Source organism: Apodemus sylvaticus, chromosome 21 (genome assembly GCF_947179515.1).
Source record: "Apodemus sylvaticus chromosome 21, mApoSyl1.1, whole genome shotgun sequence".
Lineage (NCBI taxonomy): Eukaryota > Metazoa > Chordata > Mammalia > Rodentia > Muridae > Apodemus > Apodemus sylvaticus.
Genome location: NC_067492.1, coordinates 6,961,243 through 7,087,886, shown reverse-complemented (window position 1 = coordinate 7,087,886; position 126,644 = coordinate 6,961,243). Strand labels below are relative to the sequence as shown.

Here is a 126,644-nt window from a genome sequence, read left to right as displayed (position 1 = left end):
ACAGCCAGGGCTACACAGAGAAACCCTGTCTCAAAAAAACCAAATCCGAAAAACAAAACAAAACAAACAAACAATCAAAAAAAGAGTATTCAGAGTCACGGAGGACAACCCCAGAGTCAGCTGCGTTTCTTCTATGGTCTAATCTAGCACATTAATTAATTACTGGGTGTCTAAGGACAGGCATACCCAAAACTCCAGGGTATGGGTGGTGGATGGACATGGTCCCTTGAGATGTGTCCCTGTTCCTTGCTGGGATGTGTTGTGTGCGCCCGCAGGGCTGAGCGGGCCTCTGACTAAGCACACATGGGTGGTAAGTGAGAAACGGAAGCTAAGAGCTTGCTCTCACAGAGACACCTGCCTCCTGTTGGTCTGTTGCTAAATCGGGGCTGGCATGTACCCTAGTGCAGGACCTGGCCTGGCCCCGGCCCCACCCCACCCACTGTCTAACACAGACTCCAGCTCCAGTTCTGAAAGATGCCCTTTGGGATCTCCCTCTACCCTAGTAGCGCCTGTACAGAGCCATATTGGGGCAGTCTTGCACTAGGTCGGAGTTTGACTTTGGTCAAGGACAATCCCTGGCTTCAGGCAGGAATCTGCCTTTAGGACATGATAGGGAAGTAGGTTAAAGCAGGAATTTTTATCCTAGGGTGGAGAAGCTCAGTGAAGGTTAAGTTCATTGTTCCTCCAGGTCTAGGAATTCCTGAATTAAGCAGGTGACCCACCCAACTGCCACCGGAACTCAGCCCGGAGTCTGGGGGGTGGAGGAGAAGGGTTTGCCCAAACTGTTAAAAGGTCTGGCGCCATTAAAATTTCCGGCCTCTAACAGTGAACATTGTCCTGGCCATTCTTCTTTTCGCCCCTTCCCTATTCATCCCTCAGCTTCTGTTCCAGAAACCCACTTCATAATAGCTGCAGGCAGCTATGGAACCCAACAGGCGCCCCCATTGGCACTGAGAGCAGAGCGCTGTCCTCACCATCACCAGGGCTCTACTTGCCCTCCCTAACGCCTGTTTCAGGACTGAGGCTCACCTCACTGCTGTCCAAGTGGGATGAGTCCCCAGCACCTGACTCTCTAGCCTGCCACACCTAGTCTAACCCACCACCGTCCATTTGCACTGTGCAGTCTCCAGATGGAGCCCCGTTCTCCCAGTTCCACAGGGCCTGGGAGCACCGTTCTTCCATCTGCACAGGGTCCTGAGAGTGCCAGTCTCCCAGCTGAAAGCTCTGTTCTCCCGGTTGCATGGGGTTCCACCACACACACACACACACCCCACTCCAAAATCATAACGATGTGATTTCCAACAATCACAACAGTTCAGATATGTTAAGTTTAAGCATATTCCAGAAATTAGCCAGCATCTAAAGCTTTCCAAGGAACCGAGACCATCGCTCCAGTGTTGAACAGTGGAGCATGGGCTGGGGACTCCATTAGCGACAGAGACACTGAGGGAGGTGAGAGGCAGGCTTAGGTCATGGGCTCAGCTCTCTACACACTAAGTTTCCCGAGGAACCTATAAACAATGACTGAAAACTGGGGTACTTCTCTGCAGATTAGAAACGAAAACTCTTGCCAGGCGGTGGTGGTGCACGCCTGTAATCCCAGCACTCTGGAAGGCAGAGGCAGGCGGATTTCTGAGTTCAAGGCCAGCCTGGTCTATAGAGTGAGTTCCAGGACAGCCAGGGCCACAGAGAGAAACCCTGTCTTGAAAAAACAAAACCAAACAAAACCAATAAAACCAACAAAAAAACCAACAGAAATGAAAACTCTTTAAGTATAGCAGAGCTGTGTCCTGCCCTCTGAGTCCTTCCCAGGGACAGGGACGAGGTAGGGCGAGGGAGGGATGGGGCGAGGGTGGGGCGAGTGGAGGCGGGTGGGCGGGCGCGGTCCTGCCTTTCGAGCTCCCAGAGGACCAAGTTTCCCTAGTCCTTGACCACATCACTCCCGTCTCTCCCTCCTTCACACAAAAGGCTCTCCATTTCCAACTCTCCCCTTTATAAAGATATCAGTACTGAATTACCTTCAATACTTAATGTCCTTAACCCCATGACTTTCGAAGAGACTAGATTCCTGGGGTTAGGTGATCAGTCCATTCACCCCCCTACCCGCCAACTCCTGGGACCCCCCAGCCCCCACCCCACCCCTCCCGCAGGTTCTCTCCCTGCCTCCTCCCCGCCTCCCCCAGATGTAGGACCCACTCCCTCTGCTCCACCTTCTCTCTTGCCTTCTTTACATCTGCTAAGCCCTTGAGGTCAATAAAGCAGTAGCCAGAGGAATGGGGTGAACGCAGGTCCTGCGGGACACTACCCAGGGCTTTCTGTGTGCCAGGACTACGTCCCCTGCAAATGGACATCAGGCATATTAGCCCAGTCCACAGTATGGCCAGGCCAAGAGCTAGCTGGACTATCACATTCTCCACTCCCGGCTCCAGATCCCAGACAAGGATACAGACAGTAAGTCCTCTCCTTGCACAAAGAGCCCTCATGCAACAGAGCCTCAGAATGGTGGTGAGCACCCAGGAGGAGCACTGTGCCCTGAGGGCCCACGGTCGGTCCCTGGAGGTACAGTGGACTGTGTGGTGGCTCAGGTGCTCCCACAACAACGAGGTCGGGCTGCACTGTCTAGTGGGCATCCGGAAGGTTCCACCAGAGCGCTCCCCAGCTGCTCTAGGTCTGGCTAAGCCAGACATATTGGGCTACCATTGCAGGGGGGGTGACAAACTGTGCCTTGTCATGGCCCCTGTCCTCAGCTGGTGAGAGGCCCAGCATGCAGAACCCTCCGTTGGGATTAACCTTGAGTTGTTTAGTCTCCTTTTCTGAGAGGAAAAAATAGAAAGAAGTTCCAAAAAGGGAGGATCTGGGCAGAAATCAGGAGAAGAAAGAGCAAGAAGGAGCTGGGGGGTGAGGACGGCATGGGAGGGAGGAGGGGCAGGGAGAGAGAGGAGGGGGTGCAGGCACAGACTGACGGCTGCTCCCTGGAGTGCTATTTTTAGCTCTGTCCCCAGAGGAAAGTGAGCCCCTGCCTACACAGGGCAAGCAGGTTACCTGCCTGCCGCTTCTCCCTCACTTGTACCTAATGGAGCCTGTGTCTGTCTGCCAGCCACGCGGTGCCATCTCAATGGGCGGAGGGAGGAAGGAGGGAGGCAGGCAGGCTGGGTGACTGGCTCTGTGAAGGAAATGGGGGACCCTTCTCCCCTGCAATTCACAGTGGAGTAGAGTAGGGTGTGGTACCCCAGGGAAAGGCCCGGCTGTAGGCTCCTCACTCTCCAACGATCTATAGAGCAGCAGAGCTGCACCCCAAACACCTGTCTGAACCCCCAAACCATCCCAGGGCCTCAGCCACCTCAGGTCTCAGGAAGCTGTTCCCAGCCACAGCTCTCAGGCACGCAGTCACCCAGCCCGCACACAGTTCATTCATTGGCTACCAGAGGTCTCATAGAGGTGCATCGGTCACCATGTTCAACTTTAGAACAAAGTCAGCACTCCAAAAAGAAACATCTCCCCACAGCTTTCTAAACCTCTGCTAATCAGCCCTCTGGCTCTGCGAATTTGGGGGTCCAGACAGTTCCTGCATACAGAGAGGTCTCTCGGGTCTGGCTTTTTTCACTGAGCCCCAGAGGCTCCAGTCACGCATGCTGTGTCCAGCCTTAGTACTTCCTGTTTGTGACTGAACAACATGCTGCTCTGGAGTCTTGGTTGGCCTCATCTTACCGATAAGAACCTAGTCTGTGTGGCCTCGTGTCATGTTGTCAGCTTTCTTGGCAATTAGTCTGTGTCTTGGTTAGGGTTTTACTGCTGTGAACAGACACCACGGCTAAGGCAACTCTTATAAGGACAATATTTAACTGGGCCTGGCTCACAGGTTCAGAGGTTCAGTCCATTATCATGAAGGCAGGAGCATGGCAGCGTCCAGGCAGGCATGGCGCTATAGGAGCTAAGAGTTCTATATCTTCATCCAAAGGCAGTGAGGAGAAGCCTGGCTTCCAGACAGCTAGGATGAGAGATGTAAAACCCATATTCACAGTAACACACCCACTCCAACAAGGCCACACCTCCTAATAGTGCCACTCGCTGGGCCAAGCATGTACAAACCACCACAACCAACTGGCCTTTCTGATTCCGAGGTGACTCTAGAGTCCTTGTGAGACTCTTCTTGTAGGGCTGTGTGAGGATTCCCAGTTTCCACGTGGTTACCAGTTCACATCCCTTCCCTTCCACGTCAGCTGTCCTCACAGATGAGCCTGTGCCTCCCTTGGAGGAAGAGCAGCGTTCACTACCTTGGCATGAATCGCCAGCCTTTGTGACAACGCCAGCTGAAGGTCAGGACACATGGAACTTACAGGGATGTGCTTGCCCCGTCTACTCTGTGAGCCCCATGATGGGGCAGTTCACCTCTAGGGCCCTAGCGCCCCACTGGCCAGATGGAACATAGACATCTCTGGTCCAGGAGAGCGGCATCTGGATACAGCTCTCTGCACGGAGCTGGCCAGCCAGCCATGGAACTGTTGAGCCTGATGCCCCACCCCAAACAGGAGCCTTGGCAGGGGAGGGGTTGTGCTGGGTCCAAAGAGCAACAGGTAGAGACATCTCAGGTTCGGGTGTCAGAAGGGCAAGCCCCCTTCCCAGGTGAGTTGGGCAAAGCTGGCACACATGTTCTGATGACAGTTTCTGGGGCTGGGGAACAGCAGAGAAGGACACAGGTCCCCAAGGCAGACAGATGGCCATGGTGAATCCTCACAGCTCACAGCAACTCTGACTGTACCTGTCATGGCAGGACTCAGCTGTGTGGCTCAGCTCCAAATCAGCAGTAGCTCTACCACCCTGGTGCCTATCTGCCTTCACAGAGGACCTTCTAGTCACACACACACACACACACACACACACACACACATGCACACACGCGTACACACTCACGCACATGTGCGCACGTGCACATACACGCATGCACGCACACGCATGCACACACACACACACAGAGGTCTGGAACTAATACTCTTCGAGGCCAGGTGCCTCCTGACTGGGCACCTAGCTCACACCTGCTCTTCTGGGAAGGATTCCTGACTTCCTCTTCCAATGGTCCCAGCTGAGTTTGCTGACTGACCCCAGGCTGGCCTTCCTGTCAGGAATGACATCCCTTCTGCAAGACTGGACAGCCAAGAGCACCACACTCACAAAATCACACTAGACCCTGTCTAGAGGATCAAAGAGGATTAAGGGCCAGCCTGAGACCTTCGAGTTGGAGGTTAGAACTGACAACTGGAAACCCATAGGGCTGGGGTCTCCAGATTTCACCACCCAGAGAACCGTCGGCAGCCACCTGAGGTCTCACAGGCCTCTCTCTGGCTTACTTTACTTTCTTATTTTTGTCAGACACATTGACATTAATTTTTTTCATTATTGGAATTATTGTTTAACAGTCTCAAGATTTCATTAAACACACACACATACACACACACACACATATACACACACAAATACACACATATGCACACGCACACAATACGCACATATGCACATACATACACACACACACACACATTTTAATACCCCAAAGACCTCTCAGGAGGGTCTGAGAACAAATGTTGGCCTCTGGGGGGCTGAGAGGGCTCTGTCAGGAAAGTGCTTGCCTAGCCTGTGAAGACCTGAGTTCCGAGCCCCAGGAACACACTCTGTAACCGCGGTGCAGGGCCTGAGATGAGGCCCAGGGGTTAGCGATCTAGCTGACTCGGTGATCTGCAGGCTCAGTGAAAGACTGCTGCGAAGAGTGAAGAGGAATGGATAGGATCCAAATTTACTGTACACAGGTACGAATTTCTCAAATTATTACCTATAAAAATAAGGCCGAGTGTGGCAGCACACACTCAGGGTGCAGGCGTTCACAGGGTTCTGTGACCTGGGGGCCAGCCTGGTCTGCCTTGCAAGTTCCAAATCAGCCAGGGCTAGCTACAAAATAAGACCCCCATCTTGATAGATAAGATAGATAGATAGATAGATAGATGGATGGATAGATGGATAGATGGATGGATGGATAGATGGATGGATGGATAGATGGATGGATAGATGGATGGATGGATGGGTGGATGGGTGGGTGGGTGGATGGATGGGTGGATGGATGGGTGGATGGATGGGTGGATGGGTGGATGGGTGGGTGGGTGGGTGGGTGGATGGATGGGTGGGTGGGTGGGTGGATGGGTGGGTGGGTGGGTGGGTGGATGGGTGGATGGATGGATGGGTGGATGGGTAGGTGGATGGGTGGGTAGATGGGTGGGTGGGTGGGTGGGCAAGATGCCTCAGTGGGTAAATGTGCTTGCTTCAAAAGTCTGACAGCCTAAGGTCAATCCCTGGAACCCACAGAAGAGGGAAGGATAAAACTGACTCCATCGAGTTCCCTTCTGGCTTCCATATTTGCACTATAGCCTGTGTGTGCCTATATGCAACACACACACACTAATAATGACTATAACAAGCAGAGGTCGACTGTGGAAGACAACTCTTATCAACCTCTGGTTTTCTCATGCATCAGCACACAGATGCACACCTGCAGTTGGATGTATTTACATGCATGCCTCATGCACATACACACAGACACACACACACACACACCCCTCCCGTCACCCTTTGCTGCATGGTAGCAGACCCAACCCAATCAGCGGGGTTTTACAGAAAGGCAAACGGGGTCCCAGTGGCTACGTGTGTGGACAGGAGTCTCTCTGGCTCTAACTCCCCCAATGGGGCTGCAAGCCAACATACAGCTGCTTTTACCAGAATCCCTGCATGGCCTCCACAGCAAAGAGGAGCCACTTCTGGGCCTCAAGACAAACACAGATACCAAAGCAGAACAGAGTGTTTCTTAGTCTAAAGATGGCGCCAGCTCAGCATTAACTTCACAAAGGAACTGTCATGCTGTCACTTTTAAACTTTAGTGTCAGAACTATTTTTGTTTGTTTGTTTGTTGAGATAGGGTTTCTCTGTCCTAGAACTCACTCTGCAGATTAGGCTGGCCTTGAACTCAGTGATCAGCCTGCTTCTGCCTCCCAAGTGCTGGGCTTAGAGTCATGTGCCACCATCACCCAGCGAGTATCTGAACTTTTTTACTGAAATTCTTTAAGTGTTTAGCCAAGGAGAAATAAGCAAGTCACTGCTGAGTGTGCAAGTCACTGCTGTGTGTGCAAGTCACTGCTGTGTGTGTCAGTGACTTAACTATGCACTCGGAAGCACTCAGTTAAAAACCCTGGCCAGGCACAGTGGGCCACACCTGTGGTCTAGAATGTAGGAGGTGAAGACAGGAGGATGAGGCGTCCCAGGTCAACACGGACTATGTGAGAGCCTGTCTCAAAACTCCAAACAATAGGGGCTGAGGAGATGGCTTGTTGGGGAAAGTACTTGCTGCCCAAGGAGGAGTTCAAGTCCTTGGCTTGACAGAAAAAAATCCAGCTGAGCTGGAGTATGCCTGGAATCCCAGTGGTGCTGGGGCAGAGACAGGAGAATCAAGCCTTAGGGTGTGCACGCACGCATGCACAAACACATACACACATATTCACACACATGAGAAACAAAGTTATAAGTAAAATAAATAGCAAGACTTCGAAACCTTCGCCCCCTGGGAATGTGGAAGGTGTCGAGGCCTTGCTCCTTTAGACACAAGGACAGTCCTCAGTGGGGGCCTGAGTTAAGAGCCAAGCCAGCCCGCCACACCTACCCTCTTGTACTGAGTGTACAAGCAGGGTCTGGGTATGCTGAAGCCTGCGGTGCTGATCCTGGATTCCTAGTCCCTACCCCATTGCTAGAAGATGGAAGACTCTCATGCCTACTGATCCCCTGTGTCTCTCCAAAGTGTCAGAAGGCCAGGAAAGTAAGAGCACAGCCTCCCGAGGCCTGACTGCCACCATCTTAGCTGTAGCTCCTTGGAGAGCACACCTGTCCCGCCCCAAGCTCGTCTGAACTACAGAGGCCTCCCTTGGTAACATCTTGCCCAGTGTCTACACCTTAGGCACAGATGTGGACAACTCCTTCCTCTCTGCCTCCCAGGGCCACCTAGCTGCCCACAATTGACATCCACATACAAAGCTGCCTTAGGGCAGCTCAGGCTAGACCAGGGCCAGGAGTTCTGACCCTACCTGAAAGGCGGCGGACAGGGTCTCGGGCCCCTTTCTGGGATACAGTAGGCAGAGGACAGTGGCCTTTAGCAGTGGCCAGTGACAAGCTGAGCTGGCCCTCTCAGAGCCAGTAGCCCTCAGAGGTGGTCCTGGGATTCATCTCTTGCTTACAGCTCAGAGTCATGTGACATTGAACTCTCCAGACAGCTTGACAGCAGGGCCGCCATCCTAAGCCTTAAGTTCTCAGAGGCTTAGAGAAGGCAGATGAGCCTGGGTCCCAGCCAGGCTGCCATTACAGAGAGGCCACCTAGGCAGTGGCCTTTGGAGCACAGCCTGCCTCCTGCTTCCAAACCTCTGAGCTGAGGGAGGTTTCCTCTGCAGAGGTTGTTGGGGGCTGGGGTGTGACTCAGTGTTAGGGTGCTTGTCTGGCAGCACAAGAAGGCCTAGGGTTCCTGCTCCAGGACCAAAAAAAAAGACAAACTGCAACATGTGCTAAGCCTCAAACCACCATCTTAAGGTCCTAGCCGCTTTATCTCAGTTTTGTCTCAGTGAGGCAAAGTGCCAGCTGAGCCCACCAAACACTGCCACAGGGGGCAACAGAACTGACCTCAACCTGAGTCCACCAGAGAGGGTTGGGTCTCTGAGCCGCAGTGTAAACCAAAGTCACTGGGATGTCCTACCAGGGCAACGAGAGGGGAATCACACAGCTCAGTTCTCAGCTGGCTCTTGCTGCATCTTTTCTTAGGTTCTTGTGATGGTTGGTGGTTGGCTGGTTGGTTGGTTAATTGATTGGTTTTTTGAAACAGGGTTTCCTGTGTAGCCCTGGCTGCCCTGGAACTCAGTATGTACACCAAGTTGGCCTCCATCTCAGAGATCTGCCTGCCTCTGCTTCCCAAATGCTGGCATTAAAGGCGTGTACCACCACCACCCAGCAATATACTGGTTCTTGAGATAAAATTCCCAGAATACCTCTCTCTGCTCTTTAGGACATGCACGTGAGTAATATTTAGTGATTCACACAGTTGTATAGCCTGCATCTCTAACGAGGTCCAGAACCTTCCCATCACAAGGTCGCTGAGCCCACGAGCAGACACGTCCCGCAGCCCTTCTTCCGACCCTTGGGTACCTGTAGGCTTCTCCGTTCTGGAGGCTTCTGCAATGGGTGCTTTTCCTGTTGGTGGACGTTTCGCTGGCAGCCCCTGGCATGGCTTCTCAGCACTGTGCTGGCTAGGATCTTCTAAGCTAGGCATTTTCTTGCCTGGTTCTTTTCTGTCTGCCTGACTCTCAGCTGTGCCTAGTGAACGTGTTTGCTCTTTTCTGTCTGCAGGGCTCTCAGCCGTGAGGAGCGACCGTGTTCATTCATTTACCTGGTAGCTGATGACTATGCCTCTCAGTTTTTCTTCTCTGACTTTCCACCGTGGATCTAGGCTCCTGTTACCCAGGCAGACCTCCACCTCTACCTTGAGTGTGGTGCGTCTACACGTGCTCACTGACAGCTCTGAGTCCTGTGTCTGCTAGAAGCCTGGCCCTGTCAGCTCCTGGACTTAGCTGAGCCTGTCCACCTCTCTGGCTTTGAATTATCCTCCCTAAAATGCAAACTAGAAAAGTCACACCTGCTGCAAGGATATGACCTCACCTGAAGGACAGAACATGACTGTTTTCCACAAAGGCCTGAATGTCAAAGGCTTGAGGCATGTTGAACAACCTAGGTCACTGGGAGGGTCTAACCCTGTTCTGTGGCAGAGATACAGGCAGACTTCCTCGACTTATCAGTATTCCGGCTGAATGTGCCACAAAGATACTGCATTCCTTCCAGTCCTTATGCAGTAACTGTAGCCACAACCTCATTTGCAAACTTTGTTGCTGTGACATAAGCCAGATGAGAATAGCCCCCAGTCAACAAGACAGGCATTCTTGCAAGGTGACAGGGATGGATACACAGGTGTGACTGCCAGGGGAGAAGAGCCTGGAGCCACGGAACTACCAACTAGACGAGGAGCCGAGCCGCAGGGAGTTAAAAGAGATACGAGGAAGCGAAGCCTCCGAGGCCTTCACAGGAGCCTGGCCTCCATTGGTGCTTAGAGTTCACACGCAGGGACTACAGACACACAGGAGGAACTGCCTACTGCTTCAGCCCCCGATTTGTCACAACAGCCACCGGCCACCCAGGGGCCTTGGCGTTGTCAGCCACACACTGTGGCGCTTCCTGTGTAGCCTTTATTTTGTGTGTCAGAGGCAGGGCTACCTGAGACTGCCCCGCAGCGGGTCAGTGCTCCTGCAGCCACAGGCCCTCCGTAAGCTGTGTAGGCTGTCATGGAGTCCCCAGCACACGGAGAGTGGGACGACATCTTGATGGATCCTTGAGTGGTGCCACGTTTGTGTCATGTGCTTGCGTGGGCTGGAGACCGAGGTCTTCCTTAATTACCACCCACCTGCTGGTTGTTTAGAGTAAGTTTTGGATTAACCAGTACCTTTTTTTTTTCTTTAAGATTTATTTATTTTTATTCTGTTGAATCCTGCCTCTCCCTTCCCAACATGGGGATTACAGATGCACGCCAGCATTTCGCATCTTCCCGACTGAGCCAGTCATCCCCGGAGCCCCTGGAGCCACAGTTTTTTAGCTTTGCAAGGGTCTTTCTTCTCCCTTGCTACCCCACACACAGCCATTGTAAAGCAAATTAAATGGGCGTTTGGGAGGCAAGGACACTCATTATTCAATAAAGCTGTACAAACACATCATCTCGGCTACAATAAGCGAGATTAAAGAGCTTATAACCTTTCAATTAAAAGATAATTTATGTGCATGCAGAATGGACCACTGTGAGAAGCCAGAAGCTGAGAGGCTGGCCGGCTTAGCTTAGGGGGAGGGTGGGCGGGCGGGCGGGCGGAGGCTGTGGGGGTCTGCAGGGTGGAGGCTGCAGGCTCAGCCTAGGGTAGACGCAGGAGGGGACCTGTGGGACCCAGTGGGAAGTGCTTTCTTTTGTTCTTTATCTGGGCTGCGAGTGATATTTAGGGAGGCCTTGAGAGAGACAGAAGCCCGTGTGTCTAGAGGTGTCAGCCTGCTGGTGCCTGGAGCAGCTGGTGTGAACTGCAGGTGAGGACTGAGGGCCCTTGTGTGCCAACCTGTCCCTGTGTAGCACCAAAGCCTTAGTGGCGTTGAGAGAGACCCTTGAGAGCTCAGTCTTCCTTGACACTTCTGGTTCTCCCTCCACACGTAGGGGACCCTCCCTCCCTCTTCTTCTCATCCCCTCATTATTGTTTTGAAGTGGGTCTCCTGGTCACTGCCTCACCCCAAGTGACTTTTTCAGTACTGAGTCCAAGCAACTCGGATTCAGTCTGGATTCTGGTCTTCTTCACTTAAACTAGAAATGCACGCTGGGCGGTGGTGGCACACGCCTTTAATCCCAGCACTTAGGAGGCAGAGGCAGGCAGATTTCTGAGTTCGAGGCCAGCCTGGTCTACAGAGTGAGTTCCAGGACAGCCGGGGCTACACAGAGAAACCCTGTCTTGAAAAAACCAAAAAGAGGAAAAAGAAAAAAGAAACGTACCACGCAGCAGCGAGTCCTGTGGCTGAACCTCGGGCTCCTCCCACCTTGCCCGTTGCACCCTTCAGGGCGAGCACGCCATCTTTCCCTTAACCATCTAGAGAGACCAGGAACCCTAATAACTTTCAGGAGTTACAAAATTTGTCAGTACTGTATAGATGCAGTTCCAACTTGACCAGCAAAGATGCCTCCATGCCCCAAGGTTATCGGGATCTGGCCACGATGAACCTGAACCATGGACCGTCATTCTTGCAAGCATCAAGCGATGGGGACCAGGTCAGAATTACTAAGCATGACAGGCAAGTCTCCTCTCTTCCTGGGGCCTGGGTTTCCCAGCAGGAAAAAAAAAAATTAGTTTTGATCTGTCAGGTTTGATGGGTTTGATGCAGCCGGGGGTCCTCGGTGGGCGGGGCCTGTGTGAGCCCAGCTTTCTATAGTCTACTAGGGGAAGCTGAACCTCAATTCCTCATGCATCCAGGTCACTCGCAAGCCACTTGTGACCCATCAAGTGTCTCCTCTTCCTGAGCTGCCACCATCACAGTGGCATCCGGCACAGCTTCCGTTCTGAGCATGTCATGTCTACAGATTTCGTTCCCTCTTAGCACCTAGTATGCTCCAAGGACTTCAGTGCCGGGGTGTCTATTGTGGATTTCTCTGTGGGCCCCACCACCTACCTGGGTCCCTCTCAACCCCTTGCTATGCGAGGATGCCCAGCACTTAAGTCACCTGGTTCTTCTCTGGCACAGGGTAGAGGTCGTGGCAAATGCCATGAGGATGCGGAAGACAATCTCATAGTTGTGTATAATGTCCCTGGTGGGACCAAGTCAGGTGCGACTGTCCCCACGCTGTACCTTATGCTCACCACGTCTCGTCCTGCCCTGTCTCCTCCCAAATCAAATCACCCCCTCTCCCAGAGCAGCAGCTGTTTCCGTCTTCCGCTCCAGCTGGTCTTAGGGGAGTCAAACCAGACAGCACTGCCTACTTTCCTCTTCGGTGGCTGGGGCAGGGCTGCTGAGCAGCCTCTGTGAGGAGTCTGCCTGCCCTTCACCCCGGGCCATCTTCCTTGGTCCCCTTTAGCTGCCATCTTCCTGGAAGTGTCCTGGCAATGTTTCCTGAGAGGCGCTGTGCTTCCTGTTTCCCCAGGCCCCAGAGACAGCAAACTGGAACACGGACGGCTGCATGGCCAGGCACCCTGAGCTGTGTATATTTCCTTTGCCTCTGTTCCTTGATATCAGCCCCGCCCTGTTCCATTCATGAGTTCCCCTTGCCAGACTCAGAGACGGCAGCCCAGCTTCCGATCATCCATCGGTCAGAAGTGTAGATCCCAAGTCCCTGAGAAATATCCTCGGTATAGTCATGCGTGGCTACAATCTCAGCACTCTCGAGCTGTAAATCGGAGGCTCTAGAATTCTAGGTCAGCCTGGTCAATATAGCAAGACCCTGCCTTCAAAAGAGATTCACAAAGCAGCCACAGAGGGCTGGAGAAATGGCTCTGCAGTTAAGAGCACTTGCTATTACTTCTACAGAGGACCCGAGTTCAGTTCCCAGCTCCTGGCTCCCAGCTCCCAGGCTGTGTGGCTCACAACCAACTGTGCCAGGAGCCAAAGCGACCTTACTTTATGTTTAGATTCCATTTTAAAGATAGACTTAGGTTTTGACTTCTCCTCAGCTACAGACCTTGGAGAAATCGGGTGGTTGATGGTCAGTGCGCCCTCCCAGAAGAAGAAAACATCTTACAGCTGCCAGAGATTCACCTTGGCAGAATGCCCGGGCTACGTGGAAAATCCCACTTGCCTTGCTTCTTCTCCTGCCTGTATAAGTTCCCTGAGAAAATACGGTAAAAGGGGGCCTTGAACAGAGCTGGTCTTGGCCTCGTTCTTCTCGTCCCCTGTCCTTTCCAGTCTCCGCCCTTCTGTCCTAGGGCCCTCAATAAAAACCCCTGCAGGCCGGGCACACCTGTAACTCCAGCTCCAGGAGATCCAACACCCTGTTATTGTCTCTGAGGGTGCTGCAGTCATGAGCACAGCCCTATAAATCCACAATAGACACCCCGGCACAGGATAAGTCTAACATTCCAGGTTGCCTAGAGTAAAATCACTACAAAAATAGAGGCCCCTTTCCCCTTTCCCAATACAAGAATTAAATTTTTTTATTTTTGACTCCCATTTGCCCTTGGCACTCAAAGAAAGCTGAGCAGATACACTGTCTTCTAGCACCTGCAGCTCCCAGCAGCCGCAGAGGAGTGAGAAAGGTTAATACTATTCCTTCAAATCCCACAAAACCCATACCGATGGCCTTCCAATCACCTAGGTGGCTCTAAGATGAACTGCAGGTGACAAATGGGGCTGCCAGGCTAATTAGTGTTTCTAGACCACACTTCTCACTGGCTGGATCTGCTTGTCTGTGGAGAGCCCTGGGTAAGCACTCTCCTCAGCGAGGATGGGGAGGCCATCATGTCACACAACAGACCAGCAGCATCTCACGGGGCTGATCCTGAGTGATTGGTGACCAAGAAGGCGTACCTGACCATGGAGGACCTGGAGCTTCCTGAGTCTTGTGGGTGAGAAACAAGATGTCTGTTGTTTTCTGTGCTCTGAGAAGGTTCCAGAACCCGGGCTTTGGAACAGGCATCCACGGTCACCTGGCCTCCAGGGAAAACACCCGTAAGGCAGGCTATTCACACTTGTTCCAAGACAGCTCATGTCGGATGTAAAAGACTTTGTTACACTCGAGCAAATGAAGAGACTAGACCTCGTGGTCTACAAAGAGAAGCTCTGATAGGCGACAGCTGGGCACAGAGCTGAAGCACGACTGTCTCCAAGGATGGCATGTTCTGACCTCAGGAGCTCCTGCTTAGCCGCAGCCTGAGCTGGGCCCTACAAGACCCAAGTTTACTTAAGAAAGTGAGCACACCAGACAGAAGCAGCAAGAGGTAAAACCCCTAGAGTCTGTCTGTCAGGATGTGATGTTTTAGGCCCACGTTTGACAAAGGCTTTTGCCCCGGTGTCCCAGCAACTGTCTTGTGCACCATGGACAGCTCTCGTAGAGCCCGGGATCTTTAGACAGCTGCTTCCTGGGTGGTTGCCCAGCTGAACAGGCGCCTCCTCTTCAGGCATCTACAAACTGACGACCAGTGTCCCTGCCCATACCTGGGGATGAGCAGAACTCGGTCACTTGCCCGTTCACAGTGACATTACTGATTATGCACTATCCAGACATGAGTGGGACAAGGTGTTGTGATCATAAAAAGAGAAAGCGGTGTAAGAATATGTTCTATGGACATAAGGGGGAAGGGGGTGCCTCAGCGGGCCCATGCCGAGGCATCCCTTCCCCCTGAGGGACCACACACATTACAGTATAGTATAGAATAGACTTTATTTAGGGCATGGGGAGGGGAGTTAAAATAGCAGTAGAGACAGAGAAAGGCAGAGAGGAGGAGAGAATAGAGAAATAGAGGCCGCCATGACCACACAGAGAGAGGGAGAAGGGGAGGAAAGCCCAAGAGACAAGAAAGGGGGGGGGGAGGGCAAGAAGCCCCTTTTCTAGTGAGCCAGACCTACCTGGCTGTTGCCAGGTAACTATGGGGTGGAGCATAGAATCCTAACACAAGGAGGAGTTAAAATTCAGGTTCCTGAGAATGTAGCATTTTGTACCTGGGGCGTCATGGGTAAGGATGCTGCTTCCTGGTGCATGTGATAAGGAACAAGAACTAGATTCAGTGAGACAGCCCATCAGCGCTGCCATTCTGACCCCGATGGACTTTGCAGGTAAGTCCTAGGCAGAGTCTCATGCACTGCACAGCAAATTCCAGAGTTCTTGGAGTCATCGAACTCCAGAATCCACCTTGGGGTCAGGAGGGGAAAGTTTGGTGTAATGAAAGGCGCCCTCCAGCTCCGCATTGGGTGACCCCTAGGTGACCCCTGGCCTGATGGGGCTCAATTCATTCAGTGAACTTTCTCTGGGCCTGGGGTACAGCTCAGATTAGCCTCTGCTACTGCTTGAGTTCTTTCTTGAGGTGGTTCAAGAACCGGGGACCCCACTCTTCCTGCAACCCTAGGAGAGAGAGAAGTATTCAGGGAGGGCCAGACACAGGGCTTGGGTACCCCTGGGAGGCAGAGGGTAAGGATGGTGTGTATAGGGCAGAGTCAGCAGGCACAAGGCATACCCATGGGTTCCATCCCTTGGCTGTCAGCATCATGGGCTAGTTTAACTGAAGCACGGGCCAGTGCTTCATGTGAGACAAGGCGATGGCTGCTATATACCCCCAACAGATGTGACACAGCCATGTTGGTGAGGATATTGTGCGTCAAGGAAAAGATGAGATAGGACAGGAAACCATTTGGTGTGTAAGGGCAGCATCAGGAGACCCATGAACAAGGATTGTGGGTTTGTCCAGGCCACCGCCACAGGGCGAGGTCACACATCTGAACTGTACCTGTGTGTGTGGCTCACACAGGCAGGCAGGACAGCGTGGGAGACCACAGCTGTGCCTATCTTGCTAGACCTTTGTGTTTGTCCTCCCAACATGACTTCCCCATGGACGATGGTGCAGGAGACAGGCCAGGGCTGAGGGTCAAGTCTGCCTGGCCACATCAGCAAGCCAGCCTGGTGTGTGGGCTTCTAGAAAATGTGCCTCTCAGCAAGGGGACACCTGCATGTCACATGGGTGTGGTAAGGAAGAACCTCTGTCTGTGGGTTTGAGTCACGGGGTAAAGGGGCATCTTTGAAGAAAGATCCCCTGGGTTGTTTCAGGAAAAACCTGCTCAAGGGTGACAGAACCAGCCAGCCCAGGATGGAGCAAGGGCTGGCTCAGGACAGCCAGCCTGCTGTGTGGGCCTCTCAGGCTGGAGAGAGCGACATGAGGAGGCCGGACATGGGGCTCTGCTGCCCTGGGCGCACCCCCGCCTTTGTGTGGGCTTTCCTCCTGAGGTTCTGAATGCCCTGTGCCACCAGCCCAGAGTCAGCAAGCAGAGCCCCAAAAAAGCCACATCTATGTTGGAGCACCCCAGGTCCCCAGAGCAAGGATGAGTCACTTGGACGGCATCCAGCCAGGAAGCCAGAAACTGCTTGAGTACACGGAGTCACCCAGACCAACCACACCTCCCCCACAAGCATCCCCCCAATCCTGCCTTCCTGAGGTCTCCAGTCACAGAGTGAACAGTCCTGCTTGAGATGTCTTTGCTACTAAGTCCCTCAGCCTTGGAGTCCCAGGACCGAGAGGGGGTCGCCGACCACATTTGCAGGGAAGGACGCAGAGGCCTGCCGTCCTCAGGCTCAGCCAGCAGTCCTGCAGACAGTGCTGGGGCTGTCTCCCAGCTAAGGCTTTTCCTTCCGGCCATCCCATCTTTGAGGCTGCAGTGTGCCTCCCAGTAAAGGCATAGTGTGCAGGGCAGGAACTGGTAGAGTGGGTCCAGAGAGCCGGGCTTGCTTGCACATTTGGGGTCAAGGAGGTAGAGGTAACGTCTGGATGGCAGTTGGAAAAACCGAGGATCTCCTTCGGGAACATCTGTGGGGGGTGAGGAAGGGCTTGCTTGGCGGAGTCTCTTGCAGGGCTGCCCACTGTTATGGAAGACTGGAAGGAGTGCTGGGGCTGGGGGATGAACATGATGGAGCAGCCCTGGGTGCCAGTGTGACTAGCAGACACCCGTCTTATGTAACGCCCCCACGGTCCAGTGAGCATGCTTGAGACGTGTGTGCGTGAGCTCACCAAGGGCTGATGTGATCAAAGCCTGGAGGAACATTCCTTGGGTAATACCCTTGAAGGGTGCTTTAAGTACTGAGCGAAAATTAATAAAGGGGGCTAGAGAGATGACCCAGCAGTTAAGAGCACTGACTGTTCTTCCAAAGGTCCTGAGTTCAAATCCCAGCAACCACATGGTGGCTCACAACCATCTGTAATGAGATCTGACACACTCTTCTGGTGTGTCTAAAGACAGCTACAGTGTACTTACATATAATAATAAATCTTTTTAAAAAAAGAAGAAGAAGATTAATAAAGGGGTTTGATCCCACAGGAGGTGAAGGCTGGGCCTCCAGACTCCTCTCTGTCCCCACTGGCCTCACTTCAGACCCACGCAGGGTCCAGCTGAGAACATCCCTTCATGGTAAAGGAACCTCTGGAGACCCACAAGCAAGGAGCTGCCTGCCGCCCCTCTCCTGATGGTCTGCCAGTGCTCAGAGCAGATGCCAGCCAGGCCAGCGAGTAAGCCAACCCAGGGAGTGGAGTTCTCAGAGCACACTGAAGTGGGGCTCGTGTTGGCCACGCAGGGAACCAGCTGCTGTCAGACCTGAGACCTCGCCGGAGCCCCGCTGCATCTTCTCAGCTCCTTGGGAAGTCTCCTGGGCAGGGCCCTGCACCAGCACAGTTTCAGGAAGGCCGCCCTGAACTTCTGCGACATGAGACTGTAGATGACAGGGTTGACAGCGCTGTTGGTGTAGACACAGGTGCGGCAGAACAGTAGGACCCAAGGGTCCAGGAAAGGCTGGGCCAGGAAGGAGTTGAGCGGGGCCAAAGTGCGGTAGGGGGTCCACAGCACTGCAAAAAGTAACACAACCACAGCCAGCATCCTGGTGGCCTGCAGAGATGAAGGGGGCGTGACTGTGAGACACCCACCAGGCGTGGGGAGGAGCTGACAACAGGGTTGCCATATATGTCAGATGCCAAAACCACAAGGCTGGGGAATCTCTCAGTACTGGGCCTCAGACAGCATCAGGACAGTCACCACCCTTTCCAATGTCTTTGTAACACAATTCTGTTATAAGTCTCTGGCCCCAGTTAGGGTCCCACATTGAGCACCCCCACCTCATTTTCAGCCACCCAACTGGACTTCTCTCCCTATCCTATCTGCTCCCATTTCAAAGCCCTTCTCTGCTCAGCCTGCCTGCCACCTCAACCTTGGCTGCTCCTCTTCCTGGAATGTTTCCATGCTCCCAGCTTGGGTTTCTCCCTTGCCAAGCTCAGAGCTCCATCCATCAGCAAAGAGCCCTGAACTGTCCCCTCACTGCTGGTCTCCAGCATCCCTCGCTCCCATGTTGCCTTCCTTCCTGGCTTTAGACAGGCTTGTGTTTACTTGGTTCTACTGTTGTCTACAAGGAGGGCATCTGACGGCCTTTCCATGTTCTCCTCCTTGTGATCTAGCACCCATCTGGCACTATAAAGCTTGGCAGGAATTGGATGGGTGGGTGGCTGGATGGATGGATGAGCAGATGGACGAATGGGTAAGTGGGTGGATGGATGGATGGACGGGTGGGTAGATGGTGGATGAATGGATGGATGGGTGGATGGATGGATGGATGGATGAACAGATGGATGAATGGGTGGGTGGGTAGATGGATGGATGGATGGATGGATAGATGAATGGGTGGGTGGATGGATAGATGATGAATGAACAGATAGATGAATGGGTGGGTAGATGGATGGATGGATAGATGGATGGATGGATGGATGGATAGATGATGAATGAACAGATAGATGAATGGGTGGGTAGATGGATGGATGGATAGATGGATGAACAGATGGATGAATGGGTGGGTGGGTAGATGGATGGATGATGGATGATGGATGGATGAGTGAGTGGATGGATGGATGGATAGATGGATGGATGAACAGATGGATGAATGGGTGGGTAAATGGATGGATGAGTGGGTGGGTTGATGGGTAGGTGGTGGGTCGATTGATGAATGGATGGGCAATTGGTGGATGGATGGGTAGGTAGGTAGGTGGGTGGACAGATGAACAGACAGACGGGAGGACAAATGGGGGACCAAGTGACTGTTTCGCCTATCTGCTCTCCCAGGCACACTCTATGTATTTTATCTTCTTTTGCATATCTGTGCCTCTCCCCATGACTCTTCCTGCATGCAACCCCATCTGCACCCAGGAGGATCCCTAACCTGATTCCTGGAGGACGTGGCGCTCTTGGACCTAGAGCAGTTGCTCGGTGCACCCTCGGTCTGCCCATGGGACTGCCTCTCCTTCTGCCAGGCCTCCTGGGACAACGGGCTCTGAAATAAGATCTTCCCAATGAATCCATAGAGCATGATGGTTCCCAGCAAGGGCGTGATGAAGAAGATGGTGAAGTCCAGCAGGTAGATGGGCAGGTAGAGGCCTCGGGACACCTTGTAGCCACATTCCAGGCGCCGGTTGTCGCGGACATTGAGGTCCACCAGGAAGAACCAGAGTAGGCAATAGAGGGACGTGACCCCCCAAATGCCTGCGATGACCCGTTTGGCCCGGGCCACAGTGCACATGGTCTGTGCTCTCATTGGGTGACAAATGACGATGTATCTGTAAGACACAAGCAAGGCATGATGGCTTCTAAGGTCTGCTCGCTGTATGTCTGGGACACCTGTCCCAAGTCGAGACTTGTCTAGGTAGTAGTGGCTGAGCTGTACTTTGGAAGGGCAGAAGAGGAGGGCTGTAGAGGTTTAGGGCAAGGACACTTCACAGACAGGCAGGGCAAAGCCAGCCTCTGAAGAGGAACAGAGCAGTCTGAAAATGCCCCGTCCTGTGATTCCCATGCCTTCTAAAGGCAGCGTTGTGGTCTAAAGACACCATATATGTTCAAAGCGTTCTGTGCTACCCACCACCAACGGCAGGGGTCAGACTGTAAGGCTCTCACAGGCAGGTGCAGTTATGGCTAACCCTTAGGCCCCTGGGGACGATCACGTGGTACTGATGAGATATCCTTGTGCTGACTTTTCCCCAGATAAGCACATATAGGGATTAGGGAAGCAGATGACTCACTGTTTGCATGTGGCAGGTCTGGGCTCTGTTCAGATTCTGGGCAGCCCTCACTAGCTAGCTACCGAGTTCAATGCCTCAACTCCTGTCAATGGGACAGCTGAATTTGACCCAAAATTCAGGGTTCACTTCAGCGTGTTCAAGCACTGAACTGTTTGTCTCTGGGGTGTTATGATCAGAGCTAAGCAAGGCATGGTGGTGCATTTGTAATTCCAGGACTCAGGAGACTGAAGCAGTAGGGTGACTATGAATTTGAGCCAGCCTCAGCTGCAAAGAGAGTTCAAGGACTGTTTGCCTTTCAAGTACATATTCAAAATGAAACCCCATTTAGTAAAACGAACAAGCAAGCAAATGAGAAAAATCAAGCTGAGGCTGTGTGTGGTGGCTCAGGCCTTTAATCCCAGCATTTGGGAGGCAGAGGCAGGTGGAGTTCTGTGACTTCTAGGCCAACCTGGTCTCCAAAGTGAGTCCAAGACAGCCAGGGCTATAAACCCCATCTTGCAAAACCAATAATAATAATAATAATAAGCCAAGCTGGAGGAGACGCAAGACAAACTTCATAGCTGAGCACAGTAGTGTAGGCCTGTTATTTCAGCTTCTTAAGACGCTGAGGCAGGAGGATCACAAACTTATAATCAGCCTTACCAGGTCCCCATCTCTATAACTTTTTTTAAAAAAAGATTAGAGATGTGGCTTGCCTAGTCCCTGAAAGACCCAGGTTCAAACCCCAGTAGTAGGTGGGTATAAGAAGGACCATCCAACTGCCTGTGTTCCGGATGGGAAAATCTAGACTCAGAAGAAGGCGAGGACTTTCCCTGATGCCCCACATAAATCTAGAAGCAGAGTAAATGTCCGCATCTGTGCTGGTCCTCCTAGCACCTCCCACCGCCTCGGCTCACCTTCTGTCCACAGGACCTTAATTTACCAGGAAGTCCTGCTTGAATCTGGGCTCCTGGGATTCTCATTAAGAAAGTCAAGGTGAAGGAAGAGAGGGCGTGGAGTAACCTGTGGGCACTTACCTCTCTGCAGTGAAGGCCAGGATGAAGTAGGAGGAGACATGGATGCCTAGGTGCTGGAAGTCGGGGATGCCCACGCAGCCAGCATGGCCATCGATCCAGTGCCCCACCAGGCTGCCAGAGACATTGGGCAGCCCCGCAGCCAGCAGCACAATGAGGTCAGCCAGAGCCAGGCTGACCAGGTAGCAGTTGGTGGGTGTGTGCATGTCACGTGACGTCAGCACCACCAGGACCACCATGACATTACCCACAATGCCCACGGTGCACACCAGGAGCACCAGGAACGCTGAGACCACCTTGTACTCCAGCGAGCCCAGTGTAGTGTCACCGTGAGAGAGTGAGACATTGCTGTGGCCGTCCATCTTGCTGGCTTTTTCTGTGATGCCCTACAGGCCTTGCCTTGACAAGTGACCTGTGCCTGTGCTTTATTGTTTATTTATTTTCCTTTTTATTTATTTATTTTTTACGTGCACGGGCATTTTACCTGAGTGTATGATTGTGTATCATGTGTGCACCTAGTGCTGGTGAAGGCCAGAAGATGGCATCAGATCCCCTGGATTGGAGTTCCGGACTCCAATCTGTAAGTAAGTTGTCATAGAGGTGCTGGGAATTGAACCCAGGTCCTCTGGAAGAACAGCTGGAGAAGCCATCAGGGCAGTCTATAGGGAGTGGGGGCATGCTGGGACAGGGCTCAGACAGGAAGACCGAGAGAGGAGTCAGTGTAGGGATCAGGAGGATGCACATTTGAGAGGCTATGGTTTAAAGTGCGGAGGACCTTCCACTGAGTGTAGAACGGCAAGCATCGCATCCAGGAGGGCCCTAGAGTCAGGGCTGGAGAGGGAAACACAGCAGCCAGCAGCACAGGGAGACGGATGGTTCTGGGGACACCAGCTGCCGCAGAATGCATGATGTGGTTCCAGCGCACAGCTGAGGGTGGGGGAGGGGTACCAGCTGCCAAGGCCGAAACCCGGAGCAGCAGCACCAGGCCCTGAGCCTCGAGGACTTGGGGCCTTCTGTTCACCTGCAGGAATACGAGTGTCTGAGGTTCAAGACACAGAGACTCAGATGAACTATGTGGAGAAGATGGGTGTGTGTTCTGAGAACCACGGAGTACCAGCTTCCTGGGGATGGCTACGAAGGATTTGATGAAGAGCCAGATAGGGCAGGCACAGACCTGGGAGCAAAATGAGGGTTCATCTCAGAGTGCACATACATATACCTGCTACAACTGCACACAGGGCAAACATACTGCACCGCATACAAACAGAACACAAGATAATACATACTTCATAGACACAAACACACATCACAATATACAAGACACCAGCATACACACGTGCTCTTATATGCAGCACATTCAGCAGACAGACAGACACACACACACACACATCAATGCTTGCACACTATCAGTATGATTGCCTGTAGACGCTGCAGAGCCCAGCAATGCATAAACCCTAAAATGACCTAGAGCAGGCAGCCAAATCACATCACACAGGGCCAAGTGCTTCTCCACGTCAGCTCAGCCTGAGGCACAGTCTCACACAGCACTACTGCAGCCCTAGGGACAGGGACCAGAGCATCAGAACAAGGAGAGCCTCATGGAGAGACTGCCTCCACAGATGTTGCCCATACACGGTGCGGCACAGAGCACATGTCTGTAGTCACCTGGCATACATGCACACATAATGTGTCTGTGCCTACACATGTGCACTGCACCTGTGCACATGAAACTGTGCACATTGTACTGGCTGGGTTTGTGTGTCAACTTGACACAGGCTGGAGTTATCACAGAGAAAGAAGCTTCAGTTGAGGAAATGCCCCCATGAGATCCAGCTGTGAGGCATTTTCTCAATTAGGGATCAAGTGGGGAGGGCCCCTTGTGGTGGCGCCATCCCTGGGCTGGTAGTCTTGGGTTCTATAAGAGAGCAGGCTGAGCAAGCCAGGGGAAGCAAGCCAGGGGAAACAAGCCAGTAAGTAACATCCCTCCATGGCTTCTGCATCAGTTCCTGCTTCCTGACCTGCTTGAGTTCCAGTCATGACTTCCTTTGGTGATGAACAGCAATGCAGAACTTTAAGCTGAATAAATCCTTTCCTCCCCAACTTGCTTCTTTGTCATGATGTTTGTGCAGGAATAGAAACCCTGACTAAGACAAATTGGTACCAATGTAGTGAGGTATTCCTGTGACAACCTGACCATGTTTTGGGGAGGACTGTGGAAGGACTTTGGAACTTTGGGCTAGATGATCCATTTGTTGTTAAGAGCTCTGTGGAATGTTCTGTAGGAGCTTGGAAGATAATGTTGAGAACAATGCAGAAGATGGAGGCCTGGCTTATGAAATTTCAGAGGGACGATTAAAGACTCTTACAGTGGTCATGATTGTGAAGATTCTGTGGTTTTGGTTAGCTGGGGCTGAAGAATCAGCTGTGATTAACAAGATACCAGAACCACTAAATCAAACCTTTGTGTTACTGGGACTATTGATGCTGGCTAGCTGGAGCTAAGAAATTAGTGGTGATTAAGAAGAGACCAGCATCACTGAGGTGAAATCTTCTGGGAAGTGTTTTCTGAGAACACAGAGGCTGTGTTCCAGAGTTGGCCACAGTTCTATTTTGTGCTGTGGCTGGACTTGGGACTGTGTAAGAGTCACCAAGATGGTACTGGTTTTGAAGGCATGAAGGGGTCATGAAGAGCAGCTGAGGCTCTTGGCACAGTGAGAGGCCATGGAAGGCCATTGGTGAAGGTGCAGCCTCAGTTGCAGTTGATGGCCCAGGACTTGAAGGGGTCATGCATAGGAGCAGAGGCTTGTCACCATGAAGAGAGCCTATGAGAGGCTATTGGTGAAGCCTAATTACAGTGGAAGATAGCAGTGTTTTGGAGATGCCAGTACCATGTGATGACCACCAAGAACAGCAGCAGCTGTGGAGTACAGGCAGCTGGAGCCTAGAAGACAAGCTGTGTGCTACAAAGGGCAGAGCTGGAGAAGTGACCCACGCCCTTGGAGGAGCCCAGAAGATCGTGAGTTGGATCCCAGACATTGAACATTGGAGTTTGAGGTTTGCTTTTGGTTGTGACTGTGCCCTGATATGTTTCCCTCTTGAAGGAAGAAAGTATTTTAGTGGAGCCCACAGTTAAGAGACTTTGATTTTTTTTAAAAGACTTTGAATTTTAAAGATATTGGACATTTTAAAGCGATTGAACTTTTAATGTGTAAAGACTGTGGGACTTTTAAAGTCATTTAGATCTTGGGGATGAATAAGAAAGTAAGGGTTGAGGCTTAATAGTGATGTGTTTGTGTGTCAAGTTGACAAGGGGTCAATTGTACTGGCTGGTTTTGTGTGTCAACTTGACACAGGCTAGAGTTATCACAGAGAAAGGAGTTTCAGTTGGGGAAGTGCCTCCATGAGATCCAGCTGTGGGGCATTTTCTCAATTAGTGATCAAGAGGGGAGGCCCCTTGTGGGTGGTACCATCCCTGGGCTGGTATTCTTGGGTTCTATAAGAGAGCAGGCTGAGCAAGCCAGGGGAAGCAAGCCAGTAAGGAACATCCCTCCATGGCCTCTGCATCAGTTCCTGCTTCCTGACCTGCTTGAGTTCCAGTCCTGACTTCCCTTTGGTGATAAATAGCAATGCAGAACTGTAAGCTGAATAAACCCTTTCCCCCCCAACTTGCTTCTTGGTCATGATGTTTGTGCAGGAATAGAAACCCTGACTAAGACAGATGCCTACACACACTTGAGCATTCATCCAAGTATACACATGCACACACAGACATACAAACCAAAAATCATACCCAACACACAATGATTGCCCACACGGGCATTATAAACCTTACACATGTGTGCAACACATGTTCTGTGTGCATCCATGACATTTAGCCCTGATGTGAATGTCCTGTGTACTGTACTCACAGTATTGAATACACACACACACACACACACACATACACACTGCAGGCTGACTTTCCACAGCCTAGTCATATGCACTGTCCACTTTCATATACCCACACAGACACATACATGACATGCCTGCCCCTACAAACATAGCCACACAGCTGGGACATTCCTGGCAAATGGCCCTTTCTGGCTGATGGAGCAGAGGACCCGCTATCTGAGGATCTAGCAGCTATTTTAACCCTAGCAGCTTTCTCTACAGTCAGCAAGAAGCTGAAAACCAGGGCTGAATCCAGAGACTTCACAGTGCTCTTCCAGATGTGGGAGCCAGAGCTGCAGAGATCCATCTATCTCCAGAGAGATCCTATCATTTGCTACTGCACCTATTTAGCCCTGATGTGAATGCCCTGTGTAGTACTGTGCCCACAGTATAGGTCACACACACACACACACATGCATGCACCCACACACCTTAGTGGGACCACTACATACAATGTCACAGCAAGAACTGCCCCCTCCTAATAGCCCCTAGACCCCAAGAGAAACTTCTAAGGTCAGAGAACTTACCTAGTGAAGACTCAATGCATTTTCCTCTTTCCAGGTTGGGTGGAGGGGGGTGAGGGGGTGAGGAATAAGAGAAAGGAAGGAGAGGAGAAAGGGAGGAAGCAGAGAATGAGAAAGAGGGGGAAGTAGGGAGGGAGGGAGGGGGAGAGAGAGAGAGAGAGAGAGAGAGAGAGAGAGAGAGAGAATGCCTGAGCCTTACTCATTCTGTGGAAGGCGGGCTTTACCGTCTGCCAACTGCAGCATTGCACATGTGCGCCTGTGCACCTCACAGAGGCGCACAGCCCCACAAACTTCTCCGGCTCCTCAGCCTCAGCTCCGCTCTCACCCTCCCTCTGCAGAGCCAGGAGTCCTAACCCTCTACTCCCTAGGGGAGAACAGATATGACACGCCCTGGAGGGATGCATCAAGGAAGCAGGTATCAGCAAACAGCTGCAGAGGCGGCCTGGAGGGAGACAGGGATGAGAGGCTGGCCCCTCTGTACTGGCCCAAGACTTAGCAGGAAAGCCAGACGAGAGAACGAATGGAGATGTTGGCCTGTTGCTTTCTATGTCTAGGGGACCAAAAAGGAAGAGCACCTGCATTCGACCAGTATTACAGAACCTCGCCTGAGACCCCAAAACCAGAACCTGTGGGGAAGGAACCTAAAAATGACTAAAGAAACTCCTCCGGTCCAGCCTGCAACATAAAGGGAACACTGACGTCCTAGTGTGCGGACAGAGGCCTTAAAAATGGTCAGTGTGGAAGACTACGTGATCAGAACACCAAGGGACAGAGCCGGTGGAACTAGGGAACATTTAGAATGAGCAATGCAGGGATCCTTCGCCACTTGTGAGGCTTGGGACGGGGTGGGGGTGGGGGAGCCACACAGGCTAGGGGATAGGGGTTCAGTCGGCATCAGCAGAGTGTTGCCCTGCCGAAGAGGAGAAGCTGGGCAAGGTGACTGCCCATCGCTCCTTGACATAAAGGCTTCACAGCACTGAGCAATGCAGCAGTGTGAGGGGTCAGTCTCTGACGCGATGGCACTGAGGAGCTTCTAGGGGTTTCGGGTTATCCATCCGTAGCTGAGGTCTCCCTGAAAATCAGGGACCTGAAAACAGAAGGGCGGGCCCTAAGAGAATTGGGCATGTGGGAAGTGGTGTCAGGTGCCCATCAAGACTTTAATTATGGGGGACCTAAGAAACGGATCCAGCGAGGACTGCGGGACTGGAATGGAGCACTGTGACCATGGGGAACTTCATCATAGGTGGGGACCCCATCTTCGTTAGGGTTTCACTGCTGTGAACAGACACCATGACCAAGGCAGCTCGAATAAGGACAGCATTTAATTGGGGCTGGCTTACAGGGTCAGAGGTTCAGTCCATTATCCTCAAGGTGGGAGCATGGCAGCCTCCAGGCAGGCATAGTGCAGGACGAGCCGAGAGTTCTACACCTTGTTCTGAAGACAGGCAGGAGAAGACTGACAACCTCAGGCAGCTAGGAGGAAGCTCTCAAAGCCCCACCCCCTCAGTGACACAGTTCCTCCAACAAGGCCACGCCTCCAATAGTGCCACTCCCTGGGCCAAGCATATCCAAACCACCACAGACCTATATGAACCAGGAGAGGCTTTGGTCCACCTAACTGACTTGGACCTCAGCATACAGCCTGGTTTTCAAGGTGCTAAAGCAGACAGGAGAAAGTGAGAGGAGAGAGCCAGGCAGAAGGGTCTCTCTGCATCTCCTGAACACGGGTAGGGCTGGATTTGTGCCACACAGGAATCCTGGGCAAACAAAATTCCTGGGCAACCAAACTCTGGGTTGGTTGGCTATCATGTGGAGAGCTTTAAGGCAGGCCAGCTGCAACTCACCAGAGGGGTAAGAGAAAGGGTGACCAGGAGGTGCAGTGATCTTACCTGTCCTCCACACTGATGAAGAATGTCCCTTGGATGAGAGTCTTCCCAGCCACTCCTCTGTAGGGATGGCCAAGGCTGAGCTCACACGTGAGGGCCACACAGAGTGACAGGAGGCGACATGTTCAATTGATGACATTGATCAGTCATCAATAAATTTGCAGATTACGTGGGCCCAGTGGGAAGTAGAGCAGGATACAGATTGATCTGGTTTCCCCCAAAAGCACCAGGTCACTGGATGATGGCAGATGGAGGAATAATCATTCCTCCACAAGAATATAAAGTGTGTGCACCTCTCCCCTGTAAAAGAACATTCTTGGGGTGGCCACTCTACTAGGATACACCCTACAGACTCCTGCCTGGAGTTCCGGCTGACAGTTGAAATGGTAAATGCAGGGCAGGGCGAGGTGGGAGCTGTAAAGTTACCCATTGCCCAAATGACCACTAAACAATAGAGGCTTCCTAATTATCAGGATAAAACCGAAAAAAAACAGCCAGGACCTGCCAAGGGTGAGGGTGCGCTGCCCAGTCCGGAGCCCTTTCAACAGGAGAGCTCACGATGACTCCGAACGTGGCAGTGACAAGGGTTAACCTAATGTAGTGCCTCCCATTCAGGCAGCTGCGCCTGGCACTGCTCTGCTAAACAAGCAGCTGGTGCGGGTACTGGGGTCTCCCCACAGCTGGTGCGGGTAGTGGGGTCTCCCCGCAGCAGAGGACCTTGTCAGTATATGTTTACTATCTCTATAGCTGCTGAACCAACCCAAGACCAGAGGTCCCCAAAATGATATAGTCTGTTGCCACTAATAATAAAACCCTACTGCTGAAGACACCTCAGGCTGTGAGCACAGGAGAGGGAGAAATCAAGCTAAGACCAAACTGGCCTCACCCGAGGAAGCCTGGTACATTACGGCATCCAGGCATCCATGGGGGCTCTGTGCTGGTTTGAATAGGTATGACCTCCACAGACTCATGGACTTCAATGCTTGGCCCAAAGAGAGCGGCACTATTAGGTGTGGCTTGTTGGAGTGGGTGTGGCCTTGTTCAAGGAAGTGTTCCACTCCACCACCAGAGTAGGCTTTTTGAGGGCTCAGATGCTCAGGCTATTGTTGGACATAACCCTGTGGCCATCAGTCACATGTAGGGCCAGATCCCTAGTGATCTGGCTGAACTCCACCCCACAGTTACCTGGCAACAGCCAGGTAACCCGGCCCACTATAAAAGGGGGTGCTTGGCCCCTCCTAGATTTCTTGCCCCTTTTTCTTGTCCATGCTTCCCTTGTCTCTTGCCCCCCCTTCCCCCTCTCTCCCCATTCTCTCCCCCTCTTTCCACGTGGTCATGGCCAGCTCTCACCCCTCTATCTCTTCTTTCTCTCTTTACTTTTCTATCTCTTTTCCCCCCTATCTTTCTATAATAAAACTTTAAAGTCATGGGCTGTCTCCCCTTATCTAAATCTATTGTGCTGGAGAAATAGAACAGGCCTCAGCATCTCCAGCTGCCAGAAAGGACCTTCCCTGCCCGCCTGGGCTTCCTCCACAGGTACTCAGGCCTCCGCCCCACAGGATCAAGTCCAGATTCTCCTCGCTAGTGGGGTAGCCTCCTGTACCCTCTACAGGTACACGGGCCCACTCGCTCTTCCCTACAAGTTATCTCTACCTCGACTGCAGTCCCCTACTGCTTAAGGATCAAGATGGAGAACTCTCAGCTCCTCTTCCAGCACCAGCACCGTATCCATGCTTCTTGACATGCTGAGTGACATGCCGATTGTCTTAGGGTTTCACTGCGGTGAACAGACACCGTGACCAAGGCAACTCTTATAAAGACAACATTTAATTGGGGCTGGCTTATGGGTCCAGAGGTTCAATCCATTATCATCAAGGTGGGAACATGGCAGTGTCCAGGGAGGCATGGTACAGGAGGAGCTGAGAGTTCTACATCTTCTTCTGAAGGCAAACAGGGGAAGACTGGCTTCCAGGCAGCTAGGACAAGGGTTGGTCTTAAAGCCCTTACCCTCGGTGACACACTACCTCCAATAAGACCACACCTACTCCAACAAGGTCACACCTCCAAATAGTGCCACTCCCTGGGCTGAGCATATAAAAACCACCACTCCCTGGCCCCCAAAGTCTGTTCAACTATGAGTCTAAGGGGGGGGGCAATACCTAAACATAGCCCAATACAAAATACATTTAATCCAACTTCAAAAGTCTCCATAGTCTATAGCAGTCTCAACAGTATTAAAAGTCCAAAGTCTCTTCTGAGTGTCATCCAATCATTTAACTGTAATCCCCAAAGCAAGACAGGAAACCAGATGAGCAAAATCCAAACTCTGCATCTCCATGTCTGATGGCAAAGCAGCCTTGAGATCTCCAACTCCTTTCAGGTTCACTGACTATAACACTTCTCTCTCCTGGGCTGTTTCTCACCCTGTTAGCAGCTCCCCTTGGCAGGTGTCCCACGGCTCTGGCATCCTGAACATCTTGGGGTCTCTAAGACAATGTCAATGTTACAGCTTCTTGTTTCAATGTCTGAGATCCACAGGTGATCTTCTGGGCTCCTCCAGAGGGCTGGCGTCACTTCTCCAGCTCTGCTCTCTGTAGCACTCTAAGCTCAGGTGGATCCACTCCACTGCTGCTGCTGTTCTTGGGGATCATCCCATGGTACTGGCGTCTCCAATACACTGCTGTCGTCCACTGCAACTAGGCTTCACCAATAGCCTCTCATAGGCTCTCTTCATGGTGCCAAGCCTCAGCTCCTTTGCATGATCCCTTCGGTCCTGGGTCATCAATTGTATCTGAGGCTGCACCTTCACCAAGGGCCTCTCACAGTCCCTAGCCTCAGCTGCTCTTCATGACCCCTTAATGCCTTCAAACCCAGTACCACCCAGGTGACTCTTACACATTACCAAGTACAGCCGCAGCATGAGGTACAGCCTTGGATATCTCTGGAACACAGCTTCTTTGTGCTCTCAGAAAACACTTCCCAGAAGATTTCACCTCAGTGATGCTGGTCTCTTCTTAATCACTGCTAATTTCTTAGGTCCAGCTAACCATCACCACTTGTCCCAGTCGTCTCCTTCTCTTCTTGACTCTAAAGCCAGAGACACATGGCCGAAGTTGCTGAGTTCTGCTGCTTGCTGGGGCTGGAACATGTGGCCCCATCTCCAAATAGTGTCACTCTTTGGGCTAAGCCTATACAAACCATCACACTGATAATGAACTTAACCTCAAACTGTAAGCCAGCCCCAATGAAATGTTTTCCTTTATAAGAATTGCCACAGTCATGGTCAATATGCCACAGTCTCTTCTCAACAATAGAAGCCCCCCTCACTAAGGCTTCTGTCACGGGAAATAGTTTTTAAAACCCACCAACTCTCCACAGCGGCACTGGACTGCACTTCTGAGATCTGCCGGCCTGACAATTTCTAACACTATGTCCTGGCAGGGTCCTGCTCCGTGTGACCCAAGCTCCCCAGCAGTCCTGCCAGCCTGGCCGTCTCTCCAGGGGAGGTTCCGGATTACCGGTCCAGTTCCCGCGAGGTCATCTTGCTTCCACCCAGCACCCACGCATTCCAGTCACGACTCTTATCTTAAATAGTTAACCAATTGTATTTTTGTATATGAAACTCACAAATACAAGATGCCAATTTACAATGATAAAAGTCTTATCCCAATGTCTAACCTTTAGATAATATAACTTCTGATTCCATCCTGATACTCCGACCTCCCGCGTGCCTCTCCTCTCGCCTGGACACCTACCCTATGCCCTCCCAACTCCTAGCTGTCTGCCCCCTCCTTCCTGTCCAATCATAGGCCCTCCACTGTCTCAATGTGAGTGGACAGGAAATATCCTGCAACAGGCTCCAAGCAGGAGTGGGTGCCTGTGGCAACACGAATGGCAAACGCGAATTGTTCTGTCGGGCAGATAGGATGCTCCAGTCGAGGTACCTGCTGGGCTTCTATCACTGTGGTACATGACCATGCTCCTAGCCATATAACTGACAGCCATCTTTGTGCCCCTTGCAAAACCATCTGAGCTAGGCTTGCTGACTGCTTATATATCCTCATAGGAGGAGGGGCTGGGGGCCAGGGACCCCTTACCAGCCACTCCATGCAGGGAGGAGCTAGAGTATGGCAGCACGAGGACTGAGCATGCGCGGATGAGCACGCTCCGTCTGCGTAGCTCTGGGAAAGCCGTCTGGGCTAGATGTGCGTAGCCTTTGAGGAGAGAAAGCACTGAAACACCAGTAAATAACCTGTCACCCGGGCTTTCTACGGAAGCCTAACAAATCTGCTGGTTCTGCAGAATGAGCTTTGGTGTAATTATAACTCAGTTTGTTGTCGAGAGCTGAGGAGGAGGCTGTGGCGTTATTTACATCTCCTTCGGAGAAGACATTTTAACAACCACGCCCAGTGAGCCTATCCTTGGGGCTCACACCCTTCCAAGAGTCCCCAGAGTGCAGGAGAAATGGCACTGAGCCTTAAAGCCTGGCAAGTTTTCTGTCTGTGCTGGAGGAGCTAAACACACACACACACACACACACACACATGCACGCGCGCACATCCTGGCCTTATCACATCCATCATCCTACAGTAAATTGAGAGGCAGGAATGTGGTCTGGGAATCCTGGCTACCCACAGCAGAAAACCCACAGCTGACTGCAGAGTCTTGAACAGACTTTCCACCCACAAGTCACGCCAACCTGTTAATATGGTCACCACCCAAATGTAAATTTCTAAGCAAGCCAGTGTGCCTTGTGTCTTTACGCCGACTTCTTTATTTCCCTGTGTGCATCTGCCTTATGTAGCCATCACTGATGAGTACACCCCCCAAGTCGCCTTCTGCATCTGACCTGGAGCTGATGGTGCCTCCAACGAGGGTTCAGCACAGCATACTTGCAAATGCACAGGAAGATGTTCACAGTCCTCAGACAGACAACAACCCCTGGCCCAGCTATAATAGCTGTGGGGCAGACACTAGCCCTCTGTCTTGGGCCCATGGAGGTTGGGCCCATGGGAGTGGGGCTTCCTAAACTTTCTGCTCATGATCTCTTTGAAAGCCCAAGAAAAATTTACATGACCTAGGTTCATAAGTATGTAAAATACACATATAAGCTTGTACGGATAATCTCAAGTTTATTTTTACAAAATTATTTAGAGTTGAGGGGAGGTTGCTAAGTTTAGTAGTGTTTGCCTAGTGCATACTTGAGGGCTTGAGTCCCGTCTCCAGCACCGCTTATACAAGGCCTGGTGGCACATACCTGCAGCCCCAGACCTTCAGGAAGGGGAAAGCAGGACAGGTGAAGGCAGAATTCAAGAGAAGCCTGCACTGTGTTACATGCAACCCTGCAGAAATACACTTCTGAATGTAGGGAGGAGCTGACCCCACATAGGCCCTTTGCCGCAGTCCCTGGCTCACCCAAACCAGTAGCTGAGGTCCTTCCATGCAGAAGCAAGAGAAAAAAGCCAGCAGAAGCCATGGGGTTTCGGGATCCTCTGTCCAACCTCCCTGGGGTGAGAACCTTGTGTGGGAGACGTTGAATAAGGAATAAGGTAGATGGGATCACAGCTGGGCAGAGGACAGCCTAAAGCTGACAGAACTGATAAACCCCTCCAGGCCAGAGAGCAGGCCCCCTGCTAATCCGGCCTGGCCCTCTCTCCTCGCCTCAGAAGCAGAGGTGCCTCCCTCACATTCTGAGTGAGTCTGTTTTGCAAGCTGAGTTCACAGCTGGCCAGCCAGAACAGGGTCAGCAGCAGAGCAGAGCTACGCTGCTCTGGCACGCCCTCTGGTGACCACGCGAAGAATCAGTGAGGCGGTTCATTCTAAAATGCTACCTTCAGACAAAATCATTTGTCAGCTACTCTTGACACTACAGACAGTAAAGGCTGGGCAAACGTGTATCTATGTCTCTGCATGCCTTGAGAACGTGGTGGGCCTGGGAGCCCCGGAGTGAGGGGAGCGGGACATGAGATCCACAGTTCCCAGCATTCCTCTGCGGTATGCAGGCAGACAACTCCAAACCCAGTGCTTCTAGAGCTGTTAGGGTCAGAGTCTGGGCCCTGCAGCCACATTGAACAAACCTCTTTTCCCTGCATTTCACTACCACTTATCTGATGACCTAGCCTGCTGAGGCGGCATGACTGAGCCTCGGCTGTCAGGGCTGCAAGGCTTCTGACTACGCCACACACGGCGACAGACTGGGCAGGTTGAGCAGGTGCAATTGTTTGGTGTACGCTTTGCAGACGTAAAATTGTACATTTTATATGACTTTTATCACTTGTACATTGTCTCATCATAGCCCCCAATTTAGAAAGCCGGCCCCGCACCCCCTTCTCTCTCTCTCTCTGCCCATCTTCCTCCTTCCCACTCCCAGGAGGTAGCTATTTTCCATTCTTTTGTCTTTTTTTGTTTGTTTGTTTGTTTGTTTTCTTTTTTTCCGAGACAGGGTTTCTCTGTGTAGCCCTGGCTGTCCTGGAACTCACTCTGTAGACCAGGCTGGTCTCGAACTCAGAAATCTGCCTGCCTCTGCCTCCTGAGTGCTAACTTACCACCCTCCCCAACCCCCCACCACCCCCAATTCTTGCCACTAGAGTATAAATAAACTGTAAACTGAAATTAACCCTTTTCTCCCCAAGTTGCTTTTGTGATGCTACATTTATCACAGCAAAAACAATGATCCTCTGTGTTTCTTCTGCCAGTTGACTTTTTCAATGTAATTTATGAGTTTCACCCCTGCTTCCAAATAGTATCTTTATATATTCCAGATTTATATAATTTTTAACAATTGCAACATGGTAAATAATGTGTAGTATTAGTTACAATATTGAAATATCTTCTGATAAATATTTGGGCTGTTTCCAGAACTTTTTCCTGTATTGTTTTTACTGTAGATTTTGGTGTCTCCTAGATCCCAAGGTCACCCACCAATCTCCTGTGCTCGGAACATCAGAATCACCTGGGCCTGTTGAACAGAGACTGCAGGGGTTTCTGGTGTAGAACACTCTGCCCAGGGCATGCCTTGATTGGCAGGGCTGAGTGGTGCACACAGGTGGTACCTAGCCCTAGTACGTCTGGAGTATGCCTGAAAAGAATTCCATCTATGGTAAGATCCAAGCATGCATAAATGTGAATCAGGGTTTCAGGTAGTTTGAGTTGGTGTCTTTAGTTAGGGTTTCTATTTTTATTGATGAAACACCATGACCAAAGCGAAATTAACCCTTTCCTCCCCAAGTTGCTTTTATGAGGCTATTTTCTCTCTCTCCTCTCTCTCTCCTCTCTCTCCTCTCTCTCCTCTCTCTCTCTCTCTCTCTCTCTCTCTCTCTCTCTCTCTCTCTCTCTCTTTCTCTCTCTCTCTCTCTCTCTGACACAGGGTTTCTCTGTATAGCCCTGGCTGTCCTGGAACTCCCTCTGTAGATCAGGCTGGCCTCGAACTCAGAAATCCACCTGTTCCTGCCTCCTGAGTGCTGGGATTAAACATGTGCGCCACCACTGCCCGGCCTGTGATGCTATTTTTGTCACAGCAAAAACAATGATCCAAAGCAAGTTGGGGAGGAAAGGGTTTATTTGGTTTACATTTCCACAGCACTGTTCATTGTCATCGAAGGAAGCTGGGGCAGGAACTCAAGCAGGGCAGAGGCCGTGGAGGGGTGCTGCTTACTGGCTTGCTCAGCCTGCTTTCTCATAGAACCCAGAACCACCAGCCCAGGGTAACACCATGCACTAATGACTGGGCTTTCCCCAATCAATCTCTAATTTACAAAATACCCTACTGCTGGATCGTATGGAAGTATTTTCTCAGCTGAGGTTCTCTCCTTTCAGATGACTCTAGCTTGTGTCAAGATGACAAAAACAAAAACCCTACAACTGTCTTGCATACCTGGGACCCCACCTTTATGACCTACCTCATGGAAAGGCTCTGCTTTGAAATCCATACCAACTTGGCACTAGGACTTGACATGTTACTTGGAGGATGGGAGGCATAATTCAGCTGTATTATGGAGTCAAAAGTGTTCGACCTGTCATGACTTGTCTTCCCAGGCTACGTGCTTGTAGCATATGTCAGAACTTCATCCCTTTTTGTGGCCGAATTAATGCTGCACTGTATGTCTAGAACTTTTTCCCCCCTTTCATCAATGTATGGGCATCTGGACTGTTTCACCTTGTCCGACGAAGACAGGGCAGCCCCTAACCTTGTAAGACCAAGATCGGTTCCAAAATTGGCAAGGGGTCAGTACCTAATGAACTCGGTACCTTTTACCAGGTTGGCAGCCGGGGGTTAGGGGTGTGGACTTCCGGCCTGGAGCAGCAGAGCCCCATCTGAAAATGATCCAATCAGTTTAAGTCCTTCCCAAGGAGATTACACTGGGTCAGTCATCACATTTATCGATGCCAGAAATGTTTAGCGTCCCAGAAACAGGTACGAGAAACTAAACCCTCCAACTCCAAAAAATCCTTTTTTTTTAAGAGTACAAGGGCCTCGCACCATACTTGGCAGGTGCTGGCTGTCTCCACCGCAGAGCTACACTCCAGTCCCCCAAAACACTTTTGTCAAGTACTGATATTTAATAAGGCAGATAATTCGCGCCCTGACGAACGAATGCTAACTTTCCAGACCCTGAAGTGTCCACACTCACACACCAAGAGCCTCAAAGAGCTTTCCCTACCCAAAGCGCATCCAGCCTTCTGCTCATCTGATCTCAACCCAGGCAACTACCACGACGGCTCACAAACTGCGCACGCGCTGCCAGGAAGCTCGCTAGAGGGCGGGCCGACCTCGGTAAACCTGCGCAGTAGCTGAGACTTGGAGGCGCGCGCCACGGAGGAGGGGCCAGTGGAGGCCGGAAGGAAATGCGGAAAGGGCGGGGCTAGCGAGGGAAGCCCGCCGGCTCGCAGGACGGCCGTCGCGGCCTGATGACGTCGCACAATGGCCGGCCCCCGCGGGTAGTGGAGCCCGTTTGTTCCGCCCGCGTCGTGCCTGAAGCCGGAGCCAGTGAGAAGCGGAAAGGCTGAGGGACGTCCTGTCCACGCCGCCCCCACCCCAGCGGAGCCGTGGCCGCCTCCCGTCCTCGCGCTGAGGTAAGCTGGGTCGGCGGACGGCGAGGAGGAGGCCGCCCCAGCGGCGGCGGGAGCGAGGCCCGGGAGCCCGGCGCCGCCTCCCGAGCGCTCGGGCGCGCCCCCGGCTGTGCGCAGCCGCGGGCTGAAGCGCGGCCCGGGACAGCGGGCAGGCGCGAGCCCGCTGCGGCCTGGGACGTCCGGGCGCCTTGGCGCGCCGCGGTCTGCCATGGTGAAGTTGGTTTTCCTGAAGCTGTCATTTTCCCTTCCGGGCCACTCGGCATGCCACATGTTCGCCGCCTACAAAGGGGAGCGAATCACGCAGGTTGGCTCCGGAGGAGGCCCGCTTGGACTATCGACGGGCTCTACGGGGAACTTTGAGCTCTCTGGAGCCTCCTGCAACTTGCTCTCGCAACTTCAAGTGAGCACAGGTTGGACGTGCCCACTGTGCTCTGAGAGTCCGGGATCTGTTAGGAAGTGTAACCTCCTCGACTCTTGCACTGGGAGCTTAGAGATGCCGATTCTTTAGTGTAAAGTAGCCAAACAATTGTAGTACTAGAAGGAAATTAGACTAAGACTTAGAGTCTCGCTCCTATAGGATATTTAGTTTTCCTGTATACTTTGGACAGCTGAGTTTACCGGGCTATAAAGCTGTTTTTGTTGAGCTTTTTCTTAACACTCATTAACACGAGTAATTCTTCAGACCCATTTGGGGACGATAATAAAAAAAGGCACATTACCTATCCCAAGGCAGAGGTTGAGATTCTTTATCCCCAGGCTAGTTGGCATTTCCCAGCCCCTGAGAGGAGGATGTGAATGATTTGAGTATGTTTGAAGCCCAGCGAGTTCTGGAACCAGTTCAATATGTCCCAAAGCCTGAAACTCCTCTCCAGTTGTAGGTGGGGAATGCTCAAACATTTTAAGAGAACTTTGGATTTACTTCCCGAACACCCAACAGGTAAGCTATTGCCCTGCTCATCTCCAAAGAGATAGCTTGTCATCTACAGACCATCTCAAAGAAACCATTTCCTTATCAAAGAGTCATTGCAAAGCTTAAGTCACTTTAGGGGTGGTGTTTGTCAACGTCCTGACACTCTTGCTCTATGCATGGATGAAGCTATGAATAAGAATTTTAATCAGGCATAACGGAACTTAGACATCAACATAGGATTTACTCCGCTAAAAGTCATTTCCCACAGCTGAGCTGAGCTGGTGGCACACACCTTAATCCCAGCACTTGGGGGAAGCAGAGGCAAGAGGCTCTCTGAGTTCAGGCTAGTTTGGTCTACATAGAGAGTTCCAGGACAGCCAAGGCTACAAAGTGAGACCTTGGCTCAAAGGAAAAGTAGTTTTCCAGAAGTTGTATTTGTGTGTTATTGAGCCTCTCTAACAAAACCTACTGGGAACACCTTTCTCAATAGTAAGCCATGTAAAGAAATTGGTTTCATTTAATAGTCACACCCCAGCCAGTTAGTGGTGACCAAGTCTTTAATCTCAGAACTCAGGAGGCAGAGGCAGGTGGATCTCTGTTAGTTCCAGGACAGTCAGGGCTACAGTGAGAAACCTACCTCTGCTTCCTTAGTCATACCCATGTTTGACCAAGAATTGTTTTAACCTGAATTGGTAAATTCACCAGGCCAGACTCTTAAGTAGCTTGTAGCAGTTCCTCAAAATGACCCAGCTGTGAGGAGAGCATGACATAACTCTTCTGTTGGAGTCAGTTTGGCCTCCCAGAGCTGCTGCTGACACAGGAGCTGAACAGTGCTCCAGAGCTCTGTTATGATGTTTTACAAATCCCTTTCTGGTATGCAACAGGTGGTTCCTGGATTAATGGGATTTTGTCATTTAGTCAAGCATTTTCCAGCCAGATGCATCAGGAGACAGAGATATTGAAAGACTGTCGTTCCATCCCCTGAACAGCTTCACTATTGTGAATAGGAGGACTAAAGGTTACCTCTTAAAGTTTGTAAGAGTTCTACACTACTGGGTTCGTGGTGGGTAAGAAGATTGTAGACATTGTAAGTGGACTGGAGGACCCTAGATTCGTTGTTTATATGTAATAGCACATGTATTTCCCTACAACCAGCATGGGGTAACATATAAAGTTAGTCTTTTGTTTGTTTTTTTGAGGCAGGTTCTCTCTGTGTAGCCCTGGCTGTCCTGGAACTCACTCTGTAGACCAGGCTGTCCTTGAACTCAGAAATCCACCTGCCTCTCCCTCCCAAATGCTGGGATTAAAATATTAGTCTTAAAGAGAATACTAACACTGAGAGAGACAGTGGACCTTTTTGGAGCGTGGCTGGAGATCAAGCCCTCTACTGATTCCCAGTGTGATTCTAGGTCTAAAGGTGCCATTTCATGTGCTTCTAATACACACATAGATTTGTGGTTGTCTCTGAAAGACGTTCACCTGATGTGACCTCCAACAGTGCAATCCCAGGAGGTCATGGGAAAGAAGCTAGTGCAGCTGCTTTTCTCAACTCTTCACAGTCTCTGTAAGGTAACTGCACTACAAAAGCCCTGGCCATCCTCCTGTGGATGCTAATGGTGGCATTGCAGTCTCAGAAGGGTCCCAGGAGAGAGAGTACAGGGCGTGATGTGTAGGCTGCTGAGCGCCAGCCCTTTCAGAGCCTCCATCCTCTCCCTCACACTTGAGGAGCAGGAAGAGCAGAGCAGTTTTCATGGCTCTGACAAACACCTGAGGGGATGAACTCATACAAAGGAAATATAGAAGCTGATGGAGTGGTGCACAGTTTTAATCCCAGCAATCCTAGAGAGGCAGGCAGAGCTCTGTGAGTCTGAGGTCAGCCTGATCTACATAAAGAGTTCCGGACAACCAGGAATACCTAGATCCTATCTCAAAAAGAAAGGCAGGTGCTCGTGCTCTCCCTCCCTTTGTCCCTCTCTTTCTCTCTCCTCCCTGCATGTACGCGCTTTCTCTTCTAGACTCCTCTGTTTCCCTCTGCATGTTGACTTCATTGACCCCTTCTTGTGTGGTTAGTGAACTCACTCAAGAGCTGTCCCCAATAAACCTTCTTTTATACTAAGAAAGGGGAGGGGAGAGAAAGAAAAGGTCTACTTTGGCTCCCAGTTAGGTAGATTCTAGACTCTCAATCATGTTCAGGTGGTACAGGAGTACATCGTGGCCAGAGTGTGATAGAGTAAAATCATTCCACCTCATCAGATGCCAGAAAGCAAAACCTGGACTCCCGAAGATCCCCCACTGAGACTAACCTGTTAAATTCTTACATAAGAGCCGGCTGCTCACACACCTTTAATCCCAGCACTTGGGGGGCAGAGGTAGGTGACTCTTGAGTTGAAAGCCAGCCTGAGCTACAGAATGAGTTCCAGGACAGCCTAGGCTGCATGGAGAAACCCTGTCTGGGGGAAGGGAGCAGGGAGATCCTACACTGCACATCTTAGTAGTGAATCCCTGGGGACTAAGACTTTTAGCATTCTCGGGCTTTTGGAAACAAGATCCCAACTTTTAACAATGTCTTCAAATGAACTGTTGAGTTTGTACAGTACTGCAGTTAGACAGAATAATGCACAGGGTAAGAAACAAGACTCCTGCCGGGCGGTGGTGGCACACACCTGTAATCCCAGAACTCTGGAAGGCAGAGGTAGGCAGATTTCTGAGTTTGAGGCCAACCTGGTCTATAGAGTGAGTTCCAGGACAGCCAGGGCCATACAGAGAAACCCTGTCTCCAAAAAACCAGAGAGAGAGAGAGGAGAGAGAGAGAGAGAGAGAGAAAAAGAGAGAGAGAGAAAAAGAGAAAGAAAGAAAGAGAAAAACAAGACTCCTTAGAGAGGAATTCTGGGGTTTGAACGAGAGAGAGAGAGAGAGAGAGAGAGAGAGAGAGAGAGAGAGAGAGAGAGAGAGAAAGAGAAAGAGAAAAAGAGAGAGAGAGAGAAAAAGAGAAAGAAAGAAAGAGAAAAACAAGACTCCTTAGAGAGGAATTCTGGGGTTTGAACAACCAGAAAGGAAGATTGAAATGTTTGAGCTTGTTCATAATTTGTCATTGGTTGCTCAGAACAGCCCGTGATTCCAGGAGTCATCTGTCCTTCCCCGCAAACACACCAGGACAGCCATTCGCCCCACTACTCTACGGCATGTGCCAATAATTAACTGCCTTTACAGATCAGAATTTGACCTACTCAGGGCAGCCAAAGTAACTGTGCATTCACCTGGAGGGTAGGGACGCTCAGTGGGCATGTACACAGTATACCAGCTCTTCAGTATTCCCAAGCTAGTCAGCCTGGAGGGTAGGGACGCTCAGTGGGCATGTACACAGTATACCAGCTCTTCAGTATTCCCAAGCTAGTCAGCCTGGCTCTGTCTTTGTGTAAAATGATGTACCTGTGGAGAGTGTCTAGTGCGTTTGTATTTTGAGGGAAGGGGAAGGAAACAGAACCTACAGGTTTGTAGAGACTCTAGTTTATGCTTGGTCTATACCAAAAAGGATTTATAGTAATAACTGAGGTGACTGAAAGTAGCACTAATTCCATCTATGTTCGGGCATACAGGTTCCAGAATATCCCTGAACGGCAACCCCGAGACATGCGGTAGCCGTATGGCCTCAGGTTTTTGACTTGGAAGGTTGAGGTGGGAATTGAGAATTGCATGAGGAAGCTGGGCGTGCGGGCACATCCCGTTAATCTCAGCACCTGGGAGGCAGAGACAGGTAGATGTCTGAGTTTCAGGACAGCCAAAGCTCCACAGTGAGACCTTGCTTAAGACAAAACAAAGAACCCATGAGACATGAGGAAATGCGATTGTTTTTCAGGAGTCTTGTAGCATTCTCAGCACCTGGCAGATGTGTTGTACCAGAAGTTATCCAATGAACAGTAAGCATGTTTCTCCTGAGGGTTCCAAGTGACGTACCTGCAGCTGCCAGGGGCTGTGTGAGGATGGCGTTTTGACTGGAGAGTTCTCTCTGCAGTCAAATTCACATATATAGAGCATGATTCCAGTACACCATCACATATCAGGTTGTAACAACATCATAAGGGAGCTGCTGTTGTCCTGTATTTCAGATGACAATGTTGAGGCCTGGCAGATGTACTTGGCCAGAGATTTTAAACTCAGGCAGCAGTAGAGCAAGGATTCGAGCTTTAACTCAAACTCCAAATAAAGGGTGGCCTTCCCTCTTTCACCAGCCTGCTGCTTGCTACAGTTCCCGTATCTAGTCAGGCACTGTCTCCGTTTCTTACCATAGGATTTCATCTCAAGATGAAATAGGAAATAGGAAATTTCAGAAATAGGAAAAAATAAACTAATTTTGACTGAAAACCAAAAGCAAACCAACTTGTACCAGAGCCCCAGAAAAGGGCTGCGAGCCAGTTAGAAGTTCTTGTGAACCGCACAAAGATGGCATGCAGCTTGGCACATGGTGCTGTTCCTGCACTATCAGTTGTATGACTTCCAAACTAGGACATTTGGTTTTGCATAACAGTTGGTTTGAAAGATACTTTTATGAGGTTGCCTTTGGGTATAAAATGCCAGAATAGGAATTTGTCAGGTTTTAAGTAAGGTATATGAGACTTGCTAACAGTTCAGCAATGTTGACTTCCTATGGTTATCAAAGTGCTACTCCTAGGTAGCTGGAGAGATGAAAAGTCTCTGCGCCTCTATGGAGACTTGAAAATATACAGTGTGATTAAAACTGTGCAATGCTAGGGATAAGATGTTACACACCGAGGAATTCATGTGTCACATCGGTATGTTGGCATTAGCTTGACTTAATTACTGAAGCTAGTACCACACATTCACTGGAACTTTGCACATACATTCTCTCAGACAACAGAAGAGCACTGGTCCCCATTCTGGCCACTGCCCTATGTGGCATTCACCCTTCCCACTGTGAGTGAGTGCCCCAGGCACCAAGGATGCTTACAGCATCTGCAGAGCTCAGAGTCTGTGCATGAACTTCTCCCTTGTCCTCACTGGCTGACTGCTCTCACTCTCTAACCCAGATGAGCTGAGGTTCACTGTTCACTTCAGGATGGCCTCCAGCTCCATCGGTCCTCAGGTCGCCACACACAGATCCCAGGGTTACAAACTGGCCTGTGTTTGCAGCCCTGGGTAGGACTGACTTCAATATTCCTTCCTCTCCAGTGATGCTAGATGACCAGAAAGTCTTGTCTACTGTGTATTTTTGAGTGACTTCGGCTAGATTGTTTTGGAGTTTTGGTTTTTGGATTTTTGTTTGTTTTTCTTGTTTTATTTGGGGGGTGGGGTGGGGGCGGGGTCCAGTCAGAGTTTCTCTATGTATCCTTGTCTATCCTGGAACTAACTCCCTCTTTAGATCCCCTTGTCTCTGCCTCCCGAGGACTGGCTTAAAGGCATGTACCACCACTTCCTTTTAATAGATTGATATGATCTGTAAATTTATAATGTAATCGCTGTGTTTTACAAATGATTAATTTTAAATGATTTCTTTTATTGCATAGTCAGTTGCTCAGCAAACGTAGTTATTTTGCTTGAGACTGGGTCTCATGTAGCTATAACTAGTCTCATACTTGATATATTAGGGGTGAGGGTAACCTTAAACTCTCTATCCTCTGCCTCTGTCTTCTAAGCATTGCTATTAAAGGTATGGTCCACCACACCTGGCTAGAAACATGTTGATGGCAACTCTTGACACTGTGTGTTTAAAACAGGTGTGTGTGTGTGTGTGTGTGTGTGTGTGTGTGAGAGAGAGAGAGAGAGAGAGAGACAGAGACAGAGACAGAGAGACAGAGAGAGACAGAGAGAGAGTATGTGGAGGTCAGAGGTCAACCTGCAGGTATTGGTCCTCTTTCTCCATGTTGGGTTTTCAGGCTTAGCAGGTGCCTTTGCCCACTAAGCCATCGTGCTGGCCCATCTATTTTTATTTTTGAGACAGGTTTTGTTCTATAGCCTAGGCAGGCATTTGACTCAATGTGCAGCCCAGGCTGTAAGTTTTTCAAAGTATAAATTTAGGATCTGGGCTGTAGCTTGGTGATAGGGCACTTTACCTAACATATGGCTACTAGCTGCTAGGTGTGATGTTTCCACTTAACTCTCAATCCCAACTTAGGTGGCCACCTTTAAAACAAGTGCAGCAATGCACTTTTTTTTATTGAGTCGGGGTTTCACTATGTAACAAAGGTGGCCTCCATCTCCCAAGTGTTGTGATTACAGGCATGCACCGCTACGCCCCGCAGAGCAAAGTGCTTTCTATGAGTTGTGGAGGTGGAAAAACCAAAAAAACATTTGCTTCATTAAATCTGGATTCATAGAAATAGAAGTGAGTCTTCTACAAGGAAAAAGTCCTTTTATATAAGGATATGATTTAAGTGTCTAAAAATATTCTGTCATAGTTCATTGGTACAACAGATACCTGGATAGCTTTGGTTGGACTCTGCAGTCACTGGTCCCAGAGCCCTGCTTTTGGAGAACAATTCTGTAGGCTAGGTGGAAGTCGTAGAGTGCAGGGGATGGGCTTTGAAGAGGTGACAAGAAACTGCTTGAGAGGCAGAGGAAGAGAAAAGGGCTCAGTTAGAAACTGCAGCTGACCTGGGGTAAGATCTCCTTCCAGTGTAGAGACCTTACTTTCACAAGTCAGTTCCCATGAGTCCCAATGGTTAGTTGTCCTTGACAGTTCATGGCTTATTATTGTCCACCTTTCCTCACCCGTGCCAGCTGCAGGACGGCACAGGGCTGAGTGGAGGCCAGCCATGGGCAGCAGAGTTCTGCCTGGCACTCACGGGACAGGGGGCATGTGGGCTAGGAGGATGGGCCCAGGCTGAGTCTGTGGTGTTTGTCTCTTGCAGATCTGTGGGTCCTGATGGATGTGGCTGAGAGCCCTGAACTGGACCCTCACTCCCCAGAGGACGAAGAGCAGCCAGCACTCTCCGATGATGATATTCTGAGGGAAAGTGGATCTGAACAAGATTTGGATGGAGCTGGGGAAAGGGCTTCTGATTTGGAGGAGGAGGAGGAAAATGCAACTAGGGTACAAAGCCAGGAGGAGACTCACTCAGATGAGGAAGACAGAGCCAGTGAGCCCAAATCCCAGGATCAGGACTCAGAGGCTCATGAGCTGAACAGGGGCCCATGTGAGGAGGGGGATGATGTTGAGGAAGACGGGACAAGTGACCTCAGGGACGAAGCCTCCTCAGTGACCCGGGACCTGGATGAGCACGAGCTAGACTATGACGAGGAGGTCCCCGAGGAGTCAGCTTCTGCTGCCCAGGAGGAGGAGGCTGAGAAGGCCGGGGCCGAGGAGGAGGAGGAGAAGGGGGAAGGGGCTCCCGGAGAGGAAGGGAAGCCTGATGCTCAAAGTGTGGGAGAAAAGGAACCCACAGAAGCTGCCAAGGAGAAGAAGAAAGAGGATGACGATGGAGAGATCGATGATGGGGAGATAGACGTGAGTATGGTAGAGCTGGCAGGGCCCTGCCCTCAGCAACATGCCTGATCCAGGACAAGCCACACTTTCAGGCGCCCTTGTTCCTAGAGAGATGTGGTGGGCATGCAGGAAAATGAGAGCTTGTGTTGAGGCAGAAAGGAAGTGCTCATAGTGGAGAATGGGAGGTAGGCTCATGCGGAAAACCTCAGAGAAGAAAGCTGCTGTCAGCGGTCCTCTGAGTTTCAGATTCAAGAGAGAAGATCCCATCTTTAAATCTGGCCTTCATGTGGTAACATGGCTGCGAAGGTCGGGTTTTCTTTGTGAATCAGTCTGTTTGGAAGAGCTTGATTTGGGAGGTTTTTTGGAGGGCATGGCCTGAAGGTCAGAGCAGTTGAGAGCTCAAAGCAGGTGAGGGAGGGTCCGGCTGAGGTGTCTCAGAAAATAACTGCTCATCTGGTAGAAGATAGATGAAACATATCTGAGATTATGTAGAGAGAGGGGACCACTGTCTGGGGACACAGGCCTCACATGCACCATCCCTGCAGCCGTCTGTCAGTCCCTACTCATCTACTTCATTTTAGGGTTTCATGGATGGAGGATGGCTCTGGCTATACGAACTGGCTAGTAGTAGGACTTTGTGTCCCAGTGGTAGAGTAAATGTGGGTGGGTGGGGTATATATGACTGCAGTCGTACAGTGTCAGATGCCTCACCTCTCCTAGCTGTATAGTAAGCAGTCTCCTGAGTTACCCTGCTTAGTTCCCCTCAGGAAAAATTTGGCTGTACATGATTTCTTGGGTTCTTTTTTTTTTTTTTTTGGTCTGTCCTTCCCCTATGGGGAAATTGATCTTTACCTCAGGGTTGGTGAAAGGGAAAAGATGCTGTGATGTTCAAGTTGAAATTATTGACTATGTTTTAGCTGTGCCTGGTTTCACGTGCTCCCTGTTAAATGCCCTTCCTCATCCCACAGTGGAAGTCAGAGGGAGTTGAGAATCTTGATGGAGGGCATTGGCAGTGGGGGCACTGGTACCTCTTGTATTACGCTGTGGATATGGGCAGTGGGGAGATGGATTCGGCCGAGCCTACCACAGGCAGCATCCATAGTCTTCGTGTGCTGGTTTCCCTTGGAAACAGGGTATGGATGAATCTGCCACTTGATTTTCTGGCCCAACATAGCTCCACGGTATGTTTCGCCTGCTCTTCCTGTGACCCCCATGTGAATGGTCCTGCAGTCTGTGGGAAGTAGCATGCTACTAAAAGACCCCAGCCCAGCATTCTTTAGTCACTGGAGAGGTCACTTCCTTCCTATCAGACTGTTCTTGTAGCCCACAGTACCCTGTGGTTCATGTTGTTGGGAAATCTTGGACCCTGGGGATCCTGGAAATGTGTAAGGATCACAACAGTATGCTGAAGATATGACAGGACAGGTAGGCAGGTGGGCACTGTAAGTGATAGTTTTAGCCTGGCCCTGGATAGCAGTGACTCCAGGTCAGCAGCCACTTTCCCTGGACGCTCCTCTCTAGACCCTGTCTCCCTCCCAATCCACAATGTTGTTTGTATGTTTAGACTTTGTTGCTACGTCTCTGTAGGCTCATGGGCTTCTGCTCTGATTTTTCTCCCCCTGAGACAGGGTTTCTCTGTGTAGCCCTGGCTGTTCTGGAACTTGCTCAGAAGACCAGGCTGGCCTCGAACTCAGATCTACCTGCGTCTGCAAGGGTACACCACCACTACCTGGTTATCCACTGTGATTCTTGCTTAGCATATTTGTTGTTCTTATCATAGTCTCAGATGATTGCTGCATCACCAGACTCCCTCCTCAGGGACAGTCTCGTAGGCCAAGACCTACTTGGCATGACAATCTGAGGATGAATCCCTGAGAGATAACTCTCAGGCAGAGCCTCTACATGAATGTACACGCAGTTTGGACTGTGGGCCAGCTGCTGGTCGGTGTGTGATGGGAAGGATGGTCCCTGACAGATGACATTTGGCAAGCATGGGGTCCTGCAGAGCAGGAGGTGTGGCACAGCATCCCCGCCACCAGAGGAAAGCAAGGGCCTTTTTTCTGGTCCCTCTGGCCTCTTCCTGGAGATACCCTGCTTAGTTTCATCTGCAGGATACCAGGAATAGCTCATGTGTGTCTGCCTAGGGCTTGTTCCTTCGCTTTCTAGCTCATGGCTTTGTTCTGCTTTTGTCTCCTCATGGGGTCAGTAGGTCAAGGCAGAAGGCATGTTTGCTCACACTTCCCCTGGTGCCAGGGCTATCCAGAGGGCACAGGACAGTGGGTATAGCTTGACTACAAGGAGTCTAGGCTGATGGGAATAGGTTGGTGAACAGGCCCTGGACACAGGGGTGACTGGGGAGACCCCCGAGCAGTAGTCAGGTCTTGGCTGCCTGTGAGGACCCTGAAACTATAACTTGTGTTCTACCTTCTGTAAAGCTTCTGGGTCATGCTAAAGTAGTGGTGAGGTGAAGAATGAGCCATAGGTGGTGTTGCCATTGGGGTCACCTGACATCCCTGTGAGAGGCAAGTAGTGTTCAATTGTAAAGGACATGGAATCCTTGGTTTATACACTGTTAACGTACATAGTAGTAAAGAAAAGTATGACCGTTACCTGCTTGCAATTGATAGAAATAGTCAGGAGCTCCTCTCTGAAGTGTGTGGTGGGGCCCATCACTCCCACATGTTCTTCTGAGGTTATAGGTGACTGGAGACCATCTGTCACTTAGGATTGGGAACCTGGAATGAGCTGATGAGGACACACCTGTGGAAAAGGTGGATGTTCCCCACACCTGGTTTATGCTTCCAGCCTGGTAAAGAGCTGTGGTGGGCAAAGTGGTCTGGCTCACCTCCAGATGACTGTCCTCTGTTCCAGGATGATGACTTGGAGGAAGGCGAAGTGAAGGACCCCAGTGACCGGAAGGTGAGGCCTCGCCCCACCTGCCGATTCTTCATGAAAGGTAACTGTCTGCCTCCAGCCTTTCTGCAGCCATCTGTGTAGCCTCTGCTCTCCTGGGGTCATGGTGGTGATCCTTCCTCTTCTGGGCACACTGTTGATGTCAGTGAGGCTTCATGGGGCTAGACTGCAAGAGTTGATGGCAGTGAGATGCTATTGGTGGTAAACAATGGGCCTTTCATTGGCCTGTCATCGCCTTAAAAACTGCCTTAGAGGAGAGCCCCTCTTCTTATCCTGCAGGTGTAGGGCCTGTGTATAGCAGACCCAAGGCTGCAGCAGACAGTGGCAGTTGTTCCCAGTGCTTCTTTCTATAAGGCCAGCTGTTCCAGCATTAGCATTCCCCTCCTCTGTAAGAAAGCCACTTTTTACAGGATGGGTCAGAAGCAGGTCCTTTATTTGTGGGTGGTATTGAAAAGACAGGGGAGCCTCTGAGGGGCATTTCTGAAAAGGACTAGCAGTTAGCTTCAGCAGGGGCAGTTGTCTTCCTTACTAGATCTGAACTGACCACATTACAAGCAATGTGTGCTCTGGCTTTGTGAAGCCAGGGGATGGGGTTGGGGGTGGGGTTCAGACATGGAATCAAGAGTCTCCAGTCTGTAAGACTCGCTTGGATGTTCTGTGGTGGTTTGGGTGTATTTCTTGCTGAGTGCTTTCCTTGGACAGATAGGCAGGTGTTTGCTCTTGTGCGAGGATGACTTTGCTCGCTTCGCCAGCCTGTGTGTGCAGTCTAAGTTCACAAGAGCTTCCTGTACTTCTTTTCCAGATGTTGTGACACCATTATCCACTCTTCTTCCACCAATACCAAATTCCATACCACTCAGAGGCCAGGTTAAAGGTACAAAATACCCTGTGTTCACTCTCTGTTGTGCCTTAAAGTCCCCTGCGCCAAAGGCCAGACTTCTTCCTCCTGGATCCAGAGCACAGCTGGGACGCCAACAGGGAGGAGGCTTGAGGGGCAGAACTGCTGCGGCCTTTTCTCCTTAGTGTCGTTAGAGCCGGGGAGGAGATGCAGGTTGAGGCCATGGCACTGTACTTGAAGAACAGGAACTTCTACAGGTGGGCAGTGGAATCCTTCCTATACATGGGGAGACTGTGCCCAAGAGATCCACAAACAGCTCTGTCCCTCAGGTCAGGCGGTGCCCTGGTGAGGGGACACTCGGGACACTCTGCTCAGGCTTGCCTCTGGTCTTGGGATGCTGAGTGGAAAGAGTTGGCCCATAAGTTGCACAGTCGATTGTGTGCGTTGGGGTGGGATACAGGGCAGTGTAGATCTAGGCTCTGGTGACCTTCACTTGCTATTGCCCCAAGCACCCTAAGAGTGAAGGGCTGTGACACTACATCTTAGTTCTTAGAAATCTTTGCTATTTAAAGTGCTGGTATTTCAAGCAATTTAAGTGCAAGCAGGAGACCCTTTCCAGGTAATGGCATGAAGAACAGATGCAGTCATCCCGGCAGGTGTGCAGGTTACAGCAGCAGAGGTGTGTGCTACATGGGTCTGTACTTGGTCTCATTAAACTGCTCTGACTGTGGCATAAAGCCTTTGCAGTTGAGAAGCCTGTAGGCTTCTTGGGACAGGCCAGCAGCATCAGCATGAGTCTCTGGAGCAGGAGCCAGAGGCCCACACCCCATCTAGTTCTTAGAACTTACCAAGCACAGAGCAGATGAAGTAAATGCTTTGGAAACACAAAGTAGCTCTTTGGGAGACATCTGCGTACACTTGGGTAGGAGTGCTGCTTTCATCATCACACTGGGTGAGCTTCTGGGTTTGGGCTTTCATGGGTGAGGCAGCCATGCATGGTGAGGTCTCTACAATCAGATGGGAAGCAGCTTAGGTGGATGTCTTAGAGTTTCTATTGCTTTGATGAAACACCAGGACCAAAGGCAATCTGGGGAGGCATGATTGGTATTTCAGTTTACGGTCCCACATCGTAGTCCATTACTGAAGGAAAGAAGGAAGGGCAGGAACTGTGCCATGGAAGAACCCTGCTTACTTGCTTGTTCACAACCCTGTCTTTCTCAGTCTGCTTTCTTCTGCACCCCAGGACTCCCTGCCCGCCCACATCAATCACTTAAGAAAATGTCCACAGGTTTGCCTATAGGCCAGTCGTGAAACTTGTTGGGGCTTTTTTCTTAATTGAGGTTCTCTCTTCCCAAATGAATGCAGCCTTTATCAGGTTGACCTAAAACCTAGTCAGGACAGTGAGCGTGAACAGTGTTTTCAGGGGGAGTACAGTGAGTGTGCACAGTGTATTCAGGGGGAGTACAGTGAGTGTGCACAGTGTATTCAGGGGGAGTACAGTGAGCGTGCACAGTGTATTCAGGGGGAGTACAGTGAGCGTGCACAGTGTATTCAGGGGGAGTACAGTGAGCGTGCACAGCGTTTTCAGGGGGAGTACAGTGAGCATGCGCAGTGTATTCAGGGGGAGTACAGTGAGCGTGCACAGCGTTTTCAGGGGGAATACAGTGAGCGTGCGCAGTGTATTCAGGGGGAGTACAGTGAGCGTGCACAGCGCTTTCAGGGGGAGTACAGTGAGCGTGAGCAGCGTTTTCAGGGGGAGTACAGTGAGCGTGAGCAACATTTTCAGGGGAAGGACAGTGAGCGTGCACAGCGTTTTCAGGGGGAGTACAGTGAGCATGCGCAGTGTATTCAGGGGGAGTACAGTGAGTGTGCACAGCATTTTCAGGGGGAGTACAGTGAGCGTGCACAGCGCTTTCAGGGGGAGTACAGTGAGCGTGAGCAGTGTTTTCAGGGGGAGTACAGTGAGTGTGAACAGCGTTTTCAGGGGGAGTACAGTGAGCGTGCACAGCGTTTTCAGGGGGAGTACAGTGAGCGTGCAGTGTATTCAGGGGGAGGACAGTGAGCGTGCACAGTGTATTCAGGTGTTCTTAACTGCTGCTTCCCTTTCTCTCATCCTGTCTGTAGTGTGCAGGAGGAAAGGGAATGGGGAACTTCACTTCTCTGGGATGTCTTTATCATCATTGCAGGATTTTTTTTTTTCTGGCTTGCCTATAATTTATAAGCATGGTGTTCAGTTGAACTCAGTTGATTTATCATCCTTTTCATAGGGCTAGAGAGACAGTTCAACAATTAATAGCAGATACGGTTCTTAGAGGACTCAGGTTCAGTCACCAGCACCCATATTGGGCAGCTGGCCATTGACTATAAATCCAGCTCTGGGGGTCTGCGGCCCTCCGTTGGACTCTGCAGGTAGTGTACCCACGTGTGGGCGTGCACATGCACCCACACATACACAAGAATAATTCTTTAGCTGGACGTGTTTGTGCACATCTTTAATCCCAGAACTTAGAAGACAGAGGCAGACATGTTTCTTAAGTGATAGGTCAGCCAGGGCTACAAATACTTTCTCAAAAAAGAAAAAAAAACAATAATGAGAAAAGTTACTTTAGAAATAAAGCTAAAGTTGCTTTCTTAGCAAGGGTGTGAGTATACTGGAACCCTTGCACACTGCTGTGGGGAAAGTGAAATAAAAGTCTAGCAGATCCTCAGAAGCTGGGGAAGAGAACGGCTGTAGCAGAGCACACGTCTTCTTGCTGTGATGACATACCATGACCAAGGCAACATAGAAAGGGGGGTTGGGAGCTTACAGTTGGAGACGGGGAGTCATGACACATGGCAGGGCATGGCAGCAGGCAGGCATAGCTCTGCAGCCATAGCTAAGAGCTGGTATCCTTTTCTGCTGGTCAGAGACAGTGAGGGAGAGAGAGGCACTAACCAGGAACCAACCCTATTGGCTTTTGAAACACACAAGTCTTCCCCAAGTGACATGCCTCCTAATTGTCCCCAACAGTTCCACCAGCTGTAGAGCAAGCATTCAGATTTGTGAGCAAGAAGCTCATGCTCATTCGGATGCCTCCTTCCCCTCACCTCGGCCCATCTGAGTTGTGGAATATCGCAATGAAGTACATTGAGTTCAATTTGAAAAGTCCCCACTGGGCTTTCACAGCCTCAGCACGGTCTCAGCCTGTGAGTGGCAACCGCTCTGGGTCACATCAGATATCTTGCACATCAGATAACAGTTCTAAAATTACAGTTATGAAGTATCAATGAAACAATTTTGTGGTTGGGGTCACCACAACATAAGAAACTGTATTAAAAGGTTGCAGCATTAGGAAGGTTGAGAGCTTCAGGTCTGACATCTCCTGAGGCTTTAAGCAGTCTCTTAATTCTTACCCATATAAAATCAAATCAAAATGCAAATTATTCTTACCACATAATGTGTGTTACTGTTCCAAAAGGGGAGGATTGAGCAGAGTGAGGAAATGATGAACTAAAGCAGGGTTCAGAAGCCAGCAAGGCATGCGCCAAAACCTGTAATCCAGTGGATCTCAGACAATGGGTCACAACCCCTCTGAGGGTCAGCTAACCCTTTCACAGGGGTTGTCTGAGACATTAGGAAACCCAGATATTTACAGTTCATAACAGTAGCAAGTTTACAGTTATAAAATAGGAATGAAAATAATGTTAAAATTATTTTCACCACAACATGAGTAACTATTTGGAAGGTCTCGGCACTCGGAAGGTGAGAACCACTGCGTGCTCTATATCTGATGTCCGAGAGCTTAGCTGGCTCTGCCCTTCTGTGTTCGCTGACTGCAGCACACTTGTCTTTTCTTGGGTTTGTTCCATTCCTGTCTGCATGCAGCTTCTCTTGACAGGTGCCCCACAGCTTTAGGACCTCCAGCATCCTGGAGTCTCCGACACTCTCATGGCTTCATGTAATGGCCTCTTCCAGATTCCATGACGGGGCTCACCTACCACATGCCTGACCTCAGCCACTCTTCCCTGACTGAAGGAAGACTCCACAACCCCTTTACTGTATCCTTCATGACTCTAAAGCCAGAACCCAGGCTGCCAAGTTTGCCTGCCTTTTTGTGATGGAACTTGGGTCCCCACCTCCCCCATCGCTTTTGGATAAATTTAGGATTATTGTTCTCTAGGAGCAGGTAATTCCTTAGGCCGCATCCCAGGTGGGTAGGATCAGCTGAGGACCCTGAGGGCACTGCTCCCTTAGTCCCATTGCTCCCCCTCTCAGCACAAACCTTAGCTCTTACGTTTTCTCAGTAGTTTTTAAAGATTTATTTTTATTATGTTTAAATATGTGTAGGTGTGCATGGAATGCAGGTGACTGCTAAGAACAGAAGTATTAGAACCCCTGTAGCTGGAGTTACCGGCTGTGGTGAGCTGCCTAGCATGGGTGCTGCGAACCCAACTCCTGTCTTCTGCAAGGACAGTACATGTGGCTTTTAACCACAGAGCCCTCTAGCCCTGCTGCTGCTGCTGTTGGAGACAGGGGTTTTCTCTGTAGCCCGGGCCATCCTGGAACTCACTCTGTAGATCAGGCTAGCCTTGAACTCAGAGCTCCACCTGCTTCTGCCTCCCAAGTGTTGGGATTAAAGGCGTGGCCCACATTTTGTATTCCTTTTTCCCCAGTTATCCTTTTCCATTTGAGATCTGCATAAGAGTGATTACTAATACCAAAGCAGTGGTCAGTATTGGGCTGTCTTGGCATTGCCTCTGTCCGTTTAACCTCAGGCAGATTCTTAAACCATAAAACAACCATATTCTTTGCCAGAATATCACAAGAATGGTCTCTAGACCAGCTGCTGAGACTGTTCCCATTGGTGACCTCTTGAGCTAGGCCTCTGCAGTCACATTGCTCTCAGCACTACTAATAGTCTCCCAAGCTCCTGCTAGGATATCCCATTAAGCCTGGCTTACAGTATTCAAAACCTTTCTTACTTAAAGGTCCCAAAGTCTTGCACAGTTTTTTTTTTAAAAAAAGAGAGAGAAGCAGCACAGTCAGGCTTCTCACAGCAATAGCCCCATTCCTGGTACTATATGTTTTTATTACTTTTTAATTGCTATGATGAGACACCATAAACTAGACAGCTTAGAAAGAGTCTATTTGGGAGCTTCAAGGTTCAGAGGGTGAATCTATGAACACTATATGGAGAACAAGCAGGCCTGGTGCTACAGTAGTAATGGGGCACTTAGAACCTTATCTGCAAGTAGGACAGCCATCTGGGCATCGTGTGGCTTTTGAAACCTCAACATCTGACCCCTCCACCAACAAGCCCACACTTCTTAACCCTTCCCAAAGAGTTCCTGTAACTAGAGACCAAGCATTCAAATATATAAACCTATGGGGGGGGGGGGTCATCCTTATTCACGACGCCATATCAAGCCCTCTACCGTGTTTGTCCAAGAGAAATGAAAATGTGACCACCTAAAAACATGTGTGTGTGTGGGGGGGGGGGTCATGAGGGCAATCTTGGTTGCTGGGGTTGGTTGGCCCAGAAGTGAAGGCTGCACGTTACCTGGTGTTTTAGGAGGGGAACATTGGAGAGGAAATTCAGCCTTGAACCTCAAGTTGAGCATCAGACCACCGAGTTACACCTTAAGGCGCTCCACTGCAGCTGTGCCCTTAATCTTTGCCACTGTGTCAGCAGCATTTCTAGCATGTCTCGGGGCATCTGGGCTGTTGGGCTCCCTGATGCTCAGTGATATGGGTCCTGTTCATGGTCTCTGCGCTTCTCTGCATGTTATACCTGGGTTTGCTCGCTTTTGGATCTCCGTGTTCTCCTTCATGTTTATAATTTGAAATGCCTCAGAGTGGCCTGTAGCCTATGGGAGTCCTCCAGACCATTCAGGGACTCTGAAATTAGAGCAGTTTTCATAGTGGTAAGTAAGGCTCTCCTACTGCGTGCGTGCATATGTAAAGGCCAGCCTCACCTATGTTAGTGAGAAAAAACTTAAATTTTGACAGGGATTTTGTTGTTGTTGTTGTTGTTGTTGTTGTTGTTGTTTATTTTAATTGTAAGACAGTCTCACTCTGTAGACCAGGCTGACCTCAAACTCTACAGATATGCCTACCTCTGCGCCCCAACCCAGGTGCTGGGGTTAAAGGTGTGCACCACTTTCCTGGCTCTGACTGGTTATTTGTTTTCTAGATTTACAGAGGTAGTATAATTACATGCCATAAAATGTTCCGCTGTAAATGTATTTTCCAGTGATTCTGAGTAAATCTGCTGAGTTGTGTGTGCCTCACCTTAGTTCAGTCCTTAAGGATTTGTCCCTCTAGTGAGACTGCTCGGTGCACACCCTTTCCAGAGTGTGGTAGCCTTCAGGCTAGACAGACAGTGTAGCTAGGAGAGTGCAGAGCTGGGCCCAGATTGGGAAGACTGAAAGCTGCTGCTTTGCAGGCAATACTCTGGGGGTCTGGAGAGGTGGCCCAGCCATTGGGAATGCTCCTACTCCTGCAGAGGACACAGGTTCAGTTCTGGCACACGCATAGTGGCTTACAGCCACTTGTAACTCCAGTTCCAGGAGAACCAGGACCCTCTTCTGGCCGCCATGGCCAGAAGGTACCAGGCACACATGTGGTACACACATGACATATAGACAAAAATTCCATGCATATAAAAGTAAGTAAATATTTTTGAGAAGAGAGAACAGTGTGTTAGTGTTCAGATCTGTTCTCCCATACAAGAATTGGACTTCTGGGCGTGACTGCTTTCCAGTGCCCATCAGGTGTCTGAAAAGTTAGAGCAGAGCTCCTGGCAGGTCCATTTAGACCAACCAATGCCCAGACTCTGCTGGGGTGACTGGAGAGCCTCTGGAAGGCCTTGCCTCCAAAGTACCACACCTGGAATAACCCCCCAACACACCAGGTCTAGAACAGAGTTAGCATCAGCACTGGATGTGCACAGCGCCTCAGCGTGCCTCTGCTTAAAGTCAACAATGCCAGCTTCTCCCAGTTTCGAATAGTTCATAGACACATGCTGACATGTTTATATTTCAGTAGATAGTTGAAACGTCTGTACAAGAGAAATCATGTACAGGAGCAAAGGTTCCTGGATAGCCAGGGTTCTCCCAGAGCAGCGTGCAAGCCAGCATGAGTATTTATCCCAGCTCTGTGGGCTGCCATCTCCTCCAAGTCTCAAGGCATCTGTGAGCTCCTGAGAGAAGCTGGAGTCTCCTGTGTCTCAGCTGAGAGAAAGAACACACAAATGTCCTGTCACTGGAGCCCTTCTGTGGCCTGAGCCACTGGGTCTTCAGTCCTATAAGAGCACAGATTATAGGTCTGAGGTCTGTTTAGTTGCTTAAGGCTCAGTTATTGTATTTCTATTTCTATATGGCCTGCCTTTCTCTCGAGAAGATTCTTTAAACCAGTGAAGTGTTTTGACTTTTATACACAGGCCATATTAATTCCTTGCTTACAGCTGCTTAGACTAGGGGAAAGGAGACCAAGGCATGTGAAGAGGGCCGCCTGGTCAGGTTGTGTGCTCTGGACCTAACAATGGTTTGTAAAGTGACAGTGTAAAACTATCTTGGCTGGCCAGGCAGGCGCTTTGCCTATGGGGTGACCATGCAGCTGATGATAACTGTGCCATAAATGCATCACCAGCTGAAAAGCCATCCATTTCTGGACCCAGCAAGCACATGCGCTGCTCGTGCACACGGCCACAGTGTGCCTGCTTGCTCTTGCTGGCATCTGCCCATTCGTATGGATGAGCCTTGGCCGTTGGACATGGGCGCTGTGGCCAGCAGTGATGGGGCAGCCGCCTCCTGCCATCTGTCAGCCTCCTTGCTTGCTGCTGAGAGATCTGCCACATCGTGTGTCAGTAGTACCCAGGTGGCTTTAGGTCTGTTGCTTCTCATCACACAGGTTCATTTTTCTTCTTGAATTGCTTAGAGATGAGCAGTAAAGATCAGGCCAGAGTGTATAATATAGTAAGGAAAAGTGGGGTGGACATTCGGGGACTACTGACTACCAAGTTGGTAACTACTTCTGCACAAGGTTCTGGAGACACAGGAAAAGGAGACAATATGTAGCCCAGGCCCAGGCCGCCTCCTGAGTACTCTGCTTAAACTCTAGAGGATAGACTCTTTATTCACATATATTCCTAATTTTATTTTGTTTTGCCATTAAATATGTTAAATAGTATCTGCCTGTTGAATTAATTTTTTAAGAAATAAACCTTGGCAGGGCATTCCTGCTACCCTCCCCAATGGTGTCCGTTCCTGAATGAAAGACACAGCCTTTCTATTCTGATTTGCCTTAAACAGTGCAACAGCTGGGCTACTTCCAGACCTCCACATGGTTAATCCACCACCTGCCGATAGCTTCAAGTTATCACTTACTAAATTCTATATCCCACCTTGGCTGCCCTGGGACCCAGAGGGCTGCCCACTAGGCCGCACTCTCCCGGCTCTTTCACATGCTGGCTTTGCCTCCCTGTCCTTCACGCATGCCTGTAATCCCAGCACTCTGGGAGGCAGAGGCAGGCGGATTTCTGAGTTCCAGGACAGCCAGGGCTACACAGAGAAACCCTGTCTCAAAACAAAAAACAAAACAAAAAAAAAATCCAGAAAAAACAAAAAAAAGAAAGAAATTAAGTTTGTAAGGGGCAGAGCATGTGTGTGTGTGGAGCTGAGGACAGTAGATAGGAGTAGGCTCTGCAGATGAAGCTCAAGTCATCAGGCCACATGGCCAGAGCCCATACCTACTAGGCCATCCCTGGCAGGAGATTTTTTTTTTTTAAATTATGGAAGTAATATTTACTAACAAAGCAAGTAAAAGATAGGGCTAGGGATGTGGCTCGACAATAATATACTTCCCTGGTATGTACAAGGCCCTGAATCCCATGTACCTGGTGAGAAGGATGTACCCAGAAGGCATTTCCCAAGTCCCAGCAATAGTATATATGTTCGATCCCCATGACAGTGTTCCTCTATACGTGGAGTTCCCGCACTCCTTGATCGTTTGTCCAGTGTTTGCAGGCCTCTCTGCTCTGGCTGGGTGATGGGGTGGCTCTTCTCTCTGAAGCCACCTTCCTCATTACTTAGATAGCCAAGGATCAGGACACTCTCAGCAGGGACCTAACTTAGCTCCCTGAGACCTGGCTCTGGCACCCTGACACTGCCAGGAATGGCCTGTGTCCTCCCTTCTTTTCCTCTGTTGTGTTCCCTCCTCCCGTGCGTGTTTCTTTTTCTGCCCATTTGAGTGATGTGAGATCTGACAGTGGGCTTTGGATTTTTTATTTTTTGTTTTGTTTTGAAATTTTAAAGCAAATGATAAACACTTATCTACTAACTGGGTGTATATTTTAGGTATAATGTATATAATAATATATAATCATATACTTGATAGTTTTTGGTACTTCCTGACTTTTTCTTTTTATTTATTTATTTTTTTTTTATTTGGTTTTTTCGAGACAGGGTTTCTCTGTGTAGCCCTGGCTGTCCTGGAACTCACTCTGTAGACCAGGCTGGCCTCCAACTCAGAAATCCGCCTGCCTCTGCCTCCCAGAGTGCTGGGATTACAGGCTCTTCCTGGCTTTTTCTAATGAGCTTTTGTTATATTTTACTTATATAAACAAGGTTGAGAAGTGTATGCATATGGAGAGTTGACCATAAAGACTTGGATGTGTTTGCATGTGTCTTCAGAAGCCTGGCTTCTAACACGTGTTAGTCATGGTCCAGGGCTCAGAGTACAACCGCATGTAACTTCCATGGAAAGCCTTAAATACTTTTAGGAATGAAAAAAGTTATTTTGTCATTTTTGCACTTGAAGGAAACAATTTTGAGTATATGTTGTGCTTTATATTAGTATGCTGTTATTTTGTGTTGAGTTGGTTTTAACATAAGCTAAAGTAGTCATGGCATTTAAAGATGAAACTTGGCTTTTTCCCAAGTACTATGTGATTATTTCTACTTAACTACATAAAGGAAAACATGATTTTTTAGCAGAAATGTTCAGCTGGAATATCTATTTCAGATTGAATATTGTTTAAATTATTTAAGTGTATATGTATTAAGCTAGGAAATGTGTTTAAATCTTAGATGCTTCTACTAGTATGTACAAAGAACTTTTTTTTTCTTTCTTTTTTTAAATTTTAGTGATGCCTGTACAGATGAGACAAAGCACTGAAAAGTGGAGGAGCCCCTTCAGTAATCCTGGGCTCTGCTGATTGTTTATGAGCAAAGTATAAAATTGTAGTTTGGTTGATGTGATAAATTAAAATAGCTTAATATCATACATTTAAGGGCCAGAAATAATCCTGAAGTGGTTTGGAGAGGGCCACCCAGGGGAGAGATCTCATAATATTCGTCCTTCCCGTTTATTTCTACCTCAGCATGAGTCAAAACAAATGTCCAGGCCCCAGCAGAGCTCCCGGAGCTCCGGGGCTGCCTCTGCCTTAGCTCTAGAGACTCTGTGGCTTCTCTGCTTTACCCGGTTCTCAGACAGCTGATGTGCCCAGTGGCCCTGTGGTATCCAAATCTGAGGACATCCAAGTCCACATTAAAAGGTGGTGTATCACATACCCTTGTGTAAAGCCTCGGACACAGTGTAACAAAGTCCTTTTTATACTATATTGTTTAAGGAGTGGAGACACAAAATGTCTTTACATGTTCAGTGTAACACAAAGAATATTTTTGATCTGTGGTGGTGAATCCACCAATATAGAGCCCCCACAGAGTGACCATAAATAGGCTCTGGGAGTCCAGGCAGGGGCTCTCATCAAGGGAATGTATCTCATAGAAGTGCCTGGCCTGAACCATTGGCCCAGACCTGCCTGCTCACCTCTGTAAGACTCAGGGATACCTGTGTGCACAGAAAGGGAGGGAGGGAGGCCTAGCTATCCAGGCAGAGGTCCAGTGACCTATGTGGGCAGGAACAGGTTGATGGCTTCCCAAGATGTCAGTGAGTGTATTGCATACCCCAGCTGCTGCCCTCCAACAGTTGGGTTCTCTGGTGTCCTTTCTCACTGGACTTTTGTTTCCCTAGGAAACTGCACATGGGGAATGAACTGTAGGTTTATACATCCTGGAGTGAATGACAAGGGGAACTACTCCCTCATCACCAAAGCGGAACCATTTCCACCCAATGGGGCCCCGCCTCTTGGACCTCACCCGCTGATGCCTGCCAACCCTTGGGTGCGTGAGCTCCTCTCGAGTAGCCTCCAGATGGGATATCTGAGCTTTGTCTGAATCTTGGGCTGAAGACAGCTAGTGTTCCTATGGAGAAGGCCTCGCACCTGAGAGTCAAGAGCGCTGCTGGGGGCTCCTTGTGCTTGTGTAGAGGTGGCCTTAGCCTTCGCTGCTAGAGCACATGGGCGGTTGGGCAGGACATCCAGCTGCGTGCAGCTAGCCAGCTTCATTGGTACATGTTTTGCCCCATTTCTTAATAGGTTTTTAAGTATTTCCTTAATATTTCCTTTTCATTTTTTAATAGGGTGGGCCAGTAGTTGATGAAATTTTGCCTCCACCCCCTCCAGAGCCCCCAACAGAGAGTGCCTGGGAACGTGGACTCAGACATGCAAAAGAGGTAAGAGGAAAAGCACAGTGGTGTCACCTCTAGTAGACCCAACAAAACTGCCATGGCTTTGTTCCAGAGAGACAATGGCTCAGAACATTTCTGGGCTTCTTTAAGAAGAATGAGGAATAATATTTAATCGTCTCAGGCAAATCTCAGTAGACCAGAGACCCTCAGACCCTCGGTGGATGTAGATTTAGCATTTTTAAGTGTCTGGCCACCCAGGCAGTGGGACAGTTCCTGCCTTTCTGTGGGAGCTACTCCTCCCCCCCCCCCCCCAGTGTCTGCTCTTGCTGGTTCTCTCAGGACCCCCTGTGCCTGCCCACTGTAGCCCCCAGTAACCCGTGCACAGTGTCTGTTGACACCCAGCTTTGTTTCCTCAGTGCCCAGGTTCTCTCTTCAGGGAGATTGAAATGAAGGCCTTGCTTACACGTCTTGTGGGCTCCTGTGCTGATGGCGGATGCTCTCCTGTGCAGAGGAGTCACAGCAGACCAGTGCAGAGGCCATCCTCAAGGCCTGCAGAGTAGACTGAGGCCTTTATTTGCCACACCTTGGCTTCAGGTCTCAGGTTCTCTGTGTTCCTTCTGTGGCTTTGGAGGCCCTGATTTCAAACTGATGTCTTTCTGCTTTGGTGTTAGGTTTTAAAAAAAGCAACCATTCGGAAAGAGCAGGAGCCTGACTTTGAAGAGAAAAGGTTCACAGTAACCATTGGTGAAGATGACCGGGAGTTTGACAAGGAAAACGAAGTCTTCCGAGATTGGAATTCTCGCGTCCCAAGAGATGTCAGAGACACAGCGTAAGGAAGCCTCTGCTTGCCCTGCCCCGTTCGTGCCCTGTCGGGAGCAGCCAGTGCAGGTCCCTAGGCAATTCTTGTCTGTACTCAGGATTGTGTGGAGGGGACACTTTTTAGTTCCATGATGGGAGGCTGCCTCTGAGGTACACTCCTGAAGTGCCCAGAGGCTTAGCACTGAGTCTATACCTTTGTCTCCTTACCTCTTCCTCAGCTACTTGGGGAATGAGGTTTTTTTGGAAAAGATTTTTATGTGTGTGTATCCATGATGGCCAGAAGAGGTCAGTGGACCCAGAGCTGGAGTTTCTGCTGTTGGAGCTGCCCAGCACAGGAACTAAGAACCATACTGTGAGTTCTGCAAGAGCAGCAAGCAGTGCTCTTAGCACTGAGCGTCTGTTCAATCTGACATTTAATGCTGGCCTTTAATCTCAGTAGAGCTAGAAGTGGTGGTGCACACCTGTAATCCCAGCCCTAGGGAGGCAGAGGCAGATGGATCTGAGTTTGAGGCCAGCCTAATCTACAAAGAGCAGTCCAGGACAACCAGGGCTACATAGAGAAAAGAAGCCCTATCTCAACAAAAGAAACAAACACCCTCCATAGAGGATTGTGTGCTGCAGAGGACTAGTGTCAGATCCAGGGGGACCCTGTGGCCTTGAAGGTCTCCTCCTCTGCTTCTTCATTGGGGCTCCTAACCTTATTGGAAAGATGACTGGTCTCGCCGGGCGGTGGTGGCTCGTGCCTGTAATCCCAGCACTTGGGAGGCAGAGGCAGGCGGATTTCTGAGATCGAGGCCAGCCTGGTCTACAGAGTGAGTTCTAGGACAGCCAGGGCTACACAGAGAAACCCTGTCTTGAAAAAACCAAATCCAAAAACAAACAAACAAAAGATGATGGGTCTCAATTCTGCCTGCTGAGGGTGCACAGTGTGGATGAGTGACAGTCCATGCTGTGATTCGGTTGAATCGCTGTCAGAGCCTAGTAAACTCTTCTCTGCAGCTCTTATCTCTGTCATCTCTGACTGCTGGGTGGTAAACAGTATGAAAAGAAAGAATGAGTAGCCGTGTCTCAGCGTCACTGCCTATCTACCTGCAACCCTCACACCTCAAATCCACGCATGCGCCCATGCAGGGCTGCCCTGTAGTTCTGCACTGGGGAGGGCAGGTGCTGAGTCCGTCCATGCCTGCCCAGACAGTAATCAGCTAAGAGGGTGAAAGGTAAATTGGTGTGCGGCACAAGCTCTCCATTCTGTGGTCTGGGTTACCAGGTTCAGAAAGACTGGATGAGAATTCCGAAAGTAAGCAGCCTATACATTTTGGTGACTTCGGTTACATTATCACGTTACTCTTTTAGTTAATTGCATATCTCCCCTTGTTTATAAACTTTCTCACCAGCATAGTGCCATGATTTCTAGGTGTGAGTAGCGAGGTACCGCATTGTTCTGGGGGACATGGAAAGGTGCCACCCTAGTGTGTCTCCCCAGGCCTGCTTTCTCTGCACTGAATGAAGCCCATGTAACCATGCCGCTGCCGTCAGGCATCGGAGGCTGCCTCTTTCTTGTGGGGTTTTCTGGTCTAGGCTGGTGTCTCTTTCTCATGTAGACCGCTGTCAGCGCATCTGTCTAGCCCATGAATAGACTTGCTGGTTTTCACTAGGGCTGTGCTAATGAACCCGTGCTGGATGACGCAGCATGGTGACAAGGACTGCTCTGTCTTCTCACTGTGTCGTTTTGGGATGCTCAGGGTGAATGTGTCATTCCCAAGCAGCATCCCTCTACTGTTGCAAGTGGCTCTGTGCCTCCACACTAGCTGTATGTGAGGAGCTAGGTTTCCTTGTTAGCCTTTGTCCTGCCTTACTGAGGTGAGTCGTGGTGAGTGGTTGTGTGAATTGGCTCTGGCGTGGGCTGTTTAGGTGCAGTGTCACAGGATGGCAGATGGAGACAGTTTTTCTGTGTTCCCACCTCTCTGGGCTCCTCGTGCCAATCTTGCCAGCAGTACCTGCACCCACTAGCAGGTGGGCATGGGTGTGGCTGTATCCTAATGGGAGAGAAGTCCTCAATGCTTCTCCAGCTGCGGCCTTGAAAGTGCTGCTGCTGTGGCTACTGTTGTGTGCATGCACATGCATATGCTGTATGCTTGCGCAGACACCACTCCGTCCATCTGTCATGGGGTATTTTCGTGGGCTTGGATTCTGTTGGCTTGTCTTTGTGTAGAATTTGTGCTGAAGCATTCTTAAATGACACGCTTTCCTTCTTTTTGGCTCTTGTTTCAGACTTGAGCCTTATGCAGACCCTTATTATGACTATGAGATAGAGCGGTTTTGGCGTGGTGGACAGTACGAGAATTTCAGGGTGCAGTATACAGAAGCAGAGCCGTATCATAACTACCGCGTAAGTATGATTCCGTGTAAACTGTCCTCTTCCCTTAGACAGAGTCTAACTATTACCTTAGGCTAATCTCAAATTCATAATCCTCCTGTCTCAGCCATGCAGTTAGTGGTGTGTGCTTCCTGGTCTGGCAGCAGTCAGCACTTCTGTGGTATATTTACTGTGAGCTAAGTTAGTTAGCAAATTTTTGTAGCCACAGTCCTGGATTGAACCCAGGTTGGTTGTGCAGGCAGCCACTGGCTAGACTTGTGATCAATACCTGATGTCCTGTGGGCTTTCTTGGAATCATTGTTCTTGCCATGGTTTTATAAGGTTCACTTTGCTGGTAAATTGTCAATGTCACTTTTCAGGAGACTGTCACCCTCATGAGTGTGGCACTCTTAGAAGTCCCCTGAGCAGTGTCCTCACTTGTACCCCTGTCCGTGCCCATCTAGTCTGCTGGCTACAGTCGTGCCTCTGGCTGGCCTCGCCATGTTGCCAGGTTAAGATTCCTAAGAACCTAGTGTGTATAAAGATCTGTGTGCTTCAGACTGCCCATTCCGTCTTCACACTCAGCCTGCTTGGAAAGTCTGCTCTAGGAAAGGCCTTTGAGGACCCCTGAGTAATGTGCTGTGACTCACATCCCACCATCAGCTGTCACAGCACTGAAGAGAGGAGTACTGGCTCCAGGAGCTCATGGGTCTGAGCTGTGCAGACTCCCCTAGAGCCAGACCCGCAGCTTCCTTCCTCCAGTAGGAAGGTATTGTTCTTGCTCAGGAGCAGGGACTGTCCTCTGTTGAGGCCACTGAGCAGCTGGCAGGATCACACAGGAGCCCGCAGGGTGTCTCTCAGGGTCTCCCGAGGCCCGGAGCCGCAGCCCTGCCATTATTGACCTTCCGGGTTTTACTGCTGAGTATTCAAGCAGGGAAAGAAGGCAGCAGTGGGGAGTCACAGTAAGGGGGTACATTCTTCCCTCCAGACACGTCATGACGCACTGTGGTGAGGGCTTGCCCACATGACAGCCATTCTACGAATGAGCTGTGTCACTCATGGGAGGGCCTGTGCTGTGGGCTTTTACCAGGCTGGTGCTGGCAAAGTTGTGGATTTATTGGTTGAGGTAACTTTACTCTGAATTTGTATGCATTGTTTTCATCATGTATTTTTATGTGTGTATGTGTCTGTTTTTGTGGTACTGGGAATTAAACCTAAGTACCTAAGACTATGGATCTCTTGGTCAGTGACCCAAAGAAGGCTCTCACCTGACCCAGACTCGCCTTGAATTTGAGATCCTCCTGCCTTAGTCTCCTACTTTCAGGCCTTTGCCATCAGACACGCCTCACTTATTTTAAGGCAATAACTTGGGAAGAAAATGGCCTCCTGAGAGCTTCTTCCTACATGCTCCCTGTTCTTTCTCTGCTCTATCAAGTAATGTGTAATTCAGCGTCTGTATTTGGCTTTTTAACCCAGGAACGGGAGCGGGAACGAGAGCGAGAGAACAGACAACGGGAGCGTGAGCGGGAACGCGAGCGAGACCGAGAGCGTGAGCGCAGGCAGAGGGAGCGCGAGCGGGAACGGGAGCGCGAGCGGGACAAGGAGCGACAGCGGAGGAAGGAGGAGTGGGAGAGAGAGCGAGCCAAGCGGGACGAGAAGGACCGGCAGCACCGAGACCGCGACAGGGACAAGGACCGGGAGAAGGACAAGGAGAAGCCGAGGCCCCGGTCCCCGCAGCCTCCGAGGTAGACCACCCTGAGTCCTGTCCGTCCGTCTGTCCCTTGGCCTCTCCATAAGGTCTTTAGGCAGCAGCTCCTGGTGTCCCTCAAGCGGCCTGCCTGCATAGGACCTAGTGCAGGTGTGGAGCTGCTTGCTTCTCCTGAGATTGCATTTGTAGAAAGCACATGGCTGAGCCTTTTTGTGTCTTGTCTGTTGGCAGACACTGGGTTGTGGGCACTTAGGAATGTTGGTGTGTGAATGTGGATTTTCTCTTCTTGGGTTACCTATGGGAGGAACTGCTGGGTCATCTCATAACTGACGATCTGATGGACCATTTTCCAAAGAAGCCACTTTGTCCGTTTTTCCGAGACCTTCAGCCCATAGTGCTGCCACATAGGGGAGGTATTCCCTTCCTTGTCCTCAGCAGCAGCAGGAGCAGAGCGAGATGAATGGTGAGATGCAGAGCCAAGGGCACTGTGGGCAGCATTATGTCAGAAGTGCCTTTAGTGAGCTCGCCCACCACCTGAAATAATACAAACAACAGTATTTGTTTTGGTGTTTATCTCTATGGAGTGTAGCCTTGAACTTAGGATGTTTCCTGCTCCGTTTCCCAGCTGCTGGCTTTCCTAGGCACGTGCCACTGTGCTGGGCTATTTTTGTGTCTCTTTCTTCTCGGCCCAGAACACATGAGTCTAGGAGTGCCTTTTCTGTCATTTGTTACCAGTTCTGTGCCTCTGGGTTTGCTGGCTCATGAGTATGGTCAAAATACATTTTCAGATTCTGAATCAAAGTGGTAGGTTGTGGGAAAGCCTTGCTCCAGTTCAGCACTTGCAGGTCAGGACTGGACTCAGACCTTCTGGGATGGTCAACTGGTCGGGAATTTGAGCGAAGTGAAGCACACGGATAGGACCTTGCTCTTGTGTTGTGTCTGTGATTGGTTGGTTGGTTGGTTGGTTGGTTTGGTTTGGTTTGGTTTGGTTTGGTTATTTTATTTTATTTTATTTTATTTTATTTTATTTTATTTTATTTTATTTTATTTTTGAGATAATGTCTTCCTATGTGACTATGGCCGTCTTGGAATTAGGTATGTAGACCAGGCTTGCCTTTGCAGAGATGTTTTTGCCTCTGGGTTTTGGTGATGTCTTTGTAGATTGGCATGTGTTAGCCTTCTGTGTTCTTTAGGACACAGGGTGGAGAAATAGCATTAAGAAATACCAACATCCCGACTGCCCCATACATGTGGAGCTGGCGGAGGGGCCAGGCAGCAGGTGTTGACTTTGGGGAGGAATGGCAAAGCAGAGTGGAGAGCACCTAGGACTGACTCCCGGGTGACTTCCAGGGGAGAAGGGCTTACTGAGCTCAGAGAGCTTTAGCCAGTAGAAGTCATCATGTCCATGATGTATGGGCATGAAGAGCTACAGTGACTATCACCCACTGAAATGAGGGCATACTGTATACGCTGTGGCCAAGTGCGACAGCCCTAGGGAACCTGTGCAGTTTCTTGGAGGATAAACAAAAGTCTGTGTTCCTTGGGTGTTGGCAGATTGAGGCAGTAGGGAAGAACCCACATGCTGTGGGTTCCCTCTTCCTGTCTTTATTGGATGTTTAACCCTTCTTACTTTAGAAGCAACCTGCCTTTTACTCTTTGACCCCAGCCTTGACAGCTGTCCAAGCTGGAGTGCCCGACAGGTGGGTAGGCTCTGCTCTTCGAGAGCTCACTTCCTTGTGCCACCCTTGGCCTGTGCTGTCAGCATCAGCACTGACTGACAGCACAGCTGACCCTTGCCCTGCAGAGGCTCCAGTAGTCATTGGATATGGTATTGTGCTGGAGAGGGACTAGAGGGTGCTGCAGCCACACAGGTCAGGGTCACAGTCCACCTGTGCCTTTGTCTCTTCAGAAATACCTGCAAATAGCATATTTGTCCTTGCCCAGACCACACCAGCACTCCTCCCTCTGCATACCAAGGGCCTGAAACAGACCACACACTCTGAGGGCACCCGTGAGACCCAAGACACCTATCAGGGCACCTGTGGAGAGATGTAGCCTCCTGTGGTTTTGTGTTCTGCCTGGCTTTGTAGATCTGATGGGATACCTGGGTGGTTATTCCCCACTAAATGACTCAGCAGTTTTCTCTTGTCTTAGGAAACAAAGATAGAAGCTACATCACTCTGCAGACTTCCAGGCCTGGACTGTCCCCACTCAGAAGGGCAACTCAGGTGCCTGCTGGGCGGGTGTCAGCCTGTCAGCTCAAAAGCTGCTGCCCTGATGCACGAGCTCAGTAGTTGTAGATACTCTCCATGGCCAGACTTGTTGGCATGGGTAGATATATCTGACAGCTTTTTCCTCTAAATGTTACAGGAACATTTTTCTCTGTGAATTTGGTAATGAATTCTTTAATGAAGGTTCATCCAGTCATTCATCCCAAAGACCTATCACTAATATGGGGCTTACATTGGATGCCTATGATTTCATCCACATAATCTCTCATTTGACCTTGGTCATTTCTAGCTCTGACTGAAGATCAGAAGCTCCCACCCTTCCCAGTACTACATGTTACTCCGCTTACTTTGGATTTGTAGACTTCAATATCTTTTTTTTCCCCTTTGGCGTTTAAACTTGTGCTACACACTTAGGAAAACACTCTAGCACTGAGCTACAGCTCTAACTCCTTAAATTCCCTTTTTAAAGGAAGTCTTAGACCATTGCTACAAAGCAAACACCTGATCATGTGCCTCAGGAAGTTACTGGGATAATGACATCTCAAATAAAGTTGGGTGTCTGTAGTAACAAAACTCACTGCTGTCCTTTCACTCATGGACACAGTGGACCACCCTCCTCCTTGGAGTGCCTTGTGTCAGCCCTCAGGTGCTTATAGACAGGGCTGAGGAGACTGAGGCCAGCACTGTGCTGGCCTCCGCCCGCTGAGGTGCCTGCTCCCTGGGCTCTAGTGTCTGTTTCTAGACCTCCAGACGTAGTGAGAGACCCTTCCCGAGGAGAATTTAATACTGAATTGACTGTTTCTAAAGAAGCGTGAACTCCCCGCTCCAAGGGTATTCTTCCTGTTTTCTTCCTGTGTGGAAAGGCTGCATTAGCCAGATGACCAGCAGAGAGGCTAGTGACCCTGGTGTCTGTTCCTCTTACATTTTTTGTTATTTTTTTGTTTTCTAATCATACTTTATGTGTACAGTTTTTTGCCTGTATATAAGTCTGTGCACCATAGGTGTGTTGTGGCAGTGGCAGCCAGAAAAGGGTGTCAAAGACCCTAGAACTGAAGCTACAGACAGTTGTGGGCCACAGTGCTGGAACTAGAATGTCCCATGGAAGAGCAGCCAGTGCTCTAAACTGCTGCTCTACCTACCCAGCCAGCCTTAGTTGTGAGAACATCTAGGAAGTATAAAGATGAAAGCCATGATCCAGTGGCCGGTGTCGGGGAGCTGCTAGGCCGTCAGGTTCTCCCTTCCTTCCTGCATTTCTTTATAGGCAGCACCTGGGTGTACCTGGGGCAGTAGCATCTGGGGTGAGATGACAGTGGCGCAAGCCAGTCACACGGCTGTGGTTAAGCTTCAGCACCTGGTGGGCTTGCCTGCGCCCCCTCAGCAGGTAACAGTCCTGGACCTGCAACTAATCAGAGGCTCTGAAAGTGTGAATAGGCAGGGTCTTTATCCTCATGGTGGAGTGCAGCCTTCCTTACACCTCCACAGCACTTGAGGCCAGCACTGGTGGGGAAGAGAGCCTGGGCCATGCTCTCTGTGTGGTAATCGCGACATTCCCAGGCTGCAGTCAGACCAGACTCTTTAAAGGCTGAAGGCGTGGGCCTGTTACCTTTTCTTTGGTAACAGGTGTTTAAAAACATGATTCTTGTTGCTTTATCTCATGAATACTGTGTACCTGCTATGTGCCAGCACTAGAGATAAGCATGTTTGAACCAGGTGGACTCCGTTCCTGTCTGACAGTCCAATCAGGAAGATAGAATTAAGGAATGACTCCCCTAAAAGTATTTACTTGGTTGGTTGGTTGGTTGGTTGGTTGTTGTTTGTTTTTTGAGACAGTTTCTTTGTGTGCCCCTGGCTGTCCTGGAACTGGCTCTGTAGACCAGGCTGGCCTCGAACTCCCTGCCTCTGCCTCCGAGTGCTGGGATTAAAGATATGCGCCACCACCGCCAAAAAAGTACTTATTATTATACATAGAGAAAATGGATTCCTCCCAGGAAAAAATGGCATTTAAATAAAGCACGTTTCTGGAGGGAATCAGTTATGGAGTAGAAAGTGTGCTGTTTCCTCTTCATCTAACCCTCTTCAGTGACTTTAGATGAGCTGTTCCAGTCTCTTCTCACAGTAGCATTGCTGGGGGAGGGTGGCAGCCTGAGCACTGAGGGCCCCTCTGTGATTCTAGCCGTCAAGCTGAACCCCCAAAGAAGGAGACGGCCTCTGCAGGGCCACAGGTGAAGCGGGCCGATGAGTGGAAGGACCCTTGGCGCCGATCCAAGTCTCCCAAGAAGAAACTGGGTGTGTCAGTCTCCCCAAGCCGGGCACGAAGGCGGCGCAAGACCTCTGCCTCCTCAGCCTCTGCTTCCAATTCCTCCAGGTATGAAGGGGATGGTAAGGACAGGTGGCTTGGTGACAGTCACTGGCTGCCAATTTTTGCGCGTGCGTGTGTGTGTGTGTGTATGTGTGTGTGTGTGTGTGTGTGTGTGTGTGTGTGTGTGTGATCACTACCCAAGGATGGGTCAGTGGATTATTAGGTAGGACTGATATTGAGTATTGTGGTAAGACTTTCCATGCTCCAGAACTTATAACAGTAAGTAGGATGGGTGACCTACCGTAGACAACAGACTGTTGTCTGCTGGAGTCATACAGTTACTCGGGAAGGGGAAGGCCTCTCAGATCCTTTGGAAAAGGCTCTGGGTTGCTGACAGAGGAACTACACGCCATTTACCCAGCTCTCGGAAAACTTCCTTTAGTGACTGAAGTCAAGTGTGAGCGCTGGGTTCGAAGAGCTGTGTCTGCACCTGAGGGGAAGGAGCTCCACCTGGAGTCTGGGAGGACCCAGAAGTCTTTGTGTTTGGATCATCCAGGAGCACAGCCCTGGGAACACTGGGTCAGCTTGAAAACTCCCACGCTGGCCTCGTCCAGCACTCAGACTAGTCTCTGCTGCCCACTACTCCTGGGTGCACCCAGGCCTGGTCTCTGCTACATGGCACTGGGTGTGTCTGCAGGTCTCTCATCTCAGTCCTTGAATGTGCTTGTTTTCTGTGGAGCCATGCTGTCTCATGGCACATCTGAGCACTACAGTAGTGAAGGCCGCCTTGTCACTGCCTCTGCTCTGTCCATTGTCCACAGGTCGTCTTCACGGTCCTCATCCTACTCTGGCTCTGGCTCGTCCCGGTCCCGGTCCAGATCCTCCTCCTATAGCTCCTATTCCAGCCGCTCTTCCAGACACAGCTCGTTCTCAGGCAGCCGGTCCAGGTAAGTCCCAACCTGCTGACCTCCAGCCAGTTCGGTGGCCACAGGCGTCTGGGGTAGATCAAGTGGTCGTGTCTCTCTCTACAAAAAATGGCAGGGTTCCTGGGTACCTGCTTCTCAGTAAACTGCACACTGAAGAGCATTTGGACTGAGGTGCCATAGACTGCAGGTGCTGGGCCTAGGCCTGCACCTCTGGGGTCTCTCTTGAGCGGCAGGTATGACTGCAGAGTGTCCATCATCCCACAAAGCCCTAGGAGAGTCATGCAAGTTTTTCTTGACTTTTCCCTATTGAAAATAGATACTTCTAGAGCTTTAGGCAAAGGTTCTAGCACATGAGGGCACTCCACATCCCCTAACCTGCCCCCACAAACGCTTGATGGCTTAGTGACTCTGCCAGTGGAAGGTACCCTTCACCTCAGTCAGTCAGGCTAGCTCCAGGGGTAGGGCAGTGCTCAGCCCTCAACTGCGCTGATGCTCCAGCGTGTCCCCTCCCTGCACTGCCGTCACCAAAAAGCTCTTGAGAATGGGCAGAACTTTGGCATGCTGTTCAGTACAGCTGAAGTGTGATTCCTAGTCACTGCTTTGGGACATACTATCAGTCAGCATTTTTGTGGGAATAAAATGTTCTGTATTTCCTTAGTGTAATTTGGTCCCTTGCAGCGTTACCCCTTTCTGGCATATGGTCTTGTTTTTATTTCTTTAAGGAAATTTTGAGATTTAGTCTCTCTTTGGGGACAAGGTTTCACTGGAATTTGCTATGTATGAGACTAAGTTGGCCTCTAACTCCCCCACCTGTCTCTGCCTCCTGAGGACTGGGAGTGAAGACGTGTGCCATCACACCAACTGCCCTTGCTCTAGATGTGATGAGAGGGTTAGATGCAGCGCTGAGGTTGATGAGGCTGTCTCATGTGATGCTCACTAATGTTTTTGTAGGGTGTGGAGTAAATTACATGTGGGTCTGTTTTCATGAACACTGAAACTCTTGTAAAATAACAGGCAACCAGGCGGGGGAAGTGGCCTAAAGAAGGCTGTGGAGGCCGTCCATAGCTGTGCTGCCACAAACCCCAGAGCACGTGTCAGCAGTAAAGAGACGAGACCATGGGCCTCACAGTGGGAAAGACAAGGAAAACCTGCAGGAGTCTCTGAGACAGACAAAGGCCACTTAGCATACTGTGTAAAAATCTGAGGCTACCCCCCGCCCCCCCAAAAAAAGCCAGGAAGTGGTGACGCATGCCTTTAACCCCAGCACTTGGGAGGCAGAGGCAGGCAGATTTCTAAGTTCAAGGCCAGCCTGGTCTACAGAGTGAGTTCCAGGACAGCCAGGGCTACACAGAGAAACCTTGTCTTGATCCCTCCACCCACCCACCCCACCCCACCCCTGCAAAAAATCTGAGGCTGTAGAGGTAGAGAACACAAGGAGCCTTTAAAAGTATTTGACTCAGTGTGGAGAGAAAGTTGTATATGTGATCTTTGTTTGGGGCAAGCAGCTAATGACAGTATCAGAAGGTAGCAGGAAAAACACTCAGTGCCTAACGGGTGCTGTAAGGTTAGGGCCCTGAGTCCAGGAGGCAGCTGCAACAGGGCCGAGAGGCAGGGACGCCAAGGGGCAGTCGGTGTTTCTGGGCCCTTCCTGGTAAATGCAGCACAGAAAGCAAGAAGTTGAGTGGGTCGCATAGCAGGCAGGACACAGGAAGGTGTACAGGTCAGCCCAGGAAGTACAAGGGAACGTTGCAGGGAGACACTGATAGAAATACTCCCCATCCCATCATCTGCCCCAGAAGCTGCACCATGCTCTCACCATTGCCATAGCGTTTTAGCTGCATTCCCATGGTATGCACACCTTCCACAGCAGCTTAGCCTCACTTGGAATACATACTGTCCTCCTGGAAACCTCCTTTGAAGGGAGGAAGGAGACCTGGAGTCCTAGCCTTGGGGTTCGGCAGCTGTCCTTCCTGAAGGTCATCTGTAGCAGCCCCTCCCAAAGCTGCACTCAAGAGGACCTGCTGAGGAGAAGCACAGGCTGAGGGAGGGGAGGCTGGCATGCTGGAGGGTCCCTTGGAGTGCACGGCTTCTGCTCCTCTGGTGCTTGCCCATGGGATGAGGTGGCAGACAGCAGCCCGGGAGAGTAAATGCTGGGTTTTCCAGGCCTGCCTTTGAGCATGAAAGCAGGAAGGACGGTAGGAACCTGACCCGCTGCTGGGCCCCACCCAGCTCGAATAGGCACCCACGTGGTGGTCTTTGAGTAGGATAACATAGGCTGACCCAGTCTCTTTCACCCTTGTGACTCAACAGTGTGACCTCACTGTTAGAACTTCATCCTGGGGCTGGAGGGATGGCTCGGTGGTTAAGAGTACTGACTGCAGTTCTGAAGGTCCTGAGTTCAAATCCCAGCAACCACATGGTGGTTTACAACCATCCGTAATGAGATCTGGCACCCTCTTCTGGTATACCTGAAGACAGCTACAGTGTACTTAACATATAAACAATAAATAAATCTTTTAAAAAAAAAAAAACCTACTTCATCCTGGAAAGTCCGTCTGGACCCGGCACCCCTTCCCGGGCTGCTTGTCTTCCTTGCTGACACCTGACACTGTGGAAATCATCTGGTCATAATCATAATCTCCCCTCTGTACACTCCCTGCTTCTGTCGTGCTGTCACTGCTTGGGGACCTACCTCTGTGCTGTGCCTGTGCCTGCCGACCAAGCGCTTGGGACCCTTACCAGCTCTGCCACTTCCCAGCTTCTAAGTGTCTCAGATTCTGCACTTAGCCAAAGCCATAGGCACCCATTTGGCCCCATGCTAAGGCAGAGCCGTGTGCCCACTCTCCTGCATGCAAGCACCCGTTCCTGAAGCTGCACGCTGCCCTCTCTCTTCTCTCCTGAGTGTGTGTTCTAGCAACTGGTGAGGCAGCTGAACCTGACTCTTAAGTTCTCTGCGGATCAGGACCGTTTCCTAGGGCATGTGCCAGCTCCGGCCAGTAAGGGAATTTGCCAAGCACCAGACTTCTTCCTCACACTCTCTTTGTTCCCCAGGTCCCGGTCCTTCTCCTCGTCCCCATCCCCGTCTCCCACACCTTCCCCACACAGACCTCCAGTCAGAACCAAGGGGGAGCCGGCCCCGCCTCCCGGGAAAGCAGGGTGAGTCCTGAGCCCCCTCTGGTCGCTGTGGTGCTCCACTTTGGTGGGGTCTCCAGGGCTTCCCGCCTCCTCCACTCTTCCCATCCCATGCTTGAACTAGAGTGAGCAGCCTCCACAGGGCAGCAGATATGGCTCCCAGGAGGTGGGCGGAGGCACGGGCTCAGCACCCAGACTTGGGTCCCTGTGGCATGGGACCTTGGCAGTCATGTGCTGTGCCTGGACTGCAGAGCCCTGAGATGTGGGTGTATTGAGCAGGGACCCTAGCCCGACCCAGCCTTGACCACCCTGCCTCTGCCTCACAGGGAGAAGTCAATAAAGAAGCCAGCCCCACCCCCAGCCCCACCACAGGCCACCAAAGCTACTGCTCCTGGTCCTGAGCCTGCCAAACCTGGAGACCCCCGAGAAGCCCGGAGGAAGGAGCGACAAACCAGGACCCCCCCAAGGAGGTGAGCAGTGTGGACATAAGGCCATCCTGGCACAGTTCTGTCCTTGGTGCTGCCGGGTGTACGTGCTGAGGAAAACTGGAGCCTGGGAGGTGGGCACACCCCCAGGGAAGCAGCGAGGAGCAGAGGCCCAACCTGGAACAGGCCCATTACCAGCCTGGTGTGCAGGAAGGCTCTGCCTCGGGGAGGCTGCCTCTGAGGTGAACTATGCTGCTTGTGTTGCAGGCGGACGCTCAGCGGCAGTGGTAGCGGCAGTGGTAGCAGCTACAGTGGCTCCAGTTCCCGATCCAGGTCACTTGCTTGGTCCTCCTCCCTATTGACCTTTGTTCCCTCACCAGGTGGGCTGACGTGTTAGGGGCTCTTCCGTGTGCAGGAGCACACAGCGCAGGGTGAATACGGCCTCCCCACAAGATCACCTACCGAACCTCAAGGGAAGAGGCCAGCCCCAGTTCTCTACCCACACCTCTCCTGAGGATAGACTGGGCCTTCTCTGGGCCGGCTGATCCCCAGTGGAGGGAGTCAGCCCTGAAAGGAAACCAGGAAGGAGTTAGAGGTAGAGTTGGCCTGGTGCTCCTGGAGTCAGGTGGAGTGTTCCCTCTACCCTCCGGCATCAGCCCTAGCAGTCTAGACTCTCAAAGACCTGTGGGATTTTTATTTGTTAGCTTTTTGAGACAAGTTTTCTCTCTACCCAAACTCACTCTGTAGACCAGGCTGGCCTGAAACTCGTGGAGATCCACCTGCCTCTGCCTCCTACATTCTGGGATTAAAGGTGTGCGCCACCATGCCCTACCTGTTTGTTTTTAAAGCTAGAAAACCCTTGGTCTTGTCTTCTCCGTCTCTGTTCCTCTCTTGTCTCCTGAAGCCCTTAGAAGGAGCTGGTTGGTGTTTGTGATAGACATGTCATGATCCTGTGCTGTTTCAAACCACCCTCTACTCTGCCCGCCCCTGTGCCCTGTGAAGAGTGACCAGTGTCTTAGTGTCGCACTAAAGGGGAAGCCCATGGCCTTGCATTCTGCTCAAGCACCTGTCGTGAACTGCAGGCTCTTGGTTTTTGTTTAATTGGGCATCTCCCTGTGGTGCCCAGATGAGCTTGAGCTCCCAAGAAGCTGGGGCCAGAGGGGCCCAGTACCTCCAACTGCCAGCGCCCCTTTTGTGCCTCTGTCGCCCAAGTCACCAGGACTATGGAATAGGACTGTTGGGCACATCGACTAGCTTAAAGTTGTGTCTTTTTATCACTGTTGGATAGGACTTGGTCATATTTCCCTTCCCAGCACAGTGTCACCCAGTTCAGTGAAGTAGAGACACATAGCTGTCCCTTCACTGTGTGTTACGTCTGAAAGTCCCTTGAGCTACTCTGTCCATGCGCAGTCATTCCATAAACATGGAAATTGGGTAAAGGCAAGCCATGGAGCCCCTTCTGTCAGCCTGCAGCTCGGCCATCCCGCAGTCCCCGGCTGAGCGCATAGCTGTGCTTGTGTGTCTAGGTCTCTGAGCGTGAGCAGCGTCTCCTCGGTGTCCAGCGCCACCTCAAGTAGCAGCTCAGTGCACAGTGTGGACTCAGATGACATGTATGCAGACCTGGCCAGTCCTGTGTCCTCAGCCAGCTCTCGATCCCCCACCCCTGCCCAGACCAAGAAGGAGAGAGGTAGGCAGGGCCCTTGTCCTCAGGGTATGGGCCTTGGGGTAAACTTTCAACAGAGACTGCTTTACGGTCCACGTACGCAGGAACCTGTGACTGAGGTTTGTCATTGATAGGGAAATCTAAGAAAGAAGATGGAGTGAGAGAGGAAAAGCGCAAGCGGGATCCTTCCACACAGCCGCCCAAGTCCTCCAAAGCTCCAGCAGGCGGGAAGTCCTCCCAGCAGGCAGCAGCCCCTCAGCAGGCAGCCCCCGGGCAGCCCCCGCAGGGCTCCTTTGTTGCCCACAAGGAGATAAAGCTGACACTGCTGAACAAGGTGAGAGGAGGGGACAGGCCTGCGTTACTGCACCTGGGCCTGGGTGCTGGGGACTCAGCCAAGGGACCTTGCACATCCGTGAGCGCAGTCCATGTGCCTGTACCTGCGGCCTGGCCAGCCTGGGTCCTGACCCCACCCCAGCATCAGACATCTTCAGAGCTCTGCACATGTCTGGAAGGGCCAAGGCCTGACATGTTGAGATCCTGCAAAGCACTACTCATGCAGCACAGAGGGCCCCATCACATGGTGGCAAGGGCCATGGAACTGCTTTGGAGGGTCAGGGGTTCGTCCAAGAAGAGGCTCATGGGAGCAGAGAACCATTCGCCAGTAACAGCAGATACACCGCCACCCTCTGCCTGGCCTAACAACCATCCGGGCCCACACCCTCACTGTGCTGTTTCAGGCGGCTGATAAAGGAAGCCGGAAGCGCTATGAGCCATCAGACAAGGACCGGCAGAGCCCTCCCACCAAGAAGGCCAACTTGTCCCCAGACCGAGGTGAGCCTTCGACGTCTAGTGCCTGAGGTCATACTGTGGATGCCACACTTAAGCCAGAAGGCCCACCTGCAGGGCCTTGACACCAGTCTGTTGTGAGAACTGTGGAGGAACCTGAGAACTCCACTGTGTGTCTCTCTCCTGAGTGCTGTAGTGCTAGAGATTGCACCGAGGTTTAGTCTCGCTTTTAGATATTATCTTGCTCTGTAGCTCAGGCTTGTCTTCCAACTCATGATCCTCCTGCCTCCACCTCCAAAGGGCTGGAATTCTAGATGTATGATGGGAAAGGTCTTTACTTTAAATATGTCTCAGTGGTGGAGCACAAGATCCCGGGTTACAAATAATACGTGTCTGCATATTGACACATACAATTTGTTAATAATGAACAACTTCCAGTGTACAACTAAAACAGTGGCTGACCAGACAGGTAGGAACTCGGCTAGTAGACCACTTACACAAGAGCCCTGGGTTTGGTTCCCAGCACCACATTAGTGGCATGCTGTGGACATACCATTGGAGAGACAGGTCATCCTTAGCTACACAGAGTTCCAAACTAACCTGGGCTCCCTGAGACAGCATGAAAACAAAAGCCAAGGGCAGCAAGCACATGGACACAGTGCGTCTGCTCTTCGGGTCAAGGTCTCACACCGCCATCGCTGTCCGTAGGCTCGCTGGTACTGCAGTGACACCAGGACCAAAAGTGGCTTGGGGAGGAAAAGGTTTTTTTTGGCTTACACTTCCACACCACTGGAAGAAGTCGGCACAGGAAGCTTGGGCTCGGGGATGATGCAGAGGCCATGGCATGGGTGCTGCCTCCTGGCCTGTCAACTTGTTTCTTATAACACCCACTTCAATTACTTATTAAGTAAATGCCCCGTGTGCTTACCCACAGCCAGAGCTTGGGGAGGCATCTTCTCAGTTGAGGTTCCCTCCTGTCCGATGACTTTAGTTTGTGTCAAGTTGCCATAAAACCAGCCTGCACACCCAGTAGTCAGTCAGTGAAACCTCACCCCAGACTGACCTGGCTATGCCTCTGCACACCTTAGGGTCATTGGCATGTGAGAAGGCACAATGGCTTTGAGTCATTGGTTAACCTTGGAGAGTCTCCAAATCTCCCAAGACACCCCATCTGAAGCCCAGCAGGAAAGATGGGGGATTCTTCTGGTTTGCTTTGATAGACAGCGAAAACCAATATTTCCTCTCTGAAGCAGTCATAAAGGAGGCTGGCTGCCGCTTCCGGGGCTCACTTCAGGCAGGTCATGACCCTAAGGTTTTGTACCTCAGAGGGAATTCTTTCCTCAGAGCCAGAGACATAGCCACTGGGTCACCAGCCTGGTTCATGCTCAGGCCTTGCCCAAGCCTAACAGAGGAAAGCACTCCACTCTTGAGTTGGCTGCTGGTTCTAGACTGCTCTTCCTTGTCAGACTCGTGTGCCGAGAGAGAAGGATCTCACTAGAGCATGCACTCAGTGAGACTGACTCCGGCTCCAGGCCCTGCATCATGGCTTCACAGGCTCTGCTTTCTCAAGTAACACTTGCCTTTTGCCTGTTTTATTTGTTTTGATTTGTCTTTAATATTTATTTATTAATATTTTTATGTACATTGGTGTTTTGCCTCATGCATTGCCTGTGTGACGGTATCAGACCCCCTTGAACTGGAGTCAGTCAGTCAGGAGTCGCGGTGTACGTGTTAGGAATTGAACTCAGGCCAGCGGTGGTGGCGCACGCCTTTAATCCCAGCACTTGGGAGGCAGAGGCAGGCGGATTTCTGAGTTCCAGGACAGCCTGGTTACAAAGTGAGTTCCAGGACAGCCAGGGCTACACAGAGAAACCCTGTCTCGAAAAACAAACAAAAAAACAAAAAAAAAAAGGAATTGAACTCAGGTCCTCTGGAGGAGCAGCCAGGCTCTTAACTGCTGACCCATCTCTCCTGCCCTGGCGTTTCATGTTTTATTCTTAATAAAAGGAAAAGTACCAGCTGTCCTGACATTTGGACTTTCTGAGCAAGACCTTGTGGTAGCCCAGGCTGAATTTAACCTCACTATGAGCCAAGGACCACGTTCAATTCCTGATCCTCCTTCCTCTGCCTCCAGTGCTAGAATTATAGCTAACCACACTTGGTCACTTTGATGCTTTAGACCAGGGTTCTCTGATAGCCCCACGTACAAAGCAGTGATTTCATTCTGTCCCCTTGCTGGCCAGGTTCTCGAGATCGGAAATCAGGTGGAAGAGTGGGCTCTCCAAAACCAGAGAGGCAGAGAGGCCAGAATGCTAAGGCTCCTACTGCCCCAGCGGACAGGTAAGTCTCTGCTTGTGTCCACAACAGGCTTGTCCTAGACAACTGATAACTTTAGAAGTACAGGAGATGTGCAAGACAAGTAGGAAGGACAGACAGGGCAGTTTAACCCTTCAACCCCCCAGTCAGGCACAGCCGCACATTCCCACCTTGTTAAAGAGCCCTAGATAAGGGCCAGTGAGTCTCAGGGTGGCTATATAGTGGGGTGGAAAGGAGAGGCTGCAGGCTAGCCCGGACCCTCCGTGTCTCCCCACAGAAGAAGTGGGGAGTCCAGGGCAGGCCCGTCGTCATCTACTGCCTCACACCTTCTCAATCCTACAGGAAGCGTCCACTGTCTCCACAGTCTAAGAGCTCCAGCAAGGTCACCAGCGTGCCTGGCAAAGCCACAGATACTGCCACAGCAGGCACTAAGTCAGGGAAGGCCAGCACATTGTCACGGAGAGAGGAACTCCTTAAACAGCTCAAGGCTGTTGAGGACGCCATCGCTCGCAAGCGAGCCAAGATCCCTGGGAAGGTGTAGTGGGCCAGCTCACGCCTGGAGCAGACTCTTCAATGTTTTTATAACGCATAGGGTAAGCGCAGCCATTTTGGATTTTCCAGTCAATGTCTTATTTTGGCTGTGATTCTTTTTAAAAATTAAAAAAGAAAAAAAAAGTTTCTCAGCTGGAAAAGAAGCCACACGCAAGATGAAGATGATGCTGAGTCCCAACCTCCCCACCAGACTGAACCAGCTCCTTCCAGAATAGAGTCTCCACGGACAGATCAGCACTGAGCAGGGAACACCAACTCTGTGTGACATAAGAGCTTCAGGCACGCAGGGCTGGACTCACCCTCTGCCTCCGTCCTCACTTCTCCCGGCTGGCCTCCTGGGCTGCAGTTTTCAGCAGCTTCCTCTCTAGGGACAGGAAAGTGGAACACTTCCGAGACTGCAGGCTGGACTCCCCTCCCTCCCCGGATCAGAAGTATGTATATGTATATATATACAGACATATATACATATACATAATATATATATATATTCTTGCCTAAAGTCTGATTGGGAAACATTTCCTGTCTTTTATTTTAAGCATCAAATTGTTTTAGTTGATTAAAAAGGAAAAAAAACAGAAAAGACAAAAAAAAATAAAATAATAAAGGCCAAGGGTATTGTTGGGGTATCTGTCCAATGTGGAGGGTCTTTTTTGAGCGATCTCCTAAAATAAAATATTTTGATAAGCACTTTCTGGTCCTGGTGATGTCTGCTTGGGCCTTGGCTGCTTCCCTCCTGGGCACCCATGCCCTGGCTCAGGATGGGCTAAGCACTGCGGGAAAGCAGGTGCCTCTACTGCCCACCAGGAGCCAGTAGGCACAGACTGCTTGTTGTTAGCCCTGGAGGGTTGAGCCATCCTGTGGTTTACCCATCCTGTGTTGAGCAAAGAGCAGCACAGCTCTTGTCACTGACTCGGAGTGAGCCCCGGCTGGGCAGGGACTGTAGATGTGACTGGGCTGACCCCAGCTAGAAGGCTGCTGTCCTTGCTTTGAACCTGCCGCCTGGCCCTGACCCAGGCATATGTTTGGGTCCAGGACAAATAAGATTGGAACAATCTGGTATCCCTCTCACGGCGTCTCTGTGAGAGCACTTGATTAAGGCCCAGCCAGTGCAGACAGCTCCAGAGATGTGTCTTCCCAGGCAAATGATCCTGGTGGTGTGCCAGACCTCATCTGTTCTGTCGCCACCTTCCAGGAAGTACCATGCCCAAAAGCCCCCACTTCTGAAGGAGCTGAGAGGACGCCTCATTCTCAGAAGTATCCCGCGCCTCCTGTGAGGTGGGTCTAATTGTCCTGGAACTCCCTATTGGGCTGGCCTGGCTGGCCTAAGACCTTGGGACCTACCCATTTCTACCTCCCAGCACAAGTGACAATTTTCATGAATTCTAAGGACTGGACTCTGATCCTTTCTGTCAGCAAGGCAAGCTACCGGCTGAGCTGTCTCCCCAACCCCTAGCTCCAGGCTTCACCCACACTAGGCCTAGTGTAACCATTCCACATAGCCTTGCTCCTGGGTCACAGAGTGGCAGCCGGCCTTGTTATTGAACAAACCCCAGGCACAGGAGAGATACAGCCCTGCCTAGCAACTCCAAACAGACCAACGGCAACCCCTGCCTCAAGACCCCTCAGAGAGACCTGAGATCTCCAGGCCTGCCACTGTTTCCTGCCCAGACAGGGCAGAATCTGTAGGGGCTGTTGAAGTCTGGTGTGGGCAGGCCTGCTGGGCCAGGGCGGGTCTGCCCAGCATGCTTCATCCTGGCTGCTTTTCCAGTCTTGCCCAACCTGGGACTTGTGAGTGAACCTCAGAAGCAAGGCTACCCACCCCTGCCTCCCATGCTTGCATATGCTCTGTCTCCCACATGGCACCCACTCTGTCCTCCATATAGCCAGGGGCAATGCCTGCCAGGAGAGCTGCACGCAGATTCCTCAGACTGCCCATCCAGCCGCCAGTGGTTAAAGTGAACTACAAAAACGGTGGTAAGACGGGCGGGGACTGAGACCAACGGTTACAGGACATTGTCTGAATAGCTTGACTAGCTATCCTGCCGCCATCTTAGGACACTCATGGAGTGTCAGCTCCAACATGGGAGCTCAGAGGCCAGTATGCTAGTGCCATCGTAGCCCAGGAGTCCTCTGCCTCTCAAGAGACGGAGAGGTCTGAATGAAGCCCTGCTTGGGATTAACTGGGCACAGGCCAGCTGCCAGCCACTGGGGCCACAGGACCGATGGAGCTACTGTAAACCAAGGCAGGAGGTCTGGTCAGCTCTGCCGGGTTCCATTTGGTAAATGGCCATCACACACAAGTCCACAGAGCTCAGCCTCAGGGCCTGGCAGGAAGCAGAGTAGTACATATTTGCCTGGGTTAATTTGCTGCCACCATGGACCCCAGTTTTTCCACCTGGGAAGTGGGTAGCCTGGAGCTCCTCAAGAGTGTGCACGTGGTAATAGTTGAGCATGTCTCCAAAGTTCATGCTCCCATTCTCTCCTGGGCCTGAGGTACTGGTGGACAGAGGCAGGAGGATGGACATCAGTGGGCCTACTGCCCTGACAGAGGCCTTTCATAGGGGGCCATGTGACCCCTCTGGGCTCCACTCTGGGAGAAGTAACCCTGGGAAAGATGGCTGGTCTCGAGCAAGGCACTCTGAAGTGGGCCTTTCTCCCTGGCACGCACGCCTCTCTAATTCCCATTTCTGTGTCTCACACAGATATACACAGACACACACACATAGGACACAGACAGACACATATATACAGACACACACATACACAGACACACAGACATGTGCAGACACACAGACACATATACACACATAGAAACACAGATATACACATGTATACATACAGACACACACATAGACACAGAGACACAGACATACAGAGACAGACACAAATAGAGACACAGAAACAAACAGACATACACAGATACAGACACACACAGACACATACACACATAGACACTTAGAGACACACACATAGACACTTAGAGACACAGACACAAATACAGACACACACAGATACACAGATACACAGGTCTTCCTTTCCTTGCATTCTCTCTGCTCTTCCCAGGATACCGGGTGCTGTCAGACAGGTTGTGTACAGAAAGACTCCAACACAAGAAGAGGCTGGAATCTACTGACACATCCTTCCCTTCCAGGATATAGCTGGCCCAACTCTTCCCTCACCTCAGATCTACCTCCTTCCCACCTGTGTCTTGAAAAGTCTGTGACTCACAAACTCAGAATGCAGAAAGGCCACGAGAATCATGCCAGGGTGCCCATTGGTTAGTCAGAAAAACTGAGGTCTGGGAAGCCCAACCCCTGTCCACCAGAATATTCTCCAAGGACCTGGAGCCTTGCAGCTACACCTGGATGTGTAGGTGTTTAAGTGCATGTTAGTGGGCGTATGTGTGTGCCAGGGAGAAGCTGGAGGCCAGCAGGCTGGCAAGGAAGGGAACTAGGGCTGGGCTTTGCACAAAACACCTCAGCCCGTTTCAGGAACCTGAAGGACAGTTCAGAGGGGCCTTCCTTGGCCCAGGCCCTACTTGGCATTGTTCTGTGTGAGGGGAGGGGCTGGGAGTGCCCACTCCAGATTCTGGAAGCAGGCCGTGCTCTGTGAATCCAGTGACAGCAACACTGTCAGCCTTGAGTAATCCAACTGACCCCAACCGGCTGGCAACATGACAAACTGCCCTCATGGCGGCCTTTCAAGTCTGTGAGCAGAGCCACCCCTTCATCCGATTGGGTTGTTGTTCATAGGGTACCCTGATGTGCCCTTAGCTCTGGGGCTGGGCCACAGCAGGTGCTACACCACAGCCCCTGCACTCAGGTTGACACTGCTTGGAAGTATAAAGGCTAACACTGCAGCCATATTGTCTGGCTCCATCCCCACAGCTGAGCATTTCAGAGTCTATCAAAACCCAGGACAGACAGGGACATCTGCTTTGGAGGTGGTCAGGGCTCCACAGGGTCCCAGGGAAGGGACCTTTCCAGAATGACATTCAAACCTTAGGCATTCAAAACATCCCAAGATCTGGCTCCCACTTCCCCTCTTTTTAGATAAACCAAAGTCCCCACAGTCCCCAGCCCACCCTAGCCAGCTGTCATGGACCCGGTGGGGAAGAGGCACACAGGCGGCTCCAGGCTCAAACACTTTCTGTCAATAGCTACACTCATTTCTGGTGTGCTTACCTCCCTGGCCCCAGGATTTTTTACTTGGGATAAAACTGTTGGAGAGGGTCTGGAGAGAAGACTCAGAGGTTAAATGCACTGGTTGTTCTTACAGAACCTCCAGGGTCTGTTCCCCGTCCCCCAGGGTGGCTTACAACCAGTCACAATTCCAGTTCCAGCAGGTCCTGGGTCCACTCCTGGCCCGCATGGCTACCAGGCACAAACGTGCAGACAAAACACGCGTCCACAGGGTTTGTGTTTGGGGGTGGTTTGTTGTTTGTGTTTGTTTGCTTATTGCTGTTTATTGAGACAGGGTTTCTCTATGTAACCCTGGTTGTCCAAGAACTCACTCAGTAGACCAGGCTGGCCTCGAGCTCACAAAGCTCTGCCTGCTTTTGCCTCCTGAGTGCTCGGATTAAAGGCTGGTGCCACCATACCTAGCTCACACAGAAGTTTTTTTTTGGTTTTTTTGTTTTGTTTTTGTTTTGGTTTTGGTTTTGGTTTTTTTTTTTTTTTTTTTACTTATAAACCTGTAGGATCCCCGATCAAACCTGAGGACATTCCTTAGCCCCCATTTCTCCTGCCTGCACAGGGAAGGGGTGCCTGGTGACCTTAGACCGGAAGCACAACCTCAAAGTCCATCTACTGCTCCAGGACCTGAACTTGACCGATTCATGGCAGGCAGGAAGTAGCATGTCAGCCCCCCTCCCCCAGTGCCAACCCCAGGGTCCCTGAGTTCAAATACCAGAAGTGACACAAGTCACAGTAGTGAGCTACTGCTTGGCTCAACGCCCTGGTTCCTGGTTCCAGAGCCAGGGCCCTGTGCTTTCCACTGGGGAGGACCTTTGGGTAGAAAGGTTGCCTTGCAGGGTCTCCTAAGTATCTGTGACGACAGGGTAGGTGTGGTCAGGGCAGAGCACGAGCTGTTCTCGGGATCTACCTGGATAACTCTGTGATGCAAAGGGACAGACCCAGAGGAGGAAGCAGTGCTGGATTTTCCCCAGGTGTGGCCCCAGGTATAAAGAAGCACACAGCCCGGCTGCACCAGGTACAGCCCTGGGACCGTGCCAGGTGTGGGACTGCTCCATGTCTGCTGCCATGGCCACCGTCACCGTCACTGTGATGGTGAGCCTGGTGCCTTTCCCAGCCTCATGATGACAGCCTAGATGACAGAGGGGTGGATGTTGGGGCCTTTGCGCTAAGCTCAGGATGCCTTTAGGCTAAACCTGTTTGCCCACCTACAAAGGGAAATCTGAACCCCATCTTTTCAGTGAGAACAGGCAAGCTTGGGAGGAAGTGGGCGTTTCCTAGGCTTCCCCTAACCACACACCTGCCTTGTTCCAGAGTCTCCTGCTTCTAGCCTGGTTGCCTGCTGGGGTGGCACACCAAGAGCCCCCACCCTGGGGGAAACCTCGAAGCCATAGGACCCTGAGGTGCTATTCTGCTGAGGAACTATCTCACGGCCAGGCTCCTCCACACCTGCTAACTCGAAGCGCCAGGTGGGAGCAGGCCCTCCCTGTGGCCCTGGTGGCCAGTTTGGAGGCCACAGGCCACAGGAGACAGCATGAAGGACCTCTAGCTGGAACACGGTGCCCCGTGCTGCGGCCGGAGGAGGTGCTGGAAGCTGACACCCACGAGCGCTCCATCTCGCCGTGGAGATATCGGTGAGGGTGATGGCATCCCCACTGGGAGGGGGAGGGGTGGCTTTATTCCCGCTCACTCACCCCAAGCTCTAAAAACACGGTCCCCTAAGAAGCGGAGGCGGAGGTCGAGTGAGACGGGAGCCGCCTCTAAAGTCCCTGCTTGTGTGTTCCCCTTTATCACGCACTGACAGGATACATGCCAGCCTTCTCCTCTTTGTCTGTAGCCTTCACATTCTGAACTCTCGGATGGCAAATTCTAGAGCAAGCAGGGCAGCTACAAGACAGTAGAGTTCCAGGGAGGGCGGAGGGAGGGCTGAGGAGATGGTTCACTGAGGAAGAGCATTTAGTTGGTAAGCATGAAGACCTGAGTTCAAATCCCCGGCATCCACACTAAATAAATAAATAAATAAATAGCCAGGCAGTGGTGGCGCACGCCTGTAATCCCAGCACTCTGGGAGGCAGAGGCAGGCAGGTTTCTGAGTTCGAGGCCAGCCTGGTCTACAGAGTTGAATTCCAGGACAGTCAGGGCTACACAGAGAAACCCTGTCTCGAAAAAAAAACCAAATCCAAATAATAATAATAATAATAATAAAATTTTTAAAAAGGCAGAAAGAGGGCTGCCGAGCCCACCGTGCAGCTTGTGGAAGCTCGGGGTGGCTCTGGGTAGAACCGGAGTGAGCATTCTCATGATTCCCTCCCCACAGCATCGACACAGATGAGAACCGCTACCCACAGAAGTTGGCGGTGGCAGAATGCTTGTGTCGTGGGTGCATCAACGCCAAGACCGGCCGTGAGACAGCTGCCCTGAACTCTGTGCAGCTGCTGCAGAGCCTGCTGGTGCTACGGCGACAGCCCTGCTCCCGAGATGGAGCAGTGGACCCTACACCAGGGTCCTTCACTTTCCACACCGAGTTCATCCGCGTGCCTGTCGGCTGTACCTGCGTTCTTCCCAGGTCTACACAGTGACTTCTGTCATGGTCCTGCTGTGGTGTATCGGGATCTTTCCAGGACAGACATTCCAGGCACCTCCACAGAGGACACCTTCTATTTATGTGTATTTATTGATTATTTATTGACTCAGGAGAAGCAGGAGCTATACCCGGCCCTCGCCCTATGACGCATGACCACTGCCTGGATCCAGTCTGCTGGTCTCGGACAGGGGAGGTCAGGTATCCCCGTGTCTGGAAGGACCGCTTGGCTAACCCTGTCACCAAAGGGAAATCTGGGCGTGGTATAAAGCACACCAGGAATCCCAAGCACTTGGGAGAGCCTGGAAGATTGCCACAGGTCTTCAGACAGCCTGGTCTACACTGTGAGTCTCAGGGACGCCAGACAGTGGGGTGGGCCCGAGGCAACTGGCTTCCTCTCCTTGAAGGTCCAGCCACAGTGACGGGGAAGGAGATGGGAGGCTGGGTCTGTGTCACCCCAGAGCCCTGGTTCCTGCCTGATGAAACCCTCCGCTATTTGTTTTTAAACAATTATTTATTTTAACTGTTATTAAACTGACAGAGTTCAGTGCTTCCTTCATTTACCCCCCCCCCCCACACGCAAGTCCGTTTCTCTTCCCTCTTTGCCCTGTCCACTGTGTAGATGCTCAGAGGGTAACTAAAGCCCCAAAGCCCCAAATTCCATTTGTGAGGTTGCGTGGATCCTGCAGTAGGGGTGGGGGCCGTCAGGCCTGGGCCTCTACCTTTCTATGGGAGGCAGCTGGGGTCCCAGGCAGTCCCTCAAAGCCACATTGTGCCCCCCAGTCTTTGTTATTATTATGATTATTTGGACAACACCATTTCTTTTTTTTTTTTTAAACACATTTATTATTATATGTAAGTACACTGTAGCTGTCTTCAGACACTCCAGAAGAGGGTGTCAGTTCTCATTACAGATGGTTTGTGAGCCACCATGTGGTTGCTGGGATTTGAACTCAGGACCTTCGGAAGAACAGTCAGTGCTCTTAACCACTGAGCCATCTCTCCAGCCCCGACAACACCATTTCTGCCTGAGGCTAATCCTTAGGCCGGAACCCCTGCACCAAGACAGTCACTGCCACAATGTAGCTTTCCAGCAGGACCTGTCAGGCCTTTTCCCCAATAGGGGCCCAGGGCTGTGGAATCAAACTGGAGAAACTCCCACTCAGAGCTGGGAGCCTCCAGGCACACGCCCAGTACCCTGGCTCCACCTGGTGAAGGGGAGGGGGGCAGTGGCTTCCTCTCTGCTTCTGAAAGAACCAGACCCGGGAGAGGCTCAGGGTCCCACCTGTAAACATGAGCCCACCCACGGTCCACTGGGGAGTCACCAGGCCTTCCGTGACCGGCCTTCAGGTCCCCGAACAGGACAGGGAGTATGTTCGAGCCATGGCTGATGACAGTCCCTCCCCCAGCCTCATATGAAGAACTACTTGTCCACACCAGCTATTTATGAATCACGTTTATTATAGTGAACATCAGAGGTATTACAGAGTTGCCTCTGTGGGGCAACTCCACAGAAACCCAAGCAGGAGCTGGCGACAGCCACTGAAGATGGTCACACGACCTCATCTGTCACCGGAATTGGGTTAACCTGGGGTCCTCCAGCCGAGGCTGCCTCCTCTTCACCCACACTTGGCTTCTTGCGGACCTCCGCTGGTGGCCGGGGCGGGGGGTTGGTCGGTGGTTGCTTGATGGTGCCTCCAACCTGCGGCCGCTCCTTGGGTTTAGTCTCAATGGGGGTCCACTGCTCACCCCGGATGGCTGCCTGGGGCAGAAAGGGTCCGTGTTGTGCTTACAGTCAAGCTACTTACTGTCCCCAGGGACTCCAAGTGGACATGGGCACGCCCACAATGGGCATGGCTTACATTAATATTAACTGACTGGCCCAAGGCCACGCAGTCAGGATCTGGGGCTGCCTGACACCAAACCCAAATTCTGTGGCCATGCCAGGAGGGCCTTCCCTACAGGAGAGGAAGCAGAGAGCCCCCGCTTTATAACATTTCCAGAAGCACTTCCAGATGCAAATTCGATGACCCACAGAGCTTCTGGGTTCCTCTACCCACGAGCTATCCACCTACGTGACAGCCTCCATAGGGTGGTGAGCTGCCAAGCATTCTATAGGAAGCACCCAGGGCTGGGTGCTGAGGAACGCAAGCAGAGAACTTGCTGGAAATAGGGCTGACTTCCCTTCCCGTCTACTCCCACATTCCCCCGCAGCTGGCCCTGGGAATCTGGGAATGGGCATTGACATTTAGTATCTCAGCAGGCAGCGATGGCACATGCCTGTAATCCCAGCACTCGGGAGGCAGAGGCAGGGGGATCTCTGAGAGTTCAAGGCCAGCCTGGTCTACAGGACAGCCAGGGCTACACAGAGAAACCCTCTCTCAAAAAGCCAGAATTAATCAATTGACTGATTTGTATTCCACAACACTTGAGAGCCAGGAAGCCCGCAGCACGGCTCACACCGTGGCTAAGCCTTCTAACCAACAAGCCAGAGAGAAGATTTTATCCAGAAGATATGGATAGAGCTGACAGAAGAGGACACAGGAAGACATCTACACGACCTTAGAACAGAGAAGACCTGTAATGAACACCAACTAGGCCATGTGAAACAGCGCGTATCTGTCATCCCAGCATCCACAGATGGAGGCGGGATGATCAGGAGTTCAAGGCCACCTTCAACTACAGAGCAAGTTTGAGGCGAGTCTGGGCTGCACGAGACCCTGCTCTTCCCCTCAAAATAAAACTATAAATAAATAGGGCTGGAGAGGTGGCTCAGAGGTTAAGAGCACTGACTGCTCTTCCAGAGGTCCTGAGTTCAAGTCCCAGCAACCACGTGGTGGCTCACAACTATCTGTAATGGGATCTGATGCCCTCTTCTGGTGTGTCTGAAGACATCTACAGTATACTGACATATAAGTAATTCTTAAAAATTTAGTAAATAATTCCTAAAATATATATATATATATACATGCATATATATGTGTGTGTGTATATGCGTGTGTGTGTGTATACATATATACACATACACACACACACACACACATGTGCTCCTGTGTCATGAACTCCTGGGAAGTTCACCTAACACTACCCAAACTCAGGCAGGCTTGGATGAACCGTAGGCCCACACAGAGGCTTGGAGGTACGAACTGGGGCAGCCACGCTGCCTCTTCAAGCTCGTCTTTTTATCTGCCTGCCTGACAGATCCACAATGCAGCTTCAACAGGGAAGGGCCCGGTATACACCAGAGGAGCAGCACTCCACACAGCCGACATGAGCGGGCTATGAGAGCAAGAGCACCAAGCGTGGTAAGGGTGGGCGCGGGAGGGAGGTGACTGCTGAGGACGGCCACTTACCAGCAGGTAGATGACACTGGCGATGGCCAAGCAGACAGTCCCCAGGATGGTGGCCAGCAGGAAGCCTGCAGGCACTGACAGCCTTGAGACATGCAGACAGGAGGATGCAAACAGACACAGTCAGAGGGGATCTGGTCACAAGGTCCCAGAGGGAGAGTCCAGCCCCAGGGCCCTGGATGAACGGAGGCTAGCTCTGCACGGGTTTGCTCTAAGCTGTCCTCTGTGGTGATGTGCTCTTTGATTCAAGCCTCAGACATCTCTTTGGCGAAAAGGCCTGAGCTGGACTGTGGCCACATGGGTGTGTCCTAAAACTGCTGGTGTAACAGGCCCAGCACGGCGCCGGCAGCTCAGCTGCTAGGTTTGGTGTGCACTGCAGGTTTGGGACCTTCTGCCCTCTCTAAAAGCTGAGCTTTTCTTTTCTAGATTTTTTATTTTATGTGAGTATGCTGTGCCTGTCTTCAGACACACCAGAAGAGAGGGCATCTGATCCCATTACAGATGGTCGTGAGCCACCATGTGGTTGCTGGGATTTGAACTCAGGACAGTGCTCTTAACCACTGAGCCATCTCTCCAGCCCCAAAGCTGGGCTTTTCTATCTGGATAAACTTTAATGACGAGGAGGCTTGGCTGGGAAATGCCTTCCTGTCCAGGCTACAGACCCAGGAGCTGTCTTCGTCTAGTCTCCTGTTACCCTGGGGATGGACAGAGGAACTCACAGGAAGTGGAGGACAGCTCGCACGTAGTAATTTCTGGTGAGGGGCCCGAAGAGCTTCACCACAGCGGTCAGGTACTTCTGTCCACTAGATAGCGGGAAGACAAAAGGTCAGAGGGTCACCACCAGTCACACCTAGAGTCCTGTGGGTCACTCCTTATCTGCCCCCTTCCAGGGTTCTGGGCCCTTTTCCTCCTGGGCACACGAGCCCGGCGGCTGACATCTGGGCAGGCCTTGGGCTGGGAGCTCGGGAGGAGTTGGCTCCCTGGGGCATGGCCCCAGGCCACTCGGGTAGGGCTGACTTACCAGCGCTCCATGGTGGAGCCCTTTTTCCTCTTCCCCCGGGGGTACTCCAGCAGACAGATGAGCACCCCTGCCACGCTGCAGCGAGGTTAAGGAAAGCCACGTGTGGCCCGGGCCCGGCCGTGCTTTTGCTGATGGGTAAATCACTGCCCCATGCCTACCCTCCACCTGTTCTGTTCCAGGCCCTGGCCTAGGAGTCAGCCTCCATCAAGGTGGGGTGGAGGCAATGGACTCCAGTCCAGTCCTTGGGATCTTGGGCCTCAGTTTACCTTTGCCTGAACCTCCTCTGTAGCCTTTAACAAGTGGCTGTCCCGCCCCTGGGCCTTGACTTTTTAATGTGCAGACAGAGCTGGTCCTGCTGATGTGGCCAAACAGCACATGGTAGCTCTCTGTAAACTGGCATGCTGGTCCTGAAAGCACCCCATGCCCCCACTTCCTGGTCCCCAGTAGAAGGATACATAGAGTAGGTGCCAAAGTACCACTGCGCGAAGCGTCCGGCGGTAGCCACGATGCCCCCTGTGATAAGGACTGAGGACGGAGGGAGATGGTTAGGACGCGCCACCTGCTGCAGGTGTGAGCCAGCTTGGGCTTGCCCCGGGCTTGGGACCACCTCCAATTCTCTGTCTACTGGGGCAGGGCACCGTACAGCAAGGGGTCGAGGGGCAGACAGGACAGTCCGGGAGGTGGCCACAGCAAGCTAAGCTCCACTCACGGTCTCGTGCCACACCCTACCCTCTTACTTTTTTTCCTTTCCTTTTCTTCCTTTTTTAAAGATTTATTTATTTATTATATGTAAGTACACTGTAGTTGTCTTCAGATACAACAGAAGAGGGCATCAGATCCCATTAGAGATGGCTGTGAGCCACCATGTGGTTGCTGGGATTTGAACTCAGGACCTCTGGAAGAGCAGTTGGTGTTCTTAACCTCTGAGCCATCTCTCCAGCCCCCCCCCCTTTTGTTTGGTTGTTTGTTTTCCGAGACAGGGTTTCTCTGTGTAGCCCTGGCTGTCCTGGAACTCACTCTATGGACCAAGCTGGCCTCAAACTCAGAAATCCGTCTGCCTCTGCCTCCCAAGCACTAGGACTAAAGGCGTGCGCCACCACCGCCTGGCTCACGTTTTCTTTTTTTAACCAATTGTCAGAGTGCATTTATGGTTTCTTGTGGAATTGGCAAGATGGTGGAGCAAGTAAGGCGCTTGAGTACTGAGTTCCTCCTAACAGACCCACCAGGAGAGAACGACTCTGTAAGTTGTCCTTTGACCTCCACATTCTTACTATCTTAGCACAGTGGTGCACAACTACAATCTAAGTACTGTATAGGGACATAGAGGAAAGAGGACCAGAGTTCAAGGCTAACCCCAGGAGTTTGAGAACAGCCTGAGCTACAAGTGATTGTGTCTCAAACAAACGAACAAACAGGCAAACACTGGAGAGGTGGCTAGGTCGGTGGTGCGCTTGCCCGGCACGCACGAAGTCCTCAATGCAACCCCAGGGCCATATAAAGTCCTCAATGCAACCCCAGGGCCATATAAACTGAACGGGTATACTTGTGTATAATCTCAGCCCTTAGAAAGTGGAGGCAGGAAGACTGTGAGTTCAAGGCCAGCCTCACCCGCTCTCTCACTTGCGTAGGATGCTCCAGGACAGGCCTGGGAGAAGACCGCAGGAGGGCCAGGAATTCAGCCATCTTCTGCTACTCAGTGAATTGAAACCCTGACTCAAAACAAACAGATAAATAAATAAATAATAAAAGCTAGGATCCTGTTGTAGGTTTAGGAAGATTCGTGATACACCGCGTGTAAGAAACATCTGAAGATTTTGGTTACAAACAAGCTGGAGGGGGCTGGAGAGATGGCTGAGCGGTTAAGAGCTTTCTCCTCCGGAGGTCCCCAGCAATCTGGAATGGGATCCCATGCCCTCTCTGGTGTGTCTGAAGACACCAACAGTGTACTCATATATAAAATAAATAAATCTTTAAAAAACAGAAAGCTGGAGAGCTGGCTCCGTGTTCCAGAGTGCCAGCTACTCTTCTAAAGTATTGTTTGTTAGCTAGGCGTGGCCATGTCTGTAATCCCAACACCTTTGAGTCTAAGACAGAAGGATCACAGATTTCAGGTCAATATTCTACTTCAAACAATAAGAAAAAAAATCTTTTTCCCTTTCTTTCTTTCTGTCTGTCTTTCTTTCTCTCTTTCTTTTGTTTTTTGTTTTGTTTTTTGAGACAGGGTTTCTCTGTGTAGCCCTGGCTGTCCTGGAACTCACTGTGTAGACCAGGCTGGCCTCGAACTCAGAAATCTGCCTGCTTCTGCCTCCCAGAGTGCTGGGATTACAGGCGTGGGCCACCACAGCCCGGCTTGCAGTAAGTTTTACTCAGACCAAAATAAAAAAAAATAAAATAAAAAAAAAAAAACTTTTAGCAAGGATTTCCAAAGGTACGGCAAGGTGTCATTCCTTATTTTCAAACTGAAATGCAAAGAGACAAGTTCTCTGTCCCGTCCTGACATTTGAAGATTAATTCTCCCTCGGCCGTGGGTGGGCTTCAGGAAGCTCAGCCTTGCTCTCACTCCCCGACTTGTTTCTCGTCTGGCAGTTTCGGTTCTCTCTTAAGCACCAGCCCGTCTCTGGTTCAGTTCCCTTCTTGCCATGGCCTCCTCTGCACTGACGATCCCACAGCTGAAACTCAGCCAGACCTCGCCAGCGGAGATGCATCCTTCTCTCGGTGTCTGAGGACACTGCATGGTGTCCTGGCATCTGTGACTGACCTGAGAGCTCTAGTCTGGTACACCCAGGACTTTTTCTTTCTTTTGTCTAATCTCACTTGAGTGGATCCAAGGAGGGATTTGTTTCTGGGGGAAAAAAAAAAGACTTCTTTTTCTCTTCAGCCTACAGTCTCAGTCTCGTCTAGTCATCTCTGGGCAGTGCTCACGCAGTCTCCAAGTCCTCCCCCACGTGGTGGTACTCAGCACCTCACATGGTCACCCTTCTTGTACAACGTGTGACACAACCTCTGTGTAGAAAGCCCCATGACCGCGTGGTTCCTCTCAGCTCCCTTCTGTTTTCTTCTTCAGGACGGTGCAGCCGCAGTGCATCCATGACCACCAAGACCTGATCGACATGTGTCAGCAGAATTCCCTTCCTCAGATCCAGTCGGCCACTTATCTCCTTTGACATTCAAGGGACAAGTTTTCCCCTTTCCGGTGGGACCAGCACCCCTGCCCTGTGGGTGCTGACCCCTCACAGGGTTCACTTCCTCAAATGGTGAGTGTGAGCTCATGCCAATAGGGTGTGTAGCCCGCAGCAGCCCGTGGGCCTACTTGAGGTCTCTAGTTTCTGCATCTGTGGGTGGAGGCAGCCTTGCTCCTCCACCCTCTGCTGGCCCCGGTCTTGTGCTTTGGCTGTACGTGATCCTTTCTGCCTGACCCCTGGCTGCAACTGCTCTTGGCAGCTGGAGGGATTGATGCTCTCTACTCTATGACAGTCTTGCTAGGGTGGTGACTCCTGCCTTCTCCAGCAAAGAGACTGTGGAGCAGTCTGAGGAAAAGCCTCCACACTATCCTGGGCATCCCCAGACTTCAGGTCCCTCTCTACCCTTCAAATAGCATTGATGTATCTCAATGCTCTGCTGAAGCTCGGCTACATATTAACCTCCTGTTTTGCTGGTCAGCATTAAGAGTGTGCTCTGCAGGAGGAGAGGGTGCCTTGTCACACATTCACTCCATCTGCTACCCATAGTCCTTAGAGTGTCACGTCCTCACTCTCAGCTTCTGCTATGCCGCCCACTATGAGCAGGAGGGGTCATTCTTTACCCAGCAGGAAGACCCAAGGACTCGTTCTCAAACCCATGGCTTGCTGAAGTGCTACACTGTAACAGAGGGCCCTCCTCCCAGGGCCAGGCTATCTGAGGTTGGAGGTCTCAACAGGTGACATCTGACTCAAGAGTGAAAGGGAGACATCAGCTGTGGCCACAGCAGATTGTGCAAAGGCCCCGGTGCACATTCAGGAAACAGAGACCGAGAAGAAGCTGTGTAGGAAGGAAGGCAGGGCGAGCCCAGGAGGCGAGAGCAGTCAGAGCAGTGACCCCGGCTGCCAGAAGTGGGCTTTCATCCTGATACTGAGCCAGAAGAGGTGCGGACTTTTTTGTGATTTAGAAAAACAAAATGAAGCCGGGCAGTGGTGGCGCACGCCTTTAATCCCAGCACTTGGGAGGCAGAGGCAGGTGGATTTCTGGATTTCAAGGCCAGCCTGGTCTACAGAGTGAGTTCCAGGACAGCCAGGGCTACACAGAGAAACCCAGTCTCGAAAAACAAACAAACAAACAAAAAACAAACCAAAATTTAGAAAAACATAACGCTGGAGAGATGGCTCTGGGGTTAAGCGCGCCGGCCACTCTCGCAGAGGACCTGAATGTGGTTCTTAGCACCCTCACCAGGCAGCTGGGAACCACCTGGATGTAACACCAGCTCCAGGGGATGCAATATCCTCTTCTAGCCTTTGTCTGCAAGTGTCTGCATTTATGCACATGGCCAGACACACACACACCACACACACACACACAATCTGAAAAAAGTAAAATGTTAAAAAACAAAACAAAGTGTGCTCCTGTTGGCTGGACCTAGCCAGTTCAGAGCCCCCCCCCCCCCCCCAACGCTTGTACTTTCCCGTAAAAAAGAAAAGTCAGCGGAAGTCACACTCTGTGGAGCAAGTGGCCACACAGCCTGTGACTTCTCCAGCTCTCCCGTCTACCGTCTACTACAGCACAGGAGACTTGTGTCAGCCTGGACACTGTAAACAATTAGCTGAGGCAGTACTCAGACCCTATGCACAGGTAAGGTCAGGAATCACTGGGTGGCTAGCACGCACAGGAATAGCACCTGCCTGGTGTTCGGACCCCAGGTGTGTCTGTCACCCCCACTTCCTGGAGGGAACCTTTGAAACTGTCGGTAGTTCACAGCACAAGCCATCACTTGAGGCTGAGAAGGGGAAAGAAGGGAGACAGGTGTGGGGTGTGGGTTACTCAGCACCATTCTCAAAAGATTTGGGTTTCAAGGCCTTCCACCCCAGCCTGGGAGCTTCAGGCATGGACTGGGGAGATTTCTCTACCACCTCTCCTGTGCGCTGTTCCGCTATTCCCGGGTGAGGGGAGGTAGGTGTGGACCACTCTCCCTGCCCTTGCAGGTCTTTCCTGTCTGACCCCGGCTCTGAGGCATGTCTGCAGTCCGGACTGTTCAAGCCACGGCCAGTGTCATGCTCACTCTAAAGGCTAAGTGTCCCGTGGCCCGCATCTTAACTCGGCAGGGCGGCAGGGCTAAAATCACTCTTGTGAAATAGTTTCTGCGCACAGCTTGTGGGATGGAGCCGACTGCTCCTCTAGGATGAGCTCACGTCATATCCCAGGCCCCTTCAGGAGAAGCTGGAGCCCTAGTGACCCCAAGGCCAGAGTCCCTTCTCCTGGCCAAGTGGGCTGTGCGCAGAAGAGGGTCTTCCGGGGGTTTTCCAAAGCAGGCGGGAAAACACCGGGTGAATGCCTCTTCCCCAGCTGCAAGCAACTTCCTCCTCTGAGGTCCCAGCGCAGACCGAACAGGGTGCAGGGCGGGGTCGCCTCTAGAGCAGGCGGCCGGAGCACAGAGCACGGCCTGCAGCGGCCACCGCCCGTCCCGAGCCCGGAGGCCCCGTAGGTCGCTCCGCTTGTAGGTCCGCAGAAGCAGCCGGCGCCCTGCTTCCCCCGCGGTGCCCCACGGGTCCTGAGCACCCCGTCCGCCCGCTGCCCACCTCACTCACTCAGGCCAGACGCCAGCGCCTGCTCGTTGGCCCACATGGCCCACTCGATCTGCCCCATGGCGAGGACCCTGCACACGCAGCAGCCGCCGGGTCCGACTCTGCAGCCCACTCCGCAAGTCCTCACTGATCGGCCCGCCCCCTGCTCAGGCCCCGCCCTTTCGGGCTGGGCCCCAGAGGCCTCCTCTGCACCTTCCCTTTGAGCGTTGGTGGGTGGGACAGTCTCCCCAGCGTTGTCTCACCAGGGCGCCTTAGGACTGCTTGTGACTTGTGACCGTTCTACCCCCAGGACCATAGGAGTTAAGTCATTTCACCCACCTGCTCCTACGGCTATCAGATAAAGGCAGCTGCCCCCTAAAACGGGATGAGGTTACTTCCGACTCACTGTGAGCTGGGGCAGGTGTGTCCTGGGTCACGTGACTGAGGGGTGGGGGTAACCATGGTGTGCAAGGCTGGGAAAACCCAGAGAGCAGGGGACAGAACACTGAGTGCCTAAGGTCACTCTCTTGTCCCTTTCCTCTGACCTCAGCTCCAGCAGCTGTTGCATGTATGTTGAGGTGACAAGGTGGCAGGAGACTCTCACAAGGGGGTACAGGGGTGGGGGCTGGCTTGTGGGCAGTAGGAAGTGCTCCTGGCAGGTTCTACTTCAGACCCCACCTCTCCACTCCACAGGAAACAAGACTGAACTCAATGGTAGGTAGGGCCCAGCAGCCTAGGAACTGAACTGTAGATCAGGGACCCTAGAAAGTGGGCGTAGCAAGAAGCAGGCACAGCCTAGGCAGGCAGGCAGACAGCAGCACACTTTATTCCTGTGGTCACTGGGTCCACTGACTGAACCTTCGTGAGGCGCCCACACCCACAATGGACCCTACCCGTGGGCTTGACAGGTCCTATCCTCACCAGGAGGCTTTATAAAGAAACTGTGGCCTGGGGCTCAGCAGAGAGGCACCGCTGTGTGAGCCATCACGCTTCGACGGTTACTGAGGCATCAGAACATCTTCAAGGGGAGAGACACCAATCCCTTTCCCTGGTGAGCTCCTGTGTGGAGCACAGGAAGGTGGGTAGAGCGGGTCAGCTAGCCCTTCGGAAACCAGCGGGGAACCTGAGGCACTTGAAAGGGGTCCCCCTGGCTGCCCAGACAGCTGCTCTTCACACTCCAAACCCCCCACCCCAAATTATATCATCAAAGAACCCTTTGGGCGTGGCCAATCAGCACTGCCAGCTCCCGAGTTCCAGTGAGCAGCCTCTTTCTCCAAATGGCACGAGGAACCGGACGAGGGAGAGGTCAAAGGTCCTCTTGTGGCAGGCCGTCCGGGCCCAGCAGATGATCGTGACAGTCGTCTAGGACTTGAGGTCCTGGTCCGACCTGGAGGAGGAAAATCGGCATCCAGTCATGGGTCGCAGCAGCAGCAGCCACGGCTCGAGACCTCACAGGCCAGAGACTCTAAAGCACCATTAGGCTGGGGGTGAGACGGGTCCCTTCCTGCTAAGTCCGCACCGGCTTGTGCAAGCTGAGCCTCTAGCTTGGTGCCCCTTACCCTGGACAGGCTAGATGGTGGAGATCTGAGTGACCCTCATCAGGTGCCTGGTATAGACAGCACTGAGCCTCTTTGAGCAGGATCAGGAGACACGGGATGCTGGCCTGCTTGTGGTGGGGTACATCCTGAGGGCAGAGTCCTGGGGACCCCAACATCTAGCAAGAGGCTGCTTTTCATCTTCTCTCAGTCCCAAGAGGGTTAGTCCCCAGCCCTCATACCCCAGCACACCCCCACCCTCCTCCTCCACCTGCAAGTTGTCCCTAAATGACCACTGAGGGGACATGAGTAAACCAGACAGTGTCCGGTGACTCTGAGCCTAAAGAACGGCCTGTGGCTACTTCTGTGCCTCCTGCTTGAGACACAGTGGGCTGTGGGAGCCTGGGCCCCCCAGCATGTACGGAGGTGACTGCCGTGCGCACTGGCCTCACCTGAGTGGCAATGATGTACTGGATCCCACCAGGGCTGGGCTCCACAGCCAGCGCAGCCTTCAGCTCATCAGACAGAAGAACAGGCGCCACCTGCAGCCCCTTCAGGAACCTAGGCAAAGAAGGCAGAAGTGTGTTCCTGATGTTGTGCACGGAAGGCCCAGAAGGGCAGCTCCTCAGACATGGTGGGCTGGGGATGGTGCGGGTGAGGGGCACAGGGGTCTACTACTTTTTAGAGATGATGAGAAAGTGGCACACACAGTCAGACCAGTCCCAGAAGACAGACCTGTGTCAGGAAGAGACAAGAAACCACACGCACAGGCTCAAACGTGTTCAATAAGGACGAAATCGGGGCTCTGTTTAAATCCTACACTTCAAAGTATCAGACCCTGAACACACTCATCAGAATGCCTCATGCATTAATTTCCTAATAAAATTCACTTCCGGCCGGAGAGGTGGCTCAGGGATTGAGACACGTGTTGCTCTTCCAGGGGAGCTGGGTTAAGTTCTCAGCACCTCCATCGCAGCTCACAACCACAGGTGACTCCAAGTCCAGTGGCTCTGACGCCCTCTTCTGGCCTTCAAGGATACTGCACACAGGGAGTACTAACATTCATGCATGCAAACTACTTAGACACATTTTTTTAAAAAGGCTTAAAATGTTTTAAATAAATAAATAAAGCCCAAGTCAGCTTTTGCCCAAGCAGGACCCCTGAGCTTCCAGGGATAATTACTCTTCTTAAAAGATAATTTTTTTCCCTGGGCGGTGGTGGTGCACGCCTTTAATCCCAGCACTTGGGAGGCAGAGGCAAATCAGTCTCTGAGTTTGGAGCCAGTCTGGTCTACAGAGCAAGCTCCAGGACAGCTAGGGTTACACAGAGAAACTGTCTTGGGAAAAATAAATTAGAAAAATTAAAAAAAATTTTAATTCACCCTTTGGAGTTAAAGGTCAGCCCAGGATGGATCGGAACCGAGCTCCTGGGCACGGAAGCCACCTTACCCAGCTGAGAGTTCACTTCTTTTTCTCTTTTTCTTTTTGGTTTTTTGGATTTGTTTTTTTCAAGACAGGGTTTCTCTGTGTAGCCCTGGCTGTCCTGGAACTCACTTTGTAGACCAGGCTGACCTCGAACTCAGAGATCCACCGGCCTCTGCCTCCCAGAGTGCTGGGATTACAGGCGTGCACCACCACTGCCTGGCTCTTTTTTTCTTTTTCTTTTTTTTTTTTTTTGGTTTTTGGGGTTTTTTTTTGGCTTTTTTGAGGCAGGCGTGTGCCACCACTGCCCGGCTGAGAGGTTATTTCTTAGAAGGGGGATATGGTATTTGTTCACGCTCCCGCAACGTGTGGCTACTGGGAGAGTTTGAATGCTGCTGTGTGGCTGCTGTGTGCAGTGGCTGAGTCCCCGCGGGATGAGCAGGGCGCCTGAGAGCCCGAGGCCCAGCACTCTGACTACCATTTGTTCCTAGAATGTCCCGTGCATCTCGAGGCAGGAAGCAGGGATGCACTCACTTGTCTCCATTGGCTGCAGGGGGGAAGCAGTGCCTTACGGCAGCCACAAAGTCAGCCACAGTGTCCTCCAGAGTGAAGATCACAGCATTGGGGCCCGCGTCAAATGTGTACGCCACCTGGAAGCAAAGTGTGTCTCCAGCTGTTCGCTCGGCACCCTTGGCTCTGACCCTCTACTGCTGGGGAACCTAGCATCTCCCAGAGCTGTAGAGGGCCCGGGCAGTCAAACCAAGGAGTGGTATCAACCAAACACCCTGGTGTGAGTCACCTTTGCCTGGAGCTCAGGAATAGGCTACCAGGCTGCAAATTAAGCAAGACAGAAAAACACAGAACAAACCAAAACTGTCAGGTAGAGCTTGTCCATGTCCTGTCAGCATGGTCCCGAGCTCCCCCTCCCCCGCACCCTCTGTCTGTCTCTGTGTACCCACAAACACTGTCGTTTGCCCGCGCTCCCCAGCCCACTTCCCCCGCAGCCTGCACCCCATGCACTGTCACCTTCGTCTGCCCGTGGTGGCTGTTGAAGCGGTGGACTAGCTGGATGATGCGCCTGGAGGTGTCATTGAGGTAGGAGATGGGCGGGAAGGTGTCCAGGCAGGTGGCGTGGAACTGGTTGCTGTCCTTCATGGTCAGCAGGGCGAAGCCCTGGAAGTCCCGTTCTCGGATGCAATGGGTCATCTCCTTCATGCGTTCAGGCACAACGGACTCAGCCCGGAACTGCAAGGTGGGCGAGTGGGTGGGTAAGTCAGTGGGTGGGCATACTCTGCCAGCAGGCCTGAGCCCAGGACCTCCAGAGCCACCCACCCACCAGGGGAGCGCCACCTTGAGGACTGCACACCACTCTGACCACTGCAGACTCTCCTTGGGCAGGGCTCCGGTCTCTGCCGCCCCCAGCACGCCTACCTTGAGCAGGGGACTGGTCTCCACGCTGGTCTGCATGCCTACTGTACTGCCTGTCTGCTTCTTCTCTGCGCTCACCTGAACGGGGGTAGCACTGAGCCCGAGCCGCAGGAAACCAACCCAGAATCACAGACTATCCCTTGGCCCTGCCCTCTGCCATCCCAGCCCTGAAGTCCTTGTCGGGGAAGGGTAATGGGGTATGTGTCTGGTGATATCATGGAAAGGGGCACACCCAGGCCACGTGGGAGCCACTGCTGACCTCACTGCCCACCACCAACAGCCCCGGTCTGTTCTGTAACCCCTGCTGGCCTAGGATCCTAGTGAGATCCCAGCCCCAGCCCTTGCTAAACAGCCATCCCCCCACCAGCTGCGTGCCCGTCTACTCACCACAAGGATAAGGACTCGGAGCTGGGGCCAGTGCCACTCCGGGGCTACCTGCCGGGCGATGCTATCCTTCCCATCGGCCTGCTCCCCCATCTGCCACTCCACGAAGCCCCCGTAGAGACTGCGGCATGCGCTGCCCGAGCCCCGCCGAGCCACTTCCGAGAGGTCTCCTTCCACCCCGTAGACCCGGGCCAGGGTGTAAGCTGAAGGTACAGTGAAGAGACAAGAGGCAGGGGAAGGGTTAATGTGCTACATGGTCCGGGAAATGAGGTTCCCAGAAGGCAGCGCTAGGCTCTGGCGTCCGTCCGTCCATCCGTCCGTCCGTCCATCCGTCCGTCCGGGCTGGCACCTCCCAGCTCCGTACTGGGTTTGGAAATGTAGCCCTGGTGAAGCGCCTCAGGACCTGGGTTGGGGAAGTTTCTTTGAAGAGCTGCACCCAAGTGGAGCACTAAGGGAGGAGGGGGCAATGAGGAGGCCATGAGGTGACTCGGGGAAGGCAGCAGGGCGGGCAGTGTGAGGGGAACTCGCTGATGGGGGGAGGTGCGTCCCTGAGTCCAGCGCTCTTGGAAAGGTGACCCTGCCTCAAGGCTCGCCTACGGCTCCAATTCAGGACACAAGGGAGCCAGCAGGACCAGAAGTTATCGCCCCTGGAGCCAAGGAGGAAACTAAGCTTGCCACCCGTGAGGGCTGCCTGTGCCAGGACGGGGATGCTACGCAGTGACCCAAGGCAAGAAGCAGAGATGATACTGATGGCAGGGGAGAGTCCCCAACCATGGGGACAGACAGCTGGAAGGCAGCCATGCCTGGAGCTGGGCCACAGCCTTGAAATTCTGGGAACACCCCTCCCCCATGCCTCAAGATAAGTAGCTTCTGTTACTTGTGCCATTTGGAAGCTGAAGGGCCCTCACACAAATGCATAGAGGGTCTGGTGGTCAATTGCATTCTGGGAAAAACCAAACTCAAGGCCCCTGTACAGGGAGCTCCAGCAATGGCAGCTTTGATGATTTGTATCTGCTAGGTCTAAGGAGTGGCACTATTAGGAGGTGTGGCCTTGTTGGAGTGGGTGTGGCCTTGTTGGAGTGGGTGTGGCCTTGTTGGAGTGGGTGTGTCACTGTGGGAGTGGCCTATAAGACCCTCATCCTAGCTGCCTGGAAGCCAGTCTTCCTCGAGCAGCCTTCAGATGAAGATGTAGAACTCTCAGCTCCTCCTGCACCATGCCTGCCTGGATGCTGCCATGTTCCCACCTTGATGATAATGAACTGAACCTCTGAACCTGTGAGCCAGCCCCACTTAAATGTCGTCCTTTATAATATAGTTGCCTTGGTCACAGTGTCTGTTCACAGCAGTACAACCCTCACCTAGACACTAGCCCAGGATGCTGACAGGCCAGAGAACCCCCTACTACTACAGAGCAGAACCAGGTCCCCCTGTCCATGGGCACCCACCTAGGCAGGCGTAGCCCGCTGCTGAGGAGGCCAGGCCTGCAGCGGTGGGGAAGTTGTTCACCGACGCCACGTGCACCTTATAGCCGAGGCTGAGGGGTAGGGCATCTCCGTCCCCCGTGCTCCTCCGCTTCCGAGCCAGGCGGCGAACTGCAGGTCAGACGGATGGCATGGTGAGTGGCCTTGCAGGCTGGCAGACGCACTGAACCCACACCCGATGCCTTGTTTAACTGGAGGCTAGGAGAGGGGGGAGGCTGGAAGGGGGGAGGCTGGGAGGGGGGAGGCTGGAAGGGGGGAGGCTGGGAGGGGGGAGGCTGGAAGAGGCAAGAGTATGGCTGAAATCTGTGACACAGTAACTCTCACACGGACTTCCTCCTGGGGTGCTCCAACCCCAGCCCTTCCCTGTCTGCTACCAGAGGTTTCCCGTGCACACTCAACACCCCGCTGTTACCCCAACTCACTCTCTCTCAGGCAGGCGTGGAGCCGTGGCTGCCCCACGTCCTCCTCGCGACCGTTCAGCCAGATGCGGTCCTCTGTGAAGTCCTTGCTGATGGCAGCAGTTGTGGTGGTTTTTAGCTGGGAATAAAAACAGGGGTCAGTGCTGAGGACGAATCCCACCAAGCATCCCTTTCTGCTAGGTAGAAGGCCTTTCCTACCTAGGGCCAGTATGGCTATCTGCCTGGGCAGGGGTGAGCATGTGGAAGGTCAGAAGGGCCACCCAGGCCAGCCCTGGCTAGGTGGCAGGGAAGTCCGCAAGTCCCTCAGGCTAGTCGCACGGGCGTGGCCTGCGCTGTGTCGGGCGCTGAGAACTGTCTCACCCACAGCAGAACCACGGGCAACCTGGTCCCTCTTGAGTAAAGGAATTAGACGTAAAACCAGCCCTGTGGCTTTGGGTCTGTGTGTGGATGAGGAGTCGAGGGAGGCGCGTGTTGCACTGTCAACAGAATTAGGCCGGACGGTGGTGGCGCACGCCTGTAATCCCAGCACTTGGAAGGCAGAGGCAGGCAGATTTCTGAGTTTGAGGCCAGCCTGGTCTACAGAGTGAGTTCCAGGACAGCCAGGGCTACACAGAGAAACCCTGTCTCAAAAAAAAAAAAAAAAAAAAAACAACAAACAAACAAACAAAAAAAGGACACAGGAGGCCTGGCTATGGTCCCATGAGAAGCCACCCCGTTCCAGCCACCAGAGCAGTCTACGCAGTGCACAGTCACCTGGTCCTGGTGTAGTGTGACACTCAGGGAGGAGTTGATAGGTAAGATCAGTGCTTCATCTCGCTTTCCCCCTGAAACAACAACCGAAGCAGTGAGTTCCTGGGTACTCCCCACAGTGCCCCACCCCCTCTCACTACACCACCTCAGGAAGACCTCCTAGGTTGGCTGCAGACTCAGGGCTCAGGGTCCCAGCACAGTGGGGGTAGGCGGTCCATCCACCTACACTTCCTCCATCTTTCTTTCCCTGCCTAGATACAGCTGTGGGCTTTTGCCAGGGACCACGTGCCTTTGTGGCTCGTGGTCTCCTCCTTCACCTGTGTGTCCGCCCAGAGGGGCCCAGGTCCTTGCCACGTCACAGACAGTACCAATCAGAATGGCCCCTCTCTGCCCAGTACTCTTGTGATCCCAAGCACAGTCAAATCTCCAGAAAGCCCAGGAGCAGACACCCAATAGCACCCACAGCTCTTAGCTTGTAGTACTGCACTTTTGTTGGGCATTGGCAGATGCTTGGCAAGGTAGGAGGTGTTTGGCCAGGCGATAACAAAAGACTAACACTGGGCAGGTGTTTTCACCTTTCTGGTGTGTCTGAAGACAGCTACAGTGTACCCACATACATGAAATAAACAAACAAACTTTGGAAGGAAAGAGGAAGGAAGGGAAATCAAGATGGCTATGCAGCACTAGGAATACAAGCTGGGTACTGTCACCCCAGGGAACGAACCCACAGATCCTTAACAGAATAAAGAACTGCCACTTGTCCCCCCAGAGCTGCTCCTGGGCATTCTTCCTAAGAAGGGTGAAAATTCACACAAAAACCTGCCCATAAATGTGGCAGCAGCTTTCCTGGTTCACAGAACTCCTGTTCTAGGGCCTAAGCAACCGTGGGCAATGGAATCTTGCTGTGTCCACCTGGATACTCTTCCAGAAAAGTGTGCCGACTGAAACGAGCCAAACTCAAGAATCTACAGGCTGTGTGGATCCATTTCCAGTTCTAAATGATCACGGCGGAAGGAAGAGAAGGAGGGAGGCTGGGGTGAGACGCCCTGGACCCTGCGAGACCTCCCTAGTTTACAGGTGTCACCAGGGAAGGAGGAAGAGCAGAAGGCTGCTCCTCACACACAGCGGCCACTGTGTCAACAGCTTCAGAAGTGACAGTAGAGGCCAGGGGTGCATAGCATGTGAGGCTGAGGCTGGCCCGTGGAGAGCCCCGCCTCTCCCTAGCAGCGAAGAGCCTTAACTTCACCATCGCAGACCTGCAGTGGTGTACCCCTCTCCAGGCCAGAGCCCAACCAATCTAGCAGCGATAACCCCCATCTTCAGCCCAGCCCCGCTGATCCCTGCATGGTAACGCCCCCTTCATTCCCGAGCGACCCTCCCAGCTACTGCGGATCCGGGACATGGGCCTTTCCCTCCGGCCCTAGGACCCTGAATCCCGGCAGCAATAACCTGCCCTGTGCCCATCGAACCTGGCACCTGTGCCCCGGTCTCCAGTTCCTAGGATCCCCGATCCTGGCTGCAGTAACCCCCGTTTCCAGCACTGTGCCCATCGTTCCCGACGATGGTGATCTTCCCCCCATTCCAGCCTGGAGGATCACCTTCCCCAGCCCAGCTACTCTGGAACCCGACCATCCAGCCCAGGGGTCCCAGGATTCCAGGCCCGGTGACTACGGCCTCCCGCTCTACGTCCGGATCCCGGCCGAGGCGACCCTTGTCTCCAGCACTCACAGTACTTGATAACCGCGATGTTGACCGGCGCGGTGCAGGTGACCATTAGGTCCTGAGGCTTTTCCGAGGCCATGACCAAGAGGCTGGAATCTAAGCTACAGAGCGCAGCACCGGTTTCCCCAGTGTCTACACTCTCACGCGCTGCCATATGATTGGCCCGCGCACTGCGCTTTTCCCTTGCCGTCCAATAGGCGACGGGCCCAACCCATGGTCCACTTTTTAGCCAATGGACAGAATCGAATGATGTGCGGCTGACACTGAGCCCGCCCCCTCCCCGCCCCGTGCTTCTAAGCTCGTGGCTGCGAGCAAGGGGCGGGGTCTGCTGGGGGGCATCTACGCATGCGCCATATGCACAGGCGGTATCTGCGCAGGCGCGGGAGGCCTCCTTGTCTTAAAGGTTCCTCCTCGTCGCACAAGCACCACAGGATAGCCAGAGTGACCGACGGGGCAGCGGGGCCATCTGCTGCTGAAACAGCGGGGCCGATAGAGGATGCGCATCCAGCCTCTCCGCTGCACGCACAGCTCACTAGACAGTGAATCCGGAGACATCCTCTGATCCACAGCCCAAGGTCGTGCCGGACCCCACATCCTGGAGTCTCCTACATTCACAATCCGACTTGTCACAATCTCCAGTCTCCTGGTCCCACAGTCTGGGGTCTCACAGCCTGTCTGGGTCTCACAGCTTGCCTGAGGGGTCCAGCCGCCGGCGGATGTGCTGCATCCGAGATGGGATTTTCAAATGCTGTCCCCTCTCCCAAGCTCCACCCAAGCAAGAATTCTGTCTTTTTTTTCATACTGAAATGGGTTGGCACGTTTCTGTGTCATTCTTACAGTTAAGTGGCATTTAGTATATTTATTTGGTACAGCCATCACCTCTGTTTCCAGAACCGACTATCCATTCTCCCAACAGAAACAGATACAACTTCCTAGTTCCAACTCTTCTAAAAGTTGTGGCTGTTGAATGGCTTAGAGTTCCGAAGACTTGAGAGTATGCGATACCAGGCCACCAGTTCTGTTCCTAGGAGTGTTGATGGTACCAATTCTTTAACAGCCTTCTGGCTGACATTTTATACACAGTGAATGGGAGTTGCTTTTTCTTCCACGCTGCTTTTCTTTTCTTTTTTTTTAAACATCTGAGTTTCTTGGACGATTTCCAGCTCCACACCAAAACAATGCCCTTGTTTGTCTAGACCGTCGGTAATTTATTCAAGCCGTCCCCCTTTGAAGCCGTGCACGGTACTTTCCTTGTACTTTCCTTGCACTTTGTATAAGAGTGCTTCCGTAGATTCCTAGAAGTGGATGAACCAGCCAAGCAGCTATGCCTGGGGCAATGTTGATAGCTGTTGGCAGGCTGCCATCTTGGAAGCTGGATCGATCGTTCAGCTCTGCTGACTAGGGAGCGAGTGTGTGGTACTTTCTGCACTGCCTCAGTAGACAGCCTGTCAGTCTGACGGCTGGCCAATGGGAGCTCACTGTTGTTTCCTTGTAGCGTGCGAGATGGCTCTTATTTTCAATTTCCCTTACAATAACTTTTCTGCTTCACAAAAAAAAAAAAAAAAAAAAAAAAAAAAAAAAAGAGCCAGCAGAGGGCTGGAGAGATGGCTCAGTGGTTAACTGCTCTTCCGAAGGTCCTGAGTTCAAATCCCAGCAACCACAGGGTGGTTCACAACCGATCTGACGCCCTCTTCTGGAGTGTCTGAAGACTGCTACAGTGTGCTTACATATAATAAATAAATAAATCTTTTAAAAAAACAAAACAAAACAAGCCAGCAGGAAGGTGATAGTGTACACCTTTAATTTCAACACTCAGGAGCCTGAGGTGTTAGGTGGATTTCTGTAAGTACCAGGCCAGCCTGAAAAAAAAAACCTAAGTAAATAAATAAACCCAAAGAAGAAGAAAGGGGCGGGAGTCTCTGTGAGTTCAAGGCCAGCAGAAGTACACAGCGAGATCCTCTCTCTAAAAAACATTAACTTAAAGAAGAGAATGAGCCAGGCAGTGGTGGCCCACACCTGTAATCCCAGCACTTGGGAGGCAGAGGCAGGCGGATTTCTGAGTTCGAGGCCAGCCTAGTCTATAGAGTGAGTGCCAGGGCTATACAGAGAAACCCTGTCTCAAACAAAACAAAACAAAACACAGAAGAGAACAATTCACTCCAGAACGAACAGTCTCACCCATGAGAATCCTTGTACACTATTAGGTACAGAGGTCATGGTCACCTCATGGGCTGAAGAACACCAGTACGTGGAACCCCGTGCACTTTGAAGCTAAGAGCCAGTGGTAGGTCACCTTTCTAGTCATCAAACGTTGTAAATGTCTGTCATGTTTGTGAATTTCATTGTTGGTCAGGGATACAAATGGATGAGATGCAGGAGGGAAGAGAGAGTCCACCAGGGCCCAGCGCCGGCTGCTTTTACCTCGGAGCTTGGCCTGAAGAGGCCAGCAGAGGGGACCAAAGTGCAGCTGGGATTCCCAGGCCAGGCACGGGGGACAGAACACCTCTGAAAGCAACCTAAAAAGGGAGGATACTGTTTGTGGATTTCTGTGCCCCTGGCCCTTGTCCCTTTGAACTCAGTTCCCTAGGGAAGTCTTCAGAGGTCAGAGTTGTTCCAGAGCACCTGGGTAACCAGAGAGACCGGAATAGAGGTAGATTCCATCCAGTGGTTCTGTTTCCCTGTGAAAAACAGCTCCGGCGCAGGCCTATCAGGTGCAGCCAATGAAGCAGGTGGCTAGAGGCTGGCAGCTGTGTTTAGCAGGGACTGAGGTACCAAAGGACCAAGAGGAGGTGTGGGGCCTGGGCAGAACTAGGGGCCATAGAGTAAGCAGAGAGGAAGGAGAAACTGTCCGGGCCGCCCAGGCTGGAATTTCCTTACTCTGCCACGAGAAGCAAATTCCTTCCTTCAGCCAGGCCAGGGGCGTAGTGACCAGTGCCTCCTCTGACCTCGTGGGTTCCTGGGCACCAGCCCTCAGGACTCTTTGCCTCCACCTCCCTGCTCCCCAGGCCTGTTCTTTGCCTGGACTTTGGCCCTCGTCTTGGCCTTGACAGATCCGACCCCTGCACTGGGCGACCTCTAAAGGCACCTGCCTTGTTTGGACTCCGTGACCACAGCCCAACGTGGCCTTTAGAACAGGTATGAGCCACACTTCTGGTAAGAGGCCAGTGTGGGGGGGATGGGAGAGGGGAAGGGGCAGGTGTCACAGAAAATGCCAGCAGCTTCAGACAGGGACCAAATAAATGGAAGTGGCTGTCCCCATGCACCTGCATAGCCATCTTGGAGTGGGTCACACTTTCTGGGTATCACAAAGAGTTCTTTTTTTGTTTGTTTGTTTTTTTTTGTTTTTTGTTTTTTTGAGACAGTTTCTCTGTGTGGCCCTGGCTGTCCTGAAACCTGGAACTCACTCTGTAGATCAGGCTGGCCTTGAACTCAGAAATCCGCCTGCCTCTGCCTCCCAGAGTGCTGGGATTACAGGAGTGCGCCACCACTGCCCGAAATAATTTTTTCAATTTGGGTGTTCTTTTTTTTTTTTTTTAAAGATTTATTTATTTATTTATTTATTTATTTTCTGTATGTGAGTACACTATAGCTTCAGACACACCTGAAGAGGACGTCAGCTCTCTTTACTGATGGTTGTGAGCCACCATGTGGTTACTAGGAATTTTGAACTCAAGAGCTCTGGGAGAGCAGTTAGTGCTCTTTTTTTTTTTTTTAAAGACTTATTTATTTATTATATGTAAGTACACTGTAGCTGTCTTCAGACACCAGAAGAGGGCATCAGATCTCATTACAGATGGTTGTGAGCCACCATGTGGTTGCTGGGATTTGAACTCAAGACCTTCAGAAGAACAGTCAGTGCTCTTAACCACTGAGCCCCCTCTCAGCCCCCTAATTTGGGTTTTTGTTTTTGTTTTTTTTAAGTTGTGGCCAAATATGTATACCAGGTTAGGTTAGCAGAGTGCTCACCTAGCCTCCGTCTCCACCACAGCATGAACCAAATGTGGCTCACATCTGTCATCCCAGTGCTTAGGAGGTGGAGACAGAAGAGTTAAGAGTTCAAGGTCATCCTCAGCTATAGAGCAAGTTGGAGACTAACATGGGATTTTAAAGGCTTGTCTTTAAAAAAAAAAGTTTACTAGGGCTGGAGAGATGGCTCAGCGGTTAAGAGCACTAACTGCTCTCCCAGAGGTCTTGAGTTCAATTCCTAGCAACCACATGGTGGCTCACAACCATCAGTAAAGAGAGCTGACGCCCTCTTCTGGTGTGTCTGACGCTACAGCGTACTCACATACAGAAAAGAAATAAATCTTTAAAAAAAAAAAAAAGAAGAAGAAAAACACCCAAATTGAAAAAATTATTTCGGGCAGTGGTGGCGTATGCCTGTAATCCCAGCACTCTGGGAGGCAGAGGCAGGTGGATTTCTGAATTTGAAGCCAGCCTGGTCTACAGAGTGAGTTCCAGGACAGCCAGAGCTATACAGAGAAACCCTGTCTCGAAAAACAATAAATAAATAAATAAATAAATAGCAAGGGTGAGTGCGGAAGAGCAGCAGTGTTGGCCCTGAGGTGGGCAGTGAGACCCGCAGCTGAAGCTATGGTACTTAAGGAGAGAGGACGAGTCCGTTGGCATGGCTTCCTATCCCCACGTGGCCTGTCATGTGCCTTTTGTGTATAGAGGGCAGTGGGGTGTGAGGTAAAACCACCCTCGTGGGGGATGTCTGAGGGGAAGGTCTGGTGGTGGTGGTCCTTACCTAGGTGGGAACAAGGGGCATGATAGCCGGATGCACCAGTGGGGTTTGTCCAGGGGCTGTGGAGATGCTTTGAGAACAGCCGAAGTTCCAGAACAGCCCTGGGAGTGATAGGATATCAGGGAGCTGCAGCCGAGGCAGCCTAGACACTGCTGTGGGTGACACAAGACCTATCAGGCTGTGGTGGTGGGCGGGCGGGAGGGAGGGAGGGAGGGAGGGAGGGAGGAAGGGAGACTGCAGAATTAAGGGAGGAAGCATCCTCTGTGCTAGCCTAGAGAGGAAGTTGGACAAAAGAGAGGAGAGATGGCAGTGTTAGCTCGCATCTTTTCAGAGCTTGGCTGAAGGGTAAAGAAAACTTAAATCAGATGTGCAGTGAAGAGCCCTTTCTGGAAGCCCGGAACCCATGGGAGGCATCTGGTAGTCAAGACGAAGAGAGTAGAAGGCAGAAGATACCTGTCAGAAAGGGAAGTCTCTGGTCCAGTTCTTAGACATGGGCCTGTGCAGGGCTGCTTGGCCCCGGGTAGAGCTGAGTTCATGAGGGGGTGGGGAGGCTCTAGGGAAGATTTTCTGCATGTGGAGGTGGAAGGCTCAGAGAGTGACTGAGGACTGCGGAGGGCTAATTACCACGTCCTCACCACGCCACTGTACCCAACCTTCATTTGTGGAAGAAGTGATCAGTGCTAGTGGGTGGAGGGCTCTCCCTGTGCTGTGGGATCTTGCTTCCGTTTGACTTTAGAATCTTCCTAGTTGTGAACTGTGATAACGGGACCATTGTGATGGGCTTTCAGAGTGCAATTCTGGCCACTAATCACAATGACATGGAGGTTCGGGCCTTCCAATGGCGGGGTGTCTTGATCATGGCCTGGGAAAAGGCTTTGTCACATAGATGACAGAATGCTAAGCTCTGGGTAATTTGCTGATTTGGAAACCTTTTGAGATGTGTCACTGCCCCCAGAAGAAGCAAGCAGAGGAAATTAGTCCACAAGGGGGACAGAACCAGGAGCAGCTGTGACATTCTCAGAAGCTGTATAGTTGAGTAAGCACAGATGCTACTCACCGAGATGACCAAGGCAAAGTCTGCAGTAACCTGGGTCTGTAAATGTTAACGATTGACAGGCGTGGGGTGGCTTGTGAGAGTGGAAACAGATGTTCCCGGGAGCTGTAAGGTGGTTGTGTTGTTTGTTTGTTTGTTTGTTTGTTTGTTTAGAGACAGGGTCTCACTATGTAGCCTTGACTGGCCTGGAACTTGCTATATAGACCAGGCTAGCCTCCAACTCACAGAGATCCACTTGCCTCTACCTCACAAGTAAAGGTGTATGCCACCATGCCCTGCCCATAAAGTTGACTGAACCCCAGTGCCAGCGATGGGTTAGCTCCCTAACAGGTGTTGACCGAAGAGGCCCTAGAGGCCCCCAAAGGTAACAGCTATTGCCACAGTTCACTAGGACTCAGCTGGAGTGTCTCCTCCCTGGGACCTAGCCTGTGGGGCCAGACGTTACTACTGAGGATGCTGGGGAGGATGAAGACCAAAAGTCCTACTTAATTGTGGACCCTGGGTGCTTCACAATGAGGCAGCTAATGCAGCAGCTGCCCAGTGGTCATGAATAAACCTTTCTAAACCAGGTGTGGTGGCGCTCGCCTTTAATCCCGACTCTCAGGAGGCAGACAGGTGGGTGTCTGTGAGTTTCATGTCTGGCTGGGCTCTATGCCTGCATAGAGAATTCCAGGACCTCAGGGCTACATATAAAGACAAAAGCAAACAACCCCACCCAACCTCATGGATGTACTTAGTGCCCTTCCAGAGAAGGAGAGTCATTTCTGGTACTGGGAATTTAGACAACCTTTCACCTTGGAAGTAATAGGTTCCAGTGAGGAAAAGGTTATTACTGGGGTATTAAATGATGTACCTGAAAAAGTGCTCCGTCACTGCCAGAGACCATCATAGCTGGGCTTGCTGACTGTTGGCCGAGCAGGTCAGGAGGTCATGGCCTCCTCTGAGTATCTGGCCAGCCCCCCCAACAAGTTGTGTGCTATTCGCCCTGTGTGACCTGGGCTCTCTGGCTAGGGCTAGCCGGTCTGTGTGAGAGAAGAATCAGGAGAAAGGACTCCATCTGTAAATCCACAGGGAGTCACCTAGTGCAGCAGTACCTTTGTTTTGGGGTCATAGGTGAAGTGGGGTAAATGGTGCTTTTGTCTCCCTAAGGGAGGGAATTGTAGCAACATAAGACAAGGAGGTGGGGGGTTTAGGGGGGATCTCTGCGAGACAGGAGATAGTGAGGCTAGAGAGAACTTTGACTAGGTGGGAGGTGGTGTCCCCAGAGTGATGTCCTGGGCCATCCCCCAAACAAAAAAAATGTCTGAGTGTTGTTTGTTTTGGGGAATCAGTGGGAAGATTCACGTGACATGATTTAGTTCAACGTAGCAAATAAGCCGGAAAGTACAGAGGAGACAGGTGTCTTAAATTAAGGACTGTCACATGGGGTGGGGAGGGGACGACGGATCAGCAGTTAAGACCACTTGTTCTCTCACAGAAGAGTAGGCTTCCGCTTTCATCACCCACATGGTGGCTTACAGTAACCTGTAACTCAGGACAGTTGGTGTGGCTCATGCCTTCAATCCCAGCACTTGGGAGGCAGAGACAAGAATCTCTGTGAGTTCGAGGATTCAAGGCCAGCCTAGTCTACAGAGAGAGTTTCAGGACAGCTAAGGCTACACAGAGAAACCCTGTTTCAAAAAACAAAGTCTGAAACTCCAGTTCCAGGGAATCTGATGCCCCACGGGAACCAGACAAACGTCTGGTGCAAGCAAAACATTCCTACACTTGAAGGGAAAAAAGAGCTGTCACAATAGACTTAACTCTCTGTCCCAAAGAGAGCTGCAGGATATGTGTGTCCTGGTTTATTCGGGGGATGGGATCTGGCCTTCTAGAATGACCACTGTATTAAGGGTGTGTTTGGTTCGGTCTAAGGTACACTCATACTGTGTTAAGGCCTTAAGTTAAGGATCCTCTCTCACTTCCGTTTCTGTCGGTCTTTCTCCAGGTCTTCGGCCATGCTAGGCCCATCTTCTACCACTACACTATATCCCCACTCCAGAGATCTCTAAATAAAGATATAGAAGATTCAGAGCCAAGGGTAAAACCCAGGGCTTCCATGTGTTCTGTAACTGAAGATATTTTTTGCCTGGCGTTCTCTTTAATTCTAACATTGAACTTTGTGTGGATTTTTTAAGGACTTTTTTATGTATATGTGTCTATATGCTATATGTATGGAGTGTCCACAGAAGGCAGCGGGGAGAGGGGGCATTGGGCCCTGAAGCTGGAGTTATATGCTCTTGTAATTGGCCATTTGTCTCTGTTTTAACCCACAAGCCATCTCTGCAGTCCCAGCAGATCTAGACATGGGGAAGCTGGCTATATGATTAACTCAGCAGACACTGGATGTTCTGGGCTGGGCTGCAGGGGTGTGGCTGTCCCCCTCAGCAGCCACGTGCTCTCCCTGGGTGTTCCACTCCGCAGTCACAGCAGCCTGGAAACTTGTGTTCCGTCAGGTTCAGCCAGGGAGCTATACTTAGCCACGTGGGCGCAGCCAGGAGTGGATGCTCGAGTATAGATAGTAACAAGTGGGCTATTTCAAGCATCTGGAGAACCCCCTAGAATATTCCGGGCCAAAATGCTATTTATATAACCCACCCGGCTTCTGGAAGCAAAAGCTATAACCTTCGTGTCTCTTTGGCTTTCTGAAGAGGCTTCTTTCAACGGGCTGTGGGGACAGGGACTGGGTCATCCAAAGGCCTGCTGTCCCTCAAGCACCTGTTTCCAGAAAGCCAGGGCTGTTCTTTCCTTTCAACCCTGACTGGGAGACCAGTGGAGGCCCTCAGACCCTAGATGTCCTCTCTGCAGTACTGCCCTGTGCCCTCCTGGAAGGGCAGCCAGCACTCAGGGAAGACAGCTTCCAGATGTGATGGGTCACATCTGGATGTGATGGGTCACATAGTTATCTCATCCTGAGTACCACTGAGCTTGCAGGCCTCTGCTTCCCAGAGACATCACAGGACTGCGACTAGACCTGTTTCCCTACACTCCTGGGCCCCTTGTCCCTCCTTGTGCCATGCTCCCATTTTAGAGAGAGGTTCTAACAAAAGGCCTAAAAGTTTTCTCAAAAGTTTGTCCTTAGGAGGGGAAGTGGGACTTTCAAATGTAATTCTATAGGAGGGGACAGTCAAGGAAGAAAAGCAACCCCATAGAAAAGGCCGCCTAAGCACACTGGGACACCCTCTTCCTGACCCTCATTCTGCATGTCAGGGACTGGGCCCAGAAATTAAGTGAGAAGCCACTCTCCCCCCCTCCCCCTCCCCCCCCTCCCCCGTTCCTTTGCTGTGCCAGGCTGGCTGGGCAGGCGCAGGTGTCTGCCGGCAGGGCCGCTCAGCTGCTGTGGCCTGACTTCAGCCTGGCCTGCCGAGTGGAAAGCGTCCTCTGTTCACTCCGTAGCTGTTCCCTGCAGGTACCCTCCTCCCGCTTCTCTGCCAACCCCACCCCCTCCACTACCTCAGCTCTCCACCAGCCCAGATATAAATACGAGAGCATTTTCCATGGGCTGGGAAACATTCCACTTTATTTTGGGCTGTGAGATTCCCTGCTTCGTACCCGACAGGTGTGACGGCCCCATTTAGACATGGGGAACCAGAAATAGAACACAATCTACAATATAGCTTCCTCTGGGCATCTGGATGCTATTTTAAAAGAACATTCCTGTGAGAAACCCAGGCTCATGTTGGTTGGGGTTCTGAGGGTCCCTCCACCAGGGGACTCTTGACCTGCTTGTAGAAGGACCAGACATTTGGGGACATGATTTCTTCCTTTGCTTTGACAGTTGAAGAGGGGGTGGGGGGAGGGAAGGGGCTTCTTACACACAACCTTTGAAGCTATTTCTGACACCTGACTAACCTTGTGATCCTGTATAGATTTTAAGAAGGAATCATCAGATCTCCCCCACCCCACCCCACCTTGCTCTAAGAGTGAGGACCAGGTAGGGTGACTTCTCAAACCACATGTTCTTGGGTGTTTGGGCTGAATAGCAGTCCCCTACCTCAAATCCATGTCAAAATCCTAACCCGTTGCAGACCCTTAGAAGTGGGTCTTTGCAGCTGCAGAGATGAGGACCTGTAGAGAGACCTGCAGGCTCAGGGCAGTGTGATGGCAGAGACAGGACCTCCCACAAGACAAGGACAAAGAAAGCATCCACCTCCGGCCTTGGGGGCCACTTTGAGCTGGGACTTCTGGCTGCCAGCACGTGTTCGATGGCTGCATTTTCATTTAGAGGGTTCCCACGAACCCACTTCCTGCCTCCCGTGCAGGGAACATGAGTGTATCTCAAAAGTGTGTCCCTCCTGATCTAGAAGCCCAACCTCAAGGTCAAGTTTCTAAGCCAGGTATGGCGCACCTGCCCGTAACCCAGCTAGGAGGCCGAGGCAGAAAGACCGCAGGGAGCTCGAGGCCAGCCGTGGCCCACAGACTGAGGCCGTCTCCAAACAAATAGGTCACGCTTTCTCTGAGGAGTCCCTAAAGCCAGCAAACCACAGCTAGATGCCTACTACCAAGTCTGGCCTGAAGCAGCTGCAAAACCAGAGGCTAAGGGACCCGTATCACCCTGTGGGCTCTCCCAGCCGCTTGCTTTCCCACATGAAGGTGCAGCAGGCTCCTGGAAACTCGGGAGAAGGTGGGGACCCTTGCTACTGGACCTGGACAAGGTGGCTGATTCGTGTCCCTTGTTCTGGGCCAGAAGTGGAGCGGCCGAGAGACTCTTAAAAATATGTCAAGACTTCTCTCTACCGGATCCTATGGGTCTCCTTTCTCTGCCCAACTCAAGTCAGTCAGACCCACTGAAAGAACAAAGTCCTGCTCTCTCCTGTGCCTGGGACGCTACTCAGCTGCTCGCCACCCTACTGTTTCTCAGCCTTGGTCCCATCTGAGTGTCCTTCACGGGCCCTCAACCCTGCTGCTGTTGTCCCCCAACATTTCTCCATGCCACTTCATGCAGCTAGTTTCTCTTCCAGGTTTTATTTCTCCCAGAGAAGGCCGCAAGCTCCCCTGCACACAGGCCTCTGAAGTGCTCTGACATGATGCCCTCTGTCTCCTGTCTGCTCTGTGCCCAGAAGGGTCCTGTTACCCCTGAAGAAATTCTGCCTCCTCCACAGATCCAGGGCATCGGTAAAGACTCAAGATGTCAAGGCTTGAGACAGGAGGCCCGAGTGTGAAGGCTCTTTATTACCCACAGCTGCTCTCCTGAGATGTTAACCAGCCACTGAGGCCAGCAGGACAGCAATGCTGAGGAAAGGTGAGGTGGGACCTGGCTTCAGCCCAGTCCTCCCCGGCCCTGCCCCATCTTACAGGGAGGGGCCAGGGTGTATGTGTGCTTGTGTATACACACGCATGTGCACACAAGGGGCAGGAGAAAATGTGTCTCCAGCCCCAAGGTATAGGCAACAGAGGCCGGCGGAGAGGTAGCTGTGCTTTCCAAGGTTAGACACACATTGTGCTCTCAAGTAAAAATGGTCATTCCAAGTTGCACACAAAGGGACCCAGGTGGCCAGGACAGTTGGTGTCATGGTGGGTTTTGTCTAGTGTTAGCTGTTTCCCAATAGATGCTCCTTTTTGGAACAGGTCCAGCAGACAGGCCAAACTGAAAACGTTGGTTATTTTGGTGAGCCTTGTGGTGATAAGTGTCCTCTCAACACAGGCCTTAGGGAAAGACGCCCAAAGGCTCCACTGGGCGTGGTTCTGGCAGGACACAGGGAGCTGGGCCCTGTCCTGGATGACAGAACCACCGAGAATATTGTCAGGTGTGGCCCCTCCACTCTGCTGTGCCCCCCTAGGGGCCAGGACAGCAGCCGGCTTCCTCATGCCGTGCCAGGAGGGACATGCGGGAGAAGGCCTTGGGGCACACCGTGCACCTGTACTTCTTGGTACCAGCGTGAGTCTGCAGATGGGCCCTCAGGTTGGAACGGTCAGCAAAGGCCCTGCTGCAGTGAGAACAGGTATAAGGCTTCTCACCTGTGGGAGGAAGAAAGCAGGTCAGGGGAGTGGCTGCCACCAGGACAATCCCACAGATGGTGGCTAGAGGTGAAATGTCACTGTTGACTAGTAACTTGCCCTTGTCCTCTAAATCCTCACCACCCAAACACCCAAGGCCAGAGCCCTTTGGACAGTCAAACTGTCACTTGGGGCAGGATCACAGCATCAGAGGATCTTCTCAGCCAAGCCCTAGGTGCTTAGTTCTGACTGTGAGAACTAAGGGCAGCGAGAGGCCCTGGCAGCGCTTCCTGGCAGGGGTTACTGAGCCACTGTGAGGACAGAGCTGGGTGGAGGAGCTCGAGTCCTAGACACAGGGCCATCTCCAATCAGGGATACCAAGGGTGGGGACAGAAGCTTTCTACTGAGACCTTGGCTCTCAGGATAACCCTCTCAAGAGGAAGGGGAGAGGGCCATTGAGAATCGTCTGTCTGGTGCTGTAGCCCACAACAGGCATGTGCATCCTAACTGGTTACAGTTCTCTAAGCCCAGAGTCTGCCCTTCTTGTGGGAGTTCCCACAGTGACCGCACTCCCTTGTCTTCAGACTTCCCTGGCCCTGAAGCCACGAGATGAGGGTAGACGTCTCCGCAGCTGCAGTTCCCAGTGTTGGCGTGCAGAGATGCCTGTCTCCTCAGCGCCCTTCCAACCCTACTCAGAAATTGGGCCTTCACAAAGATCACAGGTAAGATGAGGCCATCCGGGGAATCCTAATGCTAGGACTTAACAGGGGTCTCCCTTCCCTTACAGCAGAGACACACCCAGGGGAGAGGGCATTAGGAAGTCAGGGGCAGAGACAGATAAACAGATGTGGCCATTTGCCAATGAGTAGGGCAGCTGCCAAGCGACCAGAGAGGCAAGACCTGTCATTCCTACAGCCTTTGCGGAGAATGTGGCCTGGCCATGACTGCAGTTTAGGTTTCTGGCCTCAGGACCTTGAGGGGACAGGTCTGTGCTGCTCTTTATCTGTTGGGATGTGTGTCGGCAGCTGTGGGAGGTGCAGGGGCCCTGCCGACGACGTCTCCTTTCTCCTCCCCAGCCCCTCCCCCAACAGATCCTTCTCCCAGATTGCAGCCTTGCCCCTCCTACCTGTGTGGGTGCGGATGTGGCCCTGGAGCAGCCAGGGCCTGGAGAAGGCCTTGCCACACACCTTACAAATGCAGGGCAGCGTGTGGGTGCGGATATGCATCTTGAGGGCACCCAGGCTGGCATACTCCTTGTCACAGTACCTACAGGTGAAGGTGCGCTCAGTCGACAACTGGCAGTGCAGCTGCTGGTGCCTGGCCAGGCCCGCCAGCGTGTGATACGGCCTGCGGCAGTGGATGCACTCAAAACCACCTGGGACTCGACATGGCCCCTCAGCCCTGAGATGTTCATCTAGAGCACCATCTGGGCCCAGGATTGGAGGCCAGCGTGTGGGCAGCACCAACAATGGGGGCAGATTGAAGCTGTCTTTGAGAGTCATACTGGGGGCCTGGCCAGCCCGAGGGCCCACCCAGCTGATTTCCTGAGGTCCCGGTTCAGAGGCTCCCAGAGTTTCTCCGTGATGTGGCAGAAGAGGCAGGGAGATGCAGGCGACGGCAGAGGTACTGTCCCAAGGCTGTAGAGGGTCGCTGGGATTGCAAGGGGCCTCCTTGTCTGGCTGGTGGCGGGACCCCACTGGCCCCTCACAGGCGGAGCAGGAGCCATTAGCTTCTAGCAGAGCAGAGGGGAGAGAGAACACATAGTGAGGAAGGAGATCCCATGGCGGGAGCTTTGAAACTTCTGCTCCCTTATCTGACTGTAGTCTGGCCTGTCTTATAGGTCAGCAGCAGCCAGCAGGAAGCCAGAGGTACAAATGCCTACCACGAACCTGTCCTTCCTACAGCAGCCAAAGTTCTCACCTTCATCTACTGTTCTGGTCCACAGAGGTGGTAAGAGAGGTAAGGGCTGTGGAATTCAGGGACTAGACATGTCCAGACACTAGAGGTGACTGAACTTGTTTAAAATGAGCAAAGTATCTTTCAGAACCTCCAGTGCTCAGGAATATAAACAGCTGCAAAGCCAGGCATCTGCAAACTCAGCATTCAGGAGACTAAGTTAGGCGGATTTCAAATCTGAGCCAGCCTGGGCTACTTATGGAGACCTCAAGAATCAGCTCCTCACGGGACTTCTTGCTCAAGTCCTGGAGCTTGTCTAAGGAGCCCCAGTCCCACTTCTGGACAGCGGGTAGCAGCTGGGGCTAGCACTTCTGGGCTCCCACACAGATGCATGCCCTCAGAACAAAAAGAACCTGGTAAAACCAGCCAGCCACCCCCACAGCAATCAGCCTCCACTCACCGCAGGGTCACCCTTGTGGCGTCTCCCTGAGTGTGTCACGATGTGCTGTGCTTGGCCACATCCCTGGCCACTCAACAGCACACACTTGCTACCCTGTATGCGTGCACGGACATGCCTGGCCAGGCAGGTGGCTGCAGGCTGTGGCGGCTGCTTAACGAGGCAGCATCAGATTTAGTCCTGGCTTTGTGTGCCCTTCAGTTGTGGCCGGAATTTTGTATGTTTAATCAAACAATGCTGGTATCCCTCCCTCCCGACACACACAAGAGACCAGGCTGCAGATAAGAGGCAAATTCTGGATTTCCCAAAGACAGAAGCACTGACTGATCTGCCACACACGCGGAGACAGACCTCTGTGTACCCTTGTTTCTAACTTGATGCAAAGGCTTTGGGTAGAAATGTCAGTTCACAGGTCGGGAGGGAATATTCCCAAATGAAACGTTTGATTAGAAACTAGCCTAGGTACTACGAAAGTTTACAGCTCCACTATGGAAAGTCCAAAAGCACAATTTAAAAATAGGTACAAAGGGTAGGAGGCACAGCTCAGCCGGGAGAGCGCTTGCCCGGCACTCAAGATGTCCTGGGGTCCTTTTCTAAACTCGGTGTAACATTGTACATTTGTAATCCAAATTAGGAAGGTGGAGGCAGGAGGATCAGAAGCTGAAAGTCATCCTCAGCTACAAAGTGTTCAAGGCTAGCCTGGGTTACATTTTGACCCCTCAAAAGTAGGGGCCATAGGAATATTTATTTCTCCAACAACAATACACAAGTTGGCAAGATGGCTAAGCAGGCAGACAGGTTTGCAGCCGAGTCCGCCAATCCGAGTTTTATATCCCAACGCTTAAGATGAAAGGGGAAAGCTACTTGCTTTTATCTCTGACATCCACATACATTCCCTGATACACGTGTCCACACCCACTCACAAATAATAAAGTTTTCTTAATTAAAAAAAGACTAAGGTTTTAAAAAGCATGTGGGCAGCATGCACACAAGATAATAGCCACTATCAGACACTGGAAAGATGCAGATTAAAACCACATCAAGGCACCATGTCTTACTTCAAGGATGGCTAGAACTTAAGCAAGAAGAGACAAGCGCTGGCGAGGATACGGAGAGCCGGGAAGTTAAATTCCATTACTCTCTTCCTACCTGACTTCTTTGACACATTGTTTTTAATCATATAGCTGGCATATCATTCTCTGGATTGGAGGAGAGAGCAGGTCATTGTCAGCAGAGTTCTGGACCACAGAATGTGGGGAGTTTCACTCGGGTCCTGTCTGTAGGAAAGCCTCCACTTCTGCCACCAAGACACTACCAGGTTCAAACCCTGCGTTCTGTGTCCACTCATGCAGGTGGGAGAGACCGTGGCTTCTGCACACGCCTCTCCTATGTTCATTTGCACTTCTGTGATTTCTGCAGCTTTGGTTCCCCAGGGGGGAGATGAGGGTCTCAGTGCCCTGTGGCTCAAGGAATCCCTGAAGCCCCTTCGGAGGAGGGAGGGGGAACTTCAGACCTCAGCACCTCCGGTATACTCTAGGGTGATGTCTCAATAGGAAGAGAGGCACTGGGACCTTGGGGTCCTGGGAAAGCCAAGAGGGGACACTAAAGGGCATTAAGACTACTATGGACGCTGGGCAGTGGTGGCGCACGCCTTTAATCCCAGCACTTGGGAGGCAGAGGCAGGCGGATTTCCGAGTTTGAGGCCAGTCTGATCTACAGAGTGAGTTCCAGGACAGCCAGGGCTACACAGAGAAACCCTGTCTTGAATTACCCCCTCCCAAAAAAAGAGACTACTCTGGGCAATCTCCTGTTGGTGACAGGGCCCTGCAGGACCTGATTTGCCCATTTAAGTGGCAAGCTGGTGTGTGCTGTCGAGGTGCAGCCTAAGGTTTTAAGCTCCAAAGCTATGGCCTAGGGCCAGAGGCATGGTTCAGTGGGGAGGGGAGGGCTTGATTAGTCTTATGCGAGGCATTGATTCCATCCTTCCGTACAGGAGGGAAAAGGACCAACATTCACTCTAAGTACAACTTTCCACCTCCTCTGTGAGGAGACCCACCACCCAACTAAAAGAAAAATCTCACACTTTGGTAGCCTCTGTTATAGAATTGCTGTAGTGACTCATTAAATTGAATTCAAAATGTTCCCCCGGAAGAGCAGGGTCTTAGATAGCACCCCCTGGTGGCAGCGTAGGTGTTGGGGCCTGATCCGAGGAACTCCCACCCACTATGTGAGTGAGGGGTGCCAGCCTGAGCCCTGACATCCAAGGTGTCCCTAGGCACCGGGCAACTCCCCAGTAAGGTCTTTCTCCAAGAAGCTGCCCACCTGAGTGGGGATAGCTCTGCCCTACTGCATGCAGCAGGCTTGCCCTGAAGATTAAGGGTTCTCAGGTGGTCAGACCTAAAAGCCCCTGAGGCTAGCAGGAATGAATGGGGGACACCTGAGCACGGACGGCACTGCACCAGGACAGCAAGGAGGCTTCTGGGAAGCGGGAAGACCACCAGAGATTGTTTGCTCTATCGAGTTCACTACCCATGAGGCAGGATGCTCTGGGGGAGTCACCAGCCACCATCTGCAGGCAGGACAAGTTTCCTGGCATTGTGGTCAGTGAGGCCTTCTCTAGGTGGGTGTATACAGCACCTGGGGCATATTTCAAGTTTGGACCCTTCCAGGCCTGCACAGAGAGGACTTCAGGGTCTGCTTAGCTGAGACTGTAGTCCTGGCAGTCCACAGGGAGAGAGAGCTTCAGGGAGATCTAAGGCTCAAGAAACTTTTTCTAAGTGGAGAGCCCAAGGCATGCCCGAGTCTTCCGAAGCAAAGAAGTTAGTTGCCCTGGGCGCACACATCCCTTTTGGAGCTCCAGTCTTAGTCCAGAAGGGAACCTCGTCCCCTGCTGAACTGGAAAGCTCTGTCCCCTTCCCCTCTCACCTGGGGCAGGTGAGACCCAGCTCCCAAGGACTTCCCAGCTGCCTCCAGCCCCGAAGCGCTGCGAGCTGGGGGCGGAGATCCGGCCAACCCCTACCTCTCAGTGTCTCCAGTTTCCCGTAGTTGGGGACCCTGTGACTGAAGTGCGTTTTCACCAGGAAGGAGCGCGGCATGGTCCCCTCCCGAGAGCAGGCAGAGTCTAGAGCCTGCGGCGGGATACCGACTGCAGTCTGGCGGCGCCCGCGGGCAGCGCGGCCGGCAGGTGCGAGAAGGGTCAGGCTCATTAGCCTAGCGCAGCACCTCGGCCAACCAGCGCGGAGCACGGCGGGGCGGGGCCGCGAAGCCACGCCCAGGACAGGTGCGCGGGCGGGGAACCCGCCGCGTGGTCAGCGGTGTCTGCCCCACGGGACTCGGCTGGCCCGCGTCATGGTCACGCACCGACCCCGCGGGGGCTGGCCATCGACCTGCCCTGGATGAAAGAGCAGAGTTCAGGGTTGGGTGACAGGGACCGGCCAAGTTGGATGAGTTAAGTCCCTATCCTCTCCAGCATCCTTTATAATCCATGCCCGGAGAGCCGGAACAGCCCTGTCTGGTTGTCTAGGTTCTCCATGCGGATGTTTACGACTGTACAGTCCGGTGGGACAGTCTCTGGGGTAGGTGGTGTGTCTGTGGCTGAGTAGCAAGGCTGTGTGGCCAGAACTGAGCTTTACCCTATAAGCCCACGTTCCTTGGCATCTGTGGGCTGAGGTAGGAAGGGGAGGGGAGTCTGCCGCGTAGGAGACAGTGGGGGAAGGGGGCTGAGTCACCCTGGCGTTCCTGTGCACGGCTGCAGGGCACGGTAGCTGGTGTCGTTCCGTTTCTAGGAGAAAACCAAGGTTCTGAGAGTTCTGTGGTCGACAGAACTGGGACTAGCCACCCTCTTGGCTGGTCAGATGTGGCTGCAAGTACTCATTTGCTACAGTGTAAGTGTGTGGAAACAGGCACCTGTGGGAAGGCTCTCCGAGGACACATTCCTGCAGGCGGCCCATCCCCCTGTTACATGTAAGATGGTGTTTGTAGCCTTTTGGAACCTCTCGCCGCCCGGGCTTAGCCTACGGTTCCAACCGAGCTCTCAGCAGCCATATCCTTCCTGACCACCCACACAATGCGGAGCCCTCAGTTGATTCTCCAAGCTCATCTTCTAACCTTAATGAGGAGGGGGGACCCGGCATACCTGAGGGGAACTGCCAGTCTCCTGAAAGGTGCTGGGCCCACCTTTGGGGCGGGAAATTGGAGATCCTCCTCCTCTGAACCCCACCTTGCTGCTGTGCAAGCTCTTTCTTCAGCTGTGACTCACAGTTCCCGCCAGCTGGCCCCATGCAGCCCCAGGAGGAGTGAGTAGCTGTCTCCAGTACTGGGGTTTAAAATCCCAAGCACACTGCTGTGGGAAGCCTCCTCAGCCAACGCAAGCCTCTGCAGGGCTTTTCCTAAAGACGCTGACACAGTGTCTGCTGCCCACGCGCTGTGCTGCTCTAACCCTCTTCAGCAGAAGTACATGTTTAGGAACCAACTCACAGGTTTCACACAGGCCCCACGTAGATCCTACGCAGATCTCAGCCATCCCCAGAAGCATGTGGAGCAGGCCGCAGGAAAACCAGAAGCCCTGACAGTAGTGAGGTACACTCACCCTGTACCACAGGAACGAGAAATGCCACTAGAAGCCTCACTAGGGGCTCCCACTGATGTGCCCACAAGAGAAGATGCGGTTTGTTTATGCCTTGGTCCCTGGTATATTGCTCGAGCTAATAGAGGGTGACACAGGTTGGAGTATAGTTATTCAGTGCATACAACTGTATGATTTAATTTAGGTGCTAAGTCTTTGCAGATGTTGCCAATTCAAGAGGAAGTCGTTTGGATGGCCTCTAACGCATTGATTAATGTCCTGACAAAGAGGCAGTGGGAGTTTGGTGTGCATAGGGGTGGCTGGAGAGTTGGGATAGAGGCTTAAGGCCTGAGTGGTCAGCAGTGAGGGAGCCCTTGTCTCCTTCCCTCGCCGACACACCTCCATGCTGGACTTCTGGCCTCCAAATAAGTTTCTGGTGTTCTCTCAAAGAAATACTCTGGTACGCCATTCCCGTGGCCCACAATACTTGCACAGATGACACCCTGAAAACACTGGAGCAGCAGGCTGGGTCTGCCCTGCAGAAACCCAGCAGGCTTGTGAATGAACCCCCTCACCTCCAGCTTCACGGCACATGGCTGAGAGATTGTGGGAGACACAGCTGTCACTGCTCCTGCTCCCCAGCCTCATCCTCCCAGGCCTTCCCTGGGGTTTCCTGGGGTTTCTGACGTTCAGAACTGTGCATTGACTAAGGGAGGTGTGTCTACAAATGGCCTCACCAGGCCATCTTCCCCCTGCTCTTCTCCGAGGAAAAGCTCAGAATGAGGGTGGAAGTCACTCACCCGTCCCACCCCCTTGGCCTGACTCTGTGTGCATGGACCCCTGGAGAGGGTCTTTGATCTACAGAAGGCATTTTGCTCACTAACAAGAGGTTTTGGTTGGAAATAGCCTTTGGCCTTTGTAGAGGGTCCTTGAACCCCAGGCCTGCACACCTCTCGTGTATGGATGAAACCTTTTTCTCCAGTGTTTTGAGTGCTTAGAAAGAGGGCAGAGAGCGCTGACATCTTGAGGAGCAGGGCCCAACAGGAGGACTGTGTTACTGTCCCTTACCCAGGCCTGGCCCACCTGGTGTTTCGTATACAGGGAGACCTTCTCAACCTCCTCCTGATATCAGATCTTCAGCTGAGGGTCTGGGGCACCTCGGTTTCCAGGCGGGCCGAGTAGGAAGGCTCCACTCTGTCCTCCCTGTCCCCCACTCCCATACAAGCTTGAAACAGGGTCTCCCAAATCCCTTTATCCAATGAGAACAAGACCTCATGAGCTCAGATTGGCGTAGGCAGGACTCTTGCACTAAGTAGGCAATAGCATATCCCACACAAATGTGCATGAAGGATTCTGGGAGGGCAAGACTTCTGCAGCTGTGTAGGGTGGTGGATGGGTAATGTGTGGCTAGGCACAGCATTGGTTGGTTGGTTCAGAAGTGAGGCTCTGAGGCATACAGTGCTAAAGCCTTAAACTCACACACTTGTTTGTTCTGGTGCCGCAGGGAGCACATAGATCTCCTAAGACTCAGGGAGTACTGGCCAGGTCCTCAGAGGCCCAAGGCTGAGGAGCCCCAGGCTCTGGTTTTTTGCCTCTAGTTGGCCACATGACCCTTTCCTAAGAAGGTCCAGGGACCTGTGACCAGGGTGTTTGCTTTCTAGGAAGCAGGGCGCTAGCCTCCAGCGCTGTTGCATAACTTGAAACTACAGGCATGTCGCTGCTGGCCCAGGTTTCTGACACCCTGGATGCCGGAGGGCACAACAGTGTGGGCTGGGGGAGGGAGAGTTACAGAGGAGTCCTAGGTACACCTAGAATCGCCCAAGGTGGGAAACCTTAGCTTGCAGGACTTCCTGTCTAGAGAGGGCGAGGCACACTACCTGATGGTAGACATGGTGCTGCTTTGTTCTCTGCCTGGGGACACTGTCCCTTCCTCTGACAAGTGACTGTGTGGCAATAGGCTTGTGTGTGATACTCTCAAGAGAGGTCATGATCCCTGTGCTCGGCTCAAGGCCCATGCAGATCTCAGATACTTGTCTCCAGAGATTTATTATTATTATTATTATTATCTTCACATAATACAAGGCAATGGTTGGCTGCTTTGCGATCTGAGGCTGCCTCACCTGGATATGGGTCTGCCGGCATCTGCTTGGTTCTGGGTTCCTTACCCTCCTCAGGGTTGACTCTGATGGCCCTCCAGCCAGTCCTAGATGGAGAACCTGAAGTGTCAAGGCCAATTTGGGAACAAGAATGAGGTGGTACTTCAGCTGGATGCTGCCTCTCTGCT

General features: G+C 51.8%; 6 protein-coding genes across 8 annotated transcripts; 2 read left to right on the top strand and 4 right to left on the bottom strand.

The window, feature by feature from the left end:
• Nucleotides 1–17,919: 17,919 nt before the first annotated feature.
• Nucleotides 17,920–21,759, bottom strand: LOC127672094 (thyrotropin-releasing hormone receptor-like). The gene is made up of 3 exons (XM_052167300.1): nucleotides 21,401–21,759; nucleotides 19,532–19,925; nucleotides 17,920–18,213 (listed from the first exon to the last, which is right to left on the bottom strand). The coding sequence occupies exons 1-3, from the start codon at nucleotides 21,757–21,759 to the stop codon at nucleotides 17,920–17,922; spliced, it is 1,047 nt and encodes a 348-aa protein (XP_052023260.1).
• A 14,865-nt stretch (nucleotides 21,760–36,624) lies between these two features.
• Zc3h18 (zinc finger CCCH-type containing 18) lies at nucleotides 36,625–80,317 on the top strand. 3 transcript variants are annotated; one of them, XM_052166177.1, is made up of 19 exons: nucleotides 36,625–36,809; nucleotides 44,583–45,178; nucleotides 48,029–48,113; nucleotides 48,873–48,944; nucleotides 59,923–60,071; nucleotides 60,370–60,462; nucleotides 61,089–61,246; nucleotides 63,508–63,625; nucleotides 65,069–65,337; nucleotides 69,705–69,896; nucleotides 70,652–70,777; nucleotides 73,808–73,912; nucleotides 74,215–74,358; nucleotides 74,581–74,646; nucleotides 75,840–76,000; nucleotides 76,111–76,310; nucleotides 76,714–76,807; nucleotides 79,006–79,102; nucleotides 79,421–80,317. In XM_052166177.1, exons 2-19 carry the CDS (start codon nucleotides 44,597–44,599, stop codon nucleotides 79,617–79,619), a joined length of 2,910 nt encoding a protein of 969 aa, XP_052022137.1. In that variant the 5' UTR covers nucleotides 36,625–36,809; nucleotides 44,583–44,596; the 3' UTR covers nucleotides 79,620–80,317. The 3 variants fall into 3 exon arrangements, with proteins under 3 accessions (XP_052022137.1, XP_052022135.1, XP_052022136.1); XM_052166175.1 differs by lacking the exon at nucleotides 36,625–36,809 and adding an exon at nucleotides 37,485–37,743; XM_052166176.1 differs by lacking the exons at nucleotides 36,625–36,809; nucleotides 48,873–48,944 and adding an exon at nucleotides 37,491–37,743.
• A 4,574-nt stretch (nucleotides 80,318–84,891) lies between these two features.
• On the top strand, nucleotides 84,892–86,402 carry Il17c (interleukin 17C). Its single transcript, XM_052167280.1, has 3 exons — nucleotides 84,892–84,918; nucleotides 85,138–85,457; nucleotides 86,141–86,402. Exons 1-3 carry the CDS (start codon nucleotides 84,892–84,894, stop codon nucleotides 86,400–86,402), a joined length of 609 nt encoding a protein of 202 aa, XP_052023240.1.
• A 1,443-nt stretch (nucleotides 86,403–87,845) lies between these two features.
• On the bottom strand, nucleotides 87,846–96,696 carry LOC127671487 (cytochrome b-245 light chain). The gene is made up of 6 exons (XM_052166255.1): nucleotides 96,550–96,696; nucleotides 91,231–91,300; nucleotides 90,776–90,850; nucleotides 90,474–90,557; nucleotides 89,758–89,839; nucleotides 87,846–88,166 (listed from the first exon to the last, which is right to left on the bottom strand). Exons 1-6 carry the CDS (start codon nucleotides 96,605–96,607, stop codon nucleotides 87,957–87,959), a joined length of 579 nt encoding a protein of 192 aa, XP_052022215.1. The 5' UTR covers nucleotides 96,608–96,696; the 3' UTR covers nucleotides 87,846–87,956.
• A 633-nt stretch (nucleotides 96,697–97,329) lies between these two features.
• On the bottom strand, nucleotides 97,330–105,818 carry Mvd (mevalonate diphosphate decarboxylase). The gene is made up of 10 exons (XM_052166254.1): nucleotides 105,673–105,818; nucleotides 103,948–104,018; nucleotides 103,198–103,312; nucleotides 102,740–102,886; nucleotides 101,298–101,497; nucleotides 100,914–100,988; nucleotides 100,509–100,727; nucleotides 100,017–100,132; nucleotides 98,513–98,621; nucleotides 97,330–97,912 (listed from the first exon to the last, which is right to left on the bottom strand). Exons 1-10 carry the CDS (start codon nucleotides 105,743–105,745, stop codon nucleotides 97,832–97,834), a joined length of 1,206 nt encoding a protein of 401 aa, XP_052022214.1. The 5' UTR covers nucleotides 105,746–105,818; the 3' UTR covers nucleotides 97,330–97,831.
• Nucleotides 105,819–116,587: 10,769 nt separating this feature from the next.
• Nucleotides 116,588–122,928, bottom strand: Snai3 (snail family transcriptional repressor 3). The gene is made up of 3 exons (XM_052166690.1): nucleotides 122,816–122,928; nucleotides 118,570–119,175; nucleotides 116,588–117,464 (listed from the first exon to the last, which is right to left on the bottom strand). The coding sequence occupies exons 1-3, from the start codon at nucleotides 122,889–122,891 to the stop codon at nucleotides 117,283–117,285; spliced, it is 864 nt and encodes a 287-aa protein (XP_052022650.1). The 5' UTR covers nucleotides 122,892–122,928; the 3' UTR covers nucleotides 116,588–117,282.
• Nucleotides 122,929–126,644: the final 3,716 nt, after the last annotated feature.

Bases quoted from the DNA above. Each gene is read 5' to 3' on its own strand.
- LOC127672094 (XM_052167300.1), bottom strand. From the start codon at position 21,759: ATGGACGGCCACAGCAATGTCTCACTCTCTCACGGTGACACTACACTG. The intron at 19,926-21,400 runs GTAAGTGCCCAC...TGTGTCTTACAG, and splicing joins CTGGCCTTCACTGCAGAGAG to ATACATCGTCATTTGTCACC. The intron at 18,214-19,531 runs GTTAGGGATCCT...TCATCTCTGCAG, and splicing joins CCACGTCCTCCAGGAATCAG to GCCACCAGGATGCTGGCTGT.
- Zc3h18 (XM_052166175.1), top strand. From the start codon at position 37,650: ATGTCCCAAAGCCTGAAACTCCTCTCCAGTTGTAGGTGGGGAATGCTC. The intron at 60,072-60,369 runs GTGCGTGAGCTC...ATTTTTTAATAG, and splicing joins TGATGCCTGCCAACCCTTGG to GGTGGGCCAGTAGTTGATGA. The intron at 69,897-70,651 runs GTATGAAGGGGA...CATTGTCCACAG, and splicing joins TCTGCTTCCAATTCCTCCAG to GTCGTCTTCACGGTCCTCAT.
- Il17c (XM_052167280.1), top strand. From the start codon at position 84,892: ATGGCCACCGTCACCGTCACTGTGATG. The intron at 84,919-85,137 runs GTGAGCCTGGTG...GCCTTGTTCCAG, and splicing joins CCGTCACCGTCACTGTGATG to AGTCTCCTGCTTCTAGCCTG. The intron at 85,458-86,140 runs GTGAGGGTGATG...CCCTCCCCACAG, and splicing joins ATCTCGCCGTGGAGATATCG to CATCGACACAGATGAGAACC.
- LOC127671487 (XM_052166255.1), bottom strand. From the start codon at position 96,607: ATGGGGCAGATCGAGTGGGCCATGTGGGCCAACGAGCAGGCGCTGGCG. The intron at 91,301-96,549 runs GTGAGTGAGGTG...CTCCGTCCTCAG, and splicing joins GGCGCTGGCGTCTGGCCTGA to TCCTTATCACAGGGGGCATC. The intron at 89,840-90,473 runs GTGAGTTCCTCT...GCATGTCTCAAG, and splicing joins CGAGCTGTCCTCCACTTCCT to GCTGTCAGTGCCTGCAGGCT.
- Mvd (XM_052166254.1), bottom strand. From the start codon at position 105,745: ATGGCCTCGGAAAAGCCTCAGGACCTAATGGTCACCTGCACCGCGCCG. The intron at 100,728-100,913 runs GTAGGCGTGCTG...CCCACCTTGCAG, and splicing joins AGACCAGTCCCCTGCTCAAG to TTCCGGGCTGAGTCCGTTGT. The intron at 98,622-100,016 runs GTGAGTGCATCC...TTCTTTGCCTAG, and splicing joins CCTGCAGCCAATGGAGACAA to GTTCCTGAAGGGGCTGCAGG.
- Snai3 (XM_052166690.1), bottom strand. From the start codon at position 122,891: ATGCCGCGCTCCTTCCTGGTGAAAACGCACTTCAGTCACAGGGTCCCC. The intron at 119,176-122,815 runs GTAGGGGTTGGC...CTGCTCTGCTAG, and splicing joins GAAACTGGAGACACTGAGAG to AAGCTAATGGCTCCTGCTCC. The intron at 117,465-118,569 runs GTAGGAGGGGCA...TTCCTCCCACAG, and splicing joins CCACATCCGCACCCACACAG to GTGAGAAGCCTTATACCTGT.